Consider the following 144,179-nt stretch of genomic DNA (forward strand, 5'->3'; position numbering starts at 1 on the left):
AATGGTTTCTCTCATTCTCTAGGTTACCTTTTCTGTTGATAGTTTTTAAAAAATACTTTTAATTGACACATAGTAACTATACATATTTATATAGTGTGATATAGTATCTTTTTGTTGTTGTTGTTTGATTTGAGACAAAATATTACTGTTGCCCAGGCTAGCCTCAAACTTCTGGGCTCAGGGGATCACCTGCCTCAGCCTCCTAAGTAACTGGGACTATAGGCACATACTACTGTGCCCAGTGTTGATAGTGTCTCTTGATGTATAAAAGTTTTAAATTTTGTTGAAGCCTAGTTTACCTATCCAAGTTGCCTGCGCTATTATAATTTCACCTTTGAAATTATCACCAAATCTATTGTCATGAAGCTTTTCCTTTGTTTTCTTCTAAGAGTTTTATAAGTTCCCCTCCTAGGTTTAGATCTTTGATCCATTTTGAGTTAATTTTTGCATGCGGTGTGAGGTAAAGATCCTACTTCATTGTTTTGCATATATATGTATATACATATTGCCGGGAAAACACTGATACTCTAATAATCGACTGACTGTATATGTGAGGGGTTATATCTGGATTCTCCTTTCTATTCCATTAGTGTACACACGTGTCCTTATGCCAGTAATGTTTTGATTACTGTAGTTTTGCAGTAAGTTTTGAAATCGGGAAATAGGAGCTCTCCAACTTTGTTCTCCTTTTGAAGATAGTTTTGGCTCCTTTTGGAGGTGGGGAATTGGTTATTGATCATCTTGTCAAATTCTGCAAAAAAGTCTGCTGGGATTTTAATAGAGATTGCACTGATTTTTTTTCCTTTTTGAGAGACAGGGTGTCACTGTGTTGCTCAAGCTGGACTTAAACTATCTTCCTGCCTCAGCCTCTTTCTTAAAAGTTATATATATATATTTTTTTGTACTGGGGATTGAACCCAGAGGCACTTTACCACTAAGCTACACCCCCAGTCCTTTATTTTAAGACAGGGTTTTGATAAGTCGCTGAGGATCTAGCTGAGTTGCTGAAGCTGACCTCTAACTTGAGATCATCCTGCCTCAGCCTCCCCAGTCAATGGAATTATAGACATGTACCACTTTGCCCTACACCTGACTCTCTTCAGTAGCTGAAATTACAGGTATGCACCACTGAATTTGGCAGTATTAAATCTTTTAATTCTTGAGTCTGGAATGTTTTACCATTTATTCTGGTCTTTAATTTCTTTGAGCAATATTTTGTTGTTCAGTGTAGAAACCTTGTGCTGCTATTGTTAAATTTATTAGTAAGTATTTTATTCTTTTTACGCTACTCAAAATTTCACTTTCAGATTGTTTCTTGCTAGATAAAAATATAATTGATTTTTAAATATTGATCTTACATCCTGCAACTTTGTTAAACTCATTTATTAGCTCTAATACCTTTTGTAGTGGATTAGCCAGGATTATCTATATATATAAAATTTTGTCATGTGCAAATAGAGAAAGTTTAATTGTTCCTTTATTATGTGGATGTCTTCCATTTCTTTTTCCTATCCTAGGTTAGAACCTCAAGTATAATGTTGAAAAGACCTGGTGACAGCAGACATCTTTGTTAAAGAGTACTTTTGATGGGGCTGGGGAGGTAGCTCAGTTGGTAGAGTGCTTGCCTTGCAAGCACAAGGCCCTGGGTTTGATCCCCAGTACCACAAAAAAAAAAAAAAAAAAAAAAGTACTTTTGATAGGGTTTAAATACCTGTGTTCGACACTTACCAGTCCTGTTGGTTGTAGACAAATCATTTACCCTGTTTCCTTATCTTGAAAATCAAGGACAGCAATATATGTTCTGGCTACTTCACAGGGTTCTGAGGATTAAATAAAACCACCATGCACCTAGCAAACTAAACAGCTTATACAGGTGGAAGTGTCTTCTCCTTAAGACAGGGTTTTAATAAATGGCTGAGGATCTTGCTGAGTTGCTACTGGGAGAGGCAAACTATGCATGGAAATAATTATAAAAGAAAACACGTGTTAAGAATGATTAGGGCTATGAATGGTAGGTTTTGGACACACCATTAATTTCTGTGGTGAAAACAGTTTAGTGTTGTATGGAGAAATGGTTTAAAAATTTAAGATACCAGTAACGGGGTCCACCATCTAAATTAGTTTGTATTCCATTTTATCTATTTTTTATTATAAATTACTGTATTTACAGCATAGCTTAATTCAACCCTGTCCTATCCAAAATATAACACATCTTGTTTTATAGAATTTTACTACTATTTTGCATGCGATCAGTGTTCACAGGCAACTTTTAAGTCGAAAGGAAATCTCTGGTAGATTAGGGACTGCATAAAACAAATGCAGCCTAGGTAGACTGTATAGAATTGTTCCAAGCACTCCTTATTTGAGATTAGCCTGATAATTTTTCCCTATGGGGCCTGCATTTTGGATTATAAACATGTGGAAAATAGTCCATGACATAGCGGATGGGTTCATAAGTCCCTTCCGGGTTCTAACACTGAATCGTGCTGATGATTTGGCAAGAAGCTAATCTTGCAACATTTAGTGCTGCCTCGTCGCTGTGCTGTCGGTGGCACTGCGTAATCTTTGTCTTTGCTGGTCTATTTCAAGGGCTCCTATGGCCAAAGAATGGTTGGTCGGGATGTGAGAAAGTCTAAATGCTTGTGGGTACTGATGCTGCAGGAGCCTGTGAATGAGTTTCTTACAGCGCCTCCCTCATAGGGTGGGAAGGAGGTTTCCACTCCCAACACCCCCTCCTCCCGCGGCGGAGATATAGCCACACCTTCCCCCTATCGGCACAGAGCAGGTGGCCAAACCCTCGGGACATCGCGCCGCCGCTGCCGCCGCCCGTGGCCCGGCCCGTTCGTGTCACGTGACACGGGTCAGCTGAGCCGCCGGGACCCCTAGGCACCACGGAGGCGACCGCCCAGCGTTTGGTCTTGGGATCTCATCTTTCCGCCGCCCCTCCCCCCAATCCCGGAAAAGGGGGGGGGAGGCGGTGACGTCATCATCCGGGCACTCGTCGGCGGGGCCACGGTTCACAATGGAACAAACAAGCGTCCCGAGTCAAACTCAGCGACGCGGCTGCGGCTCACGCGATTAACCCTGTCCGCGCCACATACTCAGCCAGTCCCCACCGCCCAGCCCCTCCTCCGGCGCGGTATGCCGGATTCTCTCGGGCCTCCCTTCCCCCATCTCGGCCCGTCCTCGCGCCACCTCTGCCCTCGTTCGGTTTCCGAGCTGAGGGGTATGGAACAGTTTCTGGCCGTAGCATGACCCCGGAGGGGCTGGCCGGAAGAAACGGTACTGCGCGAACAATCTTTACCGCATTGTCTTCCCCTCCCCCATCCAGCTCTCAGGGTTCCAGGCGTCTTTCGACCGGCCCGGCCCCCAAGCGGCTCACGCGGTTCTCCCAGGCTCCACAGCCCGGGTGGAGGGGGAGAAGTGGGTAGCTAAGAGAGAGGGGGCTGGGCAGGGGCAGGGGAGGGTCGAGAGGCGGGGTCTTGAGGGGGCGGGGTCTCGAGGGGGCGGAGGACTTCGGGCTTTGGGCGGTGCTGGGGCTAGTGGGAGTCTGCGCCGCCGCGCTGCCGCCGCCGCCACCGCTGCTGCTGCCGCCGCCGCTACCGCCGCCGCCACCACTGGTCGAGCGGTTTTTTTTTCTTTTTGGTTTGCCGGATCCGCCATATTGACGAGGACGGGTATCCGCGGCTGCGGAAGCTAGTCTCCGCTGCCGCCGGAGCCGCAACCTCTCCGCACCAGGCCCGTTTGGGCCTCTGCCGCGCCGAGCCCCTCCCCGCCTTGCACAGCTCACAGGCCTCGCGGGAGACCGCTGCTGCCGCCTCTCTCTCGCGGGAGGCGGCCGCCTTAGCGCCCGGTGCTCGGGTCGGCGCCGGGAGCGAGAAGGTAGCCGCAGCAAAGCGACCAGGCCTGGAGCGGAGACAGAGGCGGCGTCTAGGGGAAGGTGAAGGTGCCGCTGCAGGAGGAGGAGCGGGAGGAGGTGACGCAGGAGAAACGCACCGCCCGGAGCCCTTCAGAGCTCAGCTAGAGCCCCAGCCCGAGGGGAGAAGGGGGAAGAGGGCCGTTGCCGGCCGAGGAGGAGGAGGAGGAGGCGGCTGCGGCCACCGCTGCTGCAGGGTGAGGAGCGAATTCCGGCGCTCGTGTGCAGCCCCCTAGTTTTAACGCCCGCAGTCCCGAGCCCGGCCGCTGCAGCCTCTCGACACACTTTGTCGCCCGTCACCCCCGAGCCTGGGATGCTCGCAGGTTAGGCCTTGCCCCGGGACTGAGGTTTGCCTCTCCTGCTGCCTCCCGCCTCCGCGTGTCCCGGTTCTGAGAAGACGCCTGTGTCGTGCGGTGAGTAGCCAGCCGCTCCGGGGCGACGCGCCTTTCCGGGGCCAACAGCTGGATCTGGGTGAAGGGAGGGGGGTGTGTGTGAGGTCCCTCCCTCAGCGGCTGCCGGCCGGCCGGCGGGGCCGGGGGCTTCCCCGCTCCCCCTTCCCCGCCCCGGGCTGGGCGGGCGAGCGCGGGGTTCTGTTCCCTGCCCAGCCGGTGTCCCGAGAGCGTGTCTGTGTGTTTTGGACTGTAAGGGAAAATGGCTGACGGCTCCGTCCCTCCCCCTCCTCCCCCTCCTCCCCCTTCCCGTCCTGTCTGGGGCCGAGTAGGAGGATGGAGTCTCCGGGCGCGGCGTGCAGCCCCCCCCATCCGCACCCGGGGGCCGGGTCAGCGCCGGGGGCGAACCGCCCCCGCCCGGGGCCTTGCAGCCCAGCGGAGTCGCGGCCGCTCTTCTCCCCAGTCTCGTTCCACTTGACACCAAACGCCATTACTGAGGTGGAGTGATTTGGAGCGGTAGCGCTAGGCCTCGGCTACGCCTGGCTATCGGACCTGACGACTTGTCCGCCTCCCCCCACCCTCCCGCGATAACCCGCAGTTTCTCCGCGGCCCTGTGGTCTGGAAGTCGGAGCCGGGTTATCGGCCGCCGCCACCTCCTTCGCCCCCCTTCGTTGCCCAGGGCCAAGCCGCGGACGATGTTTTGATGCCGAAATCGCTTCCAAGTGAGCTTGGACCTACCACCTTTCTATTTTAACTGTTTCTGCGAAAATATTAGCATGTGAGACTTGGTTAGTGGTAAAACCTTGAGATTCTTGGGGTGTGAGGCTTCAGGTTTGACAAATGGCTTATTTTCATTCATTGTGAAATATTTAAAGAGTTAGGGAGCAGGTGTCTACTTGTTTGGTTTGGCCTTTTTTTGTTTTTGGTGTGGATTTCTGCAGCGACTGCAACTTACCCTGGAATTTTAAGGAATTTTTTTGGGTTTTTTTTTTTTTTTTTTTTTTTTTTTAGTAGATCCTGCTTAAATCGTTGTTTTTCTTTGGAAGTTCCGTAGTTCTAACGTTAATTGTGTTTTCCTGGTGCAGTTTACAGGTGTGTGTGATTGCTTCAGCTTGTCTGAATTTAACCGAGTTGTAGGTTTAGGTTAAATATTCTTGCTTTCTTTTGGGAGAAGAGAGAGTAGCCGCCTTTTACCTGGAAACCCCTGAGTCTTCTGAATACCGCTCGTATAATTTCACTCTTGAGGGAGAGTCATTTTGGGTGCATTAAGAAAGTTTTCTGCAGGTACCTAACCCTCTCTTGGAGCTCATTATCTACCTTATGATAAAAGGGCTAGTTAGCCCAGATTAGCTTGGCTTTCTTAACCCTTACACTTGAACTTAAAAATAGAGACTGCAAACTCCTTTAGATCTCTCACTGGTCGACTGATTCACTGGGCTGCCATTTTTGGTTTCAGCAAATGCCTTCTAAATTCTTGGAAAATATATGCAATAAATACACAAAGAAGTCAGTATTTGTTTGCTCAATTTTTAAATTCTTGTGCTTTGTCATTCTTGTAACTGTAACCCTTTAAACTATTGTTTCAGTGTTTGGGTTGAGGGAAAACCTCAAGTATTCAGAATCGATAATCCAAGGGTGAACTCAAAAATGTTTTTGATATTTTTCTAATATGTTTGCTTTCTCTGATTTAAAAATGTAACTTTTAGACTATACGGCATTTCTTCTCTTGACTCTTTTTCATAAATTTTTTGAGTGATCATGTAACTGTTGTAATTCTTGTTATCTTAATGTTCTGCTGTTTCTTTTGTTTGCTGACCTTGGTAGTTTCAGAGAATTTCTGGAGGGACTGAATAACAGCAAGGACGGTACATGTGAGAATCTACATTCTTATAAAAAGTAACTTCGAAGGGCAGATTTTACCCTTCACCAAATTGAGATGTCTTGTTGGTATTCCATAGTTCTCTTATTTTTAATATCAGTGAATGCTCAAGTAGGATTTACTTCAGCTCTTTTGTCTTCCAGGATCTTGAAATACATTTTCTGATATCTCAAGAAGATGAGAGATTTAGTGGATATCTCTTCAGAGATCATTTGTCTTTGACATGGTATTAAGAATGCTGCTTATAGTTTTGGAAATGGATGTTTGCCATGAATTTGCCAGTCATCCAGTTCTTGATTAATTGGGTACATGCAAGCGTTCTTTTAGCGTATTTTTATTTCGTGAGATCAATTTTAATGTCTTTATGCATTAGTTCCAGAATTTTAATATCAAAACCAATCCTTAAATCGGGTTAAAGAAAGTTATTTGAAATATATGTGTGTGTGTGTGTTAAAGGATTACTTCTCTTTTGAACCTTTTGGGCTATAATCAGGGTAGGAAGGATTCTTATCCCATGGTTATAGAGCTACTAGTTGACTTTTGTTCTAAAAGGACATGATCTGTCATTTATTGCCAGCATTATATTTTCCCCTCTTACTGGTAGGTTTTCTGAATCCTGAAATGTTTTTTATTTCAAAAATTGAGAAACAGGATTCGGGTTTCCATTTGGTTCTTTTAGGAACTGTGTATTTGAAAGGCATCTATTAAGTTCTTGTATTATTTTAGCGTAGTTTTAACTATTTGGGGGAATAGTTAATGCATTGACCTCTACTCTTAGAATCACTTGGGAGTTTTTAAAAAACTGATTCCTGCGTCTCACCCTCAGAGACTAATCAATTTTGTCCGATCTGGGGCTTGGGCAAAGGTATATTTTGAAAGCACTGTGTATGATTCTGATACGCAGAGTTGAAAACTTTTAAGTGGATAAATAAGTAAATGGATTTTCCCCAAGTGTTGTCAGTTATCAGTATAATTAACTTATTGAGCATTAATTACATGTTGGCACTGTTAAGCATTTATATTTATTATGTACACAGTATTTTCATTACACAGGTGAGGGTCTGAAGTCTGTGGGTCTCAACCAGTGGTGCTTCAACAAATGTGTTAGTGAAAAGATACTCATTAATATTGTTTGGAAAAAAACATTTAGATATTGAATTGTTTGCTTTATCAGAATAGCTTTAGATTTAGTTTTGTTTGTAAGACTATCAAATGTAATTTGAGAAATATCTTGGTTTGTCAAGGGAGATGTTTAAACTGTGTAGCAAATAGGTTCTTTGTCTTCCATATGTTTCACAGAATGTTCAGTGATAGTTAGTTGCTGGGTTTGTTTATGACTAAAATAATGTTAGACAACATTCCTAAAGATGTTAAACAGGCATTTGTGCCGGTAAGTTATTTAAATCATCCCATAAGTGAATATTTAATGATGTGAAAATCTATTATCTCAACTTGAAAATTCTGAGTTTATTTGGTTTAAAACTAGTTTATTTCACACACACACACACACAAAACTTTTTAAAGCTAAGGGTTTACTTTTGGATTTTTGTGGCATTGTTTGATAATTGTTTTGTGGAATGAACAAAATAGCAATAACAGACATTTGTTTGGTGTTTGTATCTCTTAATCTCTTTGATCCCCTTTGCTACATTCTGTGTGGGAGGAGGAAGTTAAAAGTGTGGGATATCTGAACATTCCTTTGTTTTTAAAAAAAAAATTTTTTTCAGTGCTGGGGATTGAACCCCAGAGCCTCCTGCATGCTAGGGGTGTAGCTCTACCAGTAAGCTGTACACCCATCCCTATGAGCATTCTTAATACAACACAAAATTATTCAAAGCTCTTTGTTATATTATCATAGAAAATAGGATTTCAGTGACAAAGTTTATGTACTTTAAGGAAACGACAAATATTTTGCTTGGACTTATCATTTTTATTGTTAGTTATAAAGTGATGATCATTGTAATACACTTTTTAAGGAATGAGATGTGGTAGTATATTGTTAGGATGAGGTATTTACTTAAAATTTATTCTCAAATATACCTGTGCTAAGTCCTGAGGCTTTTAACACACACCCCTGTGTCCTGTATGTATATTCAGCAAATGAGTTTTCAGTTTTCTCGGTTACTTCCTAATGGAGATTTTTTTGCCTCAGCTATATATTGGAATCATCTGTGGAGCTTTTTCAAAATATTTTTGCCTAGGTCTTACTCTTTCTAGGTTGTATGTGAGTAGATTTGGAGAAGGAACTGGGCATTTAAAATAAAACATTTCTGGGCGACTCTAAAGTGTAACTAGGCCTTTTTTTTTTTTTTTTTGGTAGTTCATTTAAGGAAGAGGGAGATGAGACCTTTTGCATTTTGTGTTTTACCACTAGGCAGCAGTATTCTTGCGTGAGTTTAGTTTTGTCAGTCACGTTTGCCAAAAGTTCCAGACTCAAACAGTGAAAAATTGAGGACACTAGATTAAGATAATAGCTGTCAGGATAGGGATTACACATATACACACACTTGGTCACGTATACACTTGTTCACATATGTGTATCTAATACATTGTTTATCACTTTTGAGAATGTTCTCAGTTATGGTTCCAGCTCCAAAATTAGTATTTTAAATATCTGTTAAGGCATTGCTTTCCTTTTTAAAAAATTCAAATATTGGGGTCACATCCCCAGCTTTCGGTATGCTCTTTTAAAATTCTTTGCTCCTTTGCTCATTCTCTTCATTACTTGGAGTCACTTGACCTAGTAATCCTTTTATGAGTAGTCCTGGAATAGATCTTGGTGATAGTCAGACCCCTCATTTTTCAGATAAGGCAAATGGCTCAAGAGATGAAGTAGCATGACCAAGATAGGCATGTATAGATTACCTTCTTCATGAAGCTATTTCTGTATGCAACAAAGCACATTATTTTCTAAACCATTACCTTTGGAGTCATTTTTAAAATTAACACTGAGTTCTCTCCCTGGTAATGGATAAGGTCGGGGTTTCTGTCCTTTTACTTTGTGTATTACAGAGCACCTAGAGTAATGCCGTTCACAGTAAACTATTTATTGATTGTCTGAATGGCAAAATCGGGGGCAGTATTTGATTTCTGGTGCCTTAAACTGCTTGTGTAGAATTGATGCATCATTGTTATATAGCACTGTACACTTTATTTTCTTTGTGTAACTGATCAATCACCTGAGCTTTGAACATGTTAGACCCATGTTAACCATTATCAAAGGAATTGTTTTCCTTGGGATGATTTTTGAACTTGGTAATCTTTGATATTAGATCCCATTCTTTACAGTCCGAATTGGGAGGAGGAGAAATTTTAAACTAAAGAGAGAGTAGGAGAAGCCTCCCATTCCTATCTTTTGTGCCCATTTTCTTTCTGCTGACTGCTTATTGAGAGATGTAAGTTTTGGTTGTTGGTTACATTTCTCTTTTTCTGTTCTTTCTTTTACCTGGTTACTTGGAACGTTTTTAAGTCTACTCATTAACTTTGACCTCAGAGCCTAGAAATTGCCTTATGGTATTAGGCCCACATTCTACTTTAACAGAGTGTTTTGTCTGTGATCAAGATAACGTAGAAGGATTTGGTTGCTCTCCTTGATAAGGGTTCTAATTCAGAACAGAGATCAGCAAACCTTTTCTGCGAAGGCCCAGATAATGAACATGTTGTTCTTTGTGGGCTGAGGCAAAATCAAGGACATTGGATAAATTTTGTATTAATGAAATTAAAGATAGAGTGATAATTGAGTACAGTCATGTATAATTCAAGTCTGATGAGTGCAACAGAATTTGGTGTGGGGAGGTAATACACCATTTGCTTAATTGGGGTTCAGTTTCTACCATCAGATTGATGGCAAATGTTCCTGTGTGAAATCCATTCTTTGTGGACTGAATACAAACAGGGGACTGAATTTGATCTGTGACCATGGTTTGCTGACTCCTGGTTAAGAGCAGTGTTTACCAAACTGGAGGGCTTATTAAAACAGATTGCTGTGCCCACCCCCAGAGTTTGATCCTGTAAGTTTGGAATGGGGCCCTAGAGTAGGCATTTCTAACAAATTCCCACACTGGGAACCATCTTGAGAGAAATGCTGACTTAAAGATTAATTCCTGCATATCCTGCTTTTCTTCAGGCTTATTATTACTTTGTCTAATTCTATCTTGAATCTTTTTTATTTTTGTACTTTATATTAAATCCAACAATTGTGTATTAAATGCCTATCATGTACTGGGTATTGTACTATGTATTAGGTAATAGGAATATAAGGTAAAAAAGAATTGTCCCTGTCACATATACTGGTTAGAGTGAATTTAAGAAACAATTTCCAGAAACACTTTAGAGGTTAAGAGTCTGTGAGACAACACCATTTTGAAAGCAGGCCAATGGTGTAAGCTAAATTGGAAAAGGGCTTTGTCAAATACAGTAATATTTCATTAATTTGGTGTCTTGGGGAATAATGTTCTGTATAAATTAATTTTCAGAATACCAAGGCTTGCTTCTTAAGCCATAATTTAATATTTAATCGAAAGCTTTCTAAAGACGTTATGCTTTCTGTAATTTGTATCTGATTGTGAAGTTAATATATTCTGTCATTAAGAGAAAGATTGGGGCGCATAAGAGGGTAAAAGACAAAAGGAAAACAAAAACCCCACCTCTGCTAATTTCACCGTATAGAAGCACCCGTATTATTCGACAGGTCTATTTTCATTTATCTTTAATTAGATGGGAAATACTGTAGGTACACTCCCTCCCCATTCTATTTTTAAACTTTCTATAAATATTTTTTCATAGCCCTATAATAATCTTTTAAATGAGTTTATCATTACATAACTTTTCCTTAATACCTTTTAAATTGTCTTTTTTTTTTTTAAACACTATTACTCTGAACATTTGGGGCAAATGCATTCCTCAGAATTTCTGATTATTAAAGATCTTGAGTTATATAATCAGTTTAATAAGTCACATTTTCCACATTTTCACAGATCTGTCTTCTGCCTCAGGACTTGAGGAGGTGCCATTTGTTCATCCTGAAAGACTTTTGTTGTTTTGAGACATGGTCTCACTAAGGTGAGGTGCAGGCTGGTCCCAAACCCCTGGATTCAAGTGATCCTCCTGCCTCAGCCTCCCAGGTAGCAAGCAGTACAGGTGCACACCCCCGTGCCCAGATGAAAGACATTTTATATCCCTTCCTCCCCCTCTTTTTAAAAGATACTTTTTTTGTAAAGACTGTTCAAAACTCTCATCATAGGGTTGATATTAATGTAACTTTTCTACTTGTTTTCCCATCATTTTTCTTGTAATCCCCTGTCCTCCATTTATTTGACTCTCCCAGTTCTCCGTAAACCACCTCCCTTGTGTTCCTACTTCTATACTTTTGTTATTCCTGTATTCTTTTTAGGGGTTCCCTTTGTTTGCTGATGCCAGTTATATCATGAACATAATTTTAATTGCTCTTTGGCCTGTTTGATTTTAAATGTCCGATTTTCATCTTCAGTTATTGATGTTTACAGGATAGTTCACATGTACGCTGAAAGACTCCAGACTTTTTAAAAATTAAAATTGTAAGAATGATGTTGCTTTCTTGATAACTTATTTTCATTGTTTTAAGTTGTGGTTCTGGTCTTTGTTTCCTTTATGTGCTGTGAACTATGGAAATGAGATGATAGTGCAGGTTACGGTTGGATATAGGAGGGTCTTTTATAAGAGCTTTATGATGAGCTCTGCTTCCTGGTTTCTATACCTTTTTTTTTTTTTTTTTTTTTTTGGTGTTGGGAATCGAACCCGTGGCCTTGTGCTTACAAGGCAAGCACTTTACCAACTGAGCTATCTCCCCAGCCCTCTATACCTTTTTTGCCATTGAAAAAATGTTAGTCTTCAACTGTGATATATTTGATTTTTGTGTAGTCTTTAGATCAACCCTAAGCCTCTTCTTCCTTAGGTTGGCTAAGTTCAGACTTCTGTGCATTAGCTTAAAAAAGAGGTTTCTTTTTTCCTTTTTTTTTTTTTTTTTTTGCAAAGTCGTATTGCCTGAGAACAATTTGGTTTCAAAAGCTTTGCTGTGTTTTTACAGCTGTATCTTGTTTATTTGAAAGTTCAGGTGTATTTTTATAAAAATGAGTGGAAAACAAAGAAACTGAATATCCTTGAGACAGGGAACTGATTAGGGATTTGCATCTTTACTGGGTTAGGTTGTGCTAGTTGGGTTATGTTGACCTTTTTGGGTGATGGTGAATGAAGTAATTAGAATGAAGTAGAAAATTATGGCAAAAGTGTGATTTTAAAACTTACTGAAAAATGAGGATAATCAGGGGTTTTATATTTTCCTGCTTTCCGGGAGTGGGAGAACCCCTAAAATCATGACTTTATTGTTTGACTTTGAAAGGTTTGACTTCTATCACATTTTCAGGAATACACTGTGGCTTTCTGTTGTTGTTTTGAGTCAGGGTTCACCTATGTTGCCCCAGCTGCCCTCTGAGCTGGCTATCCTCCCACCTCAGCCTCCTGAGTAGCTGGTTACAGATATGCAACCATCTCGCCCAGCTTGGGAATGCATTGTAAATGAAAGGAGGATTGCTGCTTATGTACAGTGTTTGTCTGGATTCTTAGGGAAGTTACTATAGAAAATCTCATTTATGTAAATTTAATCAGTATGTATATGTGTATTTACCGTGCCTTTTGTAGTATATTAATGAGTTGTGGACTTTGGAGCTCCCTGAGCTCTGGCAAAAGGGATTGTGGGGCCAGACCTAGAGTTGGTGGAAGAACCTAATGGAGTCTGTTCTTGTCTGATGTCGGTGTAGTTCATTATTTGGGCCATATAAATGTGTGAGCTAAAGATTGCCTTGATCCTCGATGCATTGTGAGACGTGGAATCCTGTCAATGAAAGGAGAATCATGGGAAGATTATTTGGTTTCTACTGTGTTACACAGCCTCAAGAATCACCTTCAAGTGTGTACCTCATCTGTTCTCTCCCCAAAGTTACTTAAAACTCTTACTATGCCAGTTCTTCTGGAATGAGATAATTTTACTGTAGTTCAATCTGCTTTAACAAGATTACCCCCCGCTCCCACTCTTTTTATATTGGGGATTGAACCCAGGGAGCTATATCTCTAGTCCTTTTGAGACAGGGTCTCCCTAAGTTACTGAGACTGGCTTCAAACTTGTGATCCTCCTGCTTCGGCCTTCCAAGTCCCTGGGATTACAGGCATGTACAAGTGCAAGGTTTTCTTAACCTCCCTAGCTAATCAAAGGGTCCATAACTGACCTGGGTGCTCCAGACTTTCACATCCTAGTGGTTTTATTCTTGGAGCTCCATCTCCCCTTTGCATTAGCTGACATGCCATCTTTGTGGAGTATTTTCTAATTCTCTCCAATTGGAAGTGGTATTTTATTTTCTCTGAACTTGGGTAGCATTTTCCTATGCTTCTGTTTTGTTCTAAACACTGTCTTCTATTTTTTGTTTCTTTGTGTTTCTTCAGAAGCAGCTCCTGGAAAGGTGGCTGTGGGAAGTTTCCTGAAGAGAGGTCCCCCCAGTTCTGTGGATTGAACTCAAGGACTTGTGCTTGCATGTGCTCTGCTACTGAAGAGCAGGCCCAGCCTTTATTTTATTTTGAGACAGGATCTCACTGAGTTGCCCAGGCTGTTCTGGAACTTCTGATCCTCAGCCTCCCAAGTAGCTGGGATTCATAGCTCTGAGTGGTTTTTTATGAGTGGTTGCAACTTTCCTTAGTCTAATTGTGAGAGAGTAATGGATAATAAAGAGCTCTAATCTCAGTCAAAAGGCTTGGCTTATAGTTGTAACTACTAACTAGTAAGCAAGTGGTTTAACCTCGATGAAATTATGAAATGAAGAAGTTGGACTTGCTGATGCCTTTTTTACTTTACTGACGGAGTTGAATTCATTCAGTACCATTTTAAGCAGGGGGAGTATAAAGATGATTAATCTCTACTTTCGGTGCTCTAAGGTCAAATGGGCTAAACAGCTGAGTAAGAGCTGTGTGGTGTGAGGGACTGGGGAGCCCTGGTAGAGCTTGTGTTTAGCATGTAGGAGGCCCTGGGTTCAATCCTCAGCACCTCAAAACAAAAGTGGAAAAAGCAGTGGTAAAAGAATTGAAGAAATCATTTGTTTTGGGTTTGGGTGAGGTTTGGTCCTCAGAGGTGTGCCATTTTGATGGCCTTATAAATTAGAACAGGGACTTGTTAGGAAGGCAAAGAGAGCTATGTGAAATGAGGCAAGGTTTATATACCTTGACAGTGCTTGGCTAGGTAATTCTTTGTTGTGGGATGCTATCCTAATCATTCCTGACCTCTGTCCACAAGATACCTATAGTGCCATCCCCTTAAATTGTGACAACTAAAAGTGTCATCAGACATTTCCAGATGTGTCCTAAGAGCAAAATTGAGAATCATTACTTGAAATGGATCAATGAAGAGTGAAAGGATAATGTTGTGGAGGAAAAACTAATAGTATGTGGAACATTGGAGTTACTGAGAGGGGTGGGGACATGGAAGATGAGACTACAAAGGTAGTTCAAGATCAAGTTCACAAAGGATGCTTGAGTGTCATGTTAGGGCACTTAGGTTTTCGGGGTAATGCATAAGCGTTCAAGTTTAAGTGAGACTGTGTGTGTGTATTTAAGATAATTCTGATGCCAACATTGGATGTGTTGGAAAAGAAGTAGCAGGGGAATTGGGACAGTATTTTAATAGTTCTGCTAAGTGGTGATAAACAATGACTTAGAGAATGGAATGGAGCAATGAGATCCACAGGGCTTCCATTGTATGAGGGATGTGCTGCTATTTGACTTTGGCTTCTCTGACACCATTGGAGTCCTGAGCAAAATACTTCTCTTGTCTTCTCTTTCAGCTCCTTCTCCTAACCCCACTTCCCTCTCACTGATTGTTGCTGCTGTTTGAGATGTGTTGAAAGCTCATAGAGAGAAAGGAATCTGGGTTTTAGAAGTAGATTACTAAAAGGTATATGTTTTTCACCTTCAAAACCCTCCCAAACACAGGGGCATCTGAGAGTGTTAATCTGGCATCAGAGAACGCTAACTCTAGGCTCGCCCTGGTTCAGTTGGTGTTATTTTGCCACTTTTAAGATAGTCTGATATGTAAGAATATGTGAAGTGAACATTTATGTAAGTAGTTGGAATAATTTCATTTTCTACTTTGGAGGGATTTTTTTGTTTTAAAATGGCATTCATATTTTAAGTAAGAATGGTGTAGTGGGAGGGGTACTGGATTTGAGTCAGAGGGCTATGTTTTATAGTTCCAGTTATCCCACTGTCTGTATAAAATCATTTGGATTCTCATTACATTTAAGTGTAAAACCAAGGTGTATACCTAAAAGATGACTTAAGGTAGCTCTTTTTTTTTTTCCCTTTAAGTTTTTAATTTTTGTATTTATCAGCAGATATGTGGAAAAAACTGGAGTCTAGAGAAAATTTCAATTAAAGTTAAAGAGTTAGGGGCTGGGGAGATAGCTCAGTTGGTAGAGTGCTTGCCTTGTAAGCCCAAGGCCCTGGGTTCGATCCCCAGCACCCAAAAAAAAAAAAAGAGTTAATGGATTTAGGAGGTGTTGGATTGACAAGTAAATAATGGAAGGATAGTATAAAATTTGAATGTTTCCTCTCCTATGACTCTTTGCCTATGTGGGGTATGGGGGCTTTATTTTATTTAAAATGAGTTAATTGTACTTGGCCAATAGCTCATAGTATGAATTTTAGGACTGTATACTTGGTAGCCAGGGATATAATTTCATTACTGGCAGAGCACCTTAAAGTTTGGTTAAGGTTTAGGGTTATTTTGCTTTGTTTTCTGCTTGGTTGGTTTTTTGCAGTGTGCTGGGAATCTACCCACACAGGCTACCACCAAGCTACAACCCTGGATGAAAGCTTGGTTGTTTCTATCTGAAGTTTACTTAACCTTTAAACATTATTGCTATTAAAGTTACATATCGCCAACTAGGGAAATAATATTTAGGGGGAGAATTTTTTTTGTTTTCGGAATTGAAGATGAAGTATACAGGTATATATAGTAGCAGTGATTGTCTGTCATAGATGGTTTGAGAGAGAATATTCATACCCCATTTTCATTATTGTAAGGGAACCAGCAAAAGAAACTTATTTTTAAATTCTATTTCTTGGCCTGCTCATTCTCAAACGTGGTCCCAAGACTTTTATGCTCTTAAATTATTGAGGACCCCAAAGAGATTTTATGTGGGAATACATCCATCAATATTTATTATTTTGGAAATTTATCTTTAAAAATATGTATGCATTTAAAAATAACAACCCATTACATGTTACTGTATATTTATGATAAAGAACTTTTCCAAAACAAAAACCTTGGTGAGATCAGTGTCTTTGTTTTATAAGTTTTGCAAAAATATAGAAGCTAGATTCTCTGTCTGCTTTTGCCTTCAAACTGTTACAATATATCATGTAGCCTCTGGATGAAGTCCTTTGTGCAACTCAGAATGACAGTGAAGATGGCAAATGTCTTATTAGGGAAATAATTTTGATCTCTGAATCCCCTTGAAAAAGGATCTCAGAGACTCCAGGAGTCCCTACACCACACTTTTTTTGGGCGCGGCGACCAGGGATTGGACCCAGGGATGCTTAACCACTGAGCCACATCCCCAGACACACTTTTTTTTTTTTTTTAATTTTTCTTTTTTTTAATAGATGAACACAATTATCTTTATTTTTTTATGTGATGCTGAGGATCGACCCAGTGCCTCACATGTGCAAGGCAGGCACTCTACCACTGAGCTACAGCCCCAGCCCCCCTTTTTATGTTTTAGAGATGAGGTCTCACTAAGTTGCTTAAGGGCCTCAATAAGTTGCTGAGACTGGCTTCAAACTTTCCATCTTCCTGCCTCAGCCTTCGGAGCCGCTGGGATTACAGGCCAACACCACACTTTTGGGAGAACTGGTGCAATGGACTGGCAAGCCAGGAGAATCCAGTATTATTTGAGTGACTATCTACTGTAAATTCTTTAAACTGAAATTTATAACTTACATATAATAAAGTGTGCTTTCTTTTTGTGTGTGTGATACCTGAGCATTGAACCCAGGAGTGCTTTTCCACCTTTGAGCTACATCCCCAGCGTTTTTTTATTTTTGAGACAAGGCCTCGTTAAATTGCTGGCATTGGTCTTAAACTTGCCATCCTCTGGGTTCTTAATGGAATTGGTGTATTTTTTAACTCTGTTATAGAAATCAAGGCAAATGTCTATCAAGTGATGAATGTATAAAAATATACCATAAAATGGAATGTTATTTAGGAGTAAAAGAAGTATTGATACATACTGATACATACTACAACTTGGATTAACTTTGAAAACATGCTTAAGTGAAAAAAATTCACAAAAGACCTCATGATACCATTTATATGAAAATGTCAAAACAGGTAAATTGATTGAGACATAGAGTAGTTTAGTTTGGGGCTGAAAGGAGTGAGCGTGGAGGGAATGGGGAGTGACTGCTACAGATGGGTATGGGGTTTCCTCCTCCCACTAGGGATTGAACCCAGGGCCTGTGGTCTACCAGTGAGCTACGCCCTCAGCCCTGGCATGGGGTTTCTTTTGGGGGAGATAAAATATTCTGAAATTCATTGTGGTAATAATTGTACAACTGAATACATGAAAAGCCATTGAATCATACACTTCAAATGATTTGGTTATATGAATTAGATCTTTCGAGGTGATTAAACACATTGAAGGTAATTTATTGAAAAGGAATTTGAAATTCTTTGGTTTCTTTTTTCAGATCCTTTATACCTCTACATTTGCAACTTAAGCAAACTAGTCTAGGAAGATCCCAAGCAAAAAGATGCACATAAAATGCATGTAATTAATAATTTGCTTTGAAATGTTGACTATAATGAAATGAGGTTTTTGTTTCAGTTTATTTCATGACTGGCTTTATAACTTCTAAAAGTGTTAAGATAATTTTGACAAAGATGATAAATGCTATTAACAGAAATTGAGTTGTTTATCTTAACCTGTCATTTTAACAGAGTAGACTGATAAATGTTACAGAAGGTTTAACTACCTGGAATGTGACTTGTCTTAATATTTTACGTCAACATTGCTTACTTTTTTTTTTTTTTTTTTTTTTTTTTTTTTTTTTTTTTTTTTTTTTTTTTTTTTGCGGTGCTGGGGATAGAACCCTGGGCCTTGTGCTTCCAAGGCAAGCACTCTACCGACTAAGCTACCTCCCCAGCCCATGCTTACTTTTTTTAATTGACTGATTTGTTTAGGGACTGGAATTTATTGGAACCTCACACCCTTTGTAAGCATTTAATAAATAAAGGAATAAGTAAAAGTGTCTTTGTCTTGAAAAGAGACCTAGGGGTACATACACAATAAATCCCAGTATTTTGAAGGACTATAATATAGATGATGGTGAATATTAGCTTTTCATTCCAGGGGTACAACTATAATGTGTATCGGTGACAAAGGAGGTAGATTGTTGAGTTGGGGTCCCGGGTGGGGTGGACGACACACCTTTTCCTGCTGACAGTAGTGGGCCTCCAAGTGTTGTAACAAAATGTCCAAGGGGAGAATAGATGTAGCATTTCCTGAAATTGGAGCAGTTAATTTCCAAGTCTTAATATTCTTTGAGCCACCCCTTCCATTATCTGCAAGATTCTGGCCATTTAGGTATCTCTTTGGTCCCTTAACTTTTTATGCTGAAAAGTTGTTTGTTTGTTTTCAAGTCTTTTCATTTCTAGGATAATGTTGACCATAAGTACATGTATTTTGAACTGCTCGAATGAGTTTTGCCTCAAAATCAGGAACTGACACCATTTCAGTACTTAGACTAGCTTGTGTTTTTAATGTCTTGGTGCTCAGTTGTACCATTTGTTTTGTGGGAATACAGAAGCAGACTTAACACAAAAATTGTTGGCTCCAAGGGCAAATGATGTCACAGCACACCATGTATACAGAGTAGGATAGTAATTCAAGTAGAAGTAGGAGAGCTAAGTCTCCCATATGACATGATGGTGGTAGTATAGCCATATAAAACTCAGAGGAACCCATGCCTTAACAAATATGGTGCCATCTGTCACATTCTATTAATATTAATGATTTTGTATATATTTAGTTTATAAATTTGTTTTTGATTTTATAGTTATGTAAGAGCAGTAAACACAAGGAGTTTAATCCTAATTTCATTTCTGCATATATTAAGCAAGTAATTAAGCAAGTAATTAAATTAGCTTTAAAAATTCCGTTAAAGTAGGACCAGAATTAGTAAACTTGAGCCAGCTTGGTGGCGTTGATAGGAACCTGGTACTTGGAGTCCGATGATTGGAACTGGGACCACAATGCCACGTTTACTAGGTTATTTCTTTTCTTTCTCTTTCCTTTTTTTTTTTTTAAACGGTGCTGGGGATCTAACCCAGGGCCTTGTGCATGCAAGGCAAGCACTCTACCGACTGAGCTATCTCCCCAGCCCTACTAGGTTATTTCTGTGTTTATGTGGGAAAGATATATTCCCACCTAAAAGGGTGGTTCATTTGTTTATCCTTTCACTCAACATAATATATTAAGTTGTATAGCACTGCATAATTTTGATGTCAAATTGTTACTGGTTTCTTTAATCTCCCCACTGTCACATTTTCTTTGGAGTCAGCACAAACTCTGAATACTGTACTATGAATTGACTTATATAGGGTAAGATATCTTGACTTGAAATGTACCTTTAAAAAAGTAGGACTGAATAATTTTAAAGTATGGTAGGATTTTGTGTTAATGCAATAGAATAATAAAAACAGCTACATTACTAAAACTATTGGAGTTCCCTTGTATCAGGAGCAGAAAATCCTAGTAATTTATAGTTTGGAGAATAATTTTCCCCTGGGCTGGTATGGAGATCGTAAAGAGCCTCTGAAGGTTCAAAAATAAGAATTGTTGGGGCTGGGGAGATAGCTCGGTTGGTAGAGTGCTTGCCTTGTAAGCACAAGGCCCTGGGTTCGATCCCCAGCAACCAAAAAAAAAAAAAAGAATTGTCAAGAGTCGATAATAATCTAATTAGCATTTCAAGAGAAAAATAACCAGCACATGTTAAAACACCTACCATTTACTGGGTTCCTTCTGTGTACCTGGCACTTCACATACATTCTCTCATTAAAGCTTTCCAACAATTTGTGGAAGTGTTAGCCACCTTCAGAGAAAAAGATAATACGTGAAGATTAAACATCATCTGTTGAAGGCCTGTTATATTGCAGTATATGCATTGCTGAAAAATTCTTGCATTCGACAAAATTGTGCACCAAAAGGCATTAAGAGAAAAAATGGGATTAAGAGCAAACTGCTCAAAAGTGATGTTTCTTTGTAATTAGAGTACTAGCAAAACAATAAAAATTGTAATAAAATAAACAGGACAGTTTAAAAGGTCTTAAATGTGTGACAGACTATAATAAATATATATGACTTTTTAAAAAAAGGTTTGGTAACCTGATGGAAGTACTGGGATGTAAAGAAGGATTGAGGTTATCGAGTTAGGAGGCAAGTCTGAAAAGCATGAAGATCAGGTAGAACCACATAAATGGTTTTAAAAACAGCATGGGGGCAAAGCACAGAAGAAGAATGTGGGATGATAGGGATCTGGTCCAGACCTGCAACCCCTACCTCTGTGCTGTGTTCAGCATGTTACTTACAGGTACAAAACATTAATGTGTTGAGGGAAGCTCGCAGCTACCATTCCACTTTTTCTAAATTTAATGATTTTAAGTGTACCTCATATGAGTGGAGTCAATACAATATTTGTGTTCTTTGTGACTGACTTATTTTGCTTAACATAGTGTCCACAAGGTTCATCCATGTTGTAACATAACAAAACTTCCTTCTTTTTAAAAGATGAATAATACTCTAATACTCTGTTATTTGTATATACCACAATTTGTTTCCCCATTCACCTGTCCTTGGACATTTGCTTTGCTTCCACTTTTTGGCTACTGAGAGTAATGTTGCTATGAACATGGGTGTACAAATATCTGTTCAAGTTTTGGGGAGATACTTGGCAGAGGAATAATTGGCCAGATCATAGTCTTACGGTTAATTCTATTTTTTAATTTTTTTTTTTTTTGGGGGGAGGCTTAGCCGGACTGTTTTTCCATAACAACTGCACTGTTTCACATTCCTATCAGCAATACATGAGTGTTGTGATTTCTTCACATTCTTGGCAACATTTGTTATTGACTGTCCTTATTGTAGCCATCCTCCTGGGTGTGAAGTAGTATCTTATTGTGGTTTTTATTTGTGTTTCCTTGATGGCTGATGTTGAGCATCTTTCATATGCTTATTGGTCATTTGTGTATATTTGGAGAAATGCCTCTCTTCAGATCCTTTGCCCATTTTTCATTTGGGTTGTCTTTTTATTGTATGAATTCTTTAGCATATTCTCAACACAAGTCCTTTATAAGATACATGATTCATAGAATTTTTTTTCCATTTTATGAGTTCTCTTTTCATTGTCTTTATAGTGTCCTTGAACAACAAAAGCTTTTGATTTTTCTTTTTGGTGAACCCAGGGCCTCCCCATACTAAGCATATACTCTACTACTATTAAACCCCCAGTCCTAGAAGTTTTTAATTTTGATAAAATCTAACATCTGGTTTTATTGTTCCTCCTAATTTTGATATTTTACCTGTAAGATTCCATCAATTGTTGAGATTTTGACCTCACATCTAGGTCATTTTGAGTTAACTCGTGCTGTTAATGGGAACATTTTTATATATAATAATTCCAACAATTCATTATACAGGTTTTATACAATGCATTTTAAATCAGTTAAGAAGAAACACATACTGTTTTTTGTTGTTGTTTTTGCTGCACTAGGAATTGAAACTAGGGGCTTGTGCAGGTGCTCTACTACTGAGCTATATCCCTAGCTCCTGTGCTGTTTTTTTATAATTGCATAAATGGATTTACCAGCGCTCTGCACTTAGTGGTCGTACCTTCCAAACTCCTCATGCTGTCATGCTGGAAATTGATTTTTTTTTTTTTTTTTTTTTTTTTTTTTTGCGAGAGGCAGTGTTACTGGGTATAGAACCCAGGGACACTGTACCACCGAGCTACATCCTTTTTTATGTTTCATTGTGAGACAGGGTCTCGCTAAATTGCACAGGCTGGCCTGGAACTTGTTTATCCTCCTGCTTCAGGCTCTTGGGTTGGTGGGATTACAGGTGTGGGTCATGTTACCCTGCTGCAAATTGATTTTTTTTACTCCCATTTTTGAAAGAGGTTTGGTTGATGGTTTTTGTTTTTCTCTTTCAACACATTGAGTATGCTCCATGTTTTCTGATTTTAAAATCTTGTCTTATTGAGAATCCTTCCTCTGTGATGGTTCACTTGCTATTTCAAGATTCTCTGTGTATTTGACTTTTGGCAGTTGGTTTAGGATATTTCTCATTTTGCATCGGTACATTTAATAAATTTTTTTTTTTGGGGGGGGGGGCGGGGTGCTGGGGATCGAACCCAGGGCCTTGTGCTTACAAGGCAAGCACTCTACCGACTGAGCTATCTCCCCAGCCCAATAAATGTTTTTCATTGAATTTGGGACAGTTTTTGACCATAATTTCTTAACGTCATTTCCTTTTTTCTTTTTGGGACTCTATACATATTAGTATGCTTAATTGTGTCACACATTTCTCTCTCTTTTTTTTTTTTTTTGGCGGTACTGGGGATCGAACTCAGGACCTTGTGCTTGCGAGGCAAGCACGCTACCAGCTGAGCTATCTCCCCAGCCCACACATTTCTCTATAATGCTTTGCTCATTTTTATTTTTTCCTCCTTCAGATTGCTGTATCTAACAATGTACACATTTGCTGATTGTTTCCTCTGATGATTCAGCTGCTGTTGAACCACTCCAGGGAGTTTTTCATTTCAGTTATTGTACCTGACTCTTTTTGTGTTAATTTCTATGTCTTTTATCTCTGTTGATAGTCTGTTTAGAAATTGTCATTGTATTTTCCTTTAAGCTGGTGTCCTTTAGTTTTTTGAACATAACTCATAATAGCTGTTCTGAAGTTTTTGCTAACAGTCTGACATCTGGACCCTCTCAAAGCTGGTTTCTTTTGCCTACTTTTTTTTCCCTGTGTGAGGGCCACATTTTGTTAGCATGTCTTTTAATTTTTGGTTTAATACTGGACCACTTATATAATGTAACTTTGGATACTGAATCCTCATTCGCCCCAACCACCAGGGTCTTTGTTTTTATTTGCTTGTTTATTCATTGACTGAACAATCTTATGTCTTAAGCCCCCACCATTATGCAGGCTGTGGTGTTCTTCCAAGGGCATATCCTTAGCCCTGCATGCAGTTCTCCTAGGGTATGAGTGATTTTAGTTTAGCAAGACTTTTCTTGGTGAGCTCCTGTGTTGGGGCAGGGAGGGTCTCCCCTTCACAAGGAATGTTAGCCTTTTCTAATTGCTGCCTGGTTGCTGTATTGTTTTACGTGATGCGTTGGGATATAAATTGCCCCATAGTCTGATCTGATAAAATTCTCTTGTTTTTCAGGGATAAATTACCACACCATTGTTGGAGGTTTATTCTGACCCCAGGAAAGTTATACTTAGCTCTCTGTTTCTCTGTTTCTCTCTGTTAAACTGAATCACCAACCTCTTAATCCAAGTAAAGTCATTTTACTTTGAGAACTTTAGAGTTTTCTGTTCTTGGGGTAGCCATTTCCCCTGGCAAAAACTTTATGCCAACGCTTCAGAACTGGTGCAGGACAGTGGCTCGCTTCTCTGAGTTACTGCCCTGCTTCTTGAGCAGGGTGCTGAGTGGAAGCAACAGCCTATGGTCATCTCAGCTTATCTCCTGTCTTAGAACCGTGGCTCTATGGGTGAGGTGGGGTGATGGCCATCAGGACTCCGCTGTTCTTGGCTTGCTGCACCCAGGGTTGACCCTCTTCCCCAAAAAGTGCTACCTGGATAGAAAAAATAAGAACCCAAGGCTTCTCTGCCACTCCTGGGTTGCACTAGAGCCTCTGCAACTCACAGTTGGGGGAGGATGAGAAATGCTGGTTGCTTTCCTCTACAGGGGAGATACCACCAACTGGGAGGGAGGAGCCCAGAATTCTTTTTCAGCACTCATCTGAAGTGGAGCTTCTGTCCTGCTGTGCAGGCTTGCATGCCAGTCTGTGTTCTTACTGTAGTACATGGTAGGTTTTCTTGATTAAAAGTTTCTTCCCTTGCTATATGTCCTTAGGACAATTTTCAGAGACTTTAAATGTTTTAATTTAAATTTTTTCTTTTTTCTTTTTTAAACCTGTGGTTTCACTGAGGAAATTGCCCACAGAGCTTCTGGTGCAGCCATTCCAAAAGTCATTTTTAATTTAAATTTACTCAAATTGACTACAACCACTTAAAATTCCTGTTTGAGAATGCCTTGGAAAAATTGCCAAAGTTTTGAAGCTTTTTAAGTATATTAAAGCTTCTACTACCCTAATGTGTGCATGTGACTTGATAGACTTCAGGATGAACAAGTTTTGAATAGCAGTATTTGGCCAATAATCAAGCATTTCTTTTCTTTTCTTTTTTTTTTTTTTTTTTTTTTGCGGTGCTGGGTTTGAACCCACGGTCTTGTGCTTGCGAGGCAAGCACTCTACCAACTGAGCTATCTCCCCAGCCCCAAGCATTTCTAAATGAATAAATTTCTGCTGCCATAAAGAATTTTGAGCTCAGGATGCAGTTCTGTTGTAATGACTTCTAGGAAATTATCCCTAGGAAATAGCCACAGATATATACAGTGATTAAGTGGCAAAAATTAGAGATGACTTTTCAAAAAACTTAGGTGTTGAAAACAATATGAACATTTAGTTCAAGAAACATTAAAATTTAACAAAGATTAATTAGACATCTTTATATGCATTTTTTGGATTATTGATTGGAGGATGTGAAGCTGTCTAGAACTAACATGGGGGGTGGGGCCCTGCTTAATATAGTTGCCTTGACTTGCTTTGTATCTAATTTATCATCCTAATGTGGGATAAGAATGGTAACTTTTGGGGCCAGGGAGATAGCTCAGTCAGTAGAGTGCTTGCCTTGCAAGCACAAGGCCCTGGGTTCAATATCTGGCACCCCAAAAGAAAAAAAAAAAAAAAAGTATTATACTGATGTTAATAGCAGTGCTGGTTGAGCTAGGAAAAGAAACTCCTTTACCTTAGAGGGTCTGTGGACGCAGCTATTTAAGAACGCTGCATTTCAAATGATATGAATTCTCATCTGTTCATTGAAACTTAATTTTTGATTTTTTGATTATGCCATCTCTTAAGAATATGGCTAATTATGTTTTAAAAGAATACTTAACATACTAAAATCACATTAAGTGAAAAATTCAATTTTGTAAAGTATTTCTGTGTCAAAATTATTTGATACAGCTTATCTCCAGGGTGGGGATGTGGTGAGATTAATGGTAATTTGTTCCCCCTTGTTTCCAACATTATTAATGTACAGTATGGTGGTTCAGACTGGGACACTGGAGCTTGTACTGCCTGGGTTTATCCTGGAAACACCATTTTTGACAGCTTCTTTTCTGCTCCAGTTTTATTTAACTTCTCTCTCCCTTTCCTTTCCTTTTGGATTGCACTTGGGAATGTTCTCACTGAGCTACATTGTCAGCCTTTTTAATTTTGAGACAGGATCTTGTTAAGTTGCTCAGGCTGGCCTTGAACTTACGTTACTCCTGCTTCAGCCTCTTCAGTCACTGGGATATACTGGTGTGCACCACCATGCCCAACTTGGCCCAGTTTTTTTTTTTTTTTTTTAACTCATGAAATGGAGCTAATAATACTGTTCTGAGGATTAAATAACTCACTTGGAATAGTGACTGACTTATAGTAAACATTCATATTTTAACTATTAATCAGGAAAATTTTATTTAAAATTTGAGGCATGTTAACCTGGCAGCAATAGTATTAAAATAGAGGAATGGGAGAAAAGTGGGAAGAATAAATTGAAGGCCAATCATGAATTCATTATTTTTATTTTGTGTTGTGCTTCATAGAGTGTTTGGGTTTGGGCAATTTCTCCGTCAAGCCTGCAGTACCCTGTATCTTTTCTTGTATGGAAGAAGAACTATTATATAGGAAACTTTTTCTTTCAGGAATAATACATAACTGCCTTTAAAAACTTATCGAATCTGTCATAGTAGTAAAAAACTTCAATTTAAAATTCAAAAGGTCTAAGTATTCGGCTTAAAAATATTTTCATACCATAAAATGCTTATTTACCAATTAGAACAAATAAAAAAACTAAATGGTTACTTTGAAAGTTTAGTTGCTTAAAAGATGGGCTTTACTGGATTATAGCAAAGATGAAACAATGTATTGTACGTTTTCAAGTTCACGGCCAGCATTGACAGACAACTTAGCAAGAAGCTGTTTCAGAATGAAAAGGGCTGGAGAATGTAACTCAGCACTGCACCACCCTTCCAAAAAAAAAAAAAAAAGAAAAAGAAAAAGATGTTGGGGTGCTAAGTTTGAATATGAAATAAATGCTGTGGATCCCAAACGCAATCTGATATTACCGGTTTGGTTGTATTTTGCATTGCAGAAAATCCAAGATGCTTATTCATTTTTTTTAATAAAATAAAACTTCATGCAATAAAATTTCACATTGTGATTTGTTGAATTTGAGCATACTTATAGTATGAATCCATGTTACTGGATCAGATTTTAAATGATTTGAATAATTGGTGATCTACTCAGTCTTGTGTAAGATACTGATACTTTTACTTGAAAGACAGCTTGTTCTGGCCTTGCTTAGGTATGCCTAAATTAGCTTAGTGACATAGGAAACAAACTCCACTTGAACCCTGAGACTGATATTTGAAATCACGTAAAGCAAGTGATTCATGACTGTTTTCCCCTTAAGAAAGCTAGCAGTTAATTGTAGCATATCTATGGCAAAACTTTTTTTCCCAATCAAAAATTTCCAGATTGTATCTCAAAACATTATTTTCAAATTTGTTCCTCAAATTACTCAAAAACTCTACAAAGTACCTTTTAGAAGGGAAAAGAAAATTACATTTTGAAAGTTTTATTATGTGCTTGGTATTTGTGAGACACCATTTATTATAACAATTCTTGAGTCATTTTTGTGGGCAACTATCAATTTTAAAGAGATAGAAAAAATGAGAGAGGGTGTTACTGACATTTAAGATAGGCAGATTAGGGCAGGGGAGATAGCTCAGTTGGTAGAGTGCTCACTTCGCAAGCACAAAGCCCTGGGTTCAATCCCCAGCACCGGAAAAAAAAAAAAAAAAAAGGGCAGATTATAAGCTGCATAGGTAGTTTTGAACAAGAGTTACGATAAATGTAGAGATTATTTTTCATCGTTCCATACCTGCTTCTTGTTCCTTAGCTTGCAACCTAGCATGCTGAGGGAAAGGTATCAAATTCTTGCCAGGTGGTAGAGAGATGACTATTAAGAATAGTGGAATATAGCGGGGTATGGTGGCGTACCTGCCCAGCAATGTGGAACTCTAGAAATGAGAACTTGACAGAGGTAGAAGAAATGAAGAGAGCAAGAGCTAGGAAGGTGAGATTGTATATGAGTAGAGATGGCAAGCAGCTTGAGGTGATGGCTGATTGAATGAATGTCCTACAAGAAGCAGACAATGATTCAGTTGGTCTGAGAGTAGGTGGTGTGTTGGAGGGAGGGTTTTCACACTGCTGCTTTCCCCGTTTACCTTAAAGTTACTTTGTTTAGAGGTATTGTTCCTTAATTATCTACATGATACTTCTGTTTAGAATAGTTTTGCTCCTCACTTCTGCCAGATGTTTTTGACTTGTTTAAAGATGGAGGGTTTTGGGAATACATACAGAATAATTGTGCATAAAGAAAACTGTTTAATGGGCTGGGGAGATAGCTCAGCTGGTAGAGTGTTTGCCTTGCAAGCACAAGGCCCTGAGTTTGATCCCCAGTACCGCAAAAAAAAAAAAAAAAGGAAAAAACCGTTTAAAGCCAGTATAATTCTGCCTTCTTTCTTCTCCTGTATACTAGCATATTAACTGCAAAATAATTTACAGATAGTTGCAATTAGTTAAAAAGGGTTTTTGTTTTTTTTGCAGTATTGGAGATTGAACACAAAGCCTTATATATGGTAGATAAGCACTTTACCCCACTGAGCTAAATCCCAAGCCCTAAAGTTTTAACTATTAAATAGGTCTAATGAGTACCTGGTGAATTTATTGCCAATCCATATAACCATTTACCATCTAGTTCCAAATTTTTTTCCATCTTCCCAAACTGAAACTGTATCCCCTTAACTCATCCCCCCAGCCTCTGACAACCTCTGTTCTGCTTTTTGTCCACATGATTTTGACCGCTCTTTATTCTGGTGTAAATGAAGTCATACATTATTTGTCCTTTTTTGACTGGCTTTTCTCACTTAGTGTCTCCAAGGTTAATCCATGTTGTAGAATGTGTCAGAATTTCTTCTTTTTTAACACAGAATGTTCCATTGTGTGTACTTACAATGTTTTGTTTATTCATTCATCTGTTGGACACCTGGATTACTTCTTGACTCTAAGCAACTTGGGGAGACGCTGTTTCAAAAAATACAAAAGGGCTGGGGGGGCTGAGGATATAGCTCAGTTGGTAGAGTGCTTGCCTTGCAAGCACAAGGCCCTGGGTTCAATCCCCAGCACCGCAAAAACAAACAAACAAACAAAAAAACAAAAGGGCTGGGGATGTGACTTAGTGGTTAAGTTCCCCTGGGTTCAAGCCCCAGTACCAATAAAATAAAAAATGGTTGGTTTTAGTGAACTACATGATAGAATTAGTGCTAGGCATTCCTACTTTCTACTTGTGCTTGGGTTAAGTCACATTTGTAGAGCCTCAGTTTTCTAAATTTATGGAAGAGTGCTGCAAGTCCTGTATAAAAGATTTACCTAAAGAATACCACTTTAATTCTGGTGTGCTTTACAACCCTCCACCTTCATTTGCCCTGTACTTGGGAATATGCCATGCTGCCCCCCCACCCCCCAATTCCCCAATTGTGACATACTTATCCTTTCAGAAGGAGTTGGTAGGGGGTGGAGGCTCCCGAATGATGCCAATGAATTTGTGTTCTTTTACCCTTTTGTGAATAGTTAGCTCAAGACCCCTAGGTTTTGCCTGGATACCAGACGTATAGAATCAGCTGTCTAGTAGATGAATGTTTTCACCTGTTTCAGTGTTCAAAACTGTATGTATATCATCACCAACATCACTGCTACCTGCCAGCCTTCCCCTGCGAAATGAAGAGGAAAAGAATCCAGAATCCTTTAAGCCAAGGAAGCTTAAGAGTTTCAAGAAGGGAGGGGTAGGTTAGTGGCAGCCAGTTTTTGTCTTGTATTGAGAGGAAAGCAAGCAGGATGAATATTGAGTAGTAGTTATTTGATTTGTCAGCATTGATCTGTGGACCAACCTTCTCCCCATCCTACTCCCAGTGCACATACATACAAAGCTCTTTATGTACTTTAAAAAAATTACATTCTTCAAACCCATCCTTAGACCTCAGTTAAGACCCTCTTAAAGAAATTTTGGTAGCTTGCATAGTCATGAGATAATGGAAGAAGTGAAAAGGGAGGCAGAGACTTTTTTTTTTTTTTAAGACTTTGAGAAAGAGGCAGAAATTACCAATTTTCAGTAGGGGAGATTCAGGTACAGCATCATCTGTTGGAGAAGTGTATGCAGTAGGATAATGAACACAGCTGGGACACAAAACAGATATTGGGGCAAATTTGAAGTAAAGAAAGGAGTATGAAATTAACTCTGTTCCTCCTGATGGTCAGAATCACAACCTCTGGGACAGGATTCCCCTTGTTTCTCTTTGCTAGCAAAATAGCAAAACTTTTTTCCTTTTTCTTAAAGGAAAAAAAAGCGGGGGAAGGGTATGAGTTAGCTGACATTTTGAATGCCAAGGGCAAAAATTAGTCAAATAATTTGTCAGCAAATCCAGATCCAGGTTTTTAAAATTATGTTTCATATGACACTGTTTGTATTTTAGGGTGCTTAAGGTGAAAGACTGATGAATCATTTGTTTTTATTTTTTTTTTCACTTTATGTATCGAAGAGTGTCTAGCTTCACCAGTACTTGATACATCAATCTTTTTCCAATTCAACCAGTGAAACAAAAGCAAAATCCTTGGTTTTGGTAGTTTTCATCTTCACAATTGCTAATGAGGTTGAGAGGCAGGACAGTGGAATAGTTAAGAGCTGTGGACCTCCTGGGTTAGAAACCCATCTTGCCACTTAGTAATGCTGTAGGTAGCTTATTTTCACTCTTTTCTCATCTGCAGAGGAATGAGAATAGTTCCTCCTGTATAAAGTGCTTCAGACAATGCCTAACAACTGAAAAGCTTTATTTTAAAGTTGTGTATTTCATGTTTATTGGTTGCTTGTGTTTCTCTTTTCTGAGATTTTTCATATCCTTTGCCCCCTCCCCCCCCTTTTTTTAAACTGCCTTTTCTTTTTTGGTGGGGGGTTGGTACTGGGGATTCCGAGCCACATCCCCAGCCCTGTTTCGTATTTTATTTAGAGACAGGGTCTCACTGAGTTGCTTAGTGCCTTGCAGTTGCTGAGACTGGCTTTGAACTCACCATCCTCCTAATTCAACCTCCCAATGAACTGCCTTTTCTTTTTTCAACATAAAATGGTTTATTTTTTTATTTTTAATTTTTTTTTACTGTGCTGGGATCAGATCCAGGGCATTCAGTGTCTGAGGCAAACATTCTACCTGATTCCATCCAACCCTTAACTTCTGGTTTTTACAGAAACCAGTCTGTCAATTTTCACCCTGATGTCTCTGAATTTTGCTTAGAGGAAGGTGTATCTTAAAATTGAAATTTTGTGTGACTTTTTCAAATAAGTTTTAAACATGTTGTCTAATATTTTAGTTCTCTTTGTCTACATTTTCCATTAACCTACCTATAATTCGTTGCTTTCATATGGTATGAGGTACACTTGTTGTGAAAATGAGAGAAACCTTGAAGTGGAAGAAGTCATATAGAGTCAGGTCTGAATTAGAGTTGGCTCTGCATAATATGGACAAATCCCTGCAGATCTTATTTTTGATTCTGCAAAATGGGGATGATAATGCCCACTTTCTATACTGCATGGACTGGGTGTGAGAATCAGTGAGGCATGGCAGAGCACCTGGAAACCTTGTACTTCACATGTGACATTCTGATCCACCTAAGTACTTTGTGATAAATACTTGAGTATTAATATTACTAAAACAGATGAGCACTAGGTACATTTTATGTACATGTTAATTTGGTCTTGAGTTATCTTGGGCAAGGTTGCGATTAGAAAACATAGAAATGAAACTTTGCAATGTTGGTAGGCAATTTCTCTCAATCTCTGTATTAGTCAGCTTTTTCGTCATTGCAGCCAAAATACCCAACAAGAACAACTTAGAGGAAGAAAAGTTTATTTTGGCTCACAGTTTTAGAGATTCAGTTCATGGACCAGTGACCTGTTGCTTTGAGCATGAGGTGAGGCAACATGGTGGCCAAAGGGAGCCTCATAGGAGCTCTGCTCCACTCATTCCTGGTGGCCAGGAAGCAGAGAGGGGGAAGGGTCACAGGGAAGATGCACCTTTCCAGGGCATGCCCCCAGTGACCCACCTTGTCCAGCCACACCCACCTGCCCACAATTACCACCCAGGCAGCCCATTCAGACTAGTTATCTTGTAATTTGATGATTTTTACCTCTGAAAATTCCTGTGTTTACACAGGAGTTTTGGGGAGACACCTCATTTAAACTTGAGGTGAGTTAGAAACTTGACTGTGGGCTAAGTGATTGTATTTCAATTTCAGGCATACATGGATTGTTCTGGGCAAAATGGGAGGTACCTTCTAACCAAGTACTTGTAATTAATCAAGTAATCCATCTGGTGGCATAGTATATCAGTCACAGGAAAGAGTTTTGAAAAGCACTGATGTCTAAGCCTCACTCCCAAATAATGTAATTTATTCCATCTGGAGAGGAATCTGGGCATCAGTGTTATCAAATACCTCAGGTGATTTTACTATATAACTAAAGATGGAATTCACCTGTCTAATGAATATACAATTGAGGGTTTGATAGCATTCTCCTGTATACCTTTGTTAGGTTGCAAAGAATTTCTATTCTTAAAATAGTTGTGGCTTATAGCCCTGCAGGACTTCAAGACTGCCTATGGTCACAACCTTCCCAACATGGTAGAGCTAAAGTCACTTGACATTAACTTGTATTGAAATAATAGTATATAGTTTGCCCTCTCCTAAGAAAAAGTTCTCCAAAGAGTGGTTTTTGGTTTTGTGTGTGTGTGTGTGTGTTTGTTTGGGAGTGGGGTGGGCTTAACAGAAATTTGCTATCTTAAAATACTGGAGGTTGGAAGTTCAAGATCAAGGTGTTTGGCAGGTTTTATTTTTTGAGGTCTCTGCTTGGCTTGCAGATGGTCATTCTCTTTTTTGCTGTCTTCACACAGTCTTTCCTTTGTGTACATCCCTGGAGTTTTCTTCCCAAAGCATGAAAAGCTTATGTTAAAACTACTTCTAAAGGATGGAGGTGTAGCTCAGTAGTTGACCATTTGCATAGTATGAGAGAGGCCCTGGGTTCAGTTCCCAAGCACTGTAAAAGAAACTACAGAAATCATTTGTAAGCTTGTTAACATCCATGATCCCTTAGTATCAATGATAAATGTTAGATGTGCAGTCTTGCTCGAAATGTTCTTAAAAATCATTTTTTTGCTTTGTCTTAAGTAAATTTTTGCAGTATATTTAAGGCATTAGCAAATTGAGGACAGATAATTTATTATTCCATAATAATCAAGTGGCAACTAAGTAAGTGCCTTGCTCTACTGTGTTTGGAGTCAGATTTAGGAAAAAATTGAAATATTACATAATAAAGCTGTTATTCTTAGTATACTTTATGGTGTACCACTATCAGTTTTAAGTTGAATGTGGTAATGAAACTTGAGCTTTTTACTTTTCTCTTTCATTTATATAGCCACCTTTTCCTGACCTGATTCATTGGTGGTACTAAATTTGAATAGTTGTTTAATTTGTGTTTTTTAGAACTAAAACAGTTTTTTTCCCTTCTACTTGTAGGTTATGCAATGGTCTCTGCAAGATGGTTTATTCTTGAATTGGAGCTTTTTAAGACTGACAAATGCTGGCACTTCATCTTCTATAAGTGGACTATAATTTCTTTTCTCAAGACAACTACATAAGCAGACAAAATTGCAAAGATCTGCCCTGTGTCGAGTATGACAGCCACGACTCGTGGCTCTCCAGTCGGAGGGAATGACAACCAGGGCCAGGCTCCTGATGGACAGTCTCAGCCCCCCCTCCAACAGAATCAGGTAGGACATTGAAGATACTAGTAGTTAAAGCTGCATTGGTATGTCCACTATGGTATACTACTATGGTATGAAGCATTTTCTGAATAATTAGTGAAAAAAATCATACATTTTAATTTAAAAGAAAAGTGAACATAGGTCTTCAGTAATACGAAAACTCAAGTGCTATAGACTGTGCTGTTTAAGTATGTGGCCCATCTTTTTCTGGTGTCTAATAATATTGTCAGTCATCATTAAAATTTATTTAAGCCCTGTGTCACTTCTGGGAAAAGTATTGTATCATGAAGTGTAACCCATGGAACCATCATAAATCATAATATCACTTTGTATCCTGTAAATATATATAATTATCCATCATCAGTTTACAGCAAAATGTTTTCAAAAAGAGCATGGACTCGAGTCATATTGCTAGTATTCAGATTGCAGCTTTGCACCATACTGGCTTAAAGATTCAACTCTAAGTCTGTTTCTTCACCTGTCTAGTAGAGGTCTAGTACAAGTGAAGTAATGTTTGCAAAGGGCTTAACATAGATTTTGGTATCAAGGTTTTATGCTGACCTTAAAGCTCTGAGTAATATTCTTTTACTGTTTGGTTGGATGAATTTATTTAAGGTTTCTGTTAGGTTTTTCATTAATGTTTTGAAGGGTTTAACTGGTAGAACCATCTGAACCTGGGATTTTTGTGGAAAGATTTTGCTTGTAGTTCCAACTTTTTTTAAAAGAATTTTTTCCTTTTTAAATGTCTTTTGGTAAGTTGTGTTTTTCAAGGAATTTTTAATTTCAAATTCTAGATTGTCAGATTTATTGAGGTATGGTTGCAAGCACATGCTCTGCCACCGAGATTATTTTTTTTTGTCTTAGGGCCTATGGTAGTATTTTCTTATTCATTTTGTATTCTGTTAATTTGTGTTTTCTCCTGATCAGTTTTTCTAGGGGTTTATCAATTTCATTAAAACTCTCAGAAACCAACTTTTTATTTTTACTTTGATTTTCCACCCGCCTCTGCTTTTATCCTTAGCTCTTTGTGCTTTTTAAATTTCTTTTGAATTCAGTCTGCTGCACTTTTTCTCATTTCTTGAAATGGAAATTTAGGTAATTGATTTCAGCTTTTTTCCCCCTAATATATACAGTTTTTATATTGGGGAGTTTTAAACTGAATAAGATGTGCATTAAGATTTGTGATATGCAGTTCAAATAGCTCCTAGAGATAAATGAGCTGGGGTGTGTGTAGGGGAGCCAGACAAACTGCTTACAGTTGGTATGTGTTTTTGTAGAATCTGTGTGAATATGTTCTAAGGCAAAAATGTTTTCATTTGTCATTGGGGATAAGTTCTTACTGTCCAACTATGACAGATTAGATCTTCTATCACTAGTCTGATGGGAAAGAGCTGCTTTCTCTCCTTCCTCTGATATTTGAGAGAAATTAGCACGTCAGGCTTCCCTAACAAATGGGCTAACTCTAAAAATTCCTTTTCCTCTCCATTCCTACTTTGAGACATGAAATAATGAAGTAGATGGTTACAGGTCTTGGACAGAGTTAAGTCTTTCCTGTGTTATAAATCTGATGGCCAGTGAAGGTGCTGGAATGGAATTTGGGAACATATATGTCAGTGTCCTTAAATTGTTTATACTCTCAATTTAGTAATTATATCTCTAGTACCCAATCCTAAGCAAAAATTGAAGTTCAGCACAAAGGTTTGTTATGAAAAGATTAGTTACAGCTATTTGTTAACAGTAAAAATTACAAGATAGCAAATGTTCCTTATGTAGTAATGTTATCTGGCCTTTAATTTTCTATAGAATCTTAATTAAAAAATTGAATACTCAGATATTGAATTAAAGGGCACAGATATAAGCAGGTATAATCCCAATTTTATTAAAAGTTTATACATAGAGGTGGACATGCTTTATTTTGGCTCACAGGTTACAAAGAAATATAATTGGTATGCTTATCTTTTGGTGTGGTATTACAGATGTTTTCATTTTTACTTTTTTATATTTTCTGTAAGATATACTACATATATATGTGTAAAATATCTCACATACAACAGGGGAAAGATATTTGGTTTTTTTTGTTTGTTTGTTTTAAAAAGAACAAGCTTCTAAAGTTATATACTTCAGTTCGTTTTTGTTGGTCTTCTAACACTTGAATTCTGTGCCTGGAGAGTAGCTTTGTGGCACCTGATGTGTTCTCCAGAACATCTTAAGTAAAAGTTGACCCTTCATTTGCTAATTGGCCATATAAGTTCATGTATAAAGTTTTAAGTAGAACATATTAAAGATTTTAATGGTGGTATACCTGACTATCTACATATAAGCATTTATTTATGCAACTCTTGCTTATTATATAACTATTTGGTAGGTACTTTAATGATAGGGAAGGGGGCCCTCTTTTCTGAAAGGCCCATCAACCTACAGTGAGTAGAAAATTCAACAAATATGAATAAAACTCAATTTAGAATTTAGGTTAATTTCATTTTAAAAGAGAAATACCACCTACTTTCAAAATTTAAGAATAAGAGTCATGGGCTGGGGGTATAGCTCTTGTAACTCAGAGGTAAAAGCACTTGCCTTGGATGTAAGAGGCCCTGGGTTGAATTTCTAGCACCACAGGAAGGAGGGTGGGAGGAAAAATAAAACAGGGGTCATAAAAGTTCAGTTACTTATTGTGAAAATACTGTGCCTCCTGAGTAGCTGGGATTACAGGTATGCACCACTGGACCTGGCTAATTATTGTTTGAGTAATAGTTTGAAAATAGGGAAATCACAGAAGAACATTTACATTTTCCCCCTTTTATTTAGAAAAAAGTTGTAAGTCAGAAAGTTCTTAATTTGTAATAAGTATCATATTTGAACAATAATTTCTTTATCATGGTAGCGTTCATATAACGAAAATATAAACAGAGGCAGTATAAATTATGGTTAAAAGCACAAACTTTAAAGTAGAGTTAGATTCAAATCCTGACTACAGTTTGAGCTGTGTGACCTTACTGAGCTTGTTTTCTTGTCTATTAAATGACCTAGAATAAATACTTCTTGGGCTGTTGAGGATTAAGTAAAATTATTTTTAAAGCATAGTAGCATACAATAGCCTAGCCTCTAACATCATAAACTTTCAATGTTTTTTGTAAAAATAAATATTTATGAAAATTTTTATATTTATAATACTAATCTCTGTTGTTTGTATTAATGGATATTGTAGTACATTATAGAAACTTTAATCTGAAATATTTAATTTTTAATCAAGACTTCGTCGCCTGATTCTTCCAATGAAAATTCCCCGGCAACTCCCCCAGATGAACAAGGTCAAGGTGATGCCCCACCACAGATTGAAGATGAGGAACCTGCATTTCCACATACTGACTTGGCAAAGTTGGATGATATGATCAACAGGTGAGTTACTTTTGGTTTTTAATGTTTGTAACATTTAAGAAATTTCACCAGCCAAGTTTCTCAGCATTGTGTGTGGTACTGGATAAGAAAAGAGTGAAGAGGAATGTCACAGGTATGCCACCTTCATAGTCCTCACATCTTCTAAGTACTTGTAACCCATGGTTTTAATTGGATTTAATTAAGGGAATGAGAATGTCAAAGTTTTTAGACCTATGACAACCCTAGTTAGTATGTTTTTGAAGAGCCACCTGTGCGCTTTTAAAAAAATATATTTTTAGCTATAGATGGACACAATATCTTCATTTTTTTATGCGGTACTGAGAATTGGACCCAGTGCCTCACACATGGTAGGTAAGCACTCTACCACTGAGCCACAATCCCCTCCCTACCTGTGCACTTTCGTTTTCAGAGTTTATGAAGCATGTTGGTTTCTGGATGACTTTAATAACTTTGCGATGGCCCTGAGATAACCCAGGTCATGAGAAGACTGAGTTCCTTAGAGCCTGCCCTTTATGAACCCTCAAAAGTGAAGCTTTAAGCTTCTGTGGAGGGCATCAAAAGAATATAAAAAGGATAATTAAGGAACATTAAGGAACTCCATATGGGTTTGGTCTTTACTGGACTGTGGGTTCAATACATGAGTGCCAGAAAGGTATGATGCACCCTCCCCCTGCAAAAGGAATGTAATAAAAACACATAAATCCTGTAGGTACTTACTTTACTTTTTCCCCCCGTATTTTTACTTTTTGAAAATAAATCACTATTAAATGCGTGATGTCAGGGGACATAAAAATCCTTTGCATTAAAAAAAACCTGAACATATAATAAGTACTTATTGTTACACATGTAACCATATCATGTGGGTAAATTTTATCATTTCCTTTCATACATTCAACCAAAAATTACTATTAATGGTCCTTAAGGTTGAAAAAATACAGAGGATGTTTTAAAATATAGACAAAACAATGATAGGCAATATACATTTCTCTTGTGGATTATTTGGTAATGAAATGTCTTTTATTAAAGTGTGTGAGTATCTGGGGATTCTGAAGAAGGCTGGCTCTTCTGGAGAGCAGAGAGATAGCACCACTTGGGTATAGGCTACATCTCTACCCAAAGAAGAGGGCTTCTGTGGAAATACGGAGACTGTAGACCCACCACTCACTTGACCTTCAGAAGAACGTAATGAACTATGATGGATCGAGGCCTAAATCAGTTCTTTGCCTCCTAATTTTTTTGTTCTTAGAAACTTGAAGAATGTGTCTTCTATTCTGAATCTCAGAAGACTCCTTTGCCTATGAACTTTAACAATATTAGATTATTATAGTAGCTTCATATTATCTTCATGTAATCAGAGTAATGTGATTTCCTTCCCTCTCATCGCTGTGTCTTGTTTTTACAGTACCTTAACAAAATTCTGTTTGTAGAGACAACAGATGGTGCTTAGTCCAACAAAGCAGACTTTCTGCCCACCTTGCTGTTTTAATATTTTAATATTTTAATGTTATTTAGTTAATGTTGTTATTTTCATAGCAAAGTAATTTTAATTAGTAACTTATTTATAGTACCCTTTTTTAGTGCACAACCAATAAGTATCTTTTATTTCATAAAAATTCTTAGGCCTCGATGGGTGGTTCCAGTTCTGCCGAAAGGGGAATTAGAAGTGCTTTTAGAAGCTGCTATTGATCTTAGTAAGAAAGGTAAGTTTTAATATTATGCTTTTTATAATGGATACTACTAGATATACTTTTCACTTTATTCCTGAAGACCTTGTTTTCCTGTTAATAAAGACTTGCTGTGGCTTATGAGCAAGGCTCATAATCTTTAGATAACCTTCAAGAGTATTTCTCAATTGTCTAATAGACAAAATTTATGTATATTTATATTTCTAAGGAACAGATCTGTTACTTAGATTCATAAAGGGATTGTCATTCAAAGGTGAAGAAACGAAATAGTATACACAGAAGAACATTTTTACTGTTAAGTATTCTGTAGGTGATGACATGGACTTTAGGTATAGTTGTGTATGTGTTTGTCCTGAGCCATTTCCAGTCTCAGGATTTGCATTATGTAAATTGACAAAGTATTTACACTTGCCCTCTGACTGCTTTACTAAAATGCCAGTGAATGAAACAATGTGTTGGTCTTTGTACCTAGTATAATCTTCTGTGATCATTTAATTAAAGATTGCCATTTCATTAATAGTTTCTTTTAGAATAATCTTGCTTACATGTGTTTTTTATTTTAATAGAATAGGTGTGATTTTTTTTCCCCCTCTCTAATAAAAGAAGCAATTGAAAGATAAGGTTCAATGTTGAAAAATACATTAGAAGTTAGTAAAAAGGGATTTTGTTTTTATTCAGTTGTCTAGAAGTAAAGCTTAATGTTGGGATTTTTCATCTTTTTTTCAATTGCTTTAGTTTACTTTTAGGTGCAGTTTAATTCTCATAGTGGGGGACTGTTACTATACTAGACAGTTAATTTTTTAGCCATTGGAGATTAAAATAAAATACAGTAACACTTCATTTTCTGAAATAGGATAGCCATTATGTGTATTAGTCAGTTTTTCTGTTCCTGTAACAAATTCCAGAGATAGATTATAAAGAGAAAAGATTTATTTTGGCTCACAGTTATTTGATCCAATTGTTACCTTATATCACTGGATATTGTAAAACAACCAGAGAAACATTGTTTACATTATAATTCCCCCCCCCCCCCCCTTTTAGGCCTTGATGTTAAAAGTGAAGCCTGTCAACGATTTTTTCGAGATGGACTAACAATATCATTCACTAAAATCCTTACAGATGAAGCAGTGAGTGGATGGAAGTTTGAAATACATGTGAGTTGTTGTATTTGACTTAGATAATTTTGCCTAGTGATCCCTTTGGGAAGGAAGGAGAGGGGTGTGTGTGTGTGTGTTGTGTATTTGGTTATATATTGGCCTATTAATTGAAGAGTGTAAAAATGAAACTTTTAGAATTTTTTTTTAAAAAATTGTCTATTGAAGGCAGCATGGTCATTTAGAATGAACATGAGGTTTAGTGTTAGAAAACATGGGGTTCTCAAGTGTCTTGTGACCCTAAGCTACCACATTTCATTAAAAATACAATTTTGTCAGCCAGGTGCAGTAGTACACACTTTTGATTCCAGCAGCTCGGAAGGTTGAGGCAGGAGGATCACAAGTTGCTTAGGACCTTGCTGAGACCCTATGTCAAAGTAAAACAGTAAAAGGGTTTGGGGATGTAGCTCAGTGGTAAAGCATCCCTGGGTTTCATCCCCAGTACCACCAAGAAGAAAATGTGTTGGTACAATTATAAGATGCATCACTATTTTATGTACCATCAAGGAAGAAAAATACCCAAGAAGGGGAATGTAACACATGTCGAGGACATCAAAAAGGTCAGTGAAGAGGTAAATGAGATGAACTCAATACAGAAAGGGATGACAAAGAAGCATGTTTGTTTCAATCTTGCCACCTGGTGGAGGGAGGAAAAAAAGAACTCCTAAAGAATTAAACCATATGTCAGTATTTAAGTTTTGTAGCCTGAATTTAACAGAATTTATTTTTTGGCAGTGCTGGGGATTGAACTCGGGATCTAGGCAAGTGCTCTGCCATTGAACCACATCTTCAGCATCATCTGAATTCAAATTACAGTTGTCATATAAAAAAATAAAGTTTAAGTAGAGAATTTAAAGTGGTTTCAGGTTGGTGGTGTTCCTTAGTATCTAGCAGAGGCAAACAAATCATCCTCAAATGCCTCATTAATCAATGATTATAAAATACAGATTCTAAAAATCTCTGAAAATTAAAACTATATCTTAAGACTGATGAAATACTGTAATTACTCCAAGTCTGTTCCTTGTTTGACTATGGTAATGGTCATAGGTTATAAAGCAGATATTTTTGTCATCTATGAACAATTTCCCCACTATGACCATGGCATAAAATTTCCAACATCTTCTGATTTAACTAGAAATGGTATCACTGAGGATAACAAATCTACCTTCATCTTGGGTAATGGACATATTATGTAGATTTTTAGAATGACTGCCTCTGAGCCAGGCATAGTGGTACACTCCCATAAGCCCAGCTACTTGGGAAGCTGAGATGGCAGAATGGCAAGTTTGAGGACAACCTGAGCAACATAAGACCCTGTCTCAAAATAAAAAGGGCTGGGATGTAGCTCAGTGGTATAGTGCTTCCCTAGTGTGTGTGAGGCCCTAGGTCCGATTCCCAGCTCTCTGAAAACAAAACAAAACAAAACAAGAATAGCACGTCATTGATTCTTCATTGTGGCCTTGGGAACGTGGTGAAACCTTGTCTCAGTAAAAAATAAGAAGGGCTATAGCACAGTGGTAGAGCACCCCTGGATTCATTGCCCACTATCAAGGGGGGGGGGGGAAATAGAATAAGAATGGCCGGTGGTGGTATACAAATTCCAAAGAGGAAATAATGGTAATTTGCCTCTTGTCTGTGGACATAGAGCAGAAATTGATAACCTGTGTCACTGATTTCATTTTTTAAGCCATAGAAAATGACTTTTGAAAGTAGATACTATGTAAATAAATGTTGTCTTTTGATAGTTTGGTCCTAATACAAGCAAAAACCCAATATAATTCAATCAGTATAGAAAATGGAGAGTAAGATTATATTTGTTTAAAAGTGCAATGTTTTCATATTTTCAATCATCTTTCCTTCATACAACAGAGATGTATTATTAACAATACTCATCGCCTGGTGGAGCTATGTGTGGCAAAGTTGTCCCAAGACTGGTTTCCACTTCTAGAACTTCTTGCCATGGCCTTAAATCCTCATTGCAAATTCCATATCTACAATGGTACACGTCCATGTGAATCAGTTTCTTCAAGTGTTCAGTTGCCTGAAGATGAACTCTTCGCTCGTTCTCCAGACCCTCGATCACCAAAAGTGTGTTGGTTTGTTATTTCCAAAATTAAAATATTACAGTTGTTTTGCTCTACCACAGAACTTGTAATCTGAACCTCTTAATGTGGTGAAGAGTAATTTCACATTACTCTTAGAGAGATTCTGCATTATTCTGTGTTTTGGATTCTTTGTTTTGTACCAGAGCTATGCTCTTTGTTTGTACTCCTGGTAAGTTTTTCTGTATTGAAATATTTAAAGTCTGTCAAATTTGCTTTGAGACTTTAAATGAAAATATATGAAATCGGGAGCCTTTTTACATAGCCATAGCATGCTAGTTCAGTGCTTACGGCCATCTTTTAAAACTTTCTATGTATACCTAGTCCCCATTGTTTTCTACTCAGCATCTATGGAAGTAATCATAATTTGGGTTACTATGAAACAGACTGTATTTTTCCTTTGTAATAAGAATAGAGTAGGATGTTTACTTCTTGCATTGAAAACCTCAGGTGTTGCTCTGTAAGGCTTTTATCATTTTACACATTCTAAGATTTTGACTTCTGACTCCAAAATAGTTTGTTCTATAAATGCTTTTATACACACACACACACGCACGCGCGCTCTCTCTCTCTCTCTCTCTCTCTCTCTCTCTCACAAATATTTACATTTATGTACAGAAAAATACATGTCCAATAGCAGTGCAGACTATATACTTTTTACAAATGTGGGGTTTTTTTTTTACTGTAAATTTTTAAAATATCCTTAAACTATGTTTTTAAATTAATATTTTAGAATTTAGGGAGATGTTTGTAATATTGTGGATCTAATGAATATTTTCTTTTTTCTGTTCAACGACAGAAATTTGAAGGCATGCGTACAATACTTGGTTTATTTTGTTAGAAGCTGAAATCATCAAAAATATATTGAGCTTGAGATGTTTTCTGATATTTCTCAGTTCATATTGTTGCCACTAGATGGCTTATTTTTGGTGAATAGATCAGATTAATATCAAAATAATTGTAGTCTTCAAAATACTTTTTTTTCTATCTCTGTATTTCTTTTTTTATTCCACTTAATTTTTTTACTCAATGGGTCAATAATCTGCAACTTAAAAGACTCAAGGAACAACTTGATTTAACATGGCTAAGACAAAGTTTTTAGATTTCGAAGATACTTTTGTAACTTTGAAGTCTAGTTCTTATAAAATACAATAGCTTTCAGGGTACTTAGCCTTACTTTTGTAACTTTGAAGTCTAGTTCTTATAAAATACAATAGCTTTCAGGGTACTTAGCCTTTCAAAGTCTTAAAACTATATTAGTCCTTTTTTTTTTTTTTAAATATAGCCATATTCTATGGGGTTACCTATTCAATTATTTCCTACTGAAATCAGACAAATTTCATGTCTTCCACATTTCTAAATACATCTTAACAGTGTTTTGAAAACTGAAAGATATATTTGGCAAAATTTTCAGCCATGTCCCTAGTTAGATACAGGTACCACGATATAAAGAATAACCTGAAGGAAATGTAAAACCCCCCAGGTGGTATAGGTTGAGTATCCTTTATCTGAAATACTGAGGACTGGAAATATTTCAGGTTTATGTGTGTGCATGATTGCTCAAAAAGTTTTAGATTGTGGATTTTGGGATTAGGGATGCTGAACCAATAGTGACAAGATAAGTAAATGTTAAAAAAAAAAAAAAAATAGTAAGGGCTGGGAATATAGCTCAGTTGGTAGAGTGCTTGCCTCCACAAGCACAAGGCCCTGGGTTCAATCCCCAGCACCACGCCAAAAAAAAAAAAAAAAAAAAAACCTGATAGACTGAAGCAGTAGTATAGGCAAAACTACATTTAAGAATCTAACCAATTCTAGGCTATGTGAATTTTTATTTAGGGTGACTGATCTGTCCCTGCCAGTCTTGAGATCTTGGAGCGAGATAAGGCGAGCTCTTGTTTGCAGTTGCTAAAGCTATCTTAAGTATACTTCAGTTTGAAGCACTCTTTAGTATTCCTAATTATGTAAACATACATCACAGCTGAAGAAATATGGAAAGATTAGATTTAAGCTAGTCTTTACTGTGAGCATACATGCTATCTTATACACAGTATTTAAGCATACTGGTCCAATAGTATAATTCTTGTTGCTGAAAAAATAAGAATATATTACATAAAAAGTATGTACTTTCTTAAATTTACTGAATCCTAGAAGGATATAGTGAATTAAGTACTAAGAGTTTTGTTTGAATCAGTCTTTTAAGACCAAATAGAGTGCTGGCGATATAGCACATCAGGTAGAGTGCCTGCCTCGCATGCTGGAGGCCCGGGTTCGAGTCCCCAGCATTGTGCGAATGTGGTAAGAACAAAGACCAAATAGAAAGGAAAATTCTATAATGAACTTAGATGGAAATGTGCTAGTAGACTTTATTAGAAAATTTAGTTGATTTAGATTATCATAGAATAATATCAAAATTGTTATCCATGTTTTCTCTTTAAAACAAATACGAACAATTAAAGCTGTGATTTATCATTTTCCCCTTTTTCGGAAGTTTTTTCTTTAATTGCTAGAAATTATTTTCCCTTAAGTCTCCATACAGAGATTGCCTCTTTCCCCCCATGCTTTTCCCTCAGTGGCTTCTAAAATGTGGCCTTTTTGAAGACGGCAAGATGTAAAAGATTGTCTTAGGTACTTTTCGTTTTTAATTCATTAAAGTTTTTACATGCAAACATGGTTTCAGTTGTACAACTGTTGTCTGCCCCTGCCACATTGAACATTGAGTTAACCTACTCTTCCTTAGAGAAGAAATTGAAAAACAGACAGTACTGGTGTGTGGGGCTGCTTCTAAGACGAGGAAGACTGGATGCATTTTTAAAACTTAGGAAAAGTACCAACCAGCATGTTCTAGTTAGGAATTGCAGGTATCATTAATCCCAGGGATATTGGTATCAGTAGTTGGGTGTTTATTTTTTGGGGTACCACGGATGGAATACAGGGCCTTGCACATGCTAGTCAAGTACACTACCACCATGCCATGTCCCCAGTTCTCCAGGGATTATTTTTTATTGGATGGTTCACTTTGAGGCTTTGAAATAATTATAGCAGTTTTTTAATATCTACAACTATAATAAGAATTGAATTCAGAATTCATTAAACTAGGTTACTAAGTAACTTTTTCTTGATTTATTAAATGTTGAAATCTTTATGCATCAATTATTTTAATGCTGAGTATTTTCAGATATTTAGATATTTCTTTTATGGTGAGATTGCTGAAATAGAAGCATGGCTTCTAATACCTGTTTGTCAGTTGTGTTGGTAGGAATAAATAGCTGTGTCCCAGTGACTTAATCTTTACTTACTACTTCTGCACTTACGTCTCTCAAGTGGGTTGACTGAACAAAATGAAGTATTCTCAGGTCTTTTCAAGATGATTTGATATAACTTTGTTTCATTGAATTTAATATTTCTAGTGTGTATCAATCAAGATAGTAGTTTTTTTTTCCCTCTAAAAACAGGAAGTTAACTTTTTTCATTAATTGTATTGCAGGGTTGGCTAGTGGATCTTCTCAACAAATTTGGCACTTTAAATGGGTTCCAGATATTGCATGATCGTTTTATTAATGGATCAGCATTAAATGTTCAAATAATTGCAGCCCTTATTAAGTAAGTTGTATTTTAAGATGCATGTTCAGTGTAATATAGAAATTGCTATTTTTATTACTTGATAAAAAATTGAGTTGTTCAAACGTGGGTTTTTCTTAAACAAGTTGCTTGGGCTTTTTAAAAATGTAATCTATATAGTCTGAGAATTTAGTCTTAATTGATTATAAGGAATTATTATAGGAGTCTCTTATCTTTCTTATTTCAGACCATTTGGACAATGCTATGAGTTTCTTACTCTTCATACAGTGAAAAAGTACTTTCTTCCAATAATAGAAATGGTTCCACAATTTTTAGAAAACTTAACTGATGAAGAACTGAAAAAAGAAGCAAAGAACGAAGCCAAAAATGATGCCCTTTCAATGATTATTAAGTCTTTGAAGAATTTAGCTTCAAGGGTTCCAGGACAAGAAGAAACTGTAAAAAACTTAGAAATATTTAGGTTAAAAATGATACTTAGGTAAGTTACTTATCTCTTGAATTAATGATGTATATGAATTTTGAGAATTGTACATAACACTGAATTTCTCTTACAGATTATTGCAAATTTCTTCTTTCAATGGAAAGATGAATGCACTGAATGAAGTCAACAAGGTGATATCTAGTGTATCATACTATACCCATCGGCATGGTAATCCTGAGGAGGAAGAGTGGCTCACAGCTGAACGAATGGCGGTAAGTCTTCTGGTTCTTTTTGTGTGTGCAGTGTTGGGATTGAATTATGGGCCTCACATATGGTAAGCAAGCACTCAACCACTGCACTATATCCATAGCCCTTTTTAAAAATGATTTTGAGTCAGGGTCTCAATAAGATACTCAGGCTGACCTTGATTTGTTGTTCTCCTGCATCAGTCTCCTAGATAGCTGGGTTAATTAAAGGTATTTGCCACCACAGCCAGCATGATTCTTTTTATAAATATAAGAATCCACTTAAGATAAAGTTGATATGAACTTTTTAAATTAAACCCTAAAATTGGAAGGTGTTTTGATGGACAACTTGGTTAATCTTTAAACTTTTTTTATAACAGTTTATTATTTGGTAGTAATACAAATAGCTTAGCACATTTGATAAATGTACTGTTGAATGTGGTATTGGGAAATAATCATTAGCTTGTTGGGGAGTAGAAGAGTTGGTGGAAATGCAGTAGATAAAAGTGATCTGGGGAGTAGATGGAGTGGTATAATAGAACCTAGTGAATGAATTGGCCCATTGTTCATTTTTCAAATTTGAGTTAAAGATCTACATGGATTATTATTTTATCTTTTTTGGGTATTTTACTTTTTACATCATTTATCATTTTGACATTAAATATTTAGGAAACTATTTACCGTAGATATTTTATATATGATAATTTTAAAAATGGGTAAGTTGCCATTTAACTTACAGAACCCGTGTTTTTCTGAGTGCATGCTGTGTGACAGGTCTGAGGACACATCTGTAGGGGAACACTATCCTTGACATGAAGAAGTCTCCAGCTTAGTAGGAAAAACAGTGATTAGAATGGGATAAAAGGTATGTGGAAGGGGTGAGGATATAGCTCAGTGAGGCCCTGAGTTCAATCCCCAACACACTCACACACAAAAGGATGTGGAATATGCTTACACATTGGCTCAGTGTTGAGAGGTCAGTTGATTGATAGATGTCTGGTTTTGTGCATGTGATATGCTTCTCAGCCTTGGGAAAATTGAGAACAGAGCTACTCAAAATGCTTTCGATACCTGTCTTGGAGAATACAGAAAATAGCATTAAATGTATAAAAACTTTTATGGCAATTTAACCTAGTCAAATTTTCATTGTATTTTAGGAAAATGTCTGTAACGAGTTAAAAATTGTTTTAACAGCCTTTTAACAGGTGAGGAGTATAGTTCTATAGCACACTTTGGGCCTGGCTACTTTTTATTTTCAATCAGCTGAATATTGTAAAACCATACACTGTAGATTACTACCTTTTTTTTTTTTTTAATTTAAATCATGACCTGGCACTTCTTGCTGTAGATGTTAGATGAATGCCAATCAAGCAACCTAGCATAGTGTTACAGGAACAGACAATGGAATTGTGTAGACTTGACTCAGATTCTAGTTCCAGCACCTGCCAACCCCTTTACTTCTCTGTAATAGGATAATGTATCCCCTCACTAGGTTTGTTTACAATATGAAAGACCTACTCAATAAAAAACTGTAGTGTCTGGCACATGGTAATCAGTTTATAAAGTAAAAAATAAAAAGTACCTTTTCACCCAAGATCAAAACAATGCCGAGGCAAAATTGGTGTGAAAGATCCAAAGATCCTAAAAGTGGTCCTGTGCCCTCCCTACATAAACCACTGTCGTTGCACTTGGGTAATCTTTTTCTGACTACAGAAGTAACTGGGTAGAGTGCTTGCTTAGCATGCATGAGGCCCTGGGTTCAATCTCTTGTACTGCGGAAAAAGAAAAAAAATTTTCTGAGTAAGTGGTGGAGTGTAGAATCTATCCCCCCGCCCTCATGCTGGGGCCTTGCACATGCTTCTACCACTAAGCTACACCCCTGGCCTGGAATGAAGGATCTTTTTAATGATTTCAGTATTTCTAATTTATGGGAGCATTTTTGTATGTACAAAATTAAGCATTAACAAATTATACTGTATTATATTTTATAAATGTGTTGGAATTCCTCTTTACATTGTTGAATACAGTGTGAACAATATATTACTTTTAAAAAAAAAACTTCTGCATTTTAGTGTCTGCTTTTGAAACACATTTTTAAATTTATTTAGGAATGGATACAGCAGAACAATATTTTATCCATAGTCTTGCGAGATAGTCTTCATCAACCACAGTATGTAGAGAAACTGGAGAAGATTCTCCGTTTTGTCATCAAAGAAAAAGCTCTGACCTTGCAAGATCTTGATAATATTTGGGCAGCACAGGTAAGGAAATTTAAGGTGGTGGTTATATAGTTTCTAAAAGAAAGCTGCTTAGAAACTCATACAGTAGTAACAAAATGGGACACAGGCTCGTGTTGTGTGACTTTTAGTACGTTTAAATGATTGTTACAGAAGTTTTGCCAGGAAACTTTTAACAGCCATTAATAATTTAAAACTTAAAATATTCTATCAATTTATATTTGGTAAAGCTTGGCAGTTTGTAGTTGGTATTAAATAAGAGGCAAACAGTAAAGTAATAAGGAATATCTGGAAGAGCATGAGATACCTGTAACTGATTTCTTCCTGGATTTAAAGGAAAAAAGCTCCCAAAATCAGAATAGTTACATTATTCAATTATTTACTAAGACCAGCAGTGATTATTCCTAGGGACTTAAACTTATTAGGAGAATTAGAAACCTTTTTGGAAAGTTTCAGAGCTGGAAAATACATAATTCCTTCAGTTATCTTTATGATGACAAATTTCTATTCATGGGTCACTTTGGAAGCATTGTTGATTGTTAGATGAAAAAGCTTTGGTTTTTTTAGTTTATAGAAATCAAGAGAATAGTTTTGCCTTTTAATATTTAAGGTTCCAGTTTTGGAATAGTATTAATGTGCTTTAGTTTTTCCTATTTACAATATTAAAGTTGGTATGTTAAATGGAATAAACTGTAATACAGATTCACATGAATTGCCAAAGTACACATTAACCATGTGCATTCAGAAATTGAATTGCCAGGTTTTAGACCTACAGCATTTATGTTAGGAATTTTACATTACAAAATTAAATGAAGGAGATGGAATAACTTAATAATTATCAGCTGTCAATATATATTATTTTTCTGTTATTCACATTTTAATATACTTGTGGTTTTGTTTCTGTTTCTTATTAGGCGGGGAAGCATGAAGCCATTGTAAAGAATGTACATGATCTACTGGCAAAATTAGCATGGGATTTTTCTCCTGAACAACTTGATCATCTTTTTGATTGTTTTAAGGTAATTGTTAACATAGTTATGATCATTTTATTTTAAATAGAATTAATTCATTAAACCTGTATTTTTTGTTGTTGTTGTTTTTGGGTTTTTTGTTTGTTTTTTTTGGTGGTGCTGGGGATTGAACCCAGGGCCTATGTCCATGCTAGGCAAGCACTCTATCAACTGAGCTGTATCCCCAGCCCCTATGCATGTTGTTCTTAACCAAAAATACTTTAATAGAAATCTCTCTGGTGCGAAGGACTTTGCCACTGTTTTCTTTTCCAGTGAGGACTTAATGTTTTGCACTGGTAGTCATAACTTATAAATAGGTAATCTCATTTTAAAAAAAAAACGCCGGTTATCATTTTGGGTCATACTTGTCTGATGGTGTGTATTCTGGTTATGGGTTGAAGCAAATTATAGGGCTTCAGGAAGGTTGATTGCAGTGAAAAGTAAGGGAATACAAATACCATGGTACTGGGGACAGATGCCCAAGCAGAATGTGACTAAATGGAGATGAAATTCTTAAGGTAGCCCAAGACCCCTACAGTCATATTTGCATCAGTGCCATCTTGAGCTTCTTAAGGTTGTGTTGTGTAACAGTTTCTCATCAGTTGGTAGGATTTGGTTTGTAAAATCCCAAGTGCTTAGTGAATTTGTGGATTAAGAATATAAGACTGGGACTGGGGATAGTGGTAGAGTACTTGCATAACTATGTGAGGCCCTGGGTTCAATCCTCAGCACCTCATTTAAATAGATAATAAAATAAAGGTATTTAAAAGTGTATTCTGGTAGTGTTCACAATAGAATTGTCTGTAAACAACTAGCATTAGATCATTAGATTGCTAAGGTTTCTTATTGGAAGTAAACTGAATGCTATTGGGAAAATAATTGCTAAAACCACTTTAGAAAATAGTTTGGTATTTCTGACAAAGTGTAGCAGTCTCATGATACATGAGTCTGATATTTGAATACATACTTGAGAAACTCATGTGCTCTAGGATACATGTTCAGGAACACTTATAGCAGAATTATTTATGATAGCTCAAAACTGATATGTAGAACTGATAAAAGAATCCCTAAATTGTGGAATGACCATATGATAGAATACTTCATAACAATGAGAATGAGCAATTTAGAGCAATTAAACTACATAGATGAGTCTAATTTTAGCAGAAGGTTGAAGAAAGGAATAAAGGCACAATAAATCATAAACCTTGATTATTTTAACATAAACTTGAATAATAGCACCAGTGAGTTGTGGGAGCGTGGGTGGTGGGGCTACTTAACCACTTGTTACTTTCAACCTGGGTAATAGTTACACAGATATTTACGTTATATACTGTAATGATGGTACATGTTTTTACCTTTCAGGACAAGTATTTCACAGTGTGAATTTAAACACACAAACACACACACATACACAAATACATGCAATATTCAAGGCTTCCAACCCAGGCATATTAAATCAGAATCACTAGATATGGAACCTGGCAGTATGTATTTAAGCACATTTCTCACATGAGTCATAAGGATGTTAAAGTTGTAATTTAAAGCCTCATCCAAAAATTCACTTTGAAGAAATAAAGTATTGAGTGAATTTTTCATGCAGTTTTTAAATACCTTTTAAAATGTATTTCATATATGAAGAAGTAAAACATCACATATTTCCCCCATCCATTGAAGTACATCAAAGACTGCTGAGGAAAAACTAGAACTGGTTATCATGGGTACTCTACCGCTAATTTAGACTCCTGAGGGAATACCAGAACTGGCTGTCACGGGTACCTTACAGTTAATTGCCATTTGTATTTAATCTTGTGATGACTTCCAAAATGGTGGCACACAACCAGTGATGGCCGTGATGGAGTAAAGAAGTGGATTGGTTATTATTATATGCCTTGGATGCTCCTCTTACTCAGGATGGTCTAAATACAGTAATGGTCTAAATATAACAATCATGGTTTTTCCCTTGGCTTAAATGTTCTTTGAGCATTTGTCATTCGGCAGCAAGCACATTGTCTTTCTTTTCCTTTTCCTTTTTTCTTTTTAAGATGTTGATTGAACCTGGAATATGTCTTGAAAGTTTCTAGTAAAGATGATTTAAAGGAAGCATGAAGTCTGGGTCATTTTGTTGTTCTTTATAGATTGCAACCAAATGATCCAAACTCTCTTGGTTAGACTTTACATAGGTCCTTGGCCCAGAGTGATTTTTTTAAATGTTTAAGTTCCTAGTCTTTGTTTTCTAGTCATATCAGTTTACAGTTTCATCAAGGATTTCATATCCTTGGCAAAACTTGTTTTTGATAATCTGTGAAAAGTTATCCTGTGGTATTAGTGTTTGTGTCTTCATGTTTTCATATGTATTTGAGCTCTTCTTTATTTTTTTGGTGAATGCCTGTTAAGTCTTTTGTCTACTTTTTTTCCTATGGTGTTGTATTTTTCTTACTGATGTAAAGAATGATGTATAGAAGTTGTTGGCATATTCTGCATGCTAGTCCTTACCAGTTCAGTAGTTAAAATTTCTCCCATTTTATGGTTGTCATTTTCAGTCACCTCATGGTTTGTTTGGATGAACAAATGTCCTTAATTTTTCCTTTTCTTATTTATCTTAGTCCACATTTCTCAAAGATGAGTACATGAATACTTACAATGTCATTATCATCAAAAGAAATAAAAATTTCTTTATATCATCAAACCGTGTAAAATCTCACAGGTATCTCAGGATCCTAGTGTATTTTTCTTTGTAAATAATTTAGACTATGTCACAGACCCTTGTTTTCAAACACATAAGGCACAGTGTTCTTTAATCAGCTTTTTTGATTCATTATGAAAATCTTGGTATATAAAGTTGTCTTTGCTCTTGTCTATAAAGTCATAGTAGAGGGTCAGATTTAAGAGTAATTCTCAGTAGCAGATTATTAACCACCCGCCCACACACAGTCTGGAAACAGTTGGTTATCAAGGGAGGGTGGGGATTGCTACTTGGTAAAGGCCCAAGGTACTGCTAATTACCTAAAATGCATAGGATAGTCCCCATAACAAAGAAGTGTCTGTTCAAAATGAGTTGGGAGACTCAGGGTAAGATGTTTAATTGTAAAAGGAGATTTTTCTGTTTTCTTGGAATTTGACTCTGTTCTATGAATACTATTGTTGTCTTTCAGATGTCACTTAGATAATTCTGTACTCATCTATGTTTTTTTCCTGATGAATTAAATACATTCTGGTAACTGCATTTAAGAAGCATTAACCAAAATAGGGGTTGTTTTCATGTCACTGAAATTTTTTTTAGGCCAGTTGGACAAATGCTAGTAAAAAGCAACGTGAAAAGCTGCTTGAGCTAATTCGTCGTCTTGCAGAAGATGATAAAGATGGTGTGATGGCACACAAAGTGTTGAACCTTCTGTGGAATCTGGCCCACAGTGATGATGTGCCTGTAGATATCATGGACCTGGCCCTCAGTGCCCACATAAAAATACTGGATTATAGTTGCTCCCAGGTAAGGGTGTGCTGCTTTGCCTATTTGTTTGTGACCTTCTTCTTCACCATTAGGATAGCTTAGTTGCAAGATAGTTCCAGGTTATTCTGACATTGTTATTTTTTAAATTATCTTCAGGAATTGACTTTGTTCATATTAGTATACCTTTTTTTTTTTTTTTAAACTTAGATCTCTACATCAAGGTTTTGTGAATCATCTGAGTCTCCTTGGGAGAAAGATAGTACAAACAACAGGCTATTTAGTGGTAGTATTATCAAATGTGTAATGAAGAAGTACCAGTTTCAAATAGATCATAAGACACTAATGCTGTTTAGGGATTTTAAAAGTAAGAAAAATTAGGTTTTCTTTGCTCATAGGAGAGCTAAGAAAAAATTTATACAATTTCCTTGATAGTAAAACATTTTCATTTAGGGTATTATATGTTAATGTTTATTTCTGTGATACAGCAGAATCTCAAAACACTGGATAAAAGGCAATACCTTCTGGCGAACTTAAACTATACTGAATTTTTATAATAGTGCTTTACTTTTTGGAGTTTTGGTAGTAAATGTGAAATTAAAACATAAAACTTTTTAAAACATTAAACTCTACTACAGTTATGGCATAATTGTAATGCTAATCAGAGGAGAAAAACTTAAAATTCTCTAAATGTGAAGGTAGAATTCTTCCAATTAAAGTTCTATATAAAACATTGAAATTGTTTGTTTAAGGACCGTGACACACAAAAGATCCAGTGGATAGATCGCTTTATAGAAGAACTTCGCACAAATGACAAATGGGTTATTCCCGCACTGAAACAAATTAGAGAAATTTGTAGTTTGTTTGGTGAAGCACCTCAAAATTTGAGGTAAGACTTTTAAACCTAGACAATTTTAATATATTTTCATGTATGTATTTTTGTTGGAAAGAAATAGCATAACAGATGGTTAAAGCATATTTTAAAAGTGTGGTGACAGACCTAAGAGGAGGGTTAGTTTGTCATATCCACCTCCTTTATTTTATTGATGAGAAAGTAAGGCACAATTAATTGATAAGTGTCAGAATCAAGCTGATGATATGCCTTCAGGTTCTTGACTCAGAGGTATTTTATTTCTAGCAAGAATGCCAGACAGTTTTATGGCATGTGATATGGTATCCATATCTCATTCTTCATTTGATTTTATCTTCATGCCTTCATCATTTGAATCACATAATACTATAGAATAGTTTTCAATGTAAAACCTTTTTCTAGTCAGTTTTTAAAGTCACTTTCAAACATTAAACTGCATGGACATTTAAATAATGAAAGATAACAAAATACAATTTAAAACTTTTATTTTAGTGAAGTTTTTTTTTTTTTAGTAGCATCGAAATTATTTGTCTTTATATTTCTGGTAATAGAATTGGAACTGATAACATTAAAAGAAAAATAACATGGACAGAAAGAGAACTGAGTATAGTGGAAAGAATATTCACAATGGAGTGTGAACCTTGTGTCAAACCAGTCATTTAAGCCTATAAAAATTCTCTAAAGGATCATTTTTCTTATGTATAAGATGAAATGATGGAACTGGGCTTGGTGGTGCACGACTATAACCCCAGACACTGGGGAGGCTCAGGCAGGAGGATTACAAGTTTGAGGCCAGCCTTAGCAACTTAACAAGCCCTAAAAAATTTGGTGAAACTTGTCTCAAAAGTAAAAAGCATTAGGCATGTGACTCAGTAGTAAAGCACCCTGAATTGAATCCCTGGTACTACCAAAAATTAATAATAATAATAATTAAAAAAATAAAATAAATGATGATGCACACCTATAATCTCAGCAATTCAGAAGACTGAGGGAAGAAGATCACAAGTTTGAGGCTGGCCTCGGCAACTTAGCCAGACCATCTCAAAATGAAAAGAACTTGGATGTAGCTCAATGGATAGGGGTAAAATGACCCTGGGTTTCATTCATCCCCAATACTGCGTGGAGGGAGGGGGAGTTTAAATGATTGGCAAGATCTGTTATGGCTCTGGATTACTGTGATTATGCCTATGATTGAACTAGAAAAGGTCATACTTATGTTTAGATGTTAACAATTGAACTTTATCTCATTTTTCCCCCCATGTCTGGAAGAAAAAATAGGACATTAGAAAAGCTAGAAGGATAAACAGTGGGAAGAATTCAGACATTTATCTTACTAATAGTACCACTTTATTTGAAGGATGTATTTTGAATGTTTGGCCCACCACATTTATCACTTGGCCTTTCTCAAATGGCATTTTGTTGCAGATAGACATAGTAGTTCACATACTCTTCCAAGGACCAGTAAGTAGTAGCCTCATCTCCACGAGATGAATAATAATGGCTGTGAAAGTTGACTGGTTGAGTGTGGCCAAGTTTGCCAACAAGTTTGTCACCAGAAAGTGCCTTGGCCACAAATCGAGTATCCTAGTATATACATTGAATGACCAATAAATAAAATTTTTATGAAAACATTTTTTCTTGGTTAAATTCTTCACTTCTTCACTAGCTCTTATAATGATAGTCTTGGAAGGAATGTTTCTGTTTTATAATTCTGAAATAATCATGTACCAGACAAATGTGCTTTGGTACTATTATAGGAATAGAAATCAGTCATTGAACTAGACTCCCTGTCGGGTGAAGGTAGAGAATACTGATGCATGTTTTTCGGTTAAAATGAGAATAATTTTCACTTATTTATTTATTTTTTGAAGCTTTACTTTCTTTTAAATTGCTTAATACTTCTATTAAAGGAAGTAAATGAACAAAAGTATAGTTTTTTAAAAGGTTTTTAATTACTAGCTAAGAATTTAGATGTGTAAACTCTTGAGCACAACAGAGTTTAATTGCCTAATTATATTGTGAAGTTCTTCTCGTTTCAGTCAAACTCAGCGAAGTCCCCATGTATTTTATCGCCATGATTTAATCAATCAACTTCAGCACAATCATGCCCTAGTTACTTTGGTAGCTGAAAATCTTGCAACTTACATGGAAAGCATGAGACTATATGCTAGAGGTATGTATTATAAGATAAATTATGGGAAATAACAGTGATCTGTTTTTTTACATTAGTTACATTACGGCGAGTGATTGATTTTAAATGTTACAAGGTAGTTGGCTTTATGAATCGTTTTCCTTTATGGGCATATGGTCTACTTTTACTCTCAAATCTTAAACTCCAGTCCAGCATTTTGAGCCTGTTGACTCAGTACCTGCCTTCTCCATTTTTCTTGATCTCTTTTTTCTACCCCGCCTGGCACACTCTGCCTCTCTGTCCTACACTTGAATGTTATCTTTGTAGGTATGTACTGGACTCATTTTCAACCTTTGAATCTTTGTTGCCACCACCTTTAACTTTTGAAGAAAACTAGTTTTGTCTGTCTGGTTTTGCACATATTAGTTTTTTATAATCCTAGGTCTGTTTCATAAGTGCTTCAGACTTTATGAAGTCAAAATTCATGAGGAGAAACAGGAAGCTATAAGAACCTGGATGTTTGCTTTACTTTGAAAGTGCGAAATTGTTTAAATGTGTTGGAATGAAATTCCGTGTGATTTCAACAGATCATTTTAAAGTGCTTGCCATATATGGAACTGTGTCAATGCTTTTTCGCCTTTAATATATGTCTGCCCCTCGCCATATCCTTAGAGTCTTAATTTTGTTCCTAGAGTCATAGACAAGAGAACTTTATATCATCATTGTTAAAGACAGACTTGAACATAATATTTACTAAACATAGCACTCATTTAACATGTTATACTGGGACCTAGAGAAGCCAATAGTGGATATTAAAAATGATGACAATCACAGTACTTACTTTTTGAGGAGCAGAGTATACTGGACATTGTTGAATAAAATTCCGTGGTACTTATAAATCACCAAACTTTTGCTTAACCCTTAAAATGCAGATAAACATAAAAGAAGAATTAAGCAACTCTTCTGATAGCCGTACTGACTGTGTTGCCTCTGTCGTTCCTTTTTTTCCTCTGGATCATTTCCAGATGGTAGAACTGGACAAGCAATCTAAGAATTAGGCAGGTGATGGGCATCAAACAGTGACCTTTTATCATTTCTGTCCTGTGTTCCTTCTAAGCAGCAGGCTAGAACAGTGAAGGCAATATAGGCATGCAACCATGTGACATACCAGAGGCAACCAAAATAGAGAAATGAGGTTTGTGTGCAGTATGCAATACACAAATACCCATACATTCGTGCTCACATTAACATAACTCACTCTTGGTTATGATCTCATTTCTTTGTGGTATAGAACCTTCATAATCGGCAATGCAGCCCTTCCCTCAAAGTCGGAGCCATATAAATGAATGTGTTTCAATGCTATTATTGATTTGCTTCATTCGTGCTTGGCATTATACTTGATTTTATTGTCCAGAGTTGTGGAATCTGCTACTGTTGGGTACTCAGGAAGTGAATGTGCACTTCATGCTCATTAGCATTTTCATTTTAGTCAAATTCTACGTAAGTTTTTGTCTAAATTTTGGGATCACAAGAATTTTGCATTCTTTAATTTCCCTTCCTTTTGTTGTTTGTATTTCCACAAAGTAAGAGATGTGAATTTGCATGGTCAGACTGTCTTAAGTTTAACGCACAACCCAAATGTATTAGCTCTATATCCTTAGCAAGTTATTTATGTTGAAGCAATGTATGGCACAGAGTAAGCACTTGATTTTTTTATTTATTTTTTTTTTTGCTATTAACCTTTTCCTTTGAATTCATGGACATCTCATACCTTCTGTTTCTCCTAACTCACATTGATACCATTTCCTCTTCTAGTTTATAGCACTGTTCTTCTAATTAATAATGTTCAGTATATTGATATGGGAGAATAATTTTTAACACTAGTAAAATCCTATTAAAATTTTCATAACATTAAGTCATTTCTGTGGTAGCCTTATCTACCAAGATTTCTGACTCTACAGTTCTATGGTAAATTACAGTTTTTGCCTCTGCATAATAAAAGTGTGGTATGAATCCCATTGGGTATGAAACAGACACATTATCCAGTAGGATAACATACTACCACAGTCACTGATGTTCTCAATTCAGATAACCATTTCACTAGTATTAAGTATTCATTCTACCCATATTCATCTCCATTAACATCTTGGGGAAAGAACATTTCCTCACATGGTCACCTAATTCTACCTCTTTGTTCCTAGATAGAATTCAGTGACTTGTCTTTGCTGTAGATCACATTTTTGCCTTCTGTTTTCTAAGAACTGTCACTTCTTTTACCTATTCCCAATCTCTTATATCCAACTCTGATGGTTTTTAGGAACATTTTCTACCTAAAAGAAGGGGGAGAGGTGCTGGACATAGTGACACATGCCTATCATCTCAGCAACTTAGTGAGGCTCTAAGCAACTTGGTGAGAGACCCTGTCTCAAAATAAAAATAAATAGGGCTGAGGATATGGCTTAGCAGTTAAGTACCCCTGGGTTCAATCCATGGTACCAAAACGGAGACGGAGGGGGGATTCTACATGAGTGTCATTAACTAGTACTGCTGTATTAGAATGCAGATACTGGGCTAGAGTTTTTCAGTAGCCTGAGTTGAGTCATTCCTAACCCATCAACCATGAAGTACTAAGTCTGTGTGGCTTCTTTTACATTTTAAAAAATGAGCTGTTACTACCCATTTTGTGAACAGTAGCTAACTCTCTGAAGAAATAGCTCTTTCTATGTCTGGAGCAGGGATAATATAAGATGATCTTTCAATGTCTTACTCCAGAAAGTAAGAAAGCTCTCAAGGAGTCATGTTGACAAATCAAAAGGACACAGTAGTTGACTTTTACTGACTAAAACTGAGTCAAAATAATGAAAATAATTGAATCCATTTGATAAATGTGAATATATTGGTATAAAGGAAAATATCAGCTAATAATGCAAAACATGATGCAAATAAACCAAGGCATGAGGCCTTTAAATTTTAGAGTGGTGGAATAAGCTGCTTGGCAGACCTTCTTCACAAAACTGCCAGTTAATTGGAGGAAAGCATAAAGATCACTTAAAGTGTCTAGAAATAGTCATAAGGGGATATAGCAAATGGGGAAAATACTATTCAAGAAAAGTATTAACTCTCAGAAAGGAAAAAAGCAAGTCCAGCCTTTGTGAATCACACTTGCTCACTTTTCCCCACAGCTGTTCACGTAGGGCTCCAGTTTCACCTGGGGAGCTGCAGGCTACTGATGTTTCTTACCCTCTTCAGCCCTGTGTGGCAGAAGCTCCATTCCTGGCAGATCTGGCCAGGAGGACTGATGCTCTTTTATCCGGTGCATTGTCTACCAAAAGGGTGAAACTTGACTCCAGGAACTACAGGCTTAGAGAACTAGGACCCATCCCTGCTTATTCCTAGGTTGATGGTTTCCTGTCAGGAGGGAAAATCTGAAGTTCAGTGGCTTCCTCTTCACCCCACACCAGCACCTGCTCGCAAAGCAAGGATATCATTCTGGGAAACACTGGTTGCTTTCCTACCTCTTGATCCCGTACAGTGGCACAGGGGTTCTACCCCAGAGGAAGGGAGAAGCTGTGAGGATGAAAAACTCAGCAGTTAGAGTTGAGGGGTTGGCTATTGGCACCAGAGCATGCCATGTCTAATGAACAAAATTGAGATTTCTTGAGCAGTTAAGAGGATCATTGTAGTTCCCTTGTACAAGCAAAACAGGAGAGCAACCAGAAGATTAGATCTAGATAAAGAGAAAGGCTAGATATCTGAGATCACAATCCACCCTGGGGGACAGGAATACTGTGTGCAGTAGGCTGCAGCCACCTAGAAGCAATCAGAGCAGGTTGTGGGGCAAGTTGAAAATAGTCCCAAAGCTACACCTGGATTCATCAGTAAATGGTGAAGGCCTCACTGGCACAGAGCACTCAAATTGTGCTCATGACCAGACAGAACAGTGGGGAATAACAAGATACCCTGACTAGGGAAGAATTCCTAGGAAGCCAAGCTTAAAAATTAGATGTATCCCCAGCGGTCTGGAAGAACTGCTCAAAACTTCATCTTCTCTAGAACAATTGAAAAGAGAGAATTCTAGCTACTAGTTCTGACTGAATGTAGGACCCCCCTCCAAAAAAAAAAAAAAAAAGAGAGACTCCTTTAACTGTAATAACAGCCTGAGTCTCACATATCCAGGGGTCATGGGTAATAATCCAACCAAGGGGTCTTAAGCACAACTTTGACCAATAAAGGGCGTATACTGACCCAGAAGCAACCCCTCCATAGGCAGGTTAAGAGAGATAAACAAGGGGAAAACCTGTGAGCAGAGCTCTCCATGGCTGTGCACTGTGTTTAGAAATAGAATAACTCAGGCTAGTCACTAAACAAATAACCCAACAAACAACATCAAATGTAGAAGAGACTGTCAGTGTCCAGGTTGCTGCAGTATATTTCTAAAACATGTACATCTCGGTGAAAAATGAGTCTTCTAAACAGAAGAGGGTGTGACCCAGCAAAAACTGCCTTGGAAGGGGCCCAGATGGTCGATGTCATAAAGACTAAAAAGCAGCTATGCAAATAAGCCCAGAAAACTGAAGGAAATCATGTCTACAGAATTTTAAAATAATAGCCAGGCTTGGAGACTGATGCCTGTAATCCCAGCTGCTCAGGAGGATGGTGAGTTCAATGCCAGCCTCAGCAACTTAGCAAGAGGGAGACCCTGTCTGTAAATAAAATAATAAAAAAGTGAGGGAGGACGCACTGTAGATGTGGTTCAGTGGTTAAGCACACCTGGGTTTAAGTCCGAGTACGAAAAGAAATAAAAGTAATGATGACAATATCTAATTGTCAAATTATTTTAAATAGTAAAGGGAAAAGGACCACATGGAAATTGTTCACTTTAAAATATAACCAAAATGAAAAATTCACTATTGGTGTTCAACAGTAGGTTTGAACTGGCAGAAGAATGAATCAGTGAACTCAAAAATAGATCAATAGAGATAATACAAAATAAAAAAACAGAAGAAAGGGACTGGGGAATATAGCTCAGTTGGTAGAGTGCCTGCCTTGCATGCACAAGGCCTTGGGTTCAAGAAAATATTTTCCTCCTGAAAGGAAAACCCAGTAACAGTTAATAGCTGACAACTTGTCTGAAACATCAGAGGCCAGAAGGCAATAGGACAGCATATTCCAAGTGCTGGTGTAGAGGGACGGACCTAACCATCAAGACTTTTGCATTCAGCAGAACCAATTCATAAAAATTAAGTGAAAAGCAAGCAACATCAGTGATTCAAAATCTTCAAAGAAAAAAAAAAAAAGGAAGAGGAACACTGTAACCTAACTAAATGGTATCTGTAGAACACTCTACCCAGTGACAGTAGAAACGACCAGTACTACATGATCATCTCAATAGATGGAGAAAAAGCATTTGCTAAAATTCAATGACTGCCTTTTATAAAAATGCTCAATAAACCAGGAATACAAAGCAACTGAACAAACATGCTGTAATGTACTACTTCATGCCGAAAGACTGGTTGCTTTCCCCCTAGAATTGGGAGTAGGATAAGATTGTATACTCTAGCTGCTTCTATTTAACACTCTGACATTTTAGGTAGGGTAACTATGTACCCAAAACAAAAAACTTTGTTACGGAAGAATTAAGACTGTATACATTGATAACAGCATAGGAAATCATAAGGAATCCATTTTAAAAATTTACAATGAATAGGTGAGTTCAGCTACATTATAGGGAACAAAATTAATACACATTAGGAATGAACAACCTGAAAACGAATCAAGACAGTTTTAATTACAGTAGCATCAAAAAGTAATTAGAAATAAATTAAACGAAAGGACAAAACTTGTATGCAGGAAACTATAAAACATTGAAGTAAGTGCAAAGACATACCCTGTATTCATGGAGTGAAAGACTCAACTCTTGTTGAGATAGTGCTGTGGTTTGAATGTGTCCACCAAAGTCCATGTGTTGGAAACTTAATCCCTAATTTAACGATGTGTTGAGAGGTGATGCCCAATAAAGGGTGATTAGGTCATGTAAACCGATGTCCTCACCAAGGGACCAAGTTGGATGTTGTGAGAATGGGTTTGTTATAAGTTAGTTTTGTTCCCTCTTTCTCTCTTTCTCTCGGCCTTCCCACCTTTCACCATTGGATGACCCAGGAAGAAGACCCTCACCAGATGGCGACACTTCACATCCTAGTCTTGGGTATTCTGTTACAGCAGTACAAAATGGACTAAAAGATAACAGTACTCCCCAAGGTGATCTGCAAATTCAACATGATCCCTGTAAAAATTGCAACTTGTTTTATTTTCTTGCAGAAATTGACAAAGCTGAATCTAAAACTCATGTAGAAACACAGAAGTCTTAAAATCAAAACAAATTTGAAAACTAAAGTTAGCAGACTCTTAACTACCTGATTTCAAAACTTTCTACAAAGCACCACTAGTAAAACACTATGGTGATGGCATAAACATAAATGTATCAGTGAAATATAACTGACAGTCCAGAAATAAACCCTCACATTTATGGTTGGTTGAGTTTTACAAGAGTGGCAAACCCAACAGTGGAAAACGAACAGCCTTTTTCACAAATGTTTTTGGAACCATTGGATATTCACATCTAAAAGAATACTGTTGGGTCTTTTGCCTCACACCACATATTATAAATTAACTCAAAATCCTAGACCTAAAAATAACAGCTAAAAGTATAGCACTGTTAGAAGAAAACAGGTTTACATTTATGTGACTTTGGGAAAGCAAAATGGTTCAATTTAAAAAAAAAAAAAAAAAGCAAAAAGGAAGGGTGGTAAATTGGACTAAATCACACTTTCAAACTTCTACAAATGAAAGCAGCACCAAGAAAATGAAGAGACAGCCCAAGAATGGGAGAAAATATTTACCAATCATGTCTGAGGGACTTGTCCCCAGAATATATACAGAACTTTTACTACTCGACAGTTAAAAGGAACCCAATTAAGAAGTGAGCAGAGGATCTGAAAAGAAAAGCAGTTTAGTATCATCAGTTACTCAGGACATGCGAATCCAAACCATAATAATAAAACTCGTTTACCCCAACCAGAATGACAAGATAGCAGCAAGTGTTGAGGCTGCAGAGAAATGGGAGGCTTCCTACATTGCTTGTGGAGTTGTAAAGTTGTGCAGCCACCTTGTTAAACATGTTGGCAGTTGCTCAAAATGCTAAGGCTTATATGACCTGTTTCCAGTTATATAATCAAGTGAGGTTGGGAACATAAATTCGTGCAAACGCGTACACAAATTTTCATAGCAATATTGTTCATAATAGCCAAAAAGTAGAAACAACCCAAGTGTCTAAAGGTTGATGAATGAATAAGCAAAATATATATGTATATACAATTCGGCATTTAAGAATATATTATACAACGTGCATAAATGTTGAAAACATGCTAAGTGGACAAAAACCAATAGACAACTTGCTGTTTTTGAGGACAAGAAACAATTTATATTGTCTCAGTCATGGTTCACCACCTTTTCCCCACCCATTGTCAAAGACACCTGAGTTAATTTAGTCTCATCTAATTCCTCCTACTGTTTTCAATGGGTTATCTGTCACATAGGCAATATGTCAAAAATGGATCATCCTCATCTGACTACTAATGAATCAAAGTATTTAATCAGAATGTTTACAACAAAATCAACCAACCATATTGTGTTTTTAATTGTCCAGAAACTTCTCTTCATCCTTCTTTAGCACAGTGGGACCTTCTTGATTATTGTTTAGCTTTCATTGACTCTCAATGTGTCTGTATTTGGTAATTAAATTTAAAAGAGCAGGAGTGGTTGCTAAAGCAAACTAGTAAAAATGACTTTGCAGTGGAGTAACCTAGCAGAAACCATTTCAACCATGTAATGAAAAGTAGCTTTGTTAGTATTGCCACCAATGACAGGCTGTGCCTTAGTGTTACTTTTGTCAGGTGAGCTATTTTTTTTTTTATATATATATATATATATATATATTTTTAATTGTATACAAATGGGATACATGTTGTTTCTCTATTTGTACATAGAGTCAAGGCATACCATTTGTGTAATCATACGTTTACATAGGGCAATGATGTTTATTTTTTTTTCCCTTCCCCCCCACCCCTCCCACCCCTCTTTTCCCTCTATACAGTCCTTCTTTCCTTCATTCTTACCGCTCTCCTTATCCCTAACCCTAAACCTAACCCTAAACCTAATGCTAACCCCTCCCACCCCCCATTATATGTCCTCATCCGCTTATCAGCGAGATCATTCGTCCTTTAGTTTTTTGAGATTGGCTTATCTCACTTAGCATGATATTCTCCAATTTCGTCCATTTGCCTACAAATGCCATAATTTTATCATTCTTCATTGCGGAGTAATATTCCATTGTATAAATGTGCCACAGTTTCTTTATCCATTCATCAACTGAAGGGCATCTAGGTTGGTTCCACAATCTGGCTATGGTGAATTGAGCAGCAATGAACGTTGATGTGGCTGTATCTCTGTAGTATGCTGATTTTAAGTCCTTTGGGTATAGGCCAAGGAGTGGGATAGCTGGGTCAAATGGTGTTTCCATTCCAAGCTTTCTGAGGAATCTCCACACTGCTTTCCAGAGTGGTTGCACCAATTTTGATAGTCTTAACTTCGGGTAGAAGCAAGGATGCTACTGGAATGTTGTGACTCTTGTGGGTAGGGACCTGGAATGCTGCTAACGTTCTGTAGTGCACAGGATGGTCTCATACAACAAAGAAGGGTCCAGCCTATACATCAGTAGTGTACAGTTGAGAAACCTTGGGTTAGATAATAGTATTGTGTCAGTACTTGTTTCCTTGTTATTTGGAAATAGGTTTCGGGAGAAAAGGACGGGTCTCCATTTCACTGTCAAATAGTTGAGAAAATTATACCTGAGTATACGTGGCACCTAATGAAGCAAATGGAACAAAATGTAGATAAATGGTGAATATGGATAAAGATTAACAAGGGAATTCTTATATTTTTAAAACTTGCTTGAAATTATTAAAAGTTTACCCTTAAAGAACCTGCCAAAAACACAACTGTGCATGAACTCCCAAGGTACTTGAAATCCAACATTTGGCAAAGTACTTTAATTCTAATGCTATAAGAAAATTTTTGACATGACAAAATAGGATTTGATTTTCTATCCTGTTAAGAAAACCTCTTGACATAGTGCTTTAAGTTCTGAGCCCTAATAAAATTGACTTTTATGGAAGTAGATAACACGTATTTAGGACTGTTGGCAGGTACTAACATTTATGCAGGTAGAGACCAATCATAATACATGGAGCTTCTTTCATCACCAAGACTTCAAAAACAGTATTTTCCCAACATTGTAAATGTCCCATCATTACAGCACATCAAGATGTTGTTTAGAGAAGAAACCTCACTCTCTTTGAAGACATTGATTACCTGTACTATTTCCAGAGGGCATCATGCAATTAGAATTCTTTGGCAGTAGCACACACGCACTCCGAAGGTCCAGAATCTAGTATAGCAATAGCTATAATTAACGTTAAAGGGAAGTGATACATTTCTGGACAGCCATAATGTTGTATTGGTGGTATGATATGTTGGTCATGTAGAGTAGCCTGTTGTGTTACCCTGTCTTCCCAACTATAAATTAGTAACATTTATTTTTTATACTAAAGTTTTTCTTTTTTTCTGCAAAGTTTTCAGTATAATAGGTAGTAAATTGAAGAAAAAATTTTGTCTTGGTTGTCTGTTTTTACCTAGCCCTCAGATCAGTGTTAGGTTGTAATCATAAATTGCTTCACAATGTAGTAAAAGGGTTATGCTGAAGAATTCCTGGTGTTAATAGATCTTTATCTCTTGATCATGTAAAAGGAATGGAAAGTTTCTTTTTTGTGGGGACAATAGGAGATGTGTAGAACCTTTAATACTCAAAACTACCAGTTATGAGTAGATTTGTTTGCTTTGTAATGATAAAGGATTAATGACTTTCTTTGATAGAAATCAGTGATGTGGGTATCCATATGTATAATGCATGATTTTTCTTAATTTGCAGACCATGAAGACTATGACCCACAAACTGTGAGGCTGGGAAGTAGATATAGTCATGTTCAAGAAGTCCAGGAACGGCTTAACTTCCTTAGGTTTGTTTTATATAATTGGCATTGCTCTCTAAGACACAGATAAGGAATATAGAGGGGAATATACTGTATAGCTACATCTTACCACCTTTTTTTCTTTTTCTAATTATTTTATTGAAAATTTTTACCTAAAAAACATATTTCCCTATTTGTTATTAAATACTGTATGGTTCAGTTGTGAATTTCTACCTTTGTAGTATTTGAAGAAAAACACATTTTAAACTTTCTAGGGTAGATTTCTCATATTCTTTGGGGAAATGATTTTTATTTTTAAAGGATAGATTTCCATATTTTCATACAACTAGAAAGAACCACAGCTACATCAGTGATATTACAGACACTAAGAAAATTGAGACAAAAGGTTGCTGGACCAGCACCAAAGACAAATGGTTTGAGTCCTCTAGTGCCTTGTTTATCTTGACAGTGCCTGACAAGGGCAGTCTGAAGTCATGTTAGAAACATTTCTAATTGGAATGAGGAAAATAGAGTTCATCCCATTAAGCCAAAGTGATATGACCAAACTGTATTTGCTTGGTGATTTAGCTTTTAATGATTATACATTTGAAAATTTAAAAAATACCTTTGTGGTTAAAAATATTGAGGTATCTTAAGGATTAAAAAAACCACATCATGGGGCTGGGGGTATAGCTCAGTCAGTAGAGTGCTTGCCTTGCGAGCACAAGGCCCTGGGTTCCATCCCCAGAACCACAAAAAAATGAATAAATAAATAAATAAACCACATCATGGGCTGGGGTTGTGGCTCAGTGGTAGAGTGCTTATCTAGCATGTGTGAGGCTGTGGGTTTGATTCTGAGCACCACGTATAAATAAATAAAATAAAGGTCCGTTGAAAATTAAAATAATATTTTAAAAGATCCACATTATATAGCAGAAATTTTTTCTTATAAGTGTTTTAAAATGCCCAAATTATGCATTGTGCTTTAGAAAATCTGTCGCATTTATTATTATGTTTGTTACAAGTTCTGGAGAGATTATCTTCCTAGGGTTTGTTAATTAGGGACTTTTATTTATTGAACTCTGCTTCTTGATTGGAAATTTTTAAGTAATTACAGAATGATTTTGACTTGAGAAAAACTATCAACCAGATTTTAAGAATTTGGCATTTGTTTAAAGTGAAGTGGCTTGAGGGGGAGTTTTTAAATTTGTTTTTTGACCACTTGAATACAGTGGTCTACCTCCTGGATTAAGAATCACTGCCATAATGAGCCATCATTAGCAATTGGCATATCTCATATCCCTTTGGCTTACTAGAATAGAAAAGCAGTTGTAAGCCCTGTTTTCACTAGTTAAAGCTCAGAATCAGAGGACCTGTTGTATTGTGGCCCCTACTTATTAGTACTTATCTGTGCAACTTGTAGCAACAGACTTAAGCAAAGGAACCTAACTAATGCCTGCTGTGTATTTGGCTTGTGTTAAACACTTTTTGCCTCATAGTAGAGTGAGGGTAGGTTTTGACTCTCATAGGTTTTGACTCTCATTTGACATCAGGAAGAAAACAAGATTTAAATGAATAAGTACCTTGTTTGAGATCACACAGCCATTATGTGATGGAATTGCACTTCTCCATAGGTCTGTGCTCTTCCTATTAGACTGATAATTTTTGAGACTTTGAGCTTTAGGACTTCTGAGTAGATTCCTTAAAATTTTTTTTTAATAAGCAGTGAGAAGTTTCATCCCCATTTCTCTTTCTTTTCTTTAACCCCTCCCAACAACTGGAACAACTCTGTTTTTGTGTATCGGATTTCTAAATGGCATTTTCACTTGAAGAAAGGTTTCTGCTGTTATCTTTAGGTGGGAAAAAAATACAAATAAACTTTGAAAGTAATTGTATTTTATCACACTGGACCTCTGGGTTTTGATCTATAAATTAGGTGGACAAGGTAATGTAGAAGTATGTGCTATGAAAATATCAAAAACCTTAGAATTGGGATCCAAAAATACTTTGAAATGAAGAAGGAACCTCCTAACCTTAAGTAAATATACTTTACTCTAACTGGCATGTAGCCACCATTACAGTGTTAGCTAAAATTTATTATGTTAAATTACTCAGAATAAGTGAGGTGTTTCCTGTCTCATAGACATGGCGGGACAGGGTGGGTAGATGGATGTCAAAGGAAATTAGAAAACTTTAGCAAAAGGAAGAGACTAGTTAGAGCAGAATTCACCTTCATTACTGCCTGTTCTTAATGACTAATCCAGTAGAAAACTAAAAAGACCCTAGAGAACACCACCAAATGATTGATAGGCATCTATTGATTATTGACCATTGTTTAAGTCATGTGTAAATTATTGTGTTTAATGTGACCAGGTAACAAGTGATGACTATTGGTCATCAGAAAGTATTAAAATTTAAGCAGTTTTGACCCATAAATATGAACAAGCTGTACTACTTCATTTCCAATGATGCCATATAAATAAAATGCCAAATCTTTTATTTTAAATTCAAATTATCAGTTGAATATACTTAGAAAATGGCTGGTTTCAAAGACGAAACTATTTCAATTCAAGGAAATGAATGTTTTTTTTCAGAATCATCTAGCTAATAGTGGGCTTATACTGGGTACCCAGTATAGGCCTGTTGAATGAATTCATTTTTTTTTTTTTTTTTTTAAGTACCAGATAAAAGTTGAGAAATAGGTACTTGTGAAAGAACTGACATATTTTTATCTGTAGTTAAAATATAATTGTGATAAATGTATTATTTCATACATATACGGATAGATTGCCTTTCAGGATAAAATTATGTAAATCTAATTGCTAATTTTTTATGTTTTTCCAAGATTTTTACTGAAGGATGGCCAACTGTGGCTATGTGCTCCTCAGGCAAAACAAATATGGAAATGCTTAGCTGAGAATGCAGTTTACCTTTGTGATCGTGAAGCCTGTTTTAAGTGGTATTCCAAATTGATGGGGGATGAACCAGACTTAGATCCTGATATTAATAAGGACTTCTTTGAAAGTAATGTGCTTCAGCTTGATCCTTCCCTATTAACTGAAAATGGAATGAAATGTTTTGAGCGATTCTTCAAAGCTGTGAATTGTCGAGAAGGAAAACTAGTAGCAAAAAGGAGAGCCTATATGATGGATGATTTGGAGTTGATAGGATTAGACTATCTTTGGAGGGTAAGTCAAAAGTAGGAACTCTGTAAACATATCTGATGTAGTTCTTTGAATAGGTAAGGAATTTTTAATTATATAGATTATGTATGTATTCTGCTCTGATGTGTAGCCCAGGCTTCTGGGATGGTAATTGTTCATCTTGATCTTACTGTCTCATTTGTCATTCGAGAGTTTTTTTCCGTATCCTTTCTTTCCATCTCCCTCATTCTGCCACTGGTGTTCCCTGTTGTCTGACTTGGAATCTCATGTTTAGATATGTTTAGGAGTATACTAACCTCTTTCATGAATTTCCCCATGGAAGTTAATTCCCCTTCCACTCCAGTTTCACTCACTGTAGATCTGTTTTCTTCCTTCATTGTTAATTTTAAGTCATTATACATTTGATACTAGTGACAGAAAAGAAGACTTTATTTAGAAAGGATTGTGAGTGTGTACTTTATTGGTAATATTAAACTTATGATATTGTTAAATACTTGGGGAAGTATATTATCTATTTAAGGCTAATCTTTCCATCTTTTATAGTGTTTATTCCTATCTTAAAGCTGAACTGTTGCCAGGCACAGTGGTACAAACTTGACAAACCTAGCAACTGGGAGACTGAGTTGGGAGGATCATAAGTTCAAAGTGGGAACCTGTTTCAAAATTAAAAAAACAAATAGGGCTTGGGATGTTTCTTAGATGTCTATGAAGTAAGTGTTCTACAAACCGTAGGTAGACTAAGATGTTTAGTGTGGTAAATTTTAAGAAAGTGTTCTCAACATTTTTTTAGCAGTGGAAAAGAATAATGCGAACAGTGTGTACAAGCTTATTAGCATGTGTGAGACCCTGAGTTTAGTCCTCATCGCACACACTAAAATTTAACTGCAGAAATGATTTTTAAAAATCAATTTGCATAATAGTCCAAAATGTAAATCGAATCGAACAAAAAAATCCTGTGGTTTTTGTTGTTGTGCAGTGTCCCCAGGCCTCTTAGAGTGGTCAGCACTGAAACACCTCCTCTAAGCCCTCTTGGGTTCTGAACATAGTTTGAAAACCACTAATGTAATTAGATGGGTGATACAGATTTCTAGAAAATGGGAGTGGAAGGGGATTATGCTAAACTGTTTGACTAGTCTCCTACTTCCTTTCATCTAATTTGAATTCCTTCTGTAATACCTTACAACTTGGTTAATAAGATATTAAATTACACGGTTAAATAATAATGGTCAAGGATTATTTTATCCTTAGTAAAATATTTCATTAAATAGATGTCTTTATTCAAAGACTAAAATTTTTTATTTATTAGTCTTTTGGTCTGTTATCAGTTTCACTTGATTATTAAAGCTTACAATTAAATATTCTTGAATAGCATGTTAAAAATAATTGAACATATGGTTTGAATTTAAATGATCAAGCATTTCTTGAGAATTAACATTTCAATGTTTTTGAACCTAGGTTGTTATTCAGAGTAATGATGATATTGCCAGCAGAGCTATAGATCTTCTTAAAGAGATATACACCAACCTTGGTCCAAGGCTACAGGTCAATCAGGTGAGAATCCACGAGCATTAAAACTTTGACACAAGCCAAACACAGTGGCACATGAGAATAATCACAGCCATTTGAGAGACTGAGGCAGGCAGATTGCAAGTTCCAGACCAACTTGGCCAACTGAATGAGACCCTTTCTCCAAAAAAAAAAAAAAAAAATGTGGATGGTGGGGCACGAGTATAGCTTCGTGGTAGAGTGCTTGCTGTGCATGTGAAATGCCCTGGGCTCATTCCCCAGTACTGCAAGCAAAATAAACAAACCAGTTCCCACAGTTCCAGTTGGTAACACTAAGCACTGTGTGTCCTACAAGAATTTATTCTTTAATTCACAATTAACTGGAAATTGTTTTGTTCCAACTCTTATCAGAAAATATTTATAAAATGTTCAGTTCATACTTCCATTATACAAAATACTATATAAGCAAATCTTACCTTGATAAGTATCTTGAGGTAACTGGCTTATTTTGTTTGAATATGATTATTTATTATGTTGGAATGGCAAAGAGATTTTACTGAATTTGTTTTGATACTAGTACCTAATCCTTTAAAATTCATTTTTGGATACCTAGTTTATCCTCCTAACTTTGATTAACTCTAGGTTCCTTAAAAAAAAAAAAGAAAAAGAAAAAAAAAAACCTTGCTGTGTTTTATTATCAATATAGACTGAATCTAATTGAGAGCTATCTTTAAATTAGCCATTGCCATCTCTAATTTAGTTAATGTTATATGTTTAATTTTTGCATCTCAGAGCAACTTGAAGTATATTTGACTTGTTATTTGTAGGTGGTGATCCATGAAGACTTCATTCAGTCTTGCTTTGATCGTTTGAAAGCCTCTTATGACACGTTGTGTGTTTTGGATGGTGACAAAGACAGTATTAATTGTGCAAGACAGGAAGCAGTTCGAATGGTTCGAGTATTAACTGTTTTAAGAGAATACATAAATGAATGTGACAGCGATTATCATGAGGAAAGAACGATTCTACCCATGTCAAGGTTTGTGAATAACTGATCAACTGGTGCTAATTCTTAATTATTGGGTATTTTCATAATCATTTGGTTGAAAAAAAAAAAAGATGTGTACAGGTAAAAAGAGTGAGGAAATTATTCTTTTTTAAAAATGCTGGTGTCTTGCCATTAAAAACATTATTTGTGCCAGGTGTGATGATGCATACATATAGTCCCAGCTGCTTGGGAAGCTGGCACAGGAGAATCTTGAATTCAAGGCCAGTCTGGGCAATATAGTGAAACCCTGTCTCCAGAGGAAGAAAAATAAGTTATTTGTATCTTGTAGAATGTTTTTTAATAGTGGCCTGTTTATTTTGTTTTGGATTTTGGTAAGTTCAGTTTTCTCTTTTTTTTATTTTTCATATTTTGCCATTGGAATTATGGCCTCTCAAGTGTTACAGTGATACCTTTATAGTCAAAGTGTTTTTATTTTGATGTCATTAATTTTTACTGTTAAAAATACTAGCATAGTCAGAACTTTTAAAAGCTGTCTTTACTGATAGTTAATATAGGAAGAAATATTTTCAGATGGTCTAAATAACATTTTTCTTAAGGCTTCACCTTTTACTAATTTAAGTGATATGTATAGGTAGGATGTTTGTAGAAAGTGCCATCTTTTTTTGTTTTGTCTTTCAGGAATTATTTGCTAACCTTGAAATTAAATAAAGTTGCTCCTCGAGTATGATTTTTTTTTTCCTCTTGAGTATGATTTCTATTTTGTATCTTACCTAAAATAATATGCCAACTCAAATATAATTTTGGGGTGAATTTTGATACTTAAGATTTTTTTCAGAAAAAATGTATATCAGCATTTTTGTTGATGCTCTCAAGGTAAATTTTATCTTTCACATTTACAAATAGTGTTAGTTAGGCTTTTATAACATAAAAATAAGTGAAGTGTTGTCACTGTCTTAATTTCTTTGAGTCAGATACCTCATTTTCTGCAGCTGTAGGTAGATAATTAACGAACATTGTGTTGAAGTTACTTATTTGTAGTTGAAAGGAGAAATCACTTTATTTTCAGGATACTAAAAATAATAAGTATCTTTAATTCACTTCCTCTCATTTAATAAGAAAATATTCAGTGTTAAATTCCCAGCTTTATTTTCTTGGCCACTGGATTTGAAAGTTGCTGAATATGATAATGTTTTCCTTTTTTTTCCCCCTCCCCCGCCAGAGCTTTCCGTGGTAAACACCTCTCTTTTGTAGTTCGATTTCCAAACCAGGGCAGACAGGTAGATGACCTGGAGGTATGGTCTCATACAAATGATACAATTGGTTCAGTTCGACGATGTATTCTCAATCGCATTAAAGCCAATGTAGCCCATACAAAAATTGAACTCTTTGTGGGCGGTGAGCTGATAGATCCTGGAGATGATAGAAAGTTGATTGGACAATTAAATCTTAAAGACAAATCGGTAAGTAAAGTATGTATACTTGTCACTTTTTTTTTAAACAAAACCAAACCTGAGATTACAAATGCTGATTATTGGGCTGGGGTTATGGCCCAGTGGTAGAGTACTTGTCTAGCATGTGTGAGGCCCTGGATTTGATACTCAGCACCACATATAAATAAACAAAGGTCAATCAACACCAAAAAAAAAAATATTTAAAAAAAAAAAAAAGAAATGCTGATTATTTATTCTGTGTAAGGCTCAGTGTTAGGGTGTTTGTGTTTAAACTGCTAACTAAAACAGGCATACTGGCACCGACAATATGTCAGAATAAAAAAGATTTCTAAAAACTTAAGTGGTTATATAAGGTAATACTTTTAAAACAGCATTTCTGAAAGTATACCATGTCATTTTGGGGGTTTTCTTGGTATGTCACTAGGATTTGAGTTGCATTTTGTGTAAATATTTTTCCTCGTCTTTGATACTAATAGGTGTGTCATTTTTAGCTAATTACAGCCAAACTCACACAAATAAGTTCCAATATGCCTTCAAGCCCTGATAGTTCTTCTGATTCCTCAACTGGATCTCCTGGAAATCACGGTAATCATTACAGTGATGGTCCCAATCCAGAAGTGGAAAGCTGTTTGCCTGGAGTGGTGAGTAGATGCAGTTGTCAACTACTATGTGTAAGATGTTTGAGTTCACAGTTTAGTGAGGTGAAAGTATCAACTACTAACCATCAACTTTAGAATGTTTTGCTCTAAGTGATGATTATAACTCAATGGAAGTGTAAAACAGTTCCCTTTAGATGATTATAATCTATTAGAGCCTAGGTGTACTCCAATATATAAATTTAGATAATTACCATTGTCTTTTGCATTTGTACCTTAAAATGGATCCTTTCTTTAAAACTGTTTATTTAGGAAAATACCTGTAATCTTTTTCAGATTTTCAGTACCATATCTTCCATAGAAACAATAGCTCCTCCCTTTCTTGACTTCTCCTTTGTGTCCTCCCCACAAAAATCTTAATGACTACAATAACACTAGCTGCTTCAGTGTCAGAAAAATTTGGCTCCCTACAACAGTTGGATTAGGAATTTAGTAGTTGGAATAGTATCCTTTTGTAAGACTGGAGTCTTAAGTTGTATGTATGGGGAAAAATTTAATAGAACAGTAAAAGAGGGCTGTCAAAGAAGTTACTGGAGGTGTCTTGGATGATATGCTCAGTCTGTATCAGGGAGGATTAGTAAAGGCCAGAAGATGAGGAAAGCTGACTATATCAGAGTAGAAATGAGATTAACAAATAATGGAGATTAACTTCTTTGGATTACGTTTTGTGTGGAGGATGATTTACAGGTACTTTGTGTATTTTGTATTCTAGATAATGTCACTGCATCCTAGATACATCTCTTTCCTTTGGCAAGTTGCAGACTTGGGTAGCAGCCTAAATATGCCACCTCTTAGAGATGGAGCAAGAGTGCTTATGAAACTTATGCCACCAGGTAAGAATTTTTAAATGACGATAAAGTACATGCTGAACAATAAAAGGGGTATGTTAGCAAATTCTTTCTAAACGGACCATGAGCTAAGGGTTGGCAAACAGGCCAAATGAAATCTAACACCTGTTTTTTTTTTACATCCCAGTACTTTAAAATGGTTTCTTATTTTTTAATTTCTAAAAACAAAGCAAAAGAACACTTGTGTGATGCATGAAAATTGTGAAATTTAAATTTTAGCATAATCAAAGTTATATTGGTATGTAGCCAAGTCATAGAGATTCACTTTACTGTCAATTGCTGCTTTTGTTTTGCAACAGCAGAGCTCAGTAATTGTGACCCACAAGCCTCAAATATTTATTCTCTGACCTTTTATAGAAAACATTTCCTTATACCTGTCCTGTTATATAGATTGTTTCTCATCAACAGTGGTATTACTTTTTATTCCTTAGAAACAACCACTTTCAGCTTCAGCTTTTTTTCTCACACATATATGTACCATTATATCTATAAATATTATCCTCATGGCTGGTTCTTTGTCACTTCTAAATGAATTCTGATTCTCTGCTGTGTAGATGAAAATTCTTATGCCTACATCCTGTCAATATTTGTTTAAATATTCAACATTTACATATGTAAGACTTTGTGAAACATAGTTCTCCAAATTACAACTTTTGTCCTGGATGTAATAGTTTTCCCTTTTTATTTTTTCATTTTTCATACATTATCTTTAATTCTTCCCATATGCCTTTTGGAACCTTCCAGGTAATTTTCTGTTATTGTTAATTGCATAATCCATCAACTCTGCTGTTGTCCTAGAACTTTTCCTGACAACCTGTATTCTGTATGCCCTAGTCAAGAATTGGCCATTTCTCCAAGAGCTTTGGGTCCTTATACATAGAGTGTGTGTGTGTGTGTGTTTGTATGTATGTGTTTTAAAAACCATGAGATCACTCCAGTTCCTCCAGTTGTGACCTATGACAGGTTCATTCTAGTTTCTGTCTTTGCATGTTTGTAGCTCCTTTCTCCAAAAGTGAAAAGCCTGGTACTTGGTCTTTAACATATTTTCCTATTTAACCTATCCTCCCTTTGTAATGAGTCATCACCACTACCCCTCAATCCTGGGCCTCAGTCCACTTTATGGACACTCTTCTTATATTGCTTGAATTGAATCTTCCTGCTGGACTACTCCCTTGTGTGGACTCCTCCCTTTGCACAACTTCTTAATCCAGAACAGCACCTCAGTATTTCTTTCATCACCTTGATGTTTTTGAAAAGTACAGATGAGTTGTGGTGCTGTCTCCCATTGAGTTTCATTTCCTGGTGATTATATAAAGTTGTATATTTTTTGACACATTACAACTTACAACTTACATAATGCCATGTTTATCTCAGGGCATCACAACAGGAGACATGGTGTCCTTTTGGTTACATTATTTCAGATCCAATTAGTTACCTGGTTTTTCCTCTGAAGTTAGTATTTTTCCTTTTGTGGGAAGATGTTTTGAGATGTTGCCTATTTTTTTCTGATGAAATTTTCACCTTACTAGTTTAATCATTTATTGTAATCAGTTTTTATCATGGAGGTCGCAAAACTTTTCATCATTCGTTCCTTTTACATCTGTTAACTGGCTCTGTACTATAAGGTAACGCTTTGTCTTCTCTCCAGTTTGTTAATGCATTATCACTTTTTACCCTTGGATTCTTACTTTATTTGTTTGGTTATAAAAATTATAATCAATTTGTTTGGGAGGGATTGGAAACTCGCTTCTTAAACAGACTTCAGCCCCTCTGTTTATAGGCCTTTGATCATCTGTACTTTACCAAGTACTTTCTATTAAATCCTTGGCTTTTCTAGGATTTAGTGGAGTTCAAATTTTTAGGTACCTACTTCCCTTCCTCCTGACCCCAATAAGCAGTTCTTGGCTCAGCTAAACCATCTTCCATCCTTACACCTTTAGTTTTGTTTCCTCTCGTTTTTATGCCCTGAGTTTATTTTTATATTTGTTCTTATTTTAGTGGCATTTGGAGATACCTTGCTGATCAAGTGCATCATATTTAATTGACCATGATAGTTTTAAAAACTGTCATGGGCTTCTATTACCTCCTTAGTAACCACCTTATTGGCTTTCTCATCTTTCTGATTACTGAGACAGTCATGTCATTCTCAGATAAAACTTACCTCCATTTTATTTAATCCTGATCTGTTAATTTGTATTGTTTTATTCACTAGTGTATCAGTAACAGTTGTACCATTATGTATGCAAACTCAACCTTCCTGACATAAAATATAAACCTACCATAGGTAGAATCCTTGATCTTGTGATTTGAGTTTGATGCCACCAGATGGAGAGGGTGAGCTGTTTCCAGGAGTCTCAGGGAGAAATTTTGAGAGGGTGCTTTTTTCAGATAATAATCAACTGTGTAACATTCAAGTAATCATAAATGTGTATGCATATATTTTTCCACTTTTTTATTGGTGCATTATATTTGTACTTGCTGATGGGATGTGTTACATATTCGTACATGCACACAATACACAGTAAAACAATATAATTTGGCTAGTGTCACTCCCCCTTTCTTCCCACATCCAGCCACTCGGTCCCTTTCCTTTACTGCTCTTCCTTTGATTTTCATGAGATCCATCCCCATCTCTCTTTTCCTTTTTCCTCTCTAGCTTCAACATATGACCCTTGAACCCCCTCAGTTTGACTTATTCAACTTAATGGTCTCTGGTTCCATCTATTTTCCTGAAAAATGACATAATTTCATTTTTCTTTATGGCTGAATAAAATTCCATTGTGTAGAATATACCACATTTTCTTGGTCCATTCGTTGATGGACACCTAGGCTGGTTCCATAATGTATGCATGTCCTAGTAATTAACTGTGCCTCTATTACGATTTGCTGTTAAACTTGGAGCTTCTGGAGTCTTCTCTATAATTTGACGTCTTATAACCTAAACTAGACTTAATTCTTGTGTCCTTTCTCTATGTGCAGCAGAAAAAGACAGTTGCTTGACACTGAGTGATTAAATTGTGTATTTACCAAGCAGAAGAAGTTGGTTTTCCTCTTCGAAGCTTCCTTTTTATAGGAGTTTTGGGCAGCTAATATTTTAAAATATGCCAAAGTCTGTTTTTAGCTCTTTGTACTGATTAACTCATTTTAGCCTCAAAACATCTCTGATGGAATTACTATTTTTAAATATACATTGGTGTAATTGCTTAGACTTAAGTCTTAAGTATGTTTTTAAAAGACTAGAAAGAACCTAAAATCATAACTGCCTTTGGATAACAGGATTATGGGTAGTTTGTTTTTCTCAGTCTTCCATATTTTATAATAAAATGAGCATATATCTAATTAGGGACCTAAAAAAAAAAACATTAAGGTGGACAAATGCAAGAACTGGGATGGTGTCTAAGTGATAATTTGGTTTGGACTCCTCAGATGAATCAACTATAATCCAGTACCAGTAAATGATTTGCTTGGAATTTACTACTTCCATTTTTGAGCTCTCATTTCTTTTTTCCTACTCCATTTTGGCTCCATTCTTCACTTTGTATTTTGAAAACCAAGCAAAATATTCTCAGATACTGCAATTAGATAAACGAATTGGTTTGTCTTTAGGGAGTAATTTGGCAACATAAATCAAGTCTTGGGTTTTAGGTCCAAGTTCTTCATGCTTACAGGATTTTTCATGATGAAATAATTGCAAAGATTTAACTGCTGGGATCTGTAGTGTAGAAAGCAGTGGGGTTAAGTGCCCAATAATAGAATTAAACTGGCAAAATGTTTAACCAACCAGGGCCTTTTAATCAGTAAGCTTAAACACTAAGAGAGCAGTAGAGACTTCCAGTCAAAATGCCCTCCTGAGCCTGATTAACTGTTTAATCAGTTAAAATGACAGAAATGAGTATGACTGTGACGATAGGCACAAATATTTTATCGTAAAATGTGATAGTTCATAGATACTTGAAAGCTATTTCCAGGTCTATAAAAAATAGTTTATCCTAAAAAAAATTGTAGGAATTTTTCAATTACCTTTGTCTTCCAATGAGGCTTTTACTTTTTTGTAGGAAAAAGGTAATTAGTAATTTATCAAGCAGTTTTTTCAATTATAGGGCAGTTACCTTAGAAATAACTTTATCAAAGTCCTTTCTAGAGGTAATTAACTTTCTTTTCTTCTTGTTTTTTTAAGCGTTAAGAGTAGAAAGTATTCAAGTGAGGAAAAAAAAGAGACAGAACTCCTCTGATTAACTATTAAGTTTGGTAGCAAATGCCTAATTGTATTATGGAATTATTGTTTTGTTTAACCCTTTTTACTCTAATTTAGAAGAAACTCAAGTTTTAATTACACCACTATAGAAAAATAAAAGTTCTTATTTTTAAGGTAAATATTTGTACTGTTTTCTTAGTGTTTGGTAAAAATTTTAGGGTACAGTTTCTTGTGTACCACCAAGTATTTCTCAGTGAAGCCAAGCTAGTTTTTTTGTTTTGTTTAGTTTTTTGGTACTAGGGTTTGAACCCAGGGACACTTAATCAATGAGCCGCGTCTCCAGTCCTTTATTTTTTATTTTGGGGCAGGGTCTTGCTAGTTTCTTAGGACCTCTCTAAATTGCTAGTTATTAATATTAATGGTGTCATGGCAGCAAACAATAGAGAAGTTGGAGGAAAGAACTTATAATTCTTTTGTTTTTATTTTCAATCAGGACCTTTTGTTTTGAAGCATTTTTTTCAGTCTCCAGTGACTCAGGAGGACATGTTGACTGGCCTCTACTGCTCTCTTAGTGTTTAAGCTGACTGATTAAAAGGCCCTGGTTGGTGTTTGTTTTTTTTTGTTGCTTGTTTATTACTAAATCAATCCAGGTCTAGTTGTGTCTTAAAAAGTTTGAGCCTATGGCAACTGAAATATTATGGACACGTGAATTATGTTTTGTTTCAGACAGTGTCTCTCTCTCTTACAGATAGCACAACAATAGAAAAATTAAGAGCTATTTGTTTAGACCACGCCAAACTTGGAGAGAGCAGCCTTAGTCCATCTCTCGACTCACTTTTCTTTGGTCCTTCAGCCTCACAAGTGCTATATCTAACAGAGGTTGGTTTTTGTTTTTTCCTTTTGAATTTATTCCATTCATGTTTTTTGAATTTTATCTTTTCTTTGTTAATATGAAGAACATAGATAAGATTATAGTGAGATATTTTTGAATTGGTCAAGAATTTCTAGCAGTAATGATAGAAATAGTTATTTACCTGTTTATTAAAAATCTATTAATACAGTTTCCCCCCTCCCCCACCCTATTTTTGTTTTTGTTTTTTCCAGGTAGTCTATGCCTTGTTAATGCCTGCTGGTGCACCTCTGGCTGATGATTCCTCTGATTTTCAGTTTCACTTCTTGAAAAGTGGTGGCCTACCCCTTGTCCTGAGTATGCTGACGAGAAATAACTTCCTACCAAATGCAGATATGGAAACTCGAAGGGGTGCCTACCTCAATGCTCTTAAAATAGCCAAACTGTTGCTAACTGCCATTGGCTATGGCCATGTTCGGGCAGTGGCAGAAGCTTGTCAGCCAGGTGTAGAAGGCGTGAATCCCATGACATCGGTAATACAGACTAAAAAAAATCTTTTTATAATAATATATGATAGTAATTCTTAAGATTAAACTTCTCAGCAACTTTTAAGTAGAGTTCAGGGTTGATACAAAATGTTGCAAGTTCTTTTCCAGTGGGTACCTGTTTTAGAAGCTTCTATTAGAGTATTTGTGTTAAAAGTGTAAACAGTGTTTCACTGAGTTTGAGGGCAGTTCCTCCCTGGTTGCTTCTATCCTGCTTGACTTTAAATTATTTTAAATCTAAGAAAAACCCCACATGAATCTCTTATTAACTAGTAATAAGGGTTGTAATTAATTTAGCCTATTGCCAGCTTCCCTTCCTACTTTGGCCAGCTTAACCTCCAGTTCTGAGCTTTTTTCTGACTCGCTTTTCCTTGGTGGCATCCTTGATCCATGTCAGTAAAGTTCTCCAGACATGCCAGGATTTGACACCTATTTTTGAGAGGTCAAACTAAACTAAAAGTTGAGTTATTTATTATACATTGTAAGTGATAATTTTACTAAGGTACTGACAGAATGTAAAAGTTTCAGGGATAGAGATTTTCTTCTTTAGAAATTATTTATATCAATTAGGGAAGATTGGAATGTGATAATTAGGATAATATTATATTAGAAAGCTTCCCTATCTTTCTAATGACCTATGTTTTGTATTTTTGTGGTTTTGGATCCATTTTGTTAGGATTTTAAAAAAATACTTGTAAAAAGACAACTTCTTGTTTTGGCATAAAAACAGATCTTTGTCATGATTCGTAACACAGATGCTTAATGAAGTATTTAAAAAGAAACAAAAAAAAACTTCCCTTTTAACTTACGCAGAGATTGTGCCATTATGAAACCAAGATACAAAATAGCCTCCAGGCTCAAAGAGATCATAGTCTGTAGGAAGTAAAATATAAAATTAGTAATATAGGAGTATTTTAAATGATTATATAGAAATATTTATAGTACATATAAGGGAAGCTTCCACTCAAAGGCAGTTAGAATTGCCTTATTAAATACTTAATAAAATGTATCTGTTTTCGTAGACTGCAAAACTTGGTTATACTATGAAGTAAAGACATTGATAACTTTCTTAAGTTAGTTCCCCCGCCCCCAATTCCTTGATTTTTCTCCTTTCTAAAGTGGGATTTGAAGGATAGTAGAAAATGCAAGCAGGGATAGTAGAAAATGCAAGCAGGGGTGTGTACATTAAAGATGTATACGATTTTACTGAGCCCCTAAAGTTGAACCCAGTCAGTTCAGTTTATCATTTATCCCCTGTAAGTTAAGCTGAACTCAGATGTAGAGACACAAGTTGGATTAATTTAAAATGGGATTGGCAGACAGGCCCATAGCACTCCAGAGCACAAGAGAAGGAACCCACACCTTGTTGGCAACATCATGTACTTTTGTGTAAGTCACCACAAGCTGTACATACATACAGAAGGTGGTCATCTTGCAGTGTTGATGAATGAAGTGCAAATGATTGAGTCTGGTTATATACAAATCACTCAGTGTTTTTCCAGGTCAACCAGGTTACTCATGATCAAGCAGTGGTGCTACAAAGTGCCCTTCAGAGCATTCCTAACCCATCATCTGAGTGCATGCTTAGAAATGTATCAGTTCGTCTTGCTCAGCAGATATCTGATGAGGTTAGTATTGTAAGGGTTATATGAGTTTTTTATATCTATGTTTATATACAAAAGTGTACAGTTCAGTAAATTTTGACAAATACATGTGAAACCACTACACAAAAGTTTATTTATTGTGCCGGGATCAAACCCAGGGCATTATACATGAAGATTCAAGACACAGAATATTTGTTAGTCTTTTCTGCCCCTCTGCAGTCCATTATCCCAGGTAACCACTGATCTTTTTGTCCCTATAGAGGAGTTTCCATTTTCTAAAAATGAATAGCATGTATTCTTCTGTGTCTGTCTTCTTTCACTAAGACTCCTGACTTTGAGAATTGTGTATGTTGTATGAATCAGTAGTTATTCCTTTTTGTTGCTGAAGAGTATTCTATTATGAATATTCCACATTTTGTTTATCCATACACTTGGACTGTTCTGGCTATGATTAAAGCTGCTGTGAATATTCTGTACATGTGTTTGTGTAGATATAGGGTTTCAGTTTTCTTGGGTAAGCAACAGAATAGAATGGTTATTGCTTTAAGATTCTGATGAAAACTGATTTCAGGTACTAGTTTGTAGAGCATACTTTTGTTTAAGCTAAAAAAAAAGAAGAAAAAGGGGGGGGGGGATGAAGGCAACTTGAACATAAAGAGAGTACTGCTACTTCCCAGCAATTCCTATTTCCTTTATAAGGAGAAACATTTTCGTTTTTCTGGTAATTATTCCTGTATAATATTCTATCAACAGTTTTAATTACTCATTATCTTGCAGGCGTCAAGATACATGCCTGATATATGTGTCATTAGAGCTATACAAAAAATCATCTGGGCATCAGGATGTGGGGCATTACAGCTAGTGTTTAGCCCAAATGAAGAAATCACTAAAATTTATGAGAAGGTAAGGATTGTGACAGAAATAGCTTCTTTTTAAATAAATGTTGCTAAATTTTTATTATGTTTATTACCTTCAAAAATTTCGTTTGCATGTTAGTGACTGAAAATTAACTGGTATCTATAGTTGAGAATTTAATAAAATCTTGCTTTTAAAATACTTAAGAATCCTTCCCTGAGGCTGCTTTTTAAATGAAATTGGTGGGGTTTTTTTTTGTTTGTTTGTTTTGTTTTTTAACTTCTCATTGGGATCAGATATAATTGTCTCTGAATTGCTTTCTCCATTTTCTGTTACTCTTTCATCACCCTTTAGAGCTTTGTGAATTACAGTTTAGTTCATTATCCTATGGTATCATGGCATTAAAATAATTTTGTTTAATTCTCTTAAACCAGTGAAAAGTACAAAATGTATCAACAGTTAGATATCATATCTGACCTGCTGTTAAATTATTTACAGAACAGAAACTGCTTGGCTTTTGGGTTTTCTGTCATGTATACCTACCCTGTTAGGTGTAGTCAGTGCTCTATTTAGGATAGTTGAGTTATACAGACTTACATGGCTCAGTAGAACTTGCATTTTATAGCCAGTATAACCCTCATTTGCCTCATTATTGGTGTCCTGTAGTATCTGTCTACTTAAATCCTGGGTCTTCATTCAGCAAGTAATTGAATGCCTATTCTATTGCAGTCATGTACTGTAGTTAATATTTTTAATGAATAAAGTCACAAGCATATTTTAGGCTGTAAAAATCTTTGAAAATCTTCCTCAATAATTGTCCAAGACAACTTACTTTGAATAAAATGGAACAATAGGCAAAGTAGATAATAAAACTAATCAAAAATATTTAACTGCTATGCTAGAGTGGTTCTTAAGAGAAGCATGGTTGTTGGTATAAAAGTATACAACTCAGAAGGAGCCTTAAGAACAAAGTAGTACATCATACTCAATATGCTCCTTCATTCAGCCCTTTTATGGACATAGGAAAATACTGGAATTAGACTTTGTTTTACATTCTAATTCTTTCCAGACTATTCCAAAAAGACCTCAAGAATTGCAGGTAAGGAAACTAAAGCTGTGTCGTTTAAGCAAGTAGATAAGTTGTAAGCATTTACTTAGAGCCACATGAGATTTTTCTTCAATGCTTCTCTAGGTAATTTGTTGCCAATTAATTTTACAGACCAATGCAGGCAATGAACTGGACTTGGAAGATGAACAGGTTTGCTGTGAAGCACTGGAAGTGATGACGTTATGTTTTGCCTTGATTCCAACAGCCTTAGATGCTCTCAGTAAAGAAAAGGCTTGGCAGACATTCATTATTGACTTGCTATTGCACTGTCACAGCAAGTAAGTGTCTTTAATTTTATGAAACTTGTTTTTGTAAGCAGAAATAAATTGATTTATGCTGGCATAATATATCTCATAAATCTGATATTCTCTGTAGCATGTTGGCTTTGAGGAAGATTTTATATAATAATGTTTTGCCTAACCTGAATTTGTGTTTAGTCTCTGCAAATGCCAACATTAGGTGCACATGCCTGTTAATCCACAGCAACTTAACAACTTAATGAGATCCCTGTCTCAAAATAAAAAGGGATGGGGGTAAAGCACCCCTGGGTTCGATCCCTAGTACACACACACATAAAAACCGACATTAATTCTTTAAAGTACTAATTTTTTTCCTACTTAAGGAATTCAGTGTCACCTACGAGATCTGAACATCTGAACTATAAGATTTGACTAGGACTTTGGCCTCCTATCTTAGGTTCCTAGATGCCAGTTTTGCTCTTTTTTTCTTAAAGTTCTCATACTTTTTTTTTTGTTTTCTTATTAGCTATACATGATAGAATATTTTGACATACCACTACATATGTAGAGTACAACTTCTCATTCTTCTGGTTGTGCATGATGTAGAATTTTTACACTGGTTGTGTAATCCTGTATGCACATAGTATAGTAATGTCCAATTCATTGTTGTTCCCATTCCTCCTCCCTTCCCATACCAGATTTTCTTTAATCAAATTTAATTTTATGTGAAATTCATGAGACAAAGTTACTGAAGGAACTTTCGCATTTTGCACTACAATAAAGATAAATTATAAAGCCTTTTCTTTCAAAAGCATTTAGTCAGTGATAATTTCCTTTTGAGTTCTTCTTTGTGCAGGTCAATCAGATTTGTAGAAAATGTTGATTTCCATCCTCTTATGTCAATCTGATCCTGACCTTTGTATATAAGGTTAACTTTTTAAACTTTTATGAAGAAGAAAACACAGTGTTCACTATATCATTTTGTCATTTAGTAATGATAATATTAGTTGAAAGATTAGTATAAAGTCAAAATAAGAGATTTGCTGAAATGAAGTCTAGTGATGGATAAATAAAGCTTTAAGAAATGTACATGATGTATGTAACGGAGTAAGTTCAACTTGCCTACTCCCAACGGTGCTTTGAAAGTGATTAGTAGTAGGTTCTCCAGCGAGAATGTTTACAAAGTTTTTTGATGCTGGGTATGGTGGCAGAGACCTATAATACCAAATGAGGCAAGAGGATCACAAATTCGAGACCAGCCTCAGCAACATAGGGGAGACCCTGTCTCAAAATAAAAAGACCTGGGGACATAGCTCAGTGGTAGATATAAGTCAGGGGTTAGGGGTTAGGGGAGACTTGCTGCCTCCTTGAAGATTTTATCATGCTTGGACAGTTCTGTTCATTGAAAAATATAAATAGGTTAATTAAGTCTAGTTCCATTTCATAATACATTTTGGTGAGGGTGATGAGAAAAGATGATGTAATAATGTTTTGCTTAACCTGAATTTGTTTTAATGAAGTCAGAAATGGAGGTAGCAGATTTCTTTTTTTTTTTTTTTTTTTTAAATCTTTTAATTAGGAATGTGTTTCGTGAACTGAGCCTAATAAGAATTAAGGAACTTGGTTTAAACAGGTTTTCTGCCCTCAAGCATTTATGAAAATTTCTCATGGGCTAGGGATGTAGCTCAGTGGTAGAGTGCTTGTCTAGCATGTTTAAGGTCCTGGGTTCTACCTCTAATTCCACCAAAAAACTATGTGAGTCCCAAAGTTCCTTATGTAACTTGGGAATTTTAACTGCCCAGCATAGTAGGGACTTGCATATTACTGGGGGATTATAATTATACCCAGAATCAAACTGGCAGAAACAAGTCAGAATTTAACACATAGAAAAACTTGATTCTTGGGGGCTGGGGATATAGCTCAGTTGGTGGAGTGCTTGCACAAGGCCCTGGGTTCACTCCTCAGCACCACTAAAAAAAAAAAAAAAAAAAAAAAAAGGAAAGAAAAAAAAGGGAAATCTTGATTCTTAATTTTGACATTAAGTGATGTTTTGACCTTGTTATTTAATTAAAACAGTCTTAATCCTATAGAAGGTAAAATACTTAGGGAGTTAGAAAAAGAATAGGTTACTTTTTTCCTGGATGGAGCACGAGTGAAAGTTTTATTCTGGATTTAGCATGTGAGCTCATGTTTGGTTAGGATTTTTCATAAAAATGGGAAATTGGGTTATAGCTCAGTGGTAAAGCACTTAGAATGCTTGATGCCTTAGGTTCCAGCACCAGCACTGCCAAAAGAAGAAAAAAAAAAGGATGAACCAGGCATGTTGTTGCATGTCTGTCATCCCAGCAGCTCAGGATGTTCAGACAGGATCACAGGTCCAAAGCCAACCTCAGCAACTTAGCAAGGTCCTGTCTCAAAAAACAATAAACAGGCTGGGGATATTGCTCAGTGGTTAAGCACCCCTGTTCAATCCTGGTACCAGAAAAAATTTAAAAAGAATGATAGGCATAGCCTTTGTGCTGCCTCTCTTCCCCCGCTCCCTATTTCCAGTTATATTGCTTTTAATTAACTATGTAGTCTCTCTTATACTGCTTCTTCCTCCAAGCAGTCAGCACCCACTGCCTGGATATCTGCAATGTCCTTGTTTTTCCTGCTACTAGTGTTGTACCCTTTTTAGTCTGTTGACCACACTGTAGGCAGAGTGATCTCTGCAAAATACAATTGTGTTGCTTTTCTGCTTAAAGTGTTTTTATGTCTTCCCATTACCTTTTAATCAAATCCAAACGTTTAAGTTTGGTTTTTAAGCTTTCCACAATTTGTCCACTTCTTCTCACTCACAAGTTCAATTTTGGGGGGTGGGGTGCGGGGGATACTGGTGATTGAACTCAGGAGTACTCTACTGAGCCACCTCCCCAGCCCTATTTTGTATTTTATTTAGAGACAGGGTCTCACTGAGTTGCTTAGGGCTGCACTAAGTTGCTGAGGCTGGCTTCGAACTTGTGATCCTCCTGCCTCAGCCTCCTGAGCTGCTGGGATTACAGGCGTGCACCACCACACCTGACTCACAAATTCATTTTCAGTGGTATATTTTCCAGTTTTTCCTTATCCCTGGACCAGGAACATTTTCCAGATTTCCATTCCTATTAAAAGATCTGCTTCCACACCATAACACTGATAATAGTTGCAATATTGGAATTCCTTTAGGTGTGATATGCTTTTTGGAACCCTCCAGGACCTAATGCTTTACCCTTCCTATTTACTCATTTATGTTATCTCTGATCCATGAAGTCATTTGACTTTGCCTCCCTTGGGATAGTGCTTTCAGAGTAGAACTAGAGTTTCAGTTTGATAAGCAGGAGCAAAGGATCACACTGTGAAGGAGGTTAGTGGGAGTCAGTTTTACAGAAGACCTGTGATGCTGCGATCTAAGTAGTGTTTGATTTCAGTATGGTGGTCAGTTTCATTTGTTTGGCAAATATTTTATCAGTGCCTATTTTGTAGCAGACCCTATGGAATAGTGCAGTAAGCCAAATGGAGACATTCTCAGCCTTCTTGTAACTTACATGCCAAAGTGTATAGGGAAAGGAAAACATGGAAAATAAACATACAGTATGTTAGACCTAATACTGCAGTGAAAAATAAAGCAGGGAAGGGGGATATGGAGTTTAGGAGTCCATGGGGCTCATTTTTATCCAGCAGAGTCAGAGAAGGCTTCACTGAAGTGGCCTCTGATCTGAGAGAGGAAGGTAATGATCCATGTAGATAACCAGAGTTGTTTTAAGCAGAAGGAACAATAGATGTAGATGCTTTGAGGCCAGAACGTGCCTTTCATGTTGAACAGGGAAGCCACTACCACTGTAGCATAGTGAGTAGCTGGGTAGGGGAGGGCAGTAGCAGAGGGTGAGGCCAGAGGGGGTAAACACACAGTCTGGAAGGATTTTATAGGTCACTCGGAGGACATTGACTTTTACTGTAAGTGAGAAGACAAGACTGTTGGAGGGTTTCGTGCAGAGAGATGATGTGTTCTGTGGCTGAGTGTGTGTTGTAGGATATTAGGAAAAACTACTAAACTATTCCATTAATAAAAGTGGAAAGAAATTATTAGATTCTGGGTACATTGTAAAGATAGAGGCAATAGGATTTATCAAACAGAAATGTGCTTTTGAAGCACTATAAAAGTTCGCAGTGCTCAGGGACTTTTGAGGAATTGACAAAACTCTTTATGGATTTCCCCACCCCATTTTGGGCTATATACATAACTTGTTTAAAAATAAACCAGGCAGTGGGTACACACACCTTTGAAAGTCTGACATAACATGGACCTTTTCCCCAGAAAATTAGGTACTCCTTACTTGACTTAGGTTACTCCTAAGTTCTACCCACAAAAATTTTAGAAACTTCTGAGTTAATGGGCCTGTTGACAGCTTTCAGAAACCTAAAAAACGACCAGGAAGTGAGTTGAGTGCACAAAACGTATACTGTCAAGTCCTTTACACTTGAAATACAGAGTCAGTTCTAAACTCAACAACTAGACAAAGACAAAAACATAGTTATCAACAGAAACATACTTGGTGATAACTGCAAAATACACAGATGTTCAGTCAGCAGATCCTTCTTGGGCCTCCTCCGCGTGTTAGATTGTTCTTGGTTCCTGGAATTCTGGCATCAACAAATCAAAGCCCCCACCTCAAAGGAGCTTACTTTCTAATGGAGACAGACTACCGTTTTATAAACAAATAGTATTTGTACATTTGGTAACTGGTTCTTGAACACCTACTGTATGCCAGACATTCTTTTAGGTTCTTGAAGCAGTGTTAAACAGATGATGTCAGTGCCCCCTTGGAGCATTTATTCTAGTGAGATCTGTTTAGTATATAATACAGTTTCTTAAAAAAAAAAAAAAAAAAAACTCAAACTGAGCATGGTGGTGCACATCTATAATCCCAGCAACTTGGGAGCCTGAGGCAGGAGGATTGCAAGATGAAGGCCAGCCTCAGCAACTTGGTGAGACTGCCTCAAAATAAAGAAGTGCTGGAGGACTGGGGATTTAGCTCAGTTGGTAGAGTGCTTGCCTCGCAAGCACAAGGCCCTGGGTTCAATCCCCAGTACCACACACACACAAAAAAAGTGCTGGGATATATAGCTCAGTGGTAAATCAGCCCTGGGTTCAAAATAATCATGTAAAATTCCCAGAATTGAGACAAGATCCGTGTCTTCACCACAGTTTATCATAGAGGAAATATTGTATAATATAGTAGTCCTCAATCTTTGGCACACATCAGAATCACCTAAATGATTTTTAACCGTTGTTGGGCCTCACCACCCCTAATCTGTCATGACAGCAGTAGAATCCATTTTGACATAATGATAAAACCATGGAATATATCTTGTTCTAATTCAGTCCCCATCCCCAGTATTTTTGATTGAGGAAGTCTGGGATAGAACCTGAAAATAGGCATTTTGAACCAGTCCCAAGATGATTTTGATGTTGCTGATATGGGGACCATACTTTTGAAACCGCTAGTGTGTACAAGGAACATCTGCAGCAGTGTCCTTGGATGATTGCAACAGAATTCCCGGAGATCTGTTGTTTGAAAGCATAATCAAATAAAAATCCTGTGGAAGGCCCAAAAGATGGATTAGGCTAACTTTAGAGCATTCTGTAACTAGAGGAGCATTTCCAGCTTGTTCGGAGAGGGATGTCAGAAGACAGGTCGAGCTTACAGTCCTGAGGATACAGCCTGTTTATGATGTATTGCCAAGAGTGCTTAAGTGGGGGGGTTGCTTTGTTACATTACTGTTAATTTAATCCCCCCACACACACCAGAGAACAGTGTTGGAATTTTTTTTAAATAAGAGCAATGTATTAAATGTGAAACATTTCTATTTCAGAACTGTCCGTCAGGTGGCACAGGAGCAGTTCTTTTTAATGTGCACCAGGTGTTGCATGGGACACAGGCCTCTACTTTTCTTCATTACTCTGCTCTTTACCGTTTTGGGGGTGAGACATTTTTTAATATGCTTACCATTGTGATTCAGTCTTTCACCACGGACATTCAGGAATTTGTGGTTTTAGCTTGTATTAAATGAAAATTTCCCTATTTTGGTTATCTACTCTAGTTTACTGAGTATTTAAAAAATAGATTGTAAATATGGACATGTAAATTCATGTTACCATTCTTTCTTATTTTCAGAGTACAGCCAGAGAGAGAGCTAAACATTCAGGCGACTACTTCACTCTCTTAAGGCACCTTCTTAATTATGCTTATAACAGTAATATTAATGTACCCAATGCTGAAGTTCTACTCAATAATGAAATTGATTGGCTTAAAAGAATTAGGGTAAGTTGTAGTTAATACCATTAAATCATTGTTAATAAATAGTGTTTTATTAAAAGATGGTTTATAATTTGAACATTTTGGTTAAATGGAAAACTCCAAAGTAACCAAACAGACCAAAGAATTGGTGGATGTTAATAACTTATGATTCATAGAACAAATGTTTCATTAGTTGTATAAAATACTGTGCTTACTAGAGACTTGGAATGCTAATGTTCTACTCCTTCCATTTTAGAATTTTGGACCTTTTTACAAATTGTTCTTTTTTAAAAAAGCATTCATTGTTTTCATAAAAAATGAGTCCAGTAGGCTAGCACTTTGGATCATAACTCCTGGACCAAATTGCATGAGAATTTGTTTCTGATGGTTTTTGTCTTTGAATTAACATTTCTTCTAGTAGTTTGCAAAGCCTACTTTCTAAGTTCTGTGAACTTGCTTGAATGGAACAATTTTGGGGAATTATCTCATGTTCCTCCAGCTCTCTTTTTCTGGCTTGTCCTTCCCTCTTAACCTCCCTTTTACAAGTTAGACATGTAATTTTTTTTCCTTTCCTTTCCTTTTTCTTTTTTTTAATTTGGCAGGATGATGTTAAAAGAACAGGTGAAACAGGTGTTGAAGAGACTATCTTGGAAGGCCACCTTGGAGTAACAAAAGAATTACTGGCCTTTCAAACTCCTGAGAAAAAGTTTCATATTGGTTGTGAAAAAGGAGGTGCTAATCTCATTAAGGTGAGTTTAGCATTCTCGGTGCTGTACTATCTTTCATAGCCTTCTCAATGTCTCACCAGCAAATCTGTCTGATGGCATCAGTGTCTTTGGTGTATTGGCTTGACCTTTTCTTTTACTTCTTAAGAATGTTCATCAATGTTAAAATAATTATTAAAACATGTGCTTTATGTTACTCGATGTTTCAAAATGTTTATAAATAAAGCTTTAGTATGAAGTTTTTTTTATAGAGCGAGTAAGTGTTATCTAATTTTTCTTCTTAGAAAATCTGGATTAAACGTTTCATCAGACTATTTAAATGAGGCAGACCTCCGTTTTGTTGTAAGACTGAATCATGTATCATTTCTTTGAGTTTGTTTTTTCTTGTATATGGTAATTCAAAGTGTCATTTTAGTAATTTTTATTCAAAATTGGTTTATCTTGATATACAATATGATTACAGTAAAGGTAAGTATTAATTTTGTTAAATAGTATAGTTCATTCTGTCTTTAATATTTTGTTTTAACATGGGAGAATTGGGTGTGTCTGTTAATTATTTATGGGACATTTATCAGAAAATCCAGGTTTTCTGACATGTAATAAGATCTTAAATTTTGATAAGAATTTTAAAATTGTCTTACAAGAAACATTTTTTTCTTTTCCTGAATATATTGTTGCTAACATGTAATCATTTCTTCAACTCCTTTTAGGAATTAATTGATGATTTCATCTTTCCTGCATCCAATGTTTACCTGCAATATATGAGAAATGGAGAACTCCCAGCAGAGCAGGCTATCCCAGTCTGTAGTTCACCAGCTACGATTAATGCTGGTTTTGAGTTACTTGTGGCATTAGCTGTTGGCTGTGTGAGGAATCTCAAACAGATAGTAGATTCTTTAACTGAAATGTATTATATTGGGACAGCAATAACTAGTAAGTATTTTAAAATATGAAGTTGTGATGATTAATAGTTCTAATGTTTCAAATTCTGTTTGCTGAATTTTCTTTCAGTAAATATCTAAGTAATGTTTCTGTTAGCTAGCTTGACATTTTTAGCAAATGGATATAAAATTATTACAAGCAGAGAGTCTTACATAGAATATTTTTCAAGTATGTGTTAAATGTAAGTGGTACAAATATTTGTCAAATTGTTTCATCCTTAAAATCTGAAGTAAAATCCCAATTCCACAGTAGCCAAAGTAAATACAACTTAAAACTAAATTACATGGATTAGAGAACTTCTCAAGTACTCACTTGTTCGTCGACATTGTTTTCATATGAATTCTAAGAAAATCAGGAGTTTTGGAGATTAGAATGTGAGAAGTTACATTTTTAGTGTATTTTACATGATTTCACTTGATACCTACATTAAGCCCATGACAGTAGCTTCAGATTCCAAATCTTTAGATATGAAACTAAAGCTCAAAAGGATTGAATGCAATATATAAAATAACAGAAAATAACCAAACATAACCAAGGCAGTTTCATTTTAAGAAGAAAACTAGTTTATCTACGACTCTTGAGAATATAGCCGGGTGTGATGACACACTCTTGTAATCTCAGTGGCTTGGAAGGCTAAGGCAAGAGGATCTCGAGTCCAAAGCCAGCCTCAGCAATTTAGTGAGGCCCTGAGCAACTCGGTGAGACCTTGTCTCAAAGTAAAAAATAAAAATGGAGCTGGGTATGTTGCTAAGTGGTTAAACACTCTTGGGTTCAATGCCCAGTACCATAAACACACACACACACACACACACATACATATACATATACATATATAACCAGTTATAATGAAACTGTAAGAAGATGTTTAATTCTTTTTTTAATGCGTTTGAGAATATAGGAAGTTTTAAAATAACATCTTAGGTGTTTCTGGTTAAAGAAACTGCTTAAAAGATTAGACCTGGGGTTATAGCTCATTGGTACAGCTCTTGCCTAGCACGTGTAAGGCACAGTTCTGTCCTCGGCACCACATAAAAATAAATAAAATAAAATAAAGGTATTGTGTCCATCTACAACTAAAAATATAAATTAAAAAAAAAAATTAGACCTTTAGCTATTTATTCTGTCAAATCTAGTGAGGTGATTTTTGTTGTTGTTTTTATTTTTTAACTTAATGGAAACGAGTTTGTGTGCTTATTTTTGTTTTTACGTAGTGCATTTATTTATATGGTGAAAATTTAAAGTACTAAGAGAGTATACACTAAAAAGTGTGTTTTGGCCCATGCATTTCCCCCAGTCTTCTTTGAAAGCTATAACCATTGTCATCAATTCATGTTTTTCTTCCCAGCTTCTCTGTGTATATAAAATCTACATACAATTTTTTGGGGGGTGGGTGTACCAGGGATTGAACTTGGGTGCACTCTAGCACTGAGCCACATCCCCAGCCCTTTTTTGTATTTTATTGAGAGACACAGTCTCACTGATTGCTTAGCATATAAAATCTGCGTTGCAGAGAATGTGGGAGGTACTGGGGATTGAACCCAGAGGCGCTTTACCACTGAACTATATATCCCTTTACCTTTTTACTTTTATTTTGAGACCAAGTCTTGCCAAGTTGCTGAGGCTAACCTCTGACTTTGGATCTTTCTGCCTCAGCCTCCTGAGTCACTGAAATTTTAGGCATGCACCACTGTGTCCAGCCAAAACCTCTTCTTTTATGTTTTAACCACAAAAGGAAATAAAATACAATGTTTTTTCACTTAATATATCTCATTGTTCCCTATTCAACACATAAGTACTGACCTAATTCCATGTATAGCTTACTTTTCAATTCAATATACTTTAACTTATTTAACTAGTTCCCTGGAAAATGATGATTGTGTTGTCTTCAGGTTTGTAGTAGGTGGAGGACTTAGGGACATATGTAGTGATTGATAAGTCCCACAATATTTTTAAATACATTATCTGATTTACTCCCCAAAATAGCACTGTGGATATAGGCAAAGCAAATGTTACTCTTAACAGAAGTGGACAAAAGGTCATCTGAAGGTAGAAAAAGTGTCCAAACCAAGACATGAACCTAGGTGGTTTTAGAATTATTTAAAACTGAGCAAACCCTCATGTTGATATATTTATATAACATTTCATGCCACAGCGAGATTGAAAGCATGTTTAAGAAAAGAGTATATAAAGTGTTAAAAAATAATAATGACTTACGGTAAAGATAAAACCAAAGTTAGCACACAGATATTATCATTGAACCATCTCGTGTGACTACTTTCATGACTTCTGTAGAATCCTCACCAGATAATACATGGGTTTGTGGACACGTTCCTGGTAAGAATCTGCACTGGCATGTGTTTTTATGTGCAAAGTGAGAGCATTCATTGCCTCCGGTGACTGTGGGGATAGTGAAATTGTCACTAATGTTACTTTGTCCACTTAATAGAGCTTGAAAGAACAAAATGGTTGATGCTATAAGACTCTTCCCTTCTTTCAGCTTGTGAAGCACTTACTGAGTGGGAATATCTGCCACCTGTTGGACCCCGCCCACCAAAAGGATTTGTGGGCCTAAAAAATGCTGGTGCTACTTGTTACATGAATTCTGTGATTCAGCAACTCTACATGATTCCTTCCATCAGGAACGGTATTCTTGCAATAGAAGGCACAGGTAGTGATGTAGATGATGATATGTCTGGGGATGAAAAGCAGGACAATGAGGTAAATTTTAGTTTTCTGTGAAATTTTAAATTTGTTTTCTGTGTTTGAAGTTCTGATATCAAATACGATTCTCATTTAAAGAGAGTGCAGTCATCCCTCAGTATCCACAGGGGATTAGTTGAGGATTCCCTGAGGATACCAAAATTCTCATGTTCAAGTCCCTTATATAAAAAGGTACAGCATTTGCATATAACCCTATACATATCTTCCTATATACTTCAATTTTTATCTCTAGATTATTTTTAATACCTAACACAATGTAAATTCTATGTAAAGAGTTGCTATACTGTATTGTTGAGGGAATAATGACAAGAAAAAAGTCTGTGCATGTTCAGCACCAACCCAATTACTTTCCCAATATTTTCAACCTGAGTTGGTGAATCTACAAATATAGAGCAAGTAGTTATGGAGGGTCGACTGTATTTATATGTTTGAAAGTAGAAGCGGACTCTCCCAGTTGAACTCTTCTTGAATGTAATGTGTCTCTAAAGCAACAATTAACATACCCATCTTCATTTGTTAATAATTTAAATGATATTTTCATTTTTTTATTTCATATTTTCAGTTATATCTCCACTGGTTTATGACAAGTTTGCACAGTATCTGCCAGTTTCATTATAGTGTTACGTGATCTTGTGACAAAGTTTAGACTGCTTATGGCATAACCATTGCAGAATAAAGCAATGTTAGGTAGTAGGGGTGGATCAAACTTGACATCACTAGACGTGGCTTTTCAAAGAAGAGAATATGGCAAGACCTAAATTGTGGTCATGTTTGTACGTGCCCTGTACTACTTTGTTTTTATTTTATCTGTCCTTATTCATAGTGTTAGTGGGAATTGAAGAGAGAAGCCAGAGTGTATTCTTCTGATAGTAAATGTCTTAAAATGGTTCATCCCTTCCCTTCAGTCACCAGAATTGGACTTGTTCTGAAGAAACAGTTTACCACTTGCAGGGCTGCTAGATCCTAACACTTGCCTCATCAACTTTCCCACAGACCTACTGGACCAGATGACCTAAGGAATGGGGGCTGAGCATTTTTACCTTTTGAAAAAGCTTGAAGGGGTTGTTTATACTTATCTGGTTAAAAATCACTGCTCTGAGGGAAAATTGGAGTTCAAATTCTAGTTCTGTGATCTGTAATATCCCCAGGATATTGAGTTAAATGCAAGTAGGTAGAACTAATGGTACTGGCAAAGAAATAGATGAGGCACAAGAAACATGATACAACTTGAGGTATCCTACCTTTGCTTCGGTGGTACCTCTACTTTATGTTGTCTTGGCGCTACTGCACTATAAGGATTTCAGGGGTGAAGGGCCTTGTTCTCTTTTCTGCTTTTGTTTCCCTCCCTAAACTGTCAGTTTCTCTTGGGCAGGGACTGCATAGTATCTGTTTCTATATCAGAGGTCTTAAAACACAGTTCAGAGCATATGATGTTCAGTTAACTGTGAAAATTAGTTCTCCTTACTATCATAAGATTATGATGCTCAGTGATTCTGTCTTAATGTTACATCTACTACTAAATATTTTCATGTGGTAAAGTACACATACTTGACCATCTTAACCATTTTAAAGTGTACAGGTATGCAGTATTCAGTGTTTGTATTATATACCACCACTCATCTCTAGAGCTTATTTTCATCTTACAAAACTGAAATTTTCCCCATTAAACAACCCCTTGTTCCCCTGTCCCCCCAATCCCTGACATCCACCATTCTTTATTTCTACGAATTATACCACTCCTAAGTGCTTTATGTAAGTGGAATCATACAGTATTTGCCATTTTTTGGCTTGCCTTTTTTCATTTAACATAACACCCTCAAGGTTCATCCATGTGGTAACATCGTAGAATTTCCTCGTTTTAAAGTTTGAATAATACTACGTTGTGTGTACATACCACATTTTGCTTATCCATTCATTTATCTATGGATACTTCGGGTTTTTTCCTCATTTTGCCAATTGCGAATGATGCTGTATGAAGTTGGCATACAAATACTCCTCGAGACCCTGCTTTCAATTCTTTGGCTATATGCCCAGAATATAGAAATGCTGAATTGTACAGTGATGCAATTTCTTGACTATTTAAAAGTTTAACTTAAGGACAGGGTCTCGCAAGTTGCCTGGGCTGGCCTTGAGCTTATGATCCGCCTGCCTCAGCCTCCTGATTTCTACATGTGCACACCAGCTCTTTTCAATTTTTTGAGGATTTTTTTGGGGGGTGGGGGGTGTTCTGGGATTGAACTCAGGGGCACACAACCACTGAGCCACATCTCCAGCCCTATTTTGTGTTTTTATTTAGAGACAGGGTCTCACTGAGTTGCTCAGTGCCTCACTGTTGCTGAATTTGGCTTTGAACTCACCATCCTTCATCAGCCTCCCGAGCCTCTGGGATCACAGGCATGCACCGCCATGCCTGACTTGAGGAAATTTTTTCCCTTTTTGTACCATTTTACATTTTCACCATCAGCGTGAGGGTTCCCGTTTCCCACATCCTTGCCAACACTATCATAGTAGTCATCCTAATTAAGCATGAGTAGTATCCCGTGGTAGTTTTGATTTGAATTTTTCTAATGATTAGTGGTTTTAAGCTTCTTTGCTTATTGGCCATTTGTGTATCTTTTTTGGAAAAACACCTCTCCAAAACTTTTTATCTGTTTTTGAATTTGTATTATGTTAAGCTTTAGGAATTCTCTATTCTGGATTTAATCCCTCATCAGATAAGTGATTTGCAAATATTTTTTCCCATTCTATGAATTACCTTTTCAATGGATTTACAAAAAATAAAAAATATGAAGTTTTTAATTTTCATGAAGTCAAATTTACTGTTTTGTCATTTGTTCCTTAGATATCATATCCAAGAAATCATTACCAAATCTAATATCTTGAAGCTTTTACTTTGTTTCCTTTAAAAGTTGGGATTTCCTCTCTTACTTCTAGGACTTGGGTACATTTTCATTAGTTCTTAAACATAATGTTAGATAAGGATCCAACTTCATTCTTTTGTATGTGGCTATCTGGTTCTCCTAGCACTGTTTGTTAAAAGAGTACTACTACTGTTAATATGTACAAGTATAGGATGTTCAGAGTCCACACAATTTCTATATGTTATCTCGTAATCCTCACAGTAGCTGCACGAATGTATTATGCTATTCACATGTAAGGAAACTGAAGTTTAGAAAGTGTAAGTAACTTGCTTGGCCATAATCACTTGGCTTAAAAGTGGTAGAGTCTGCATTTGTGCTCGTTCAGGCTAACTTCATCACTACACTAATTCTACTCCATTCTGTTATGTTATTTTTATTATGTACCTCTCTGAAACATGGTTTGTCACTTACAATCTAACTCGTGCAAAACTGTGGGGATAAACATTAGTATTACAAATTAAAATTTATAAATTGGAATTTAAGTTCTTTGGAAATAAACATAATTAAACTACAAATCATTTGTTCACTAACTGGCATTTGTCGCACCATATTTTCTACAATTTAGATTAGCTCATTAATGATATTTTTTGATTTCTAGAGCAATGTTGATCCCAGAGATGATGTTTTTGGCTATCCTCAACAATTTGAAGACAAACCAGCATTAAGTAAAACAGAAGATAGAAAAGAATACAATATTGGTGTCCTAAGGCACCTTCAGGTCATTTTTGGTCATTTAGCTGCTTCTCGACTACAATATTATGTGCCCAGAGGATTTTGGAAACAATTCAGGTAAACTACTGATAAATAATAGTAGGGATCCTCCTCTTTTGTTTTGTCTTGTTAAATACATGTGTGTGGAGATATTTCTTAAAACTTGATGTGCATCTCAATACATTAGTATCAGACTTCTAAAATAATATGTTTTGCAGCTGGGCCTGGTGGTACACGCCTATAATCCCAGCAATTTACCAAGATCCTGTCTCAGAATTCAAAAGAGCTGGGAGTGTGGTTAAGCACCCCTGCGTTAAATCCCTTGCACCAAAAATAAAATAAATGTTTTGAGATATCTTTATGTTCAGTATTTAAGCAGTATTACTATTCCAACTGTTCTCCTTAGGTTCTCCTTGTACCCATAGAACTATACTATACTATAGTAAGGAAGAGCAGCATTCCTTTTTTGCGGGGGAGGGGTATTGGAGATAGAACTTTAGGGCCTCATGCATGCTGGGCAAGCACTATACCACTGAGCTATCCCCCTAGCCCTTGTTGATTTGGGTTTTTTTTGTTTGTTTTGTTTTAGTTTGTTTAATTGACATGTAAAAATTATATGTTTATGGAATACTGTGTACTGTTTCAATACATGAAGGGGGTTGGGAGTATAACTTAGTGGTAGAGTATTTGCCTCACATATAGGAAACCCTGGGTTCAGTCTCTAGTACCTCAATCACAACAACAAAGAGAGGGGCAGCATTTTTTAGTCTCTTAAGATGTAAACTAACTTTATTATGAAAATGTCTGATATATACACAAACAGGATAGGATTGAATCCTTAGTCTTTACCACCCAACTTGGACAGTTGTCAACTCATAACCAGTCTTGTTTAATCTGTATTCTAATCTATTTTCCAGATTGTTTTGAGGCAAATTCTAGATAGTTTCACCCACATATCCTTATATAGGTATCTCTAATATCTGTTTTAAAACAACCATAGAACTGTTAGCATGTCTTTTAAAAATTTCCTTCATACCAAATATGGTCAGTTTTTTAACTTAACCCAATTATCTCATAAATGTTTTCACTGGCATTTTTAAAAATTGGGATCCAGAGCCAGGCCCAGCGGTGCTCACCTGTAATCCCAGTAATTTGGGAGGCTGAGGCAGAGAATATGTACAATCCCAAGTATGGCCAAAAAAATCAGGGTCTGGTGAGGTCCATATACCACAAATGGTTGATAATTAGTCATTGCTCCGCCTTTTACGGTTGTTTGGTGAGGAGGACAGGTAGTTTACCAAGTTTTCCCAGTCAGAATTTTGTTGATATGGATCCCTATGGTATTTTAGTGTTTCCTATTTTCTTCAGTCTCCTACATCTGTAAACACCTAGTGAGAGCAAGACTTGATCAGATTGAAGCTGTGTTTTTTAGTTTTGTGGAATGGCAGAATGAGAATCCCTTTTTACCTATAAGGATATTTAGCTTTCTTTTGAACCCACTGCTTAATACACAGTGACTCCACCATCACCACCACATTTTATTCCCCTAACTAGTCCCCTCCCTAATCTATACTAGTGATTCAAGTTTATAGCTTGAAATTTTATCACTCTCAGTTCATTCTCTTACAATACCTTCCCCCCAAATGCTAAATTAGCACTTTTCAATTAACCACATTCAGACATTATTTGTTAAAAATCAATTTGTTTCATTATTGGAAACAGTATTTACTAAAAATTTGAACTATACCCAACTTCTCATAACTTTAAGCATGTATGTAGTCTACATTAGAAATCAATTAATTATAGAAGGGAAAAGTTAACTTTTTTCAGTGGAGAAATGTGTTAAGATACCAAAGCATCCCCTTATCCCTAGTTTTTCAATTTCAAAAATTTCAGAACTATAGAAAAGGTGGCACAGTCGGGGCTGGGGTTGTGGCTCAGTGGTAATGTGAGGCACTGGGTTGATCCTCAGCCCCACATCTGAAGAAATGAATAAAATAAAGGTCCATCAACAACTAAAATAATATTTAAAAAAAGAAAAGGTTGCAAAGTAATCACTATTATATTATGTTCTTTACCTAGATTTGTGTAGTTAGCATTTTGCCATATTTGCTTGTTTTTCTGTAAGTATACTAGGTTTGGGAGTTTTAGTTTATTTTTTTAAACCAGTTGATAGTAAGTAAAAAACAGGACACTTCATACCCAATGAATTTAATATTAATCATCTCTAATATCAGTACATACTTCAGTTTCCTTAAAATGGTCTTTATAGTGAAGCTTTTGGTTTTTAAAATTCCAATCTTGTGTACATAGGAAAGAATCAAGAATTTCATTATCACCTTATCCTCTTTTAGTCTGGAATCAACTCCCTAATTTGTGACTTATGGCTTTGAAATTTTTTGAGAATACAGGCCAGTTGTCTTTTTTTTTCCCCCCAAACCAGGAATTGAACCCAGGAGCACTTAGCCACATTCCCAGCCCATTTTTATATTTTATTTAGCAACAGGGTCTTGCTAAGTTGCTGAGGCTGGCTTTGAACTTGGTGATCCTTCTGCCTCAGCCTCCTGATCTGGGACTGCAGGTGTGTAATCACCATGCCCAGCACAGGCAGGTTGTCTTGTAGAATATCTTTCTTGATTTGTGTGATTACTTCCTCATGATTAGATTCAGGTTTAGCATTTAGGGGAGGCAAGCAAGAAAACTACATCAATGATGTTACATTCTTCTCAGTGTGTCCAACTGGAAACATATACTATCCATGTGTTTAATTATTGGTGGTAAAGACTTTGTTTCCCCAGTGTCTTAACAGATTTCTCCATTCTAAAGGGTAACTGAAATAGACTGGTTTTTTGAATAATGCAACATTCATTTCAGCAAATGATATAAGTGTTTTTCAAAAGACAGTTCTTCTGAAGTGTCAAATATAATTCAGCATTGTGCTTGCTTAGAACAAATACACATATTTTCTGTGTGTATTCTCTGTAAATACCAGATTGAATGTCATTGGTAGTTTCCAGCAGTGCTTAGGCTTTACCAGTGTTAGTTCTCACTTTGTGGTATACACAAGTGATACTTTGTTTTGTCACATTATCTGAAGCAACTCCACTTTCTTGGAGCCATACTATCCATCAACCACACCAGTACTTTCCTCATGTAGTTAAGGAATAAAATTCCAGTGTACATATGCCGTCATTTGTGGTTACATTTCTTTCTTTTCCCCTCAAAAATGCCGTGTTTGTACAATGTATATATTGTTGCAAGTGTCCTGTGTTACATGTTTTATTTCATTCATTTCTTAGGCTTTGGGGTGAGCCTGTTAATCTGCGTGAACAACACGATGCTTTAGAATTTTTTAATTCATTGGTGGATAGTTTAGATGAAGCTTTAAAAGCCTTAGGACATCCAGCTATGCTAAGTAAAGTCTTAGGAGGCTCTTTTGCTGATCAGAAGATTTGCCAAGGCTGCCCACATAGGTAAGTGCTAATTACAAATCAGAAGTGTAAGTAGTACTATTTATATAATAACAAAAATAAAATGTTTGCTGTGTTAAATTTTAAAAGATGGTGGACTTGCAGTAGTATTCCCTATTAAAGTACTCATTTTTAAAACAATACCAATTAACATTTTTAAGGAATATACACAGTACAGCAAGAGGTAAGAAAACAAATTGTGTGTTTTGGTTTTTTACTTAAAATGAGAACTATTGCTGGGCATGGTGTCACATCCATAATTCCAGCTACTGTGGAGGCCAGGGTAGGAGAATGGAAAGTTTGAGGTCAGCCTGGGCAGCTTAGCAAGACCCTATCTCAGAATGGGCTGGAGACAAAACTATGTGGTTGAGCATGCCCAGGTTCCACCCCCAGTACAGATGGAAGGAAAGTGTTTACTTAAGGATACCTATGAACAGTAGCAGTCAGGCATGGTGACTCATGCCTGTAGTCCTGACAACACCAGAGACTGAGGCAGGAGGATCACAAAGGCCAAGGCCTGCTTTGGTAACTTAGCAGGACCCTGTCTCCAAAGAAAAAGAAAAAAAAAACCTCATTATAAGTCAAACAGATCATATATAGTCAAGAGTTGAGTTTGTATATGGTTGATGGGGGCACTTAGTTTTTAAATGAATTATTAGGAGTAAAGGATACTATATAAAGAATTTTTTATGGTGTTATAATTTTATCATTCATTCAGAATTGATGCATGTACTTATTTGCTTAGCATGGGCAACCTTTTGGTCCTCTTGGAAAGACCGTTTACATTAGGAAAACAAAATTATTTTAACCCCCGTTTTTTGTTTTTGTGACACTAAGGGTTGAAAAATGGTACTTTACCACTGAACAACATCTCCATCCCCAGCCTCTTTTTCTTTGGCAAGGTCTTCTAAGTTGCTGAGGCTGGCCTCAAACTTGGAAACCTCCTGCCTCAGCCTCCAGAATCACTGGGATTACAGGCATCCTCAGTTTGTTTTGGACAGTTTACCAAAGTACTTGGAAATGATTTGTTTTCTTTGCCAAATAAAAATGCTAAAAGAGAATGATCATGAAGTACAATCTTTAATGCCTGACCAACAACTGAACTAGTGTTCTAATTACATGCCAAAACATTACATAAAGAGTCCCAAGTCTCCTTGTTTGTTATAGGGCTTTACTTGCATAAAACAGGTAAACAAATTATACAGCACAAGCCACATCCAGCCCATCACCTATTTCTGTATTGTTATTGGAACATAACATATTCAGTTTTATACTGTCTGACTCCTTTTGCTGCAACAGCACAATTAAGTAGTTGCCACAGAAACCATAGGGCCCATGATTTCTATTTAAACAAATGACGCTGGTAGGGTGTAAAGAGCTTAAGCTGTAGGTCCAGATATATTGGACTTCAAAACATCTTTTCACCCAGTTATTCATTTCTGAAGTAGAAAGTGATTTTTCTCTAGCAAGTTTGTCATGAAGACAAGAAACCTAATATATCAAGCATTTATCAAATACAGTGACAAGCATGGGCAAATAACCAATAAATGTTATCGGTATCAGTAACATTCTGAGTTAGGAGCTTCATATTACATAATAAATATTGTAAATGTCGTTTGCATCAAGTCCGTAACTAAATAAAATGTTTAAAAACTAAGGAATAAGTCCTTTTTGATCATTTCTTAAATTGTATCTTTAGGTACGAATGTGAAGAATCTTTTACGACTCTGAATGTAGACATTAGAAATCACCAAAATCTTCTTGATTCTTTGGAACAGTATGTCAAAGGAGATTTATTAGAAGGTGCAAATGCATATCATTGTGAAAAATGCAATAAAAAGGTATGGATTGTCCGGCTTTAAAATAATTATGACATTTAATTTCAAAGATGATGATTTTTGTTTATCCTCAAAATTCACCCTTTTTAAAAATTCTCTACCTTACTTTGTCCTAGCAATAATAGAGGCAGTCAAGAGGATATCTGATTTAATGGTTTATCAGGCAGAGAAGTCAATAACTTGACACACCATTCTCTTGCTGATAAAGGAAAATGTTTCTCCTCTTGTGTCCCTTGCTTGGAGAGGACCATTAATTTATTTAACAACATAAGATTTCTTTTTCCATCTGTGTTTAACACTTGGATCAGATATTTGGACCTACCTAATTAGTTTTCATCTGTGGGAACTTAGCAGTTCTTTGGGAGAGATGATTTATACACATAGATAGTAAACATAATATCTTTTCAGGCTGCCAGGGCCTCTCACCTGCAAATCACCTGCCTTATTTTGACCTTACTATCAACCACTTAGAGAAGTATTGAAGTATAGAGGTTGCGAAAGCCATACTGTCTGCCTCCCACACCTCTGTGACATGAGACAAGTCACTTAACCTCACGGGAACTCCTAATCCTCATCTTTAAGATTCAGTGGTACCTGCTTGAGAGGGTTGTAAGGATTAAATGTTACTGTTTGTGCAACACCTTCAATATTATCTGGCATCTAATTTCCCAACAAATAAATTATTGTATTACTTTGGTTTTCTCACACCAAACCACCTTCATTAGAATAACAGTAAACATCAAGTAGTAATGGCTAGATAACAGTGTAGAAACCAGGCAAAAAGTAATGTTACTATCAGTAATTTTTACAGTTTATAACATGGCAGAGGACATTTCCATGTTATTAATTTTAACATTTAAGTCAATTGTGGCAGAATTACTTTATGTTCATTATCATGTATTTCTTTATGCTTAAAAATCCAAGTAAGTCTAAAGGGAGTTTGATAATATTTAAAGATTTGCTTGGATTTTTTTTTTTTTTCTTCAGTGGATTATAAGAAAGTAGCCGATAACTTTCTCTTTATTTTTAGGTTGATACTGTAAAGCGTTTGCTAATTAAAAAATTACCTCCTGTTCTTGCTATCCAACTAAAACGATTCGACTATGACTGGGAAAGAGAATGTGCAATCAAGTTCAATGATTATTTCGAATTTCCTCGTGAGCTTGACATGGAACCTTACACAGTTGCAGGTGTTGCTAAGCTGGAAGGAGATAATGTAAACCCAGAGAGTCAGCTGATACAGCAGAATGAGCAGTCTGAAAGTGAGACTGCAGGAAGCACAAAGTATAGGCTTGTGGGTGTGCTTGTACACAGTGGCCAAGCAAGTGGGGGACATTATTATTCTTACATCATTCAAAGGAATGGTGGAGATGGTGAGAGAAATCGCTGGTATAAATTTGATGATGGAGATGTAACCGAATGTAAAATGGATGACGATGAGGAAATGAAAAATCAGTGTTTTGGTGGAGAATACATGGGAGAAGTGTTTGATCACATGATGAAGCGCATGTCATACAGACGCCAGAAAAGGTGGTGGAATGCTTATATACTTTTTTATGAACGAATGGACACAATAGACCAAGATGATGAGTTGATAAGATACATATCAGAGCTTGCTATCACAACAAGACCCCATCAGATAATAATGCCATCAGCCATTGAAAGAAGTGTACGGAAACAGAATGTACAATTCATGCATAACCGAATGCAGTACAGTTTGGAGTATTTTCAGTTTATGAAAAAACTGCTTACATGTAATGGTGTTTACTTAAACCCTCCTCCAGGTAAGTGTTGAGAGTTTGGCTTCTTAGTAATAAAGAATAATTCATACTTTACTTGGAGAATTTCATAGGCATTGACATGTTTAAGTTAATAAAATATCAATAAAATATAACATTTTAAAATGGGTCTTAGTTTTTGTGTTTGGTTATTTTAAAGTCACATTTAAGATGACTAGTACCTTTGAGTAATATACTAACTTACTGTTTGGAGACAGGAACTTTGGTTTGTTTTAATGATCTTTTTACTCATATATTGGTTTGAAAATGCTTTCATGAGCTGCTAAAGTCAGGAATAATAGTTATTTCCTAAGTAGCTTGAGAAGGGTGCTTAACAGATTTAGGACTTCTCAAAATGCAGACTTGTTGAAAAATGAGACTTGAAAATAGAATTTTGATTTTTTTTTTTTTATATCTACATTTTATTTATAGGGCAAGATCACCTGTTGCCTGAAGCAGAAGAAATCACTATGATTAGTATTCAACTTGCTGCTAGGTTCCTCTTTACTACAGGATTTCACACAAAGAAAATAGTCCGTGGCTCTGCCAGTGATTGGTACATTGCTTTGGCTTTTCATTCCTAGTATACTGACTTTTGGTTTGGCTCTGTAATAGAACGGTTTTATTTTTTCCAAACCATGAGGATCTTGTTTCAATTTTGAAATGAGTAAAAAATTCTTGGTAGCAGTAATGAGATTATATTAAAATACTTAGACTAAATATGGCCAGTTTTATCATTTGGATTCTGGTTTCTGCTTCCGTTAGCCTTGTATTCTGTCTTTGACATCCCTGTATAAAAAATTAGATTGAAAAGTCTAAGCTATTTAATCGTGAAATTAGTAGGTTTTAGCTTCCTTAGGTAAAATTCTGCCATAGATTGAAAGGGTAAAATATTAAAATGGCTTAAACTTTCTAATTGTGAAAATATGGAGGCCATTATAATATCTTGATTTAACAACTTTACTTATCCAAGAATAAGATGTTAAGGAATGCGGGGGGCTATTTGTCATGGAACCTAAGAGTTTAATAGTGAATTTTTTTGGAGTATAACACAAGCTTTTACTTTTTAAGTCACTGAGAAAAGACCAAGTCATAGTATTCACCTGTCATTTTAATGTTAGTATTAGAAGCAAGCGTTTGCTGCTTCTCGCTTCAGCAGTAAAGGTCTTGGCTCTTTTTTTTTTCTTTTCTTTTGGTTCATAGAGTTCCATCCCTTTTGCATATGAAATAAGTCATATTGATAGTCATAAATTTATTTTGTTTGTTTATTTTAGGTATGATGCATTGTGTATTCTCCTTCGTCACAGCAAGAATGTACGTTTTTGGTTTGCTCATAATGTCCTTTTTAATGTTTCAAATCGCTTCTCTGAATACCTTTTGGAATGCCCAAGTGCAGAAGTGAGGGGTGCATTTGCAAAACTTATAGTTTTTATTGCACATTTTTCCTTGCAAGATGGGCCATGTCCTTCACCTTTTGCATCTCCTGGACCTTCTAGTCAGGTAATTGTATAGTTTGCTTTCTAATGATTAAATACTTACCAAAAAAATAACATTTGCTGGAAGTTGTAGTCACAGGTTTATGTCTGTCTCTTTGGTATGTTCACTTCACACACACACCCACACACACACAATCTGATGTCTTGAGTTCCATGAAAATTACTATACAGAAATGAATTAAAAGAGGCTGGGAGCTGGCAGCAGCGGTACTCACCTATTATCCCAGCAACTGAGGAGGACGAGGCAGTAAAGGGAACTTAGACCCTGTCTCAAAATGAAAAATAAAAAGGAATGGGGATGTGGTTCAAGGTAAAGTACCTCTGAGTTCAATCCCCAGTACCAGGAAAAAGAAAGAAAGAAATGAGCAGTGATTATTGCCCTTTTAAAACATAAGGGAGCTGGGTGTGGTGTCTCGCACCTATAATCCCAGTGACTCAGGAGGCTGAGGCAGGATAATTATAATAAGGAAACTCTTCCTGTTCAGTTACATGTAGGAGCTTTTTTATAAACTTAAGTAAATTTTTCCATCTTAGAGGATTTATTTATGAACTTGAAATTTACAACAATGGAAGGATTTATAATGAAATCTACTCAGATCTTCATTCCCTTTCCTAACCAGCAACCCTTTTTAGTAGTTTGTGTGATTAGTTCTTCCATAAATTTATGCTTGTGTCAACATACACCCTTTTTTTATGTGAAGATAATTAATACCTGCACATTATTGCTGAGAAACAGCTAATATTTTATCTTTCACAGGCTTATGACAACTTAAGCTTGAGCGATCACTTACTAAGAGCAGTCCTAAATCTCTTGAGAAGGGAAGTTTCAGAGCATGGACGTCATTTACAGCAGTATTTCAACTTGTTTGTAATGTATGCCAATTTAGGTAAGAATTTAGGTTTTCATAATCTGTTTAATCTATATGTCATTTAGGTCAATTGATGAAATATAACCTAGTTTAATGTAGAAAATTTACACAAGAAACCTTATACTTTATAGTCATTCATGCCTCAGGATTTCAGATAAGGGTGTTAGACCTGTATTTATTGTGTTAAAACAATCTACTTTCTTAATGGGATATAGAAGCAAATGAAAAGTTAGTTGCCATTAAGTTAAATATGTTCATGGTTATGATAGGGAAAATATAAAGTGCTGTGGATGTACGTCTTTGTGGTACCCAGTCAGATTTGAGGAGTATAGAAGATTTAATAGGGAAGTTGATGTGGGAATTGGTCGAGTTTTCCATGTAGAGTGAACAGCAGATGAAAACACGTGGAATTAATTTAGTGTTGCTTGTTGTCCAGTGACAGTTATCCAGTCTAATTAGAACTGACATAGTAATGGCAGGAGTGGTGAATAAGAGTCCCTGCTCATGGTATTCTGGCAAGCCTTGTGAGAGAGGTCTGCTTATATTCTGAGGCATCGATGAGACGTTGTGGGACTCTGAACAGACATACCTTCTAGAAAATCTACAATGGAGTAGGACTAGAGTGGTTAAAATGAACTATAGGCAAAAGATCATTCTGACCTATACTGGAGAACTGGCCTTGAGAGGGATACAAGTAGACAGATTCTAGTGCTTTTTGTAAGGAGAATCTATGGCATTTGGTGTTTGGATATTCAGGGGAAGGAGCATGGAATAGATGTTACGAATGATGCCCAGGATTCCCGTTTGACCAACCGAGAAGATAATGGTGCCACTGAGTTGGGGAAACTCCAGAGGAAAGACTTGTGGGAAAAGGATGATGAGTTCGGTTTAGGCAGATTGAGTTTGCGCCTGTGTGACACCCATATTGAAATACCAGTAGAACAAGAAAATAGTCCTCTGCAAAAATTTTGGAATCATCTGAATAAAAACAGCTGCAACTTGAAGCCTTTAGAATGGGCTTGGTCATCCAGGCAAGAAGTTAGCTTGACCTGGAAACTGAGGAATGTTGATTTTTAAAAGACATGGGAAGAGCTGGACCCTGGCACATGCTCGTAATCCCAGCATAGGGAGGCTGAGACAGAAAGATTGCAAGTTTAAGGCCAGCCTGAGCAACCAAGGGAGACTGTGTCTCAAAATCAATTAAAAAAAAAAAAAAGAGCCAGGGATGCCGGGCAGAGTGGCTCAGGAAGCTGAGGCAGGAGGATCACAAGTTCAGAGCCAGCCTCAGCAATTTAGCGAGGCCCTAAGAAACTTGACGAGACCCTGTCTCAAAATAAAAAGGGCTGGGAATGTGGCTCAGTGGTTAAGCGTCCCTGGGTTCAATCCCTGGTACTAAAAAAAAGAAAAATTTAAAAAGATCCAGTGATGTACCTTACTCATAGAGCACCCCTGGGTTCAGTAACCAGTACTGCACAAAAAATCATGGGGGCAGGGGCCAGGGCAGGAAGAAGAGGGAGTGAAGAATCCAAGAAAGAAGTGGTTATGGTTTAAACTGCTGTGTAGCTTTACCTCATGAAGGGGAATAGAAACCAAATTGGTATGAGTTTTAAGGAGTGAGAAAATGAGAAAGTAGACCGAATGTAAGCATCTTTTCCAGGAAGTTTACAGAGGAAAGAGAAGAGGCAATTTATAGAAAGTTCTTATTTCTCCATTTACTAGTTACTGTTTTCATCATCCTTAAGATTAAGGTTGCCGTCTTGGTCAATCCTTTGGGGCTTTCCAGGCCCTAGAAAGTTCATCTTCCACATGGTCCAGTATGACCAGAAGGTTATAGTCATGGTCACTGTTTATTAATTTTAATATTTAATTTTAATATTTAAGATTATACCTAATTTGTAAAATTTCTATCCTGATTTAAGTCTCTGATTGCTAAGCAAATGTGACATTCTTCTGGTCATAAGAATGATAGACTTTTTTGGGGGGAGGGGTGAGTACTGGGAATTAAACTCAGGGGAACTCAACCACTGAGCCACATCCCAGCCCTGTTTTGTATTTTACTTACAGACAGGGTTTCAGTGAGTAGCTTAGCTCCTCGCCATTGCTGAAACTGGCTTCGAACTAGCCATCCTCCTGGCTCATATTTTGAATACTATCTCTTTTATTCACAAAACCTTTATTATCCTAATGTTTTTCTTCCTCTCTTCCTTCTACCATCTCTTTCACTGTAGGTGTGGCAGAGAAGACACAGCTGCTCAAACTAAGTGTACCTGCTACCTTTATGCTTGTGTCTTTAGATGAAGGTCCAGGTCCTCCAATCAAATATCAGTATGCTGAATTAGGCAAATTATACTCAGTAGTGTCACAGCTGATCCGCTGTTGCAATGTCTCATCAAGAATGCAGTCTTCAATAAATGGTAAAGTAGAAAGCCTCATTCTTCCCCAAAATTTTTAAGCACTGCTGGGCTAGATAGCACTTGATCAAATGTTAATTCTGAAGATGTTTAAATACAAAAAATCTGAAGGAAGGTCCATACTTGGAAATATTTTCCAATATTTTGAGTCCTATACCTTTTTCACATGTGTAATGGGGACTTCTGTCTGCTTGCTACTGAAGTTGACACCTTGTTTATGAAATACTTTAAGAATTAACTTTTTACATTATATCATTTTGGGATATCTGATCATGGTAACATCATATTACTTCATTGTGCTTAGGAAACATGATTTACAAAGTTATTTTTCAAAAATAAATTCACAGGCTACTTTCTGTGGTGAAATCAGTGTATTGTTATTATGGAAAAGTTTATTGTTCATTGCCAAATCTGCATTCTAGGTAATCCTCCTCTTCCTAATCCATTTGGTGATCCCAATTTATCACAACCTATAATGCCAATTCAGCAGAATGTGGCAGACATTTTATTTGTGAGAACAAGTTATGTGAAGAAAATAATTGAAGACTGCAGTAACTCAGAGGAAACTGTCAAATTGCTTCGTTTTTGCTGCTGGGAGAATCCTCAATTCTCATCTACTGTCCTCAGTGAACTTCTCTGGCAGGTTAAAGGAACATAAACATTGATAAATCTCTGATTTGATTTGTTACTCCTTTAAGTTATTCACTCTGTCTCACCTGTTTTTAGGTTGCATATTCCTACACCTATGAACTTCGGCCCTATTTGGATCTGCTTCTGCAAATCTTACTGATTGAGGACTCCTGGCAGACTCACAGGTGAATACTTGTTTTCATTACTGGACTGTTTATACTTACCCAGGTGTTAGATGTAATTGAAATTGACAGTCACCACTTTAGAGTCCTAGTGAATATTTCGTCTTAAACTCAGAACAACCAGCTGCATTGGCACACACCTATGATCCCAGCTACTTGGGAGGCTGAGGCTGAGGGCAATTTAGCGAGACCCTGCTTCTTTTTTAAAAAGGGCTGGGGGTGCAGTTCCCTGATAGAGCATGACATTTTCATTTTATTTTTTTTTTCCATTTGCCCAAGTTACATACTTAATATACTTGAAGAAGTATATTAAAAGAAAGAAATAACTTCATTTCTTTTAATTAAATTTTTTACTACAGTCGTATATACTAATGGGATTTATTATTACGTATTCATACATGCACATAATATAACAGTATAACTTGGCCAATATCACTCCCCTACACTTTCCTCCTCCCTCTAGCATAGGCATTCGGTAAATATTTCATTGATGATTCCCTTGAAATTTTTTAGGATTAGTTTTCATTAGTTTTGGAATTAGTTGCATGAAATAATATTTGGTTACCTAAAAGTAGTCCTTAGGTAAGTACTTAGTCTATAAAGTCATTGCAAGCACTGAGGTACTAAATAGTAAACTGTTGCTCCTGCCAGGAAATAGTTAAGTTTCTTTGAACCTCTGTTTACATTTTATCCACCTATCAGTATTCAATCTTGTTTTTCTGTGTGCTTGTGTTTAAAGCCACCTTATTTAATATATATTGTTGACTAACACTGAACTTACAAGCTGGGCATGGTGGCACATGCCTGTAATCCCAGCTATTTGGTAGGCTGAGGCAGGAGAATCACAAGTTTGCAGCTAGCCGGAACAAATTATTTGTAACACCTTTCCTCATCTCTTCAGGGGTGTAATAATAATACGTATAGTGTTAGATTAAATGACTAGATCAGACATCAAATGAGTAGCATATAGGTAATAAATATAAGCTGCTACTTTAGCTTTTAGAAATTTTTTTATCTTTTATCTGCTTCTCTTTCAGAATTCATAATGCCCTTAAGGGAATTCCAGATGACCGAGATGGACTGTTTGACACAATCCAGCGCTCTAAGAATCACTATCAAAAAAGAGCATACCAATGTATAAAATGTATGGTAGCTCTCTTTAGCAATTGTCCCGTTGCTTATCAAATCCTACAGGTAAAGGTTTTTTCGTTTGTTTAAATCTGAATCAGAATTAAGGATTCTGTTTTTAAGTTAACTTTAAAGTGTCCCAAGTGGGACTCTTACATATGTGGTTTTATTTTCTTTTGAAGGGTAATGGAGATCTGAAAAGAAAGTGGACCTGGGCAGTGGAATGGCTTGGAGATGAACTTGAAAGAAGACCATACACTGGCAATCCTCAGTACACTTACAACAATTGGTCTCCCCCAGTACAAAGCAATGAAACGTCCAATGGCTATTTCTTGGAGAGATCACATAGCGCTAGGATGACACTTGCAAAAGCTTGTGAACTCTGTCCAGAGGAGGTAAAAAAAGCCACCAGTGTGCAGCAGATAGAAATGGAAGAAAGCAAAGTAATTCTTTACTTTATAGGCCAGTGTTTATGTATTAGCAATAGTGTTTAAAGAAAAAAAATTATGCTGAAGTTTTTGTTTGCATTACTGTTAACTTTATATTGTGTTAATTCTAGTTCCTTTGTTCCTATCTGCAGTAAAAGAAGTTGTTAATGAGTCAGTTTTGTAGGTTTTAAAAATTTATTTCAGGCCTGGGGATGTATGTAGCTCAGTGATAGAGTGCTTACCTAACATGCACAAAGCCCTGGGTGGTTTGATCTTAACACTGCAAAACAAAACAAAAAATTAAAATATTCTGGGCATGGTGATGCACACCTGTAATCCTAGCTATTCAGGAGGTTGAGACAGGTTGTTGCAAGTTTGAGGCCAGCCTTGGCAATTTAGCAAGACACTTTCTCAAAATAAAAAGGACTGGCGATGTGGCTCAGTGCTAGAGTGCTCCTGGGTTCAATCCCCAATACCACAAAAACAAAGGAATAAATTTTAGTTCAAACAGTAAAAATTAAAAATGAGCTTAAATGTGCCTCTGTAATTTTTTTTTTTTTTTTTAATATTTAAAATTAGGAGCCAGATGACCAAGATGCCCCAGATGAGCATGAGTCACCTCCACCTGAAGATGCTCCATTATACCCCCATTCACCTGGATCTCAGTATCAACAGGTAAACCGGAATCAGATTTGGGGTTTAGTCCCTAGAACCAATTCTTAGGCTTAAAGAATGGCTAAATTTTTATGACGATTGTGAAGTCATGGAGGAATTCTCTAGACTAACGATCAGAAGAGGAATGGGTAGAGTGGGGTCATGGTGCACATTTCAACTTGGCCCTGTGATGGTTTCCTCATCAAGTAGGTGCCCTTCTGATATTGGTAAATCTGTGTGATAATTCACGTCAACATAAAATGATAACCATTGCTTAGTGCAAAGGATTATGCTGATATTTCCTGTTGGGCTTAGTCTTCAGATGGGCTTCTGAGGACATTAAGGTATTATGATGAAGTAAGAAGTCCTTGGTTATTTAGCCCTAGATTTCAGTGAGAGTATAAATTATTGAGAAAAAAATTAAGGATTTGATAGTTTTCCATGGGTGATGGACTATAAAATCAATAACAAAAAAATTAGGTAAAGAAACATTCTAAATGAGAACTTCTCTAAACCCAGTTGTCACTGTATCTGTTTTAAGGTGGCAGTGGTATTCAAATGTGAACAGGTATTAGAGCCTCCTGGAGGGCTTGTTAGAGCACAGGGTGGGAGACCTGCCCCAGAGCATCAGGTGCCATAGGTCTCCCACCCACGGTGTGCTGTTCTAACATGTTCCCCGTTGCTGGTCTGAAAACCAGTTTGAGAAACACTTAAGTCATTCTTTCTTAGGTTTCAAGATATAAATAGAAGCCTACTGAATAGTTAAGAAGTGCATATTCAACACATTTATTTTCATAACACAAATGATAGTAAAACCTTAAAATCTTGGCTTGACTGGTGGGGATATGCAAGAAAATGAGTGCCTTCTAGGGTTCAGGCATTTCAAAAGATTAAGGAACCAAATCCACAGGAGAAAAAATTACTTTGCTCAACCCTGAGAAAGCTCATGTTAATCACGCCTGGTTGCTTTGTTGTCTTCTTCAACATTGTTTTGTGTTCTGGTTGTTGCTCCTGCCGTCCTCATACCACGGTCAGTCGGTTATCATGTGGAAAAGTTAGAATTCCATGTTTTGTATTCTAACTCAAATCATTCTTCATGAAGATTTTAGCCAAGAACAATAATAGGCTAATCCCTTGTTAGTCAGATTTTTGCATCTAAAAATCACTTTGGGCTGGGTGTAGTGGCACATGCCTATAATCCCAGCATCTGGGGAGACTAAGGCAGTAGGATCTCAAGTTTAAGACCAGCTTGGGCAGCTTAGACTGTCTTTAAAAGGAGGGTAGGCTGAGGATCCTGAGGATGTAGCTCAGAGATCCCTGGGTTCAATCCCCAGTACTGCCCAGAAACGAAACAAAACAAATGAAAATAGCTTCTGCGAAAGATTTATACAGAGCTATGCAATCATCACTCTTATTTGGGGCCTTAGGGTTTGTACTTACATAACTTTTTCTCTTTCTAACAGGTTAATTTTTTCACTATTAGTCTTAAGTGTATTTAAAGGCTAAGTCTCAAAAATGAAAGAAATGTTTACATTTTCACAAACTGCAGCTTATGATTTTAAAATTTGTTTACCCTGGGAAAAATTTTAACATGCAGATCTCGTCTCCTCTCCCAGAATAACCATGTGCATGGACAGCCATATACAGGCCCAGCAGCACACCACATGAACAACCCTCAGAGAACTGGCCAACGAGCACAAGAAAATTATGAAGGCAGTGAAGAAGTATCCCCACCTCAGACCAAGGATCAGTGAAATGCACATAATTAACTGGTTCCATCAAGACTGTGCACCCAGGCCTTACAGTCCAACCTTTTTCTGTGTCTGGCTAATATTTAAAACTAGAAAACTATTCCTAATCAACATGGAGTGGAGAGTTTATTCACTGTCTTATCTGCAGAAATTTGCTGTCAATATATAACCCGCCTGCAGTGGAAAGTGTATAGTGTTTTGTAATAAATGGCCTGATGCTAATGTGTAAATGGCAAAGGTGTATATAGTATATTAATGTTTGACTGTTAATTCTTAAGCAAGAAACTTTTTCTTGATGAGACTCACAGATCTACAAAAATTACAAAAGTTAATTTTCTTGTTATACCCACTGCACTCTGCAACCAGTGTTGCCTGCCTCATGGCAGTTGGATCAACTCCTTTACAAAAACAAAAAAATAAACCAACAGCAACAAAACAGCCCATTCATGTCAGCCACACCAATAGTTTCATGTTAATTCTTTGCCACTGAAGTCAATTTTAACTATGAGCAATGTAAGGCTGGTAACCTTTAAATTATTTGGTTGATGTGGAAAATTGGTGATGTAACATTGTTTCTAGATCTTTTTCATTGCCTTTTTATTCTGATATTAGGTTAATCACTTTGAAGCTATAGTTATGCTGTAACATTTAGCATGGCTTCACACCACGTTAGTGTAGCCAATGAGGAAAAATTTACCATAATGACTGCAGTTGTCCGAGGTGACAGCTGTGTTGCTCAGAGCTTTTCCTTCTTACACCTAGAATATGAAATAAAGCGAGGGGGAGACATGTGACAGGCAGTTTTCAGTCGCACATATGTTCAGTCTCTGGGTGGGTAAAGAAAACTTACTTATCCGTAATGGGAATTTTAAAAGATTTTTTTTTAAATATGCAAAAATTTGCTATGCCAGGATGCTGGAGCGTAATAGAAGACTGTATTTGGCGTGCTTGTTTTGTTTCTTTGGTAGAGATTATTAGGTGAATCTTCTAAAACCTTCCTTCTGCTGGATCCCAGTGACGTGGAAGTCGTCAGAATCCCAGAGTACTCGGAGTACCTCTGCACCAAGATGTCTGGCTGATTTTTTTGCTCAGTCACAATTTTACTTGAAAGCAAGAATTGTCCTAGCTCATTTTTCCATTATTCCAAAACTAGTAACGTTCAAAGCAGGGTCTAATTTAAAAAGAAACTACTGGTTAGTTAATATAATTGAAGTATCACAATTTCAGAATAAACATTTGATTAAAGATAAGGAACTCATCAGTTAATACTGTATTTAAAAGAGAATTGGTGACTTGAATGTGTGTAATTTTTTTGGAACCTGTCTAAAAACCAAATACCCCTGCAAACAGATACAGTCCACCCTATTCTATTTAAATATTTTGCTGTTTTATTTTATAGAAATTATTTTGCTGAATTCACAAATAGAATTTGATTTAAGAAGAACTTTTTGTCCTGTGGTGTGTTTTGGGGTTTTTTTGTTGTTGTTGTTTTTTGTTTTTTTGTCTTTTTTTTTTTTTTTTTTTTTTTTAAGGACTGCATATTAAAATTCTGTGCATAGCATGCATAGGCATGGCACTTAATTCAGGATTTCAGTTAACGTTTTTGTGCACAGAAATATTTGACCTTTGGCCCTTTACTAAAAATGTAAGAGCCAGGAGCAGTGGCGTGCGCCTGTAATCCCAGCGACTTGGGAGGCTGAGGCAAGAGAATCGCAAGCTCGAGGCCAGCCTGGAAAATTTAGCAAGACTGTCTCCAAATTAAAAAATACAAAGGGCCGGGGAGGCAGCTCAGTGGTAGAGTGCTCCCAGGTTCAGTCCCCAATACCCCAAAATTACATACTTAGAAAAAACAATGTTGACACTGTAAAAGTTTCCTAACAATCAATCTTGTACTTTTTGTATGTTTTTTATATGTATATTTAATGAGCACAAGCTAGGTTGTATTTTTTACAATTCGGTTAATGGGAAAATGTTTTGTCAAAAGGCAGTAGTTGGAGCTGAACAAAGAAGAAACAAAAGAGCATTGCATTATTTTGTGATTAAAAGGGGCAGGTATTTAAGATAAAGCTTTGGGCATCTTATTTGCAGTACTCTAGTAAATCTGTGCATCTAGGTTTTCTGTAGTAGTAGGAAATTTTGACAGACAGCAGATAGTCTGTTTTTACTTTAAGTATGTTACATCTGAATTTCAGTTTGTGTTTTTTCTTTGGTGTTTTGCAGAGCTGGGGATGGAACCCAGGGCCTCCAGCATATTAGGCAAATGCTCTACCTTTGAGCTACATCCCCAGCCCGAATTTGTTTGAGCAAGGGTTGTACAGTGTTTGCGATTCCAGTTGGTAGTTTTAACTTAAAAGTTAGTAACAAGCTTTCTCAACTAGCAAAGTAGGTTACCTTTATTTGGACAAGTTCCTATTGTTAATTACACCGTCTCACCAACTGAGAGGTGATTTTAAAATTTCCTGGTCCTTAACAAAAGTATGTAATGTACTTATTTAAAACGTAACGACTTCCTAGGTAAGAAAAAACTTGACACTTAAAAAGGCTGTGAATTTTTCTCTTTGGAGGGAGATCCCAACTTTGCTTTGAATTTACAAGCCCCCCGTAGTGCCAGGTGAGGGCTCGCTAGTCATTTTCCCCTCTCTCTGAGGAAGAATGGCCTGTATTGTGACCAGGAGTGAGGGAGAGTGAACAGTTATTTTTGTTTGTGCAAATTATTTTCTGTATTTAACTCTTAAGTATTAGTGTATAACCAGAAATTTTAAGATGCATGTTATTGTAAGAGCGACCATAGTGGTGATTCTCGAGGTCTTTTTCTGAACATACATGGCACATTTTCAATTTCAAGTTTTCAAAGTGCCTAAAGGTTATTTAATTCTCCCTCAGCTGATTTTTTTGAGCCATATATACTTCCTACTTTAAATGTTTCTTGCAGAATCACTAGTCTTCCTTCGAAAGAAATACTCCTGGAATTCTAAATGGCATGATTACTCATATAGAAGACAGTAGAATCTGTTAACATAAAGACTGAAGATACTTTAGTTGTAAAACTGTGTGAACTGGGCTTTGCCCTGCTGGATCTAAGTATTTCGGTGTACAACTTGGTAAGAACCGTATTGCTGCTGTTTTTAAGCCCTCCACCAACCAAAATTTTCATGTTCAACATGGTAGAGGCAGAAGTAACATAATCATATTTGGGGACTTTTCTTTTTGTTGAATTTCTCTCGGTCCTAATTTCCCAGCCTTGCGTCTTTTAGCTATGATGTATACAAACTTAGAATTATTAAAATGTTTTCTATTTTTTTCATGATTAACTTTTATTAGTGAATAAGTCTTTAATCCTCTCAGTGGTTCAGGAGATGAGCCTTTTTTATTTGAATTGTTTGTAAATGAAAACCACAGTCTGTGATAATTTAGATGAATTCAGAATAGTTTTCAGTTTTTTCTTAGTATTTTTGCAGCTTATGTTCTCCCATGAACTGTTTTACTTTGCCGAATTTTGTGGTTAATTTGGTGGCTATATCCTGCCTTATTTAGAATTATAACTGGATAAGAAATTTGCCTTTTCATTTTAAGTGCCCAGTTTCGGCCTCCAGTTTAAAGGTACTACATACATGCTGCCGATACAGGAAGACAACACCCACTCGCCCCAGCTTTTGTTACCAAGAAAAAGAACAGTACTGGTTTCATGGTAGGGCTCAACCAGAATTGGTCCTACACCTACGTGTTTAGTATTGGAAAATAAGGTTTTGGGTGTGATGAATCACTACAAGAAGTGCTAAATGTATTAAGAACTTAACTGCCGATTGTATTTATAACAGTTTATTTCATGCTTGCAGAAATGTAGCACTTTTCTTCCAAATTCATAGGTGTAAGAAAAGGTGGGGAGAGGTGCACCACATTTTAAAGTCACAAGTGAGTGCAAATTTTTATTTTGAAATCCAGATTCCCAAAAGGAAATTTCACCACCCAACTCACACTTCCTAGCCTTTTACAAACCAACAGACTGACATAAAGATTGTCCACAGTTCCTAAGATTTAGCACATATACAAAAATAAAACTTTATAAATTAAATTTGGGTTTTCCTTTTATTTATTAAGACTTCTAAGTTCAGAAGGGAATTCCTCCGCCTTCCACCCCACAAGTCTAGGGATCAGACCCAGGACCTCAACACCCCAGCCCTGAAGGGGATCTTTTAATTAAAGGAACCCTGCCGTCCTTTGGTCAATCCAAAGTGTGTTCATACCTAAGCAGTTCTGAAATTGAGTTGTGATCTAATTGCTGATGTAGCCGCTCCTCTAAAGCCAAGATTTAATAGTTTGGTGTTTCAGAGTTCTTTCAGGTCTGAAATAAAAGCCAGGTCACATGTTTTGAGGCGAGTTGTAAGAGGGAAACTTATTTCTCAACATGCCATCTGCTCTTAGTATCTAAAAAGTAACTTGTCGTGTTTCAAGGAACTAGGACTTCTCCAGAAATCTGTTGGTGTTTCCCTAAAGCTGGTTTACTTCCACGACTACTGCTCAAATATCCCAAATTTTCATCAAATTTAATTTTATTGATACTTTTTCAACAAGACAGGCACGGTGGTGCACACCTGCGATCCCAGTGACTTGGGAGGCTAAACAGGTGGATTAAAAAATTTGAGGCCAACCTCAGCAACTTAGACCCTGTCTCTAAAAAAGAACTGGAGATGTAGCTCAGTGGTGAAGAATCCCAGGCTTCAATCCCCAGTACAAAGCGAAAACAAAATCGGAAAAATATTTTTCTGCCATTTGGAAAACTCCCTCTAGTTGGATTAGAACATTTTAAGATGGGTTGAGTGTCCCTAATCAAATGCTTGGGGACCAAAAGTTTCAGATTTGGGGTGTCCCCTTTCCCTTGCATTGGTATGAAGTGTCTTGGGAATAGGACCCAAATCTAAATATGAAATTCACTTCCATTTCACATGTATTTTATATACATAGCCGGAGAAGAATTTTCTACAGTATTCTCAGTGGGCCTGTGATTTACCTTAAGCATTTTTTCTGGTGCTGGGGATGGAACCCAGGATCTGATACATGCTAGACAAACTCTACCACTGAGCCACACAGCCATCCCAGAAAATTTCAGACCCCCACAAAAGGTTACTTTATTTGTCATATGCCATGGTGCATTCCTGTAATCCTGGTGACTTGGGAGACTGAGGCAGGTGCATTGGCAAGTTCAAGGCCAGCCTCAGCTACTTGGTGAGACCTTATGTCAAAAAAAAAAAAAAAAAAAAGGGCCGGGGATGTGGCTCAGTGGTTGAGTGCCCCTGGGTTCAATTCCCATTACAAAAAGAAAAAGGTTTTAACTGTCATCTTGGGTACCACAGGTTTGCATTCTACCCCATTAACACTAGAGAATGTTGAGTTTTACCAAATCAAAAATGCCATCTATTGTGAGGTGCGCCATTAAGAGAATTCACTGAGAGATGTTAAAATATGGGAAATCCATCCAGTAATCATATCATGACAGTCCCCTTCTAACATTTAGAAATATATTTTTTGTAAAATTTACATTGCTTATTTTCTACTAGAAAATAAGCAATGTAATTCAGAAATGCTATTTTTGTGTAGTTGCTATCAAAGCTGGCCAGTTTACAAAGTTTTGAAGGAAGAGTCTTGATGGGGCTAAACTTTCAAGAACTTTGAAGGAATGAAGTACCCTTTATCCTCTATAGCCATCTTTTTTTTTTTTTTTTTTTTGAAGCAGGGTTTCCCTAAGCTGCTGAGGATCTTGAGGTTCTTGCTAAGTTGCCAAAGTTGGTCTCGAACTTGTGATCCTCCTGCCTCAGCCCCCTGCGCTGCTGGCCATTCTTTAGAGATAGTTTTGTGTTCTCATCTGCCAGGATTTTCTGCTGCTAACTACTGATCAGCTGCCCTGGACTCCCAAGACTATTCCTGGGCCCCGTAGTGTGTGTAATCCCAGTGACAAGCTGAGGCAGATTTGCAAGGTCAAGGCCAGCCTGGGGACTTTAGGGTTCAATTCCAGCACACAATAATAAGTTTGGCCTTACACTGCTATCCCTCACCAAAATGGGGCTTTGGAAATGGAAGTTTTTCATGGAGTCCTGAAATTACACTGTTGCACGAGGAATATGTATATATTCCATATGTATGAATGTATGTATGTATATATATTCTTAACAGTTAAGCCTCTCAAGTCGTTTTAAATTGCTTGCCATTGGGTCATGTTCTCGTCTGTTTCTTCCCCACCATTAGAACGAACAACAGGTATTCCTTTGGAGTCCAGAAGTAAGGATAATTTTGATTGGGTCTTTCTTTTTGCAGTACTGGGGGGTTGAACCCAGGGGTACTTTACTACTGAGCTACCTCCCCAGCCCTTTATACTTTATTTGGAGGCAAAGTCTTGCTAATTGCTGAGGCTGACCCCTCAGAATTGCCATCCTCCTGCCTCAGCTGCCTGAGTCCCTGGGATCACAGGCATGCGCCACTGCACCAAGCCTGGCTGCGTCTTAAATCTTAACTGCAATATTTCAGGTGGACCCAGAGAGGAGGAATTTGTTTAAGGAAGGTTCAGAATCACCTTCCTTTCTTGCCCACTCAATATACTGCCTGCACCATGGCTGTTAGGGAGAGGAGACTTTTGGAATCAGGGTGCCAAGGAAGTAGGTCAAAATTCAGGGCACGTAGGGTGTTGAAAGAGAGAGCCCATCACAATCGTTTTCCTAAGGTGTGTAAAGGCTTAGGATTGTCCCTGACAAATTTCTTGATGTATAAATTAGTATGTTCTATTGGGTAATTAGGGAAACAAGCTTTTCAGGCTGTGCTTAAACGATGAGAAACATACATAGCAACCATTTACATTTGATGAATAAGTAGCCTCTATTGAAAATATTAATCAGTAGTATTAGTAATTCATAATCTACTCTCAGAATGTTTTCTTGAGCATTTATGCTGAATCCTTCCAGGGCCTTATGCAGATTCCCAAGAGGTAATGTTAAGCAACACTTATTTAGGAAGTATTAGTCAAAGACTAAGACCATGAATGTACTGAAAAGAACCAGTACAAACAGGTTAGCCTTTCTAATGGCCACCAAACTAAATCTATGTGCTCAATAAACTGGATATTTAGTAATTACCAACATGGCATTAGACTGCCGACATAGGCTGCTTGTAGTGATGTTAGCCAGTACCCCATCCTCATAGGGGAATATAAGCACACCGTTTTCGAAGGAGTGCGGGCTGGAGAAGAATGTAGTAGAAGAATCTTACCCGGTGTGATAGAAGAGGATACAGGATGTACCTCTCACGCTGTGTTTGTCTCTAGAAAAACTGATTACTTGGGTAACCAAGAGCAACAGGGTTTGGGGTGTTTTTGAGCAGGAATAATTTTACCAATATACAATCCACATTTAAGGGGTATGTGTGTGTGTGTGTGTGTGTGTGTGTGTGTGGTGCTGGGGATTGAACCCAGGGCCTAGCGCTTGCAAGGCAAGCGCTCTACCAACTGAGCTATATCCCCAGCCCATAAACTTTTAATTACCATGCTGCTACCCAAAAGTATGAGGAGGGATGGTCATTACAAACCAGAGGCTGAAAAGAAAGAAGTAGCCGGGCACCATGGCGTGCACCTATAATCCCAGTGACTCGAGGCCAAGGCAGGAGGATCGGGAGTTCAAAGCCAGCCTCGGCAATGGCGAGGCCCTAAGCAACTCAATGAGATCCTGTCTCTAAATAAGATACAAAATAGGACTGGGGATGGGGCTCAGTCACCTAGTGCCCCAGAGTTCAATCCCTGGTACCTCCTCCCGCCCGACAAAAAAAAAAGAAAAGAAAGGGCTAGGGATGTGACTCAGTGGTTAAGCATCCCTGGGTTCAATCTCTGGTAGCAGGAAAAAAAAAAAAAAAAAGCTGAAAATATAAGGCAAGAACAAAAAACACGTACATGATGTCATATCTAAATCTAGTAATACTGAAGTTTGGCACTAGGTTGGTTTTAAAACAGTTGTTAAAACTGGCCTTTTGGGCTGGGGTTGTGGCTCAGTGGTAGAGCACTTACCTAGCACGTGGGAGGCAGTGGGTTCCATCTCCAGCTCCAGTTAAAAAAAAAAAAAACTAAATGAACAAAATAAAGGTATCGTGTCAAGCTACAACTAAAACAAATTTTTTTAAAAAACTGGCCTTTCAAAGTTTGGCCAATGAATAGAGGGAAATAGCAAATAAGGTTTGTTTTTGTAATCTGAATTTACTGATGCACAAAATCTGACATTCGGATTTGTGTTTTGTTTCTAGATTAAGAGGAAACCCAGCATCCTAAAACAATATCGCCCATATTTTAAATTATACTATGAACATCAATTGCAGTAGTTTCTTTCAGTGCATGTAGTGTGGGCTCCCATGGGAGCAGCTATTGCCACAAATTTGATGTGGGGTGACAACTTTGAAACTGAAATATACCTTTGACATCTTTGGATCTCTAATTTCGAACCTTGTGTGAAAAGAAGTATACTGAAAAGTTACATGGACATGTTTCCGGTAGCTCAGATGAGGGATTTCTTGAAACCACTACTTGAGACAAAGAGGTGCTAAAGTGCTGTTCAAAAACACAGGTCCCAGGAGGAAAGAAAACAGCAGCGCAAGGCCACGTGTGGTGGCACAGGCCTGTCATCCCAGCAGCTTGGGAGGCTGAGGCAGGAGGATTGCAAGTTCAAAGCCAGCCTCAGCAACTTAGTGAGGCCCTCAGCAACTCTGTGAGACTCTGTCTCTAAATAAAACACAAAACAGGGCTGGGATGTGGCTCAGGGGTTAAGCACCCCTGGGTTCAATCCCCAGAACCAAAAAAAAAACAAAGGCAGCTCATATTTTCAAGAGACAGCAGGATGTACGTTGACCCAGCTCCAATGCATCCAGTTCTCTCAGCAGCTTAAGTGTGGATGTCGTAGGCCCCAATGGTGACATTAGCCTGTGAGCTGTGCACCTACCCAAGGGAGCAATACCTCTGCCTAAGAAAGCAGTCTGTGTGGTTCTTCTGGAGTCTGTTTTCAATTCTGGATGTTTTCCCCCATGAAAAGAATGAAAAGTGTGTGTATGCATTTAAACCCTCCCGTGGTTACTTTAATTAAAGACGCACCTCCCTCTTCGCTTCCAGAAATGAACTGAATTAGGTATATTGGTAGCCATTTTTTCAATCTTCAGGGCAGGAATTTTCTCATTTGTGTTTCAAGAACTCAGGTCTTGGTGACAATGAGTTTTCCCCTCACCGGAAATTAATGTTGCTGTAACAAATCGCTTAGGTACTTAATACCGGAAACATGTTATGGGGCTGAAGAAATGGTGTTAGGAAAGGAGGTGAGGGTTGCTATCAGAACTGAAGCACAGATTCTTCACGTGTCAAGTGTACTCTACAATGCAATTGTCTTTTTTTTAAGGATCCTCCATTTTATTAGATTTAAAAAACAATAAAACCAGTAGGAACCTGGGCGCTGGTGCACACCTCTATTCCCAGCTGCTCGGTAGGCTGAGGCAGGAGGATTGAGAGTTCAAAGCCAGCCTTAGCAACACTGAGGCCCTAAATAACTCAGTGAGACCCTGTCTCTAAATAAAATGTAAAAAAGGGCTGGGGTAGCTCAGTTGGTAGAGTGCTTGCCCTGCATGCATAAGGCCCTGGGTTCGACCCCCAGCAACACACACACACACACACACACACACACACAAGGTGTGTGGTGGGGGGACTGAGGATGTGGTTAAGTGCTCTTGGGCTCAATCCCCTGTACCTTTAAAAGAAAAAAAAAAAAAAAAGATGGGGATGGGGAAAGAAATATACAAGAGGATTAGGCAAAGATCAGGGTTATAAAAGGGAGAAGTATGGACAGGAGAAGGAAGGTCAAGAACCCCAAAGTCAGGGCAGGAAAGAGGTTTCTAAGGACTAGACATCACTTCATTTGATACAACACAAAATTTATTTTTGTGGATATATATATATATATTTAGTTGTTAATGGACCTTTACTTTTACTTATTCATACACAGTACTGAACATCAAACCCAGTGCCTCACACATGCTAGGCAAGTGCTCTGCCACTGAGCCACCAACCTAGCCCAGAACACAAGTTCTTTTGATAATGCCTTTCCATGTATTCTGTTGCTCTTCCCATTTGAATATGGGGGATTGAGTCCGAACTTCGTTTCTGGAAAGCTCCTCACCCCAGGTAGATAGTAATTAATCATGTGTGAAAGTAATTTGTGTTCAGTCCTGAGGAATCCTGGTGTCAGGCATATCCTTGATGAAATTTTTCAGATGTACTCAAGGGGCTTTTCACATTCGAAAAGCCAGAGTTCTTTACGGACAGTTGATGGTCCTCTCAGTTACCAAAAAAAAAAAGGTTAACCAGGGCTGGGGATGTGGCTCAGTGGTAGAGCGCATGCCGAGCATGTGTGAGGCCCTGGGTCCTGAGTTTCACCCCCAGCTCAAAAAAGAAAAGAAAAAGTCAACCAATAAAATCTCTTTAGCTCAGCATTAAAATTGAAAATTAGTAAGGTTGTTGCCAACAGCCTAGCTCAAGTGGCCAGATTCACCACCTGCATACATAAGATATCAGCAAATTATGGAAAAGGGAAAAATGAATTTTATGTAATTTGATCAAGCTATGGGAACTAGATCCCCATAGCTAGATTGCTTCTCCCCTGGGAGACTGAAGCTGTTCCATTTTACAGAAACTAAAAACCAAGCTGGGCGAGGTGGCACATGTGTGTAAGCCCAGAGACTTGGGAGGCTGATTACCTGGTTACCGGGATAGGTTGACATAACCCCAAGTGTTCGGTTTGTGTTGCTGACTTTTCAGTCTCTTCCTTACATTTACTAATATTTTACTCATTCCAATTTTGAACATATGCATAGTAAGGGGGTATTATCTTACCCAACTTCGGTTATTCTTCTTTGTATTTGTTTGAGTGAATCATCATTGAAAATGACTGGACTCTGCCATTGTAATGCTCCTGTAGACATGACCTTGCTCTCGCCACCTCTTATCAAGAGGAACCTGCCAAAGCTGTACTGCTCCTTACGAAAGGACTGGAAGCTGGACACACCCCTGTAATCCCAGCGACTCGGGAGGCTGAGGCAGGAGGATCCCAAGTTGAAGGCCAGCCTCAGCAACTTAGCGAGGTCCTAAGCAACTTAACAAGACCCTGTCTCAAAACAAAAAATAAAAAGGGCTGGGGATGCGGCTCAGGGGTAGAGCACCCCTGGGTTCAACCTCCAGGATCACACACACTCAACAAATGATGAAAAAAGATTGTAAATGGAGAAGGGAATTCTTCTCAGCTTTGGTTATGTATCAAATATATATATATATATATATGTATATATGATCCTGTTGGACCTGATGATTGCTGGGGACTTGGCTCAAGAATCTGCCCAAGGTGACCAACTTCATGGTCACACTTATTCTGAATGTGGTCATGAAGGCTGGCTGCAGGACCCCTTTGAAAAATTGATTGGAAAATCTTTGAAGACCTTCTGACCGACACAGAGATGGATCCCGAAGCGTGTGTGTGTTGCTGGGATTGGACCCCGTAACAGCCATGGGAAGCACACACTCCGCCACTGACACTAAGCTACACTGCCGGCCCCTTAAGATTTTTTTTTTTTTTTTTTTTTTTTTTTTTTTTTTTGTAGCAGGGCTTGAACCCGGGGGTGCTTAACTACTGAGCCACATCCCCAGCCCTTTTTATATTTTATTTACAGACAGGATCTCGCTGAGTTGCCTAGAGTCTTGCTGAGGCTGGCCTCAAACTTGCAATCCTCCTGCCTCAGCCTCCTGAACTGCTGGGATTACAGGCATGTGCCTGTACTGGGTTCAGTCTGCAGTACAAAAAAATAAAAAGTAAGTTTGCCATGGTCACTGTGTTACTCACCTTTCAGTCACTATAACAAAATACCTGAAATCAACCTGAAAGAGGAATGGTTTATTTTGGGTCACAGATTCAGAGGTTTCAGTGCACGGTCCTTTGACCTTGTTTTTAGAACTGAGGTGAGGCAGAACATCATAGAAAAAGCACATGCTGGAAGAAACTGTTCACCTCACGGCTACCAGGAAACCAAGGAGCAAAATAGAAAGGGGCGGTGGTCCCAATATCCTCCTTCAGGGACATGTCCCCAATGACCCAATTTCCTTCAACTAGGCCTCATTGCCTAAAGGTACCACCAACCATGCCTTTTGCAATATGAGCCTTTAGGTGCCATTTAAGGTCCAAACAATGACTGGGTGCAATGGCCTGGGCCTGTAATCCCAGTGGCTCTGGAGGCTGAGGCAGGAGGATCACAAGTTGGAGGCCAGCCTCAGCAACAGCAAGGCCCTAAGCAACTCAGTGAGACCCTGTCTCAAAATAAAAAAATAAAATAGGGCTGGAGATGTGGCTCTGTGGTTGAGCACCCCTGCATTCAATCACTGGTACCAAAAAGAAAAAAGAAAGAAAGAAAAGGATGTTTTTGTGTCCGTCAAATTGTCATTTCAGGAAAAGAAAGTACCAAGCCCAGCTTTGTAGATCCTTGTAACCAGGGGGCTTTGCTTTTGCCCAGGACAATTCCTCTGGCTTTGCAATCTTCCTGGAACAAATAATGACAAATGAAATAGCACTTGAAGCCATCTGTTGGAGCTGGTGCATTTGCCTCTGGTGTTTATAAACCTGCTTCGATAGAAAAGCAAAAACAAAGCCCAGAGTTTAGCAAAAACCATGGCTGGGTGAGCAGCCAAAAGCAATTTCCATCTCAGAAAGAAACAGTTTATTTTTATCCAAGATGTGTTTAGGAATGCGTGGTTGCTTGAGAGCATGAAATGCGGGGGCCGTGCTATTGCAGAGGCACCTCTTTTTTTGGAGAAAAGGGGGTGCCAGAAGTCTGCGGTTGCATTTTTGTGTTTGGGTTTAGCTTCGTTGCTGAAAATAGCAGGAAGAATTTTGCGTCGATCGGCCTGACTAGTCCACCAGCGGAATTCTCAGAACACGGAACGCTGGGCATTAGCTTTGCTAATGGTAACTCCCCCCACCCCCGCCCCCCGTGATTTGCTAATGACAGCGACAGACAGGATTTTGCCTTTTTTATTGGAATAGGACTACATGAGAAGTTGGATTATTTTGTCCTTTGTAAGTAATAGGATAGTTCTAATCTTCGTAAACCCTATGAAGCAGGAGAAATAGTCTCAAAGGCCTTAAACTTTTTCAGGGTTGCTCAGCAGGAAGAGAAAAAGACAAGAAATTGTTTGTTTGTTTGTGTTAGTACCAGGGATTGAACCCAGCAGTGCTCAGCCACTGAGACACAACCCCGGGTCTCACTGAGTTGCTTAGAGCCTTGCTAAGTTGCTGAGGCTGACCTCCAACTTTTGATCCTCCTCCCTCAGCCTCCCCAGTCGCTGGGATTACAGGCGTGCGCCACCATACTAGGCCCAGAAATTGTTGTCTTTGTATTAGACTATTGGACAAGTAAAACAAACAGGAGGTGGCATTTCAAATTTACTCCATGGTCCATTAGTGGCACTGACAGCTGTGGCTCCTGTACCACGCCCCCCCCTTTTTTTTCTTCTTTTTTTTTTTTTGCGGTACTGGGGATCGAACTCAGGGCCTTGTGCTTGTGAGGCAAGCACTTTTACCAGCTGAGCTATCTCCCCAGCCCTTCTTCTTCTTTTTTATTTCTTTTGGTACTAGCACTTTACCACTGAGCCACACCTGCAGACCTTTTTATTTTTTGTGTGCGACAGGGACTCCCTGAGTTACTTAGGGCTCCCTAAGTTGCTGAGGTTGGCCTCTAACTTGGAATCCTCCTGCCTCAGCCTCCTGAGTTGCAGGGATTACAAGCATGCACCACTGTGGCCTGCTGATGTGGGTTTGGGGTTTTTTTTTGTTGTTGTTACCAGGGATTGAACCCAGGGGTGCTTGACCACTGAGCCACATCCCCAGCCCTGTTTATATTTTACTTTGAGGTAGGGTCTCGCTAAGTTGCTTAGGGCCTCACGATCCTCCTGCCTCGGCCTCCAGAGTCACCGGGATTACAGGTATGCACCCCTATGGCAGGCTAGATGTTGTGTTTTTATATATGTGAACTTTCTTTTTCTTTCATTTTTTTCTTTCTAAATTTAATGACAAAGTAGAAAATCAGGTGAAATCCTGTAAAATGGAAATGCAGAAAGTAAGAGCACAACTTCTGTCCTACATGGCCTGTAATAAATGTTGAGATCTGCAATGCTGCAGGTTCCAGAGAAAGTTCTGCTTTCAAGATTTTTTTTTCATTGGAGAATATCATGCTAAGTGAGATAAGCCAATCTCAAAAATCCAAAAGGTGAATGATCTCACTGATAAGCGGATGATGACACATAATGGGGGGTGGGAGGGGTTAGTGTTAGGGTTAGGTTTAGGGTTAGGGTTAGGGAGGGGGGCAAGAATGGAGGAAGGAAGGACTGTATAGAGGGAAGAGAGGGGTGGGAGGGGTGGGAGGGAAGGGAAAAAATAACAATGAATCAAACAACATTACCCTATGTAAATTTATGATTACACAAATGGTATGCCTTTACGCCATGTACAGACAGAGAAACAACATGTATCCCATTTGTTTACAATAAAAATAAATTAAAATTAAAAAAAAAGATTTTTTTTTTCCAAATCTTTTTTTTTTTTTTTCTTTTTTCTTTTCCTTTCTCTTCTTTTTTTTTGATGCTTAGGATGAAAGGCACACCTTGACCTGGGCTGCAAGCTCTACCACTGAGCTATATCCCAGACCTTGAAATCATTCTTTAACAATGAAAATCCGTTTTACAATGAACTCCTGGCAGACAACCATAAGGCAGTGAATTTTTTTTCCTTTTTCTTTCTGTGTGTGTGTGTGTGTGTGTGTGTGTGTGTGTGTGTGTCTCTGGGGAATAGATCCCAGGGCCTCCTGCAGACCCTTTACCACAGAACTCTACCACCAGCCCAGGGTGTGGGTGCTTTTCTCCACTAGTACCAGGGCTTGACCCCAGGGGCACTCTACCACCGAGCCCCAGCCCCAGCCCTTTTTATTTTATTTTGAGACAGGGTCTCCCTAAGTTGCTGAGGCTGACCTTGAACTTGCGATCCTCCTGTCTCAGCCTCCCTGTGAAGCCAGAATTGAGGATAGGCAGTTAGTGTAGAAATAGGGAATCGGGTCAAATCAAGAAATGGAGGCCAAGAAAGCCATCTGCCTCTAGTGGCGCCCTGTTTCTCAGGGGTTTCAACTCCAGATTACAAACCCTGATACCTTGGGATCCAACAAATCAGCCTTGGTCACCTAGGGTGGATGACATGAAAGATTGAGCTAAGAGATGTTGAATACGTTGAGTCATGAGCCTTATATAAACATTTTCCTGTTAAACTGGGCCCGATGGCGCATGCCTGACATCCCAGCAGCTTGGGAGGCTGAGGCAGGAGGATTGTGAATTCAAAGATGTTATGGGGCGCAACTTAAGAACAGACCCATCACCACTGAGAAGTCCAAATTTGAGAGTCTTTATTAAGCCAGCCGGCTGACTGTCTCACACAATGCCCCACAAAATGGCTATTGGGAGAACAGCCCCGACCACAGGGTTGTAGGGGTTCTTATACCAAAACTCACATCAATCATGTCTGTTGCTATGATTTGAAATTACACAGTAACATCATGAGATCATCGACAGAGGGGGAAGTGGGTCAAACTGACCCTTACCTAGGTACAAACTAAAGAATGGTTACTAACACACACACAATCACTGTTCACATGGTACACTGTTTAGGAGCAATAGGAATCAAAAGAGAGCAATTCTTTACTACATAGGAGTTGCCATTGGATATTATTAAACATGTCACACCAAGTAACTGGTGATGGGCACAGAGGCGGGGTGTTCCCATGGGAGAAGCTTATTTCCTACATAACATGGAGTCTCAGAGCAAAATGGAGTCTGTTTAGTCATTTCCCTTAGAGTCTGGCCTATAACATTCTCATGGAGCCAGGTCTGTCAGTCCATCACAAAAGTCAGCCTCAGCAATAGCGAGGTCTCAAGCAACTCAGTAAGACCCTGTCTCTAAATAAAATACACATGGGAGGGGCTGGGGATGTGGCTCAGTGGTTAAGCACCCCTGGGTTCAGTCCCCAGTAACAACAGCAAGGAAGAAAAAAAAAAAAAAGAAGAAGAAGAAGAAGAAGAAAAAGGAAGAAAGAAAAAGAAAAACCTTCAAAATAAGAAATGCCAGTACATTCCCTGAGGACTGCCTTTAGGACTTCGTAGGAAGCCCTGGGGAGAACAGCTGTTCGGAGCGCTGGTCTTTACAGCTAACGCTTAGAAAACACCTGAGTTCTGACTGAGAGGTACAATTTGCAAAGCATGAACAGCCAGCAGAATTCTGAATGACTTGGTTTCCTGTATTGGAGCCAAACAAGTTTAAGGGGCGGATGGAAGGGCGAGAAATGAAGCCCACTGCCCGTGGTTTTGTGCTCTTCTCTTTAGTCTGTCAAGGAATTTGGGGGTAAAGAATTAGAAAGCTGCTTCTGGCTGGGGAGATAGCTCAGTTGGTAGAGGGCTTGCCTCACATGCACAAGGCCCTGGGTTCGATCCCCAGCACCGCAAAAAAAAAAAAAAGAAGAAGAAGAAGAAGAAATCAAATCTGCTTCCATGTGTTGAATTCCCAACTCTGCCAGACATTAGCATTAGATACTGCCCAGCAGCTCCGCTTTCAGATTAGCAGCGATCTACCTGACTGTACCAACACTGCCCAGGAAGAAAAGCCATCTCCCGCATGGCATTCAAAGCTATTTCCATTTGGAAGGAAAATAAATGCAGCCCAGAAGCAACACTTCCCCCCTACACTGGCTCTGGGGGCGAGAATAAAGGCCGCTTACCACAAACATAGAGACTTCTAGATGCTACGAGAGGTTCTGCCTTAAGCAGTGTGTTTTCTACTCAGCCAAAGCCCCCATGCAGATCTGAGGGAGGAAACTGGGAAGGTTAATTCAAGATGGAAACAAGCTAGCCAGATTGGAGGCGCCCTGGGGAAGTCGCCCCGGAGGGCTGGTCCCCAAACCTCATAAGCTTTGAGGATTTTATCTAATCAGAATGATGCAGAATCAGGGTGTGGGTGTGGCTCAGTAGTAGAGGGCTTGCCTGGCATGTGTGAGGCACTGGGTTCCATTCTCAGCACCGCATATAAACAAATAAATGAAGGCTCATCAACAACTAAAAAAATATATATAAATTTAATATACATTAATATTTATTAATAATATCAATTATTAATAATTAACATTGATTTATTAATTAATATTAATAAATAATAATTATATATTTAATATATTAATATATAATATTTAATATATTTTTTAAAAGGCATGATGCAGAATTAGAGATCAAAACTGGAGGGGAGTTTTTCTCTGGGGTGGGACACCAGGGATTGAAATCAGGGGCACTTAACCACTGAGCCACATCCCCAGCCCTATTTTGTACTTTATCTAGAGACAGGGTCTCACTGAGTTGCTTAGGGCCTGGCTAAATTGCTGAGGCTGGCCTTCAACTTGCCATCCTCCTGCCTCAGCCTCCGTGCCACTGGGATGACAGGCCTGCGCTACTATATTCCTGGCCTTCCCCCACCCCGCGACCTTATACAGAGCTTAAGGAGATAAGGGCTTGGGTTTTTGAGGTGCAGGCTGGTAGACCAGTCTGTGGGAGGTTTAGGAGAGGAGGTCCCCAGCCGGCCAGGGTTGCCTTGTGATGCAGCTGAGGTCTCCAGGTAAGAGCGACCCGCATCATCTTTTTATGGGCCAGGTGTAAGACCCCCATCTCTTCCTCCTTTGGAACAAACCAAAACAAAACAAAATACAACAACAACAACAAAGCCCTCCTTTGCAGAAAGGGGCATGGGATAGTAGAGAACCGTCTGCATCCACTATCTACTTCACTAATGCAGATGTCAGTTTCCTTTTACAAAAAAAAAACCATTGGAACTATTCTCACCTCTGCCGGAGGTATGAGGTTTCTCTCCTAGCCCCCCGGAAATATGCCAGTCAGCATATTTGCAGTGGAATAGTTTATGCTCCCACAAGACAACGGAGTGAAATTTTTATAAACTGAATTAACTCTATTTAAATGAGCAGCAGGACCCTGGATCTAGCTCAGTGGTAGAGTACTTGTTTTGCCTGCAAAAGTCCCTGGGTTTCTTGGTAGCATTACAAAAACAACCGCCACCAAAGAAAACAAACCATAAAATACTATGCTACCAGATTGTACCTTTGGATCATGTTTTTTTGGTCCTGGGATTGAATCTAGGGGTGCTTAACCACTGAGCCACATCCCCAGCCCTTTTTAAATATTTTATTTAGAGACAGGGTCTTACTGAGTTGCTTTGGGCCTCCATAAATTGGTGAGGCTGGCCTCAAACTTGATCCTCCTGCCTCGGCCTCCCGAGCCACTGGGATTACAGGGGTGCGGGGCTGGATCATCTTTAATTCAAATATCCACACGTACATGAAATGATAGAGCAGTGTTGTTGTTGTTGTTCCCTTAACTTGACACCCCCAAAAGTTCAAAAACTGATGGTAGTCCCTTTAAAATAAAGAAGTGCTAGAAAATGTACTTGTTGGTCTGGAAGTTTGGGAACAGCTCCCCATCAGTAGACACGGAATCCCAGAGGAGGTGCGCTGAGATCCATCCGCGCTCCTTCATTCAAACAGCCAAGTTGCGATGTCGCGAGGGGCGGGAGTGGGGAGCAAAAGGATAATGTGTTTAGTGTCTGGAACTCGAGAACTTGGTGAGTGGAAGGACAACACTCTGCCTTACTTCGACGCGGGCTGTGCGGCAATCCAGGTGTATGGGTCAGTTCCTGTGGATTGGGGGAGAGATTCCACTCTCCCCCAGAACTAGCCATCAAAATGTGCCCATCTTCCTCGGTGAAAAAGGACCACCTTTGTCTGCTGGTCCAGGCGGGCCTCCGCAGACCCGACTCCCTGCACAGGGTCCCAACTTTTCTTGCTTCCTACTTGGGCCTGGGTAAACTGGCCATGCTGCGGGGGAAAGTGGCTCTTCCTGATCGCCTGTGGCCTACATGTTCTTCCAAACCGTGCCACCCTCCCATCAGTCAGTGAGGATAAAAATACACAGCATCGCTGTCATCCCACTGGCTCCGGAGGCTGAGGCAGGAGGATCACAAGTTCGAGGCCAGCCTCAGCAACTTATCAAGGCCCAAAGCAACTTAGTGAGACCCAGTCTCTAAAATACAAAAAAAGGCCGAGGATGTGGCTCAATGGTCAAGTGCCCCTGGGTTCAATCCCTGGAACCAAAACAACAACCCCCCCCACACAGCCTCATTGGTCTGGGGGTGTGGCTCAGTGGTAGGGCACTTGCCTACTACCAGGAGGCCCTGGGTTCCACCCTAAGTACTGCCAAAGAAAGTCGAAAAGTCCAATGGAGAAAATATGTAGAATTCAATTTTCGAACTGTCCCCTTTGTTCCCCCATGTCCCTCCATCATTCAGCTTTTCCTACCAGTCCCTGACTCTACCTGCCTCTCAACATGGCAGCAGTCAGGCCAGTCTTGTTCTTTGCCTTAGGGATGTATTAGCAGAAGTAGAACAAAAGGAGGTGTTTCTAACATCTGAGTTTCAAGGGCCCTCACCTCTGAAAGGAAACACAATAACTCTCTGTTGGAGGCAACACCTGGTTAAGTCTGGACACTGGATTAGACACAAGTTCCCTGGGCATGGGTAGGGGCGAGGGGAAGGTGGACTGAAGCCCAGCATTAGCAGAGGGTACTGGACCCAAAGGGGTCTGCAGATGAAGGCAAGACACAGACACAGAGGTACATATGCCTCTATTTACAATAGCCAAAAGGTCGAAATAGCCCAAGGGTCGGTGGATGAATGAATACAGAAAAAGGATTAGGTGCACAGAATGGAATATTATTCAGCCATAAGAAGGAATGAAGAATTGACATGCTACATGGATGAAACTTGGAAACAAGCCGAGTGAAAGAAGGCAGAAGAGCCCATGCTGTCTGATTCCATTGATGAAGCATTCGGAATGGGCTAAGTCACATAGATGGGAAGCAGAGACAGCTACCGGGGGCCAGGAGACAAAAGAAAGGGGAATGATTGCTAATGGGTAGGGGGTTTTGTTCTGAGGCAACGAAAATGTTCTGGAACTAGACAGAGGTGATGGTTGTCCAACATTGTGAATGTGCTCAACCTTCCCTAGTTGTATACTTTCAAGTGGTTACAGCCAGGCAAGATGGTGCATGCCTGTAACCCCAGGACTCAGGAGAGTGCGGCAGGAAGATCACAAGTTCAAGGCCAGGTTGGGCCACCTAGCGAGACTGTCTCAAAATAAAAAAGTAGAAATAGAAAAAAGCCCGGGGATGCAGCTCAATGGTGGGGAACCCATGGGGTAAATTCCCTATGCTGCAAATTTTTTTTAAAAAGTGGTTAAATGGTAAAAAGTGGTTAAATGGCCAGCCCTGCCTGGTACCTATTTACTCCTCAATCCCAAGCTAAACTGAGCTCTGGATTCGGTCACAAAGGAATGACAGACCCGGGCCTTGCCCAGAGGATCACCCCCACGATGCCCGGCATACCTGCACAGGGGTGACAATAGTCATTATCGTCACAGTCTTTTGCGCCCCTCCACTCCACAGGCAGGAGGGGGGACTCTGGGCAGTCTCTTGGGGCTCCCGCTGCCAGAAGTCCAGCTGCCTAAGGCAGCCAGTCCCCTCTGAGCTGGACCCCAGTGCCAGTTGGTCTTTCCCTGGGAATGGCCTGATCTCCAAATGACCTTTCTTCAGACCCCAGATCCTGAAGCCACCAGCGTCTGTCAGAGGCTCTGCACCTGTTGCCTGGACTATGTGCCCGCCCTGGAGTGGCCCTTCCTGGTCAAAAGCACTCCCCGCATCACCCACTGACCCCTCCTGCCACAGACACCCCAAATCCAGGGCAGGAATGTCCTGCGTGCTCCCAGAAGCCGGAGGGCTGAGGAAAGTAGCCAGGGAAGGGAAGGTCCTGGGGAATGAGACTGATCATGTTATGTTCCGTGCATGGACAGATGTGGCATAATGACTGCCACCAATTATGTCAAACTGCATAATGATAATGCAAAAAAGAAAAGTCCCCAAGGAAAGTCCCTTACAGACTTGCACAGGGGCCAAGGCCCTTGGAGTCCCCGGTCCCTTTCTACTTCCTTAGGTCCTGGACCTACTGCCAAGCGGACCTTTGCCCAGAAGGGATCTCAGTCACCGAGACCCTCCGGCGAACCTGAACTTCAAGGGCAGGCGGCTCGCTCCCCCAGCCCCGCAGCGCGCGCCTCCGCCCAAATCACGCGGGATCTGCGCCGGGCCGGGGTCGGTGGGCGTGTTTCCCGCTGCAGCCGACGTCGTGCGTGCAGCGCGGCTGCGTAAAGCGCCGGAAGTCCTCGGAGCGTGGCCAGCCGCACGATCGGAAGTCCCCTTGGCAACCAAGCGCACGCGGCCGTCCTCGCGGCCCAAGATTAGTATCTGGTGCCCTCTAGCGGTCGCGGGGCTACCTGGTCCTTGAGGCGTCTGGCGAGGCCGGCGGGACTGAGGCAGCGCCATAGATCCAAGCCCTTTGGCATTTTGGTGCCTCTTGTTATTATTATTATTTGTAAGGAAACAGGGCTGGGGTGCAGCTCAGTGGTGGAGCACTTGCCCAGCATGCTCGAGACCCCCTGTTCGATCCCCAGCACCGCCACAAATCAAATCAATAAATAATTGAAAAAAGGAAACAACAGAAGCCTCACACATTCATGCATACCCAGAACACCTCCGTGAAACTAATAAAACTCAAGCCATCGGCCCCTCCCGTGCAGAGGACCCTTCGGGGACCCTGGGGAGGGACGCCAGAAGTGAATGCACACAGTCACAAATGTTTGTAAAATTTGCAAAAGACGATGCAACTGTTACTGGGTAAGATTGCTGTCTCTTCCCACTGCGTCCCCCGGGGTCCTGGAGCCTTAGAAAGGCTGCAGGACTGAAGTTGAGTTGGAGGTGCATTCTGTGTGACCTTAATGGCCTGTTTCCACATATCCTGATTCCTGGCCATTCTGGGGTAGGAAGGACTTCCAGGAATAATCTCACTGCCCGCCTGGCATCATGATACTGAGCTACAGCAGCTGCCACGTGGGCGGTGGAGAAGAAACAGGTTTGAAGTGATAGATCCAGAAACTGGTCCTGTGGAAAATTCTTCCAACCATTAAATGTAAAAACATGTGAGCAGATCAAAAAGAAAGGTTTTCCTGTCAAGAATATAATCAAGCCGGGTGTACTGGTGCAAGCCTATAATCCCAGTAACTTGGGAGGCCCGGGCAGGAGGATGGTAAATTGGAGGCCAGTCCCAGCAAGTTAGGGAGAACTGGTCTCAAAAAATAAAGGACAAAGGACTAGGGATGTGGCTCAGTGGTAAAGCATTCAACCTCCAGTACGTGGGGATCATACATCTTTATAGGCAGTGGCCCAAGTAACTTCCTCAAATCGATGGATTTTCTTCTACTTTAACCAAATCAACCTACTTAAGTAAACTTTGAAATTTAGAGGTAGCAGAATTGATTGCATTTGAAAATTATTTGTGTGAGATTCCATGCAGTAGTAGTAATTTATCAACTTAAATCCTTAACTTCAAGCACAAAAATAATAGGAAAATAACAGTAGACATGAAGTTTTACCTGTAATAAATTGTGATTGGATTTATTAAATTCCTATCCCGAGTACATGTAGTTTTTCAGCTACAGCATTAAGTCTTCAAATTATCCCTTGGAAGCAGAGCATGGATTGCTGGTCTGTGCCCGCAGTCCCAGCTACTTAGGAGATTGAGGTGGGAGGGTCACTTTGAGGTCATGAATTCAAGACCAGCCTGGGCCACATAGCAAGACCCTGTTTTAAAATTTTAAAAATCACTCCTTTGTTCCATCTCTGATTCTGATGCTTAGCATATTCCCACCCTTCCGGTCCACAAATACTGTTAGTTAGAAAGTCATTGCTCTTTTAAGTAGTTATTGGTATTGTTGATGAGAAGTTTGGGGGTGCAGGAGGTGGTAGAAGGAATAGTCTCATATTTCCTTTGAGGCATTGTTAGGGGTACATGAGCTAGATTTAGTTTTTTTTTTTTTTGATACCAGGAATTGAATCCAGGGGCTCTTAATCACTGAGCCACATCCCCAGTCCTTTTTAAAAAATATTTTATTAGAGACAGGGTCTCACTGAGCTGCTTAGGGCCTCGCTAAGTTGCTGAGGCTGGCTTTGAACTTGAGATCCTCCTGCCTCAGCCTCCCGAGCTGCTGGGATTACAGGCATGAGATTACAGGCATGCGCCACCGCACCCAGTGCTAAAAGATGGAATTTTTAAAAAGATGAATTTGATACTTGTTAGTCTTTGATCTTCTGGTAGAAATTCAATTTTAAATATACTGTTACTTGTTTTATTGTCTGCAGAATTAAGGGTAAGTAATAGTTTTTGTCTTTAGTCTTTTGGTATCATTTCTTTAACTTCTATTGAGCTTCTTTTGCAGATATTGGACGTATGTTCTAATGACGTATCTTCTAATGATGTCTTCACCATTAGCATATTCATCCTGCTGAAGACAAATATCAAACTCAAAAAAAAAGCCAGGCTCTGTGGTGCACACCTGTAATCCCAGCAGCTGGGGAGGTCGAGGCCAGGGGATCACAAGTTCAAAGCCAGCCTCAGTAACAGTGAGGCCCTAAGCAACTCAGTGAGACCCTGTCTCTAATAAAGTACAAAAAAGGGCTGGGGATGCGGCTCATTTGTCAAGTCCTTCTGAGTTCAATTCCTGGTACCAAAAAGAAAGAAAATAAAATTTAAAAAAGAGAAAGAGATAAATACATTGTAAAATCTGCAACACTGAAAAAAAAAAGAAAAAAATTGTTTTGGTTTTTAGGTACCAGGGATTGAACTCAGGGATGCTCAACCACTGAGCCACATCCCCAGCCCCTGTATTTTCTATTTTAAGACAGGATCTTCTGAGTTGCTTAGGGCCTCTCTAAATTTTTGAGGCTAACTCTGAACCAGAGTTTCTCCAAATTTGACAACAATCCTTAAAATGTACACGGAATGGAGCTGGACCAGGTGATACGTGCTTGTAATCCCAGCAATTTGGGAGGCTGAGGTAGGAGGGTCACAAATTTGAGGCCAGCCTTGGCAGTTTAGCAATACCCTATCTCAAAATAAAAAAATAAAAGGGCCCGGGGTATATAGCACAGTGGTAGAGCACTTGCCACAACACAGCCCAAAAAAAAAAAAAAAAAAAAGTGTCCAGAATTATTAACCAATTTTGAAGCTGAAAGTTTTCTAACCCCTCTTTAACGAAAAACAAATTTCCTGCCAGGGGCGGTGGCACATGCTTGTGATGTCAGTGACTTTGGAGGCTGAGTCGGGAGGATCACATGTTTGAGGCCAGCTTCTGCAATTTAACAAGACCTTACTAAGCAACTTAGTGAGACCCTGTCTGAAAAAACAAACAAACAAATAAATAAATAGGGTCGGAGATGTAGCTCAGTGACAAAGCGTCTCTGGGTTCCATCCCCAGTACCAAAAAATTAAAAATAGATATATAAATAAGCGTTCCTAATTTTGTATTCATATTGTGTGTGTGTGTGTGTGTGTGTGGTGCTGGGATGGAGTCTAGGGCTTGGTGAACGTGCTAAGGATGCACTGTACCCTCAGCTACACCCCCAACCCTGTCTTCCCCTCCTCCTCCTCCTGCCCCCTCCTTTTTTAAAGGGCCACTCAAGTTGTACAATCAGGCAGCACAAAACCTGGACCTACCCTCCCACGCCTGGTGCATATTCCAGAAAATTCATAGAATCACAACATTACCACAGATGGATTAAAAGCTTGTTCCGAGGAGAATTATTTTCCACTAATTAAGCTCATTTTACTAATTAAACTCATTTTCCTTTTGGTCCCCCTAAGCTTTCCATTCCTTCGGTGTCACCCCCAAAGGAATCGCAGAGGAGGGCTTCGGGCCATTATTTCACCATTGTCTCAGCCAGAACGGGTGGTTTTTTTTCTTTACTCTTAGGGGTATTTTAAGATCATCATCATCTGTTATGCAAAAAAAAAAAAAAAAAAAAAAAATCAAATTTTCATTTTTTGTTAGTGTTTCATAAGCCTAAATTTCTTTTATTTTGTTCTGTAGACACTTATAGGAAGAGAGCTTTTTAAAAGTCTGTCACTCAGAGTTCAGCAGATGCAACCTGAAGAGAGGTCCCTGGTCCCCTTGGAAGGAATGGTAATATCCTGGTGGGTGGGGTGTTTCTCGTTCCCTGACAGCTTTTTCTTCTTTCTGTTAGGTTGTCCTAGAAGAAACATAAGAGGCATAAGGATACGCCAGATGGTGAAAAATAGGCTTATGGCACCAAAATAGTGTTGTGTTTATTAAAAACCAAGCTCGTATTGAACACCAGAAGGCTCAAACCCAGCTCTGAGTAAGAATGTCCACATTTAGCATGAATCTTGGCATGTCTGACCTTCCCACGGGCAAAACACTGTGAGCCACCTGCCTGCCCGGGGGTGTCGCTGCAGGACAGGGCTGCCAGCCTAGGGTGCTGGGGGTCCCCAAGCCTGCTTCTTGGAAGGCCAGCTTGGTCCAGTCCCACCGCCTCTCTTTCCACACACCCCACTGCATCCGACTGAGTCCTCAGCTGGAGCCTCTGACTCACCCACCTCTCCTTCATTCTGGATTTTTCTTCGGTGCTGGGGATTGACCCCAAGACCTCTTGCATTTCAGACAGCACTCCACCGAGTGACCGTCGCAGCCTCAGAACTTACTTTTTCATTGTTGTTGTTGCTTATTTTTAAATTAAAAAAAAATTGTTTTTGAGAAGGGGTCTTGCTCGTTTGCCCAGGCTGGCTTGGAACTCTGATCTCGAGCCATCCTCCTGTCTCAGCCTCCTGAACAGCTGGGATTACAGGTGTGTGCCACTGCCCGACACGTACAGCTCTGACGGCAAAGTTTGAGCAGAACGGGTCGCTGCTCAGCCTGCCGATGTGCCGTGTGAGGTTGGTGAGAAAGCGGAGCTGGTACTCGGTGTCACAAAGGCCACTGTGCTGTGCCTTTGGTGGTGAGTGTGTGTTTGCCACTTGATTGCACAGCTAGTGGATGTGTGTTCATCTTCAGGATATGCATGGGCTTCAGAGTGAATGTGACAATTTAAAAAATCTTCATGTTTTAGCCATATCTTTTTTCTTTTCTTTTTCTTTCTTTTCCTTTTTCTTTTTTTGGTACCAGGGATTGAACCCAGGGGTGCTTAACCACCGAGCCACATCCGCAGCCCATTTTTTAAAAAAGATTTTATTCAGAGACAGGGTCTTACTGAATTGCTTAGGGCCTCACTAAGTTGCTGAGGCTGGCTTTGAACTTGCGATCCTCCTGCCTCAGCCTCCCAAGTGACTGGGATTACAGACCTGCACTACTGTGCCTGGCTAGTCCTACATATTTTTATTGGTTGATTGATTGCAGTACTGGGGATTGAACCCAGGGGTGCCCTACCACTGGGCTACATCCCAGCCCTTTCTGTGTTTTATGTTGAGACGGGGTTGAGGCTGGCCTCAAACTCATGATCATCTTACCTCAGCCTCGAAAGTCTCTGGAATTACAGGTGCGTGCCACTAAGCCCAGCTGGTCTTACACATTTAGCTGTTTGGGGATGTAGTTATTTCCCTCTTGAATTTTGAATATGAGACTACTAAGGTCATGTCACGATATTCAGTGGTGAAATTGTTTTTTGCAGTGCTGCAGTTTGAACTCAGGACCTCAAGCATGCTAGGCAACTGAGGTACACCCCGACCTTTTTATTTTTTATTTTGAGACAGGGTTTTGCTAAATTGCCCAGGCTGTCCTTGAACTTGAGATCCTTCTATCTCAGCCTTCTGAGTCACCGGCATTACAGAAGTGTACTACCACACTCTGTGAAATCTTGTTTGTTATTATCACTCCTATTCCTTTTCATTTAGAATCAGAATAAAGTTGTATTTCAAATATCTTTAAAAAAAAAGAAAATGGATAATAATGGTCATAACTTTGCATCACCAGATCACCTATAATTCTAATGACAGATGCAATAGTAAGAAAATGGCCTTACAGCCAGGTGTGGTAACGCTCGCCTGTAATCCCAGCAACTCTGGAGGCTGAGGCAGGAGGATCACAAGTTGGAGACCAGCCTCAGAAATTTAGTGAGGCCCTGTCTCAAAATAAAAACTAAGAAGTGCCGAGAATGTGGGTTAGTGATAGAGCACTTCTGGGTTCAGTCCCCAATAAAGAGGTGGGGGAGGAGGGAGGGAAAAGGAAGGGAAGGGAAGGGAGAGAAAGAAAGCAGATGACCTTATAGAAGCCCTGATCTTATAGAAGCCTCTGACCTTATAGATGGGAGGGTGCCAGGGTCTGGTTCCAGATGCTTCAGTGGGGTTCCAGTGCGGTGGAGTCTGGCTGTGAGTCCGTGAGTCCTCATGGGTGATGGGAACAGCAAGTGATGATTGACAGGCAAGCATGGCCAAGAAGGCTTTGCTACTGTACATTAATTTCGTGGTCCCGAACAGTGGGCAAGTGTCCATGGAACTGCTGGGAAGGAGGATCCTTCCTGCAATAGCTGCAGAGTGCGAGGATGAAGCGGCTTGGTTAGCAGGATCTCCACAGGGTCCTGGTCCTGTGTCTCCCCGGCTGGTGTCCAAGCCTCCTGCAGGGCAGCTGCACACACATGCCTTCTGCGAGCTAGGCCTTCACCTTTATTTCAAAATGCCTGAGAGGAAAAGGTATGTTTGCATTAAAATCCATTCCCATTACCACAAATAATTTCTTGAAATATAATTTCAACTGTTGCCAAGTTTTAGATACATGATAAAAACCATTAAACCTTTAAGACAATTTCTCTTTGGGGGCTGGGGGGTGGCTCAATGGTAGAGCTCTTGCCTAGCATGTGTAAGGTGCTGGGTTCCATCCCGCAGTGTGCATGCCTGGACCCCAGTCGCTCGGGAGGCTGAGGCAGGAGGATCGCGAGTTCAAAGCCAGCCTCAGCAACTTAGTGAGGCCCTAAGCAACTGAGCGAGACCCTGTCTCTAAATAAAATATTAAAAGGGCCAGGGTGGGGCTCAAGGGTTAAGCACCCCTGGGTTCAATCCCTAGTACTAAAAACAAAACAAAACAAAACATCTCCAGCACTGAAAAGAAAATCTCCTTGATGGTGACCAACCTAAGTGTCCCTCCTTAAAAAGTTCAGATCAGAAACTATATAGGGGTTGGGGAGATAGCTCAGTCGGTAGAGTGCTTGCCTTTCAAGCACAAGGCCCTGGGTTCGATCCCCAGCACCCCCCAAAAAAAAAGAAAGAAACTATATATGACCATTGCAAGCATAAAATGTCACACAAAAAGTTATGACATGCTTCTTTTTAAAAATGTGTTCTTTTTAGATATACATGACAGTAGTGTAGATTTTGACATATTATACACACGTGGAGTATAATTTATTCCATTTAGGATCCCATTCTTGTGGTTGTGCATGACGTGGAGTTTCACTGTGGTGTATTCATATATGAACATAGGAAAGTGACGTCCCATTCATTCCACTGTCTTTCCCATTCCCATCCCCCTCCCTTCCCTTCATTTCCCTTTGTCTAGTCCAATGAACTTCTATTCTTTCCTCACCACATCATGTTTCTTGATATTTATCCAAAGAAGTAGAAAATTTTGATCCCCACAAAAATCTGCACAAGGATATTTACAGCAGCTGTACTCATAACTGCTATGACTTAGACTCAACCCAGGTGTCCCTCGGGAGGTGAATGGATGAATAAACTGTGGTACATGCAGCCAATGGAATAGTATCCAGCACTAAAAAGAAATGAGCTACCAAGTCATGAAAAGACACGGAGGAAACTTAAATGCATATTGCTAAGTGAAAGAAAGAACCTGAGGTTGTGCATGGTGGCACCCACTTGTAATTCCAGTGACTTGGGAGGCTGAGGCAGGAGGATCATGAGTTTGAGGTCAGCCTCAGCAACTTAGCGAGGCCCTAAGCAGCTTAGTGAGAACCTATTTCAAAATATAAAATAAAAAGGGCTGGGGGTGTGATTCAGTGGTAAAGTGCCCCTGGGTTCAATTCATAGTACCTAAAAAGAAAAAAAAAAGTCTTTGAAAAAAATGACGTTGATGGACACAAACTACAGCCAATTGTTTGAAGGCCACGGATTCTTTCCTCCTGTTTGCACATCACTTTGCAATGTGTCTGCCCTTGGTTTCTCCCATCCAGAAGTGGGGTCTTTTT

At 38.1% G+C, this 144,179-nt stretch overlaps 1 protein-coding gene and 1 non-coding gene across 4 annotated transcripts; both read left to right on the forward strand.

The window, feature by feature from the left end:
* Window positions 1-3,558: 3,558 nt before the first annotated feature.
* Window positions 3,559-118,199, forward strand: Usp9x (ubiquitin specific peptidase 9 X-linked). Of its 3 annotated transcripts, none has more exons than XM_047537010.1 (45): window positions 3,559-4,329; window positions 33,282-33,535; window positions 36,780-36,925; window positions 38,546-38,625; window positions 39,652-39,764; window positions 41,634-41,852; window positions 45,351-45,466; window positions 45,672-45,923; window positions 46,000-46,138; window positions 48,220-48,372; window positions 49,263-49,367; window positions 52,639-52,845; window positions 53,556-53,692; window positions 55,699-55,847; window positions 65,851-65,938; window positions 68,736-69,078; window positions 70,510-70,605; window positions 71,388-71,599; window positions 72,789-73,029; window positions 73,512-73,661; window positions 74,389-74,509; window positions 79,468-79,598; window positions 79,824-80,102; window positions 81,617-81,742; window positions 82,496-82,621; window positions 83,793-83,959; window positions 89,813-89,921; window positions 90,115-90,261; window positions 90,840-90,986; window positions 91,673-91,895; window positions 94,402-94,622; window positions 98,145-98,335; window positions 101,557-101,730; window positions 103,427-103,568; window positions 104,596-105,349; window positions 105,776-105,899; window positions 106,618-106,843; window positions 107,597-107,726; window positions 109,937-110,122; window positions 110,542-110,762; window positions 110,846-110,934; window positions 111,969-112,125; window positions 112,242-112,454; window positions 113,067-113,162; window positions 114,758-118,199. In XM_047537010.1, exons 2-45 carry the CDS (start codon window positions 33,440-33,442, stop codon window positions 114,893-114,895), a joined length of 7,680 nt encoding a protein of 2,559 aa, XP_047392966.1. In that variant the 5' UTR covers window positions 3,559-4,329; window positions 33,282-33,439; the 3' UTR covers window positions 114,896-118,199. The 3 variants fall into 3 exon arrangements, with proteins under 3 accessions (XP_047392966.1, XP_047392968.1, XP_047392967.1); XM_047537012.1 differs by having other exon boundaries at window positions 3,560-4,329; window positions 55,714-55,847; XM_047537011.1 differs by lacking the exon at window positions 3,559-4,329 and adding an exon at window positions 4,824-5,027.
* Window positions 118,200-143,156: 24,957 nt separating this feature from the next.
* Window positions 143,157-143,230, forward strand: Trnae-uuc (transfer RNA glutamic acid (anticodon UUC)). The gene has a single exon. It is a non-coding gene; the product is annotated as a tRNA-Glu (tRNA).
* Window positions 143,231-144,179: the final 949 nt, after the last annotated feature.

Source organism: Sciurus carolinensis, chromosome X (genome assembly GCF_902686445.1).
Source record: "Sciurus carolinensis chromosome X, mSciCar1.2, whole genome shotgun sequence".
Taxonomy (NCBI): domain Eukaryota; kingdom Metazoa; phylum Chordata; class Mammalia; order Rodentia; family Sciuridae; genus Sciurus; species Sciurus carolinensis.

Coding starts and splice junctions, on each gene's coding strand:
- Usp9x (XM_047537010.1), top strand. CDS start 33,440: ATGACAGCCACGACTCGTGGCTCTCCAGTCGGAGGGAATGACAACCAG. Junction 33,536..36,779: donor CCCCCCTCCAACAGAATCAG/GTAGGACATTGA, acceptor TTTTTAATCAAG/ACTTCGTCGCCTGATTCTTC. Junction 71,600..72,788: donor ACGATTCTACCCATGTCAAG/GTTTGTGAATAA, acceptor CTCCCCCGCCAG/AGCTTTCCGTGGTAAACACC.